The following is a 144179-nucleotide window of genomic DNA, read 5'->3' as shown; positions in this document are numbered from 1 at the left end:
TGGTCCATATTGGAATTCTCGTTGGCTCATCGTGATAGATGCATTTAGTAATTTTCCGTTTGTTGTGCCCATGCAGCCTACAACGTCTGCACAAACTATACAGGCGTTGACTTCAATTTTTTGTATTGAGGGTCTTCCAGAAGTTTTAGTGTCTGACAATGGTCCACAATTTACCTCTGCTGAATTTGAAAGTTTTTGTTCTGCCAATGGCATTCGCCATGTTCTTACTCCGCCGTTCCACCCTCAATCGAATGGTGCAGCGGAACGTTTTGTACGCACATTCAAGGATCATATGGACCGCCTTCGTGCTACGCACTCTCGTCAGCAGGCCCTCATCACGTTCCTGTCGTCGTACCGGACCACGCCACGCGACGGCCCTTCGCCTGCGGAGCTTCTCCACGGCCGTCGTCATCGCACCCTACTACGGTTGTTGCACCCCCCGGATCGACCCGCCGCTTCTGAGCATCGCACGCGTTTTCAGCGCAACGACGCCGTTTTTTTCAGAGTTTATCACGGTCGCCGTCGTTGGGACCGTGGTACTGTGATAAGTGTCCAGGGTCGCGGTTTTTATACTGTTCAAGGTGCTACTGGGGTGCACAGGAGGCATCAGAACCAGTTGCGCCGCGCTGGCCGCCCGGATTCTGCCGCTCGTTCTTTGTCCACAGATTTGGTCCGCGGCGGGTTCCAACCGCGCCTTCCGACTTCGCTGCCGCTCCCAGGGCAGCAGCAGCAGCCGTCGCCGCTACCACGCCGACAGCCCGTCCCGTTGACGCCTCCCGCGCAGCTTCCTCCGGGAGCGCCCCAGGTCGTCGCTCTGGCGCCTGCGGTCCCTCTTCAGTCGCCACCGCCTTCGGAGCTGATGGACGTCGACCCCTCAGCCGGGCCGCCTTCCCAAGCGGTGGCTGTGCAGCCTGTCCTGCAGCCGCTTTCCTTGGGCACCCCCAAGGAGTCTGACACCGCAGCGCCTTGTCCGGCGCCCTCTCAGCAGCCGTCGACGCAGCGTCAGGAGACGCTGCCTCTCTTCGTGGGTCCCGACGCCCCGTCGCGTCCAGTACCAGAAGCTGCGCCCGTGGTCACAGGCGTGCACCCTGACCTCGGTTTTCAGTCGGTGTTTCCCGAGGCCCCGCGCAGCCAATGCTGGGGTGCGGACCGGGGACTGCCACCGACAACAGTCTCCGCCCCGGTCTCGTCCGCTACGCCTGCGGCCGGACCCCTCCCCCGGCGTCGACGCTCGCCACGTCATTATTCAGCGACGGTGCGGTGATTTGGGGGGGAGGAGTGTTATATCCTAGCCAGTAATGCCACCCGAGCCCGCTGCCAAAAGGTTGGCAGCATCAAAGTCCGGACGCCGTCCGCATAAGCAGCGCCAGCGAGACAGGAAATCGCCGCAAGTCTGCGCGCGCAACCGCTGGCTTCTGGGTTCTTAAGCGCTGGAGTCGCGAGCGCTAGGACAGTTCTGTATTCGCCACTCAGTTGTATACTCGCCACCGAACTGTGTACTTGCTAGTCAGTTGTGTGTTCATCGCAGCAGAGTTGTTGTTTGTCGTCAGCCGACGCTGACCTAGCCGCTCCGACTCGAACTAGACAGATTTCTGTAGACACGGAGTTCGCTACTGTCTTTCTGTATCTTCGTTAATAAAGATAAGTACCGACTTTTATTCCATCAGAGTGTTTGGGTTTTCATCTTTCTGTTCACTGTTCCAGCGGACCGGTCGGCCCGCTATTAAAAGTGTGGCGGTGACTTCGTAAGCCGTTTCTACAGCGAATTGTTTGTCGCTACGAACGCCGCCAGAAAAGTGATGATCACACCGAGATTGGTGTTGGAGTCGGGTCAGCTGTGCTGGGAGAGCGGAACCAGGTCCGGCTGGAGGGTGGTGATGAACTGATGCCACCGTTGGAGGTTGGCATGAGCATGGCTGTGGATATTGAGGTTGGCAGCAATCACCTAGGTGCAGAAGGTGCAGTCAATGTAGGCTAGGAAATCATATGGGATGGGGGTTCGAGGGCAGACATAAATGGTGGCACAAGTGACGTTAAAAATGGGGAAGAAGAGGCTGATTGTGAGATGCACAGCAGGATTGTTGAGGAGAGGTTGGGGGCAAACAGAGATGCAGTTGGCCTATAGCAACCCCGCCACATGCCAGAGGGTACAGGTTTTTGGTGCAGTGAAAGTTGTAAGGGGCTGTGGAGGTGGAGATACAGAGTTGAAGGAAGGTTTCATTTAGGATGAAGGCATCCATGCAGTGCTGATGCAGAGTGTGGAGTATGTGGGTGGGCAGGGATACTGTAGCACCATGGGAGAGGAGAGTTAGAGGGTGGTGAGCGGGGTGATGGTGAAGTGGGCCTGGTTGTGGGAGTAGATGGCATAGGAGTTAAGATGGAGGATGGAATGGGCAGTGAGGGCGATTTGGAAAAGTGTGTGGGAGTGTTGGAAGGGGCAGATGTTTTGGAGTGCAATGGTGACGAAACAGATGATGTCCTCTGCAGTAGGGGGAGGGTGGAGCAAGTTGTTGTGGTGGATGGGGTCATCAACGGAATGGACTGGGAAATGAGCTTAGGGGTGACTGGAGGATGCTTCTCTTTACACTTCGAGGAGTAGGTAGGATGTGGTTTGTTACAGGTGTTGCAGGAGGGGGGGGAGAGGTGAGGTTAGGCAGTTCTTTAAGAAGTGTGAAGCTTTGCAGTGGGGACAGGTAGGGGAGTTCTTGCAGGTGGAGGTTGTAAGTAGGCTGTTTATGTTTTCTCTATGTAAGTAGGCTGTTTATGTTTTCTCTATGTAAGTAGGCTGTTTAGGTTTTTTATTGGTAACGCCACCTCTGTATGAAAATCACTGGCTGTGCTGTGTGCAGTCTGTGGCTGCTTTGCATTGTTGTAATACTCGCCATTGTAGTGTTAGGCAGCTGGATGTGAACAGCGCGTAGCGTTGCGCAGTTGGAGGTGAGCCGCCAGCAGTGGTGGATGTGGGGAGAGAGATGGCGGAGTTTTGAAATTTGTCATGAACTGCTATATTTATATATGATGATATCAAGGTAAATACATTGTTTGTTCTCTATTAATATCTTTCATTTGCTAACTATCCCTATCAGTAGTTAGTGCCTTCCATAGTTTGAATCTTTTATTTAGCTGGCAGTAGTGGCGCTCGCTGTATTGCAGTAGCTTGAGCAGCGAAGATTTTTGTGAGGTAAGTGATTTGTGAAAGGTATAGTTTAATGTTAGTCAGGGCCATTCTTTTGTAGGGAATTTTGAAAGTCAGATTGCGTTGCGCTAACAAAATATTGTGTGTCAGTTTAAGCACAGTCTTGTACAATTGTTCAAAGGGGACGTTTCAAGGTAACATGGTCATTGTACTTCAGGCAGCATTGGCCGCAATAGGATTGGACTCGGGAACAGGAGGAATCGACTATGTAATGGCAAGTGTATATGAGGGCTCCCTCTGTATGGAGGCAGTCAATGGAAGGGGAGGGTTTGGTGAATAACCATATTAGATAAGTCGGCCTAGCATCATTAAAGATACAATGGGCAGAGCAGATTTCGATGTTGGGCTGGGAGTTGAGTTCTGGCAACACCTCAACCTCTGTGACTACAGGGCTAAGCTTCGTGGTCACGGAGGTGAAGATTGGTGGACGTCAGGAGAGGCTGGGATGCGGTAGGGTGGCTCATTGGCCAAATTGCATGTGTGGGATTTGGGAGAAGAGATCGGTATGGAAGGAAGCATTGGGGGATTTAATGAGCACTGAGTTCTCGGGAGGAATTAGAAGGGAGATGGAGGTATTGGGGTAGTATTTACAGATGGCCAGGGTGAGGATATGGGCATTGAGGAATTGAGGGTCAGGATTGGAGATACAAAGCTGTGGGTGGCAGGTGTGGCAGGGATGGGGGTCGGGTTCGAGTCCATGGGGGCTGCGTGGGTCATGGGGATCAGGGGTTTTCTTTGCAGGAGAGGGGTCAATATTAGGGTGTTCGGAAGGTTTTATGGACAGGACAGGGTGGAGAGGGGGCTGGAGGATGGTTTGCTGTAGGAGATGGCGTGGACAATTCCCCCTGAGGGGCAGATGGAGCAGAGGCAGGGGGTCTGGGGGCCACAGAGACCATGTACCGGCGAGCCGAAATCCGTGCTGGCTGGAACCCTGTTGGAGGTGGTGCAGGGAGCAGTGGGAAGTCTGCCGATGGCGATGGGGCGATAGCGACAGGGAGAGGGAGAGTTGGGGGTTGTTACAGCTGAAAACAGCGCAAGAGTGGGGTGGACAGGGAGGGAAGGAAGGACGGGAATATGAGTGGCAGATGAGCTCCATGTGATGATGGTTGGAGCAGCTGAGCAGGAGGTGAAAATGATGTGATGGGGTGGGACATGGTAGAGGCTTGAGAGAGGAGGGTGAAGAAGGCGACGGATGTGATGGTGACAGTGATGGCGGCGGTGGCGGCGGTGGCAACATCGTCGGCGGCGGCGGCAACATCGTCGGCGGCGGCGGCTGCAGGAAACAAGAAACGGTGGCAGCGGCGAAGGACTGGGGCGGCGGTGGAGGAGCCGGCAGCTCGAGGGGCGGCAGCTCCTCTGGCAGGCGAAAAGCGGTCCGGCAAAGCCTTCCAGGCAGCGGTTGGACGTCGTCGGCAAGAAGGCGGCGGCGGCGAACAGGCAGGCGGACGGACCGACGGCTACTGCAGCAGCAGCAGCAGCAGCAGCGAGCACATGGCGGCGGCTCTGGCGGACTGGCGACTGGGGCCGGCAGGCAGACAGACGGACGGACAGACAGACAGACAGAAATAGCAACAGCAACAGCGCTTCGAAAACGGAGATTTTACCCTGAGTTTAGCCCAGGCTCTGTAATCTGCCGTCTTTGAACGAGGAGATCTAACCCTCTAGATGATGCATGTTTTGGGTAGTTATAATCCTTACAGCATTTACTACGAAGCACAGGAAGGAGTATTAAACATCTTCGGAAGAAGTATTGTAAGCCTTCGTTCGTTAATCTAAGTCATTAAACAACAAAGTATATGTACTTTCGAGATTACCTCTACTTCAGACACTATTTGACAAGACGTCAAAACGCGAATAAACGCGATTGCCAGCTGTTTGTTGTTACTGGTCGGAGGACGGCAGGCCACACAGCCATTTCCAGGCGTCGCTAAAAGATGATAGCGTGGTGCGAAATCTCTTGCTCCCTGCAGTACGTAGCACTAACACCTGTATGCAAGAAAGTAGATTTCTTTACTCATACTTTAGTTGCCCACTAAGGGGCGGGCCGACGGCACATAAACCGAAGCAACTTGCGAAATCATTGTATGTATTGCATCCGGTGTGTCGAAGTAATGGTTCTCGTACTCGTCTCCGACGATGGAAGAACCCCAGCGACAAGTAAACTCTTTCAAATACTAGGACGGTAGAAGGCGGTTCTCTGACTAATATACTCTAATACTGTCTTCTCGTCTCTGTGTTTTACATACGAGAAACGCGAACTCCCAGCCACAAGGACAGAGTTCAGATAATGTCTCAACATAAGTATATGCAGAGGAAGTGCTCTCAATTACTGAACGCTGCATTCTCAACGACGACCTAACCCAGCGGTGAAGTCCAGAATCATATAGGTTCGCAACAGTACAGTGCCTAACTGTTCTAACTATAAACTCACCTGAGAGCAAAGACACCAAGTCTCTCTGTACCAACAAAGCAGATATCGAGCGACTGTCAAGCACGGCCGTTCATTACGGAAGACCTCGTCTCTCCACCGCTGGCTTCCCAGCAAGGTTCGGCTCCCCACCATCGTAATTCCGAAAACGAATCATATTCCCGAGACCACGGAATATTCTCCCCCTCTACAGAATCTTCCGAACGCTAGCCAGCCGTATTTCAGTCTTTTTTCGTCCAGCGTGGAAAGTTTTCGAGAAAATTCCTATACTCATACAATGGTTCGCTTCTGAGTAAAGATCTGCGGAAATAACCCAGCCTGCGTGCTTTCCGAGGTGCCGCTTCTTCGTTCCTCTCACCTGCATCCAAGATTTGCAGAGTTTGGAAGTATTCTCCGGTGATCCTCCTGGCCCTACTACAATAGCGGCCTTAGCGGCCGGCCGCCCCTGTGTTGTGTCTTCACGCTTAGGTGTCTAGACTGTCCGACGTGGCACTTCCTATGGAGCTGGAGCACCACACCCGTGTGGGCCTTCCACCCAGGGCTTGAATTCCACCTGTGGTTTATTTTCCACTGTCGTTCCAACCTCTGCTAGTATACGCAACCATTCATTATGCGTTTCTGTTATTAAAGAAATTATGTCACCTTTCATGCAATAAGCGTTAGCAGTTATTTACAAGGTGTACGTGACAATGTCAGTCTCGTTTATATATTCTTATATACCATGTACAACCTGTCACATAATACCTAATTGTGTTTGAAGGTCACAGAAAATTATGTGGATGGGTGCTTGTAAGGTGCGAAATTATAGCCACCTTACAATACCTCCACCTAACGAACTCTTTTGTGCTAGGCTGGGGTAATTCTTATAGTATTATCTCATCCAGTTCAAAGTCATATAACCATAGAATGTCTGTACAAGCGAACTAATAAGAATACAGGGGCAGAGGAACATTTGAATCATATGTTCTTCTACAATCATTCTGCATTCATTCATGGGTTTACTGCATAAATTTACTTATTACACATTTATTATAATCTGTCTACCTCTTTTGTTTGTAACACTGTTCCGATATGTGACTATTGGAATATACAATATCAAAAGAAATTTAACTAACATTAGTAAATTTTTATTCTCTTTCACAAATCGCAGTTCCCAGCTACCTTTAGACTTCAGGCCTACGCTCTCTGTCATCCATCCATCCGTAAGACATATGCTGAAGCTAGAAATATTAATGTAAAGTGTCCTAATCTTTTCAAAGTGGTCGTTCAATAAATTACATGTACTTATTTAGCCATTAATATGAAAAACAAGCAGTTATGTCAATTATTCAAGAGGTTATCTGTTGGTCTACGTAATTTCACTTGGTCATATTTATGCTCTTGGTTTACATTTAAAAAAAAAACTTCATTTCACAAACTGATTGAAGAAGACTAGTGTTTCTCTAACGTGTATAATCTTTAAACATTTCCTAAATCTTATGTTCTAAAGCGTACTTTGACAAAATGCATTTACATTTACTGTGACAACTAATATTTGTAATAAGAATTCGGATCGACCACCAATTTTATCTAATGTGTTTGTTCAGTGTGTAAAATGTAATACATAAAAAACATTAAAATCCATAGAATCATTAACAAAGAAAATTGTAAACAATAATTTTACATAAATACATATACAAAAAAATCTGGGAGTACACAAATATATAAAAACAGTGGTGGACATCACATCATTATCAAAGAGAATGTCAAACAATACTTTTACGTGAATACGTAAATATTTTCTTAAGACTACACTGAAAAAAGTACAAAATGACAGGTACTGGAAAAGTGTTCAGCGTTCACTACATTATGTACCTTTTTTATGAAGAGTCACACACTGATTCGGATTTCACAACACACTTTTGTCTTCATTTGAGTATGGGAATGGAAGCTATAGTTTTTTTGTGAAGTTTAGCATGTGAAGATTGTTCGAGATGGGACATGTTGCCTTTACAAGTTGGTCTTTGGACCCTCAGCCCGTTGTTGATGCCATCAGGTTACCAACCTCTCGCAGAGATGATGATGTGGAAGGGTCCTCGGAATATACAGCCAGGTAAGTGGGTGTATGTTTCGAAACAGCCAAGATTTTTGTCGAATTTGTGCACAGCATGGGGAAGGTACAGTCAGGTAGGACCTTTATGGGCCATCTATAAATCTTCTGCATCGGCTAAGAGAGGTGTAATTGTACGTAGTCTTCAGTTCTTCGTGTTTCTTCTTTCACTATGTTTGTGATCCTACTCTTCTGTTCATGTCGTTTCTTTCTCTTGACATAACTGTTATATTTTGAATAAGGACATCAGCAATTGTGGACAGGTAGGTTATCTGTTTGGTGATACTACACATGGAACTTGAGTCATTATGTGGGACTCAGATTCGTCAAAAGTCAGTGCTAGGTGACTGACTGACACAAATTACAATGTTATCAGCCTCTACCTGGCAAAGGACCACAGAAGAAAGCCAAACATAGTTGACAGTAATATACAGTTATTAGCAGTTGCGATTCGGCCCTGTCTGACTACCACCCTGAAGAAGATCTTAGGATCTCTTAATAGACTTTAACATATACATTACGACCTAAACATAAATGAAACATTAAGGCTACTAATACTACTGAATGATAAACGTTGTTCCTGCTTATATATTTATTGCAGATTAAAAAGAATTATATTACAAAGTTTATATTTCCTAAGTAAAATTGCCCAACTCTGCCCCTTTTTATGACCGCACCATCTAATATCAATAACGCGAAGTGACTGACATCATCTATGTACCAAACACTAGAAGACACTTCTTTCAAAGATGCTCTATTGTGGTGTGAAACCTCAGTGGAAATAAATTAACGTGACCACAGCTGTTTAGCTTTTATAGCCCTAATAAACCGAAGCAATTTGTGATATCACTGTATGTACTGCATCTGGTGCATCGAAGTGACGGTTCTCATACTTGTCTGTGATGATGGAAGAACTCCAGCCACAAATAACCTCTTTCAAACACTAGGACGGTAGAAGGCGGTCCTCTGACTAATATCCTCTAATACTGTTTTCTCTTCTCTGTGTTCTACATACGACAAACGCAAACTTCCAGCCACAAGGACAGAGTTCAGATAACATCTCAACAAAAGTATAGGCAGAGCAAGTGCTCTAAATTACAGACCGCTGCGTACTCAACAGTGACTTCCAACCCAGTGGTGAAGTCCAGAATCGTACAGGTTCGCAACAGTGCCTAACTGTTCTAACTATAAACTCTCCTGAGAGCAAAGTCAGCAAGTCTGTGTGCATCAACAAAGCTGATACACATGGGCGCTCACAATGGAAGACCATGTCTCTCCTCCACTGGCTTCCCAGCGAGGCTTAGCTCCTCACCACCGTAATTCCGAAAACGAATCATATTCCTGAAACCACGAAATATTCTCCCTCTCTACAGATTCTTCTGAACGCCGACCAACCATATTACAGTCTTTTTTCGACCAGCGCGGAAAGTTTGCGAGGAAATAACTATACTGCAACAATGGTACGCTTCTGAGTAAAAATCTGCAGAAATGACCCAGCCTGCATGCTTTTAGACGTGCCGCTTCTCCGTTCTTCTCACCTGCATCCAAGATTTACAGAGTTTGGAAATATTGTCCACTTATCCTTCCAGCCCTACTGCAATAGCGACCGATGCGGCCCGCCGCCCGTGTATTGTGTCTTCTCGCTCAGGTGTCCAGACTGTCCGTCTTGGCACTTCCTGTGGACCTGGACCACCACACCTGTGTGGCCCTTCCACCCAGGGCTTGAGTTTCACCTGCGGTTTCTTTTCCACTGTCGTTCCAACCTCTACTAGTATAGGCAATCATTCATTATGCCATTCTGATAATAAAGTCACCTTTCATGTAATATGCATTAACAATTATTTTCAAGGCATACATTACCATGTCAGTCTCCTTTATATATTCATAAATACAATGTACAACCTATCGCATGATACCTAATTGTGTTTGTAGATCACAGCAAAGTATGTGGGCGGGTGGTTGTAAGACGTGAAATTATAGCCACCTTACAAGTTTAAACTAGCCAATAGCGCAGAACAGAACACTTCGCTTCAAATAAGTTGACTGCTCGGCAGAGAAGATTAATAATAGCCAAATTTCTTTACCAAGCCAACAAAAATACGAGTAACTTCATTGTTCCGTAAAGCAATTAATGCTTCACTGGCAGAAACATGGAAATAAGAAAAACTAATGCATATTTTAACCTTCCATAATTATGTGAATGTATTTTAATTCACTTTATAACTCCCACCCACAGACAACCGTTTTGTGTTTATTTGCGAGAGAGCTGTAAACGAAGAGGAAACAGCCAAATCACTAAACGTTAACACACGTCACGTGGAGACACCCCCTCCCCGTACAACTCAGACTACTCTGCCCAAGCGCGGATCTGGCAGCTAAGGGGCACCAGAAAAATGTTTCCTGGTAGCATGTGACTGCTTGTTGCTACTGCCGATATAGCTTACGGCCACACTTTAAGTAATCAAAAGTGGGAGAAGGTACTGCTCATATGGTACTCAACTGCACCTGCGCGTAAGCCTGCTTGCAGCTGCTCACACGAAACTAAGGTAAACAGTTGTGACGTCACACTCATCGGAAGCAGTTTGCTGTTTAGTCTACACCCTATGTCTGGTATACAGAAATAGTCTTTGCTAGAGCGTCAGTTCTTACCGGTAAAATTACAAAAATTTCACTGAAAACTGAAACAATTAAAGATTACCAGAATTATTAAAAATTCCCGGAATCGTTAAAAATTCAAGGGTTTTTCCTGTTTTTTTCTGGATAAAAGAATTCCCGTGTTTTTCCCGGATTTTCCGGTGTGTATACACCTTGTACAGAATGACAGTGGGGCAGGAGTGGGATCCTGGATCAGCTACGGTCGCAATAGGGTAACAGTTCATCCACTTGTTACATTATATTGCGATTATAGAAGACTGAGCTTCCATGAAAGATTGTTTAGTAAAGTATCGAATTTATGCAAACTATGGGAGTTACAGTTTCTTAACAAAGCCATTATTGACTTTTTTTGTTAACCCTTTCTGGTATTACCCAAATTAACTTAGTTTAAAATAGGAAAATTCGGAGGGGTCTAACAACAGTCAGCTGGGGCCCAGAAAGTCTAGTGCCGGCCCTGGTTCTCGGTACCTGTACGACATGGAATAGCTGCTCTTTTTTTAAAAAAATACAGTCAAATTATTCTGACTTAATATCTGCTTCAAGTGCAGTCACCAAGAAGAGAATTAATTAAGGTATTAGTGACTGACTTGATAGACATACACTCTTCATTACACTTATTTACTCGATGTATAAGTCAAACTAAATGTAATTTTATTACCTGCAGTTCCACGACTTGCGTTACCGCCTCAGCTGTGCCATTGTGACTGATGAGTGACGAGATTCGTGTGCGTCAGTGTGAGATTGCCTTCATGTGCTGAAATTTGGGCCTCAGTGTTCTGTCTCAAATACAACTAGAATTACTTTGGTTCTTTCAATCTTTTATGTCAAGTACACACAATGGTACTATGAGGATAGAATTTCCTTCACATTTTGTATAGGCATCGTTAATTTGCAACTACTTTACTGCTTCTGGTGACTTTTTTATTACAATCAAAATGGATCTTTTTTCTCTTGATAAACCAAATGGTCTACAGTGAAGGAGCCGTAAATTTTGCAGCTAAATTCCCCAGGTTTCTGCCAGGTTTGTATTACATTGCCGCTGTATGAGAGCATTGAAGATATCTGTAGTTGCCATTTGGTTCTGAACTGTAATTCAGTGTTTAACCATTGGCACAGCTGATGGTACTGTTGTCTTATTCGTTTTCGCATATTTCGAAGTTCTTTGTACACACATAGTCTTTCCACAGGATATTATAGGCGCCAGTGGTTTTGGTGCTTTGGTAGTGGAACATTCCAGTGTCGGTCACAGAGCTGGTGAGAGCTGTAGTTCTGCAGACTGACGACTGGGGCAGTGAGGGTGTTGCCAGCAGTGGTGCCTGGCTGAGGGAAGTGCAGTGCAAACTGACAGGAGGAGAATGTGGAGAGAGAGTGGGGAAGTTTACTGTGTTATTATGTTACGTCAGAGTAAAGCTGCACATCATCCGTTAGGTGGTGGCGCGTTTTGCAAGAGCTGCGTAACAGCCGTATGGGAATTGTGAGATACGGGGTTGTGCTCTCATTGTGTTTAGTTAAATGTGGATTGATTGTATAGTTCTAGACTATAGGCACATTATGTCATCTGAATTTGCAACTGTTATTACATTGTACTTAAATACAGGAAGTACAGTAGTGTAATATGTTAGTTGAATAATCAGAAGAAAATTGAGTGTGATGATGGAAGTGAAAACTCTGGTGACAGAACTCGTAACAGTGATGTTGGTATGTTGCAAATTGCAATAGTCTCATGCCTTGTAGGCTGGTGCGAAATACTTTTCAGCAATGAGATATTATAGAATGGTTCTGTTCATCCATAATGAACTGTTGGCTTTAGGCAAGTTCAGTCTAGAAGTGTACTCTAGACGTTTTCCTTGAGAGAAAGGTTGCCTGTTTTTACCTGAATTACTTTATTGTTATCTGGCATTGTCTCAGTTTTGCCGCAGCATTGCTTACAGTATCTGCCTGCAGTATGCTACTTGAGGAGGGGCAAAATTAATGAGTGACAGTAGGATTGAGTTTTGGAATATTGTTTATTTAAGGATGCATATTATTAGTAGAGAAGCAGTTTCAGTTCTTTCTCTTGTGGTAAGTTTGTTGGGCTGGCTGCCTCATGACAGCATCTCCATCAGCCGCCTGTCGTCGTTCTGCCTGGCGATGTCCAACACTGTCTGCCCATTACCAGCTGCGGCCCCCGTGTCGGCCCCTGCCTCGAGCAGCGCGGCCGCCACTTCCGCTTGGCCACTGTATGCCGCCCAGTGCAGCGGCGTCCACCCATCGCTATCCCTTACATTGGGGTCGGCGTTCGCCTGCAAGAGCAGCCGCGCCACAGCGGCGCCGCCCCGCTCTGCAGCCAGGTGCAGAGGCATCATCTGCTCCCTGCTGCTCTCCCTAGCGTTCACATCCGCCCCCGCCTCCACCAGCAGCCTCGCCACCTCGACGTCACCCCTAACTGCCGCCCAGTGCAGGGCAGTCCAGCCCCACCCGCCTCTAGCCCCCACGTCGGTCCCTGCGGCAAGCAGCGCCCTCAGCTCCCCCACTAACCCCTGCACAGCCGCCTGGATCAGCCTCCTGCCTCTCTCCTCTGCAGGAAGTCTTCTGCACAAAAAACACAACACACACACGCGATAAGGAAAACTGACACACAAGGCAACACAACTGCTGTGAATACAAGTCTGTCCTGAAACAAACCTACTATATGGGCTTTGACAATAAAGTAATGACTGATTTTTCTTTGCAACATGTGTCAACCCTGCAGGCTTGTGTAGGCACAATATCTTTGACCTTCGTCAATAAGCTGCTTGTAGTCCAAGCGGCACATCAATGCAACTGCTCAGTCATGAGTTGTGCTGTAATAAGTTTACACGTGTTTGTGTCTCTCATCATGGAAATGGAACAGCATAATATTGTGCAACAGCATGCCATTTCTTTTTGCTTTAAATTGGACGAAAACGCGACGACAACTTACAGTAAGCTTCAGGCTTTTGGAGAGGAGGTTATGTCATGAGCTCAAGTTTGGCATAAAATGTTTAGTGAAGGCAAAACGAATTTTGAAGATGAATACCGCAGTCGACGACCATCGACCTCCCGGACAGATGCCAACTTGGCCAGGGTGCATGAACTAGTACGATCTAATCGGAGATTATCCGTGAAAATTATCGCAGAAGAACTGAACATCAATCGAGAAACGGTTCATCTAATAATAACTGAAGATCTTTGTATGAGAAAGATTTGAATTCTACACGATAATGCGCCATCTCATACTGCTCTCTCAGTGCAGCAATTTTTAACCTCAAAACAAATTTCAGTACTACCACAGCCACCTTATTCACCAGATATCGCTCAGTGCGACTTTTTTCTATTTCTAAGAATTAAAACGGTGGTCAAGGTACACCATTTTCAAACAACACAAGATAACCAAAAAGCTGTGACGAGGGTCTTACATGATATTACAGAAGATGAGTTCCAGAAATGTTACCATCAATGGCAGAAGCGCTGGAAAAAGTGTGTTTATCAGAAGAGAACTACTTTGAAAGAGACAACACTAAACTTGACTGAAACAGTAAGCAAAATTATTTTTCACATCAGTCTCATTACTTTACTGCCGCATCTCGTATTGCCACTCCTACAATACAAAACAGTGCACAACCCTGCGTGCATTAAGCTACAGCAGATCTGTTCTACCGCACCTTCAAAAAAACGTTCACTCATCGTCCATTACAAATAGCGCTATACCACCTCTGAATAAATTACACTGTCACATTTTGTCACACTCATTCCTGGAAGTCACCTCCTCTGATCTCGGGATGCTACAGCTAATCAGTCGCTCTGCTCCACTACAACACAGGCTTGCGGCAGCTAATACTACCTCTCTGTCTGGAGCTTAACTACCAGAGATGACACACTAGAAGAATCCCATCTCCTAGTTTTCAAACAGGGACTTTCCTCATAGGCAGTGAAAAAATTTCAATCGTCCTATCAGCTGATCTCTTGATGCAACCTCATCAAATACTTAAAGTTTCTGACACACACACACACACACACACACACACACACCATTGTTCAATATATTTCAGGTATTAAAAACATCAGATTGGCAACTCCACCCACATAAAAAATTGTCTGTGTTTGTGTGTGTGTGTTTCAGGTTTAGTGTTCAAAAATGGTTCAAATGGCTCTGAGCACTATGGGACTTAACATCTTAGGTCATCAGTCCCCTAGAACTTAGAACTACTTAAACCTAACTAACCTAAGGACATCACACAACACCCAGCCATCACGAGGCAGAGAAAATCCCTGACCCCACCGGGAATCGAACCCGGGAACCCGGGCGGGGGAAGCGAGAACGCTACCGCACGACCACGAGATGCGGGCAGGTTTAGTGTGCCTGATGGCAGATGCACATGTATTTAACATGTACTATAATTCTCAAAACTATCTGAACGACCAGAATTGTTTCACCTGCTTTGTATGCAATCGAAATAACACAGATGCTCTGCTCTCTTTTGTGTACACTCGTTTCACTATACAAAATGGTTACTGCAAGAGATCACAAAATTCAACTGCTCTGTGTGACTACCAGTTTAGAATACAAATTAACACTATGATAACACAAATACCAGAAGGCATGCTATTAGATATTACAGGGCCATTACACTTGTAAACGCAAGTTTATTACGATAAACGAAGTTTCAAAAAGCAACTTTCACCTTGAAATTGTATGGCGTACATTTTTTTTCTGTACTACGATCTCCAGATACAATGCAGCAGCTATTATTCCTGCTAACAATAACATAAAATATGATAAATATGGTTTCAGTCACAAGTGAGAAAGAGTGCCCATGTCTAAACTTGAAATGACATGACAGTCTCGTGCTGATTGGAGATTCTAACCCAGGCCTTAAACTGACAGTTAAGTAAGCACAATAAAACATTAGAAATCGTCATTTTTCACCGGTTGTGAGATGATAAACTGAAATGACGAGACGAAAAATTTCCCCTTAGCAGGATTCGATCCCTGCACCTATCGACATTGACGTCTAGTCACGTGTATACGTTACGTTTTGGTTTACTTCAATAGCAGCGGAATATGCACATGTCTGAATTCTGAATAACATGACAAAAATTTCTGTTCTGACTAGGAATCGGACGTTACACACATCGCTGTTGACTACATACAAAGACACGGTCACTATCAAATTCCTTTCCACCAGGAGCTAGAAGCGGGATGAACCTATACAGCATTTCTTCATTGCAAATGGACATGGCACGTCGCTAGGATTCAAGAAATCGGCAGTCAAGTTATTGGGAGTAGAGTTCCAGTTACTGTGGCTAACTCACAGCTGTCTGATAAGTCGCCAGATGTCGTTCACTTCGGCTCAAACCTGTGTTCTTCGGCGTCAATCAGACAGTAATTCTCGCTCGTTCACAAGTCTCCCAGATGGATTGCATTAAGTTTCGGTTTGGTTCCTACTTTCCTGTTTACTGCTCTCTACCAAGTTGTTTTCATATTTGTTGGTAGGTGAACGGTGCCGATGTTTTTCCAAATGACCTTACAGCTGTAGTGTGGATACTTTTCTACAGTCACATTTCTGCTTTCGTTTTCCGTTAAATCCACGTACATGTTCCTAACTTTTACCATATTTGACGGACGAACTCTGGTTTGAGTATAACTGAACAAGAATCAAAATTGTTCAAAATGGTAAAAGCCACTGGGGCGTGCTGTACATCTATGGGTGGGTTCAGGACAGTGCGAGTAATTTCGTCTGGTAAATGGGACTTGAGGGTCGTGGGTGTCTTCTTCCACAGCTCGTGTGTATAAAACACATGAATAGAGATTGTGACTTTCTCCCAACGTAGGTGAGATTTAATCCCCCCCCCCAGCTTCCGGCTGAGAGGGCCAATGTGTCGAACTTTATCTTAAAAATATGAACACGAGTTACAAAATGACCCAAAGCTGAGAGAAATCTTGCTACTATTACATGTGGTATGGGTAAAACTTGAGCCACACAGTTGATTTTAGAGATCATGTACATATTGGCAAAGTCTGCCCTTTGGATACCGTCAAGTCTTCTCGTGCTATGTTCTTTGAAGCTAGCTGGCATGCTAGCAAGCATTTTCTTAGAGTTCACAGCTACAGTACGATTTATATTAGTCCAGACCGAGAACTTGGATTGAGGTCTCGCGTGTTTTGCAAAGATATTCCACACCTCACATTCATGGTGCTTGATTTAGTGTTGCTCAGCTTCGCACCTGATGCAAGTTCGTATTTGCTGATGATCTGCAATGCCTTCTCCGAGTCGCCTTCACCGGTGATCACAAGACTACATCACCTGCGTATGCCCTACAGACGATATTCAGGCCGTGTGTGTGTGTGGTTGCCTGTGTGATTGTGTGCGCATGCACCCCTCGTAGATGTTTATGGAGAGTGGCTGGTAGGGGCTCAGTGGCAATGGCCAACAGGGCCATTCACACAGGACAACCCTGCTGCACCAAATTCGTGAACTCAAATTGTCTGGTTAGCTGACCATTAATCATGATTTTCGAAGGGCAGTTCTTCAACATTCTAGAAATGATGTTGACAAAGCCCTGGGGAAAATCCGTTCTTTTCAGAAGACACTGGTGGCTCACCTTGTAGAAAGCCTTCTCGAAATCGAGACGCATTACAGCGCAATGAAACCTGGGAACATGTGCCGTATCTATGAAGTGTGTATAGTCACAAACAGTTTGGGTAACTGATCTCTCTTTACCCACACTAGTTTGATAAGAGCCAGTTACCTCAGTCATTATCAGTTTTACTCCGTGGGCAATAACTCGGAGCATAATTGAAAAAAGAAACACAGGTAAGGAATTATTCAATGCCACACGTAATCAATGGAATTGCGTATTCAAAAAAATTGAGACGTGTGTGGTATAAGGAGGAAAATATAATTTCTAAAAAGGATGCACATTCACAGTTTCTTTAATTATTCAGCTTCGGATCAACTGCGTGATAAACTAAAATTGTGATTGAGACTTACGATGGTGACGGTACGATCTCCTCGATGGTTTTCGATCTGGAAGCCAAACAAAATGACTACTGGGCTCCTATCGCGACTAGAACCAACGGCTAATGCAGCGATCACCGCACAGAGCAGCCTGGTTGCCATTTAGCTGGCGATCCACAACCACTACTAGTGTGCTCCCACTGTGGTATATTTCGTCAATAGAGAGACGTAATGTTAGATGCGATATTAGCTATATATTGTAAGTGGAATGATATTTCTAGAATAAAGTAATAAATTTGACACCCAAGAGTTCAACCTGAAGTGAGAATCAGTCGGATTATATACCGGAAATAACAACGAAGTATCAAGTGAATTTAGCAGGACAAATCTGAAACACACTAGGACGTAAATCGACGATCACGTGGTTGGCAAATGTGTTATGCGATGTTGTCAATTCTGCATTAGTGACAGGGAGAATACGTTTGCACAGCTGATACGCTGTGAAGATGCGGAAAAGCTGTCTGCTGCAGCACTGACTGGCAGCCGAAATATGCGAATGGCGTCCCAGAGTTTCATTCGCGTTTCTGTAACTTCTATTTTGATCCGAAGCACTGTTACGAATAATATCCAGACTTACCGACTGTGAATCCTACGTCGTAAGTAAAGAGCAGAGGGAATTATTTGGATAGTCCTACTCTTCAGTAGCTATTCTGTCTATTTCTGTTTTTTGTGTCTTACATGTGCTGTAGAGATGCAGGTCATTCACCAGAAATGATTCGTTTTTTTTAACACCACCTGACACTATCTACATTATGACTTAGCTCTTTTTAATATTATTCACTTAAAGCACTTTTCCTTACAGATACATTCATTGGCATCACCTCTAACATGCAATAACCCAAATAAAAAGACAGCGTAACACCGATTAGAAAAGACGAACACCCACAAAGATTTATCATAACGCACGAATAACACACTGTTTCAAATCAGAGAAACAAATAAACCAAGAAAATCTTATCAATGACCAAAGAAAAAGCATTCAAAAAGATGTTAAGAAAATGAAACAGTCGAATGAATACTATGCAAGTTCGATAACGTAAGATAATGTGGGAGACTACATTCCTAATGGTATTTCTTACGTGTAGCTGTCGTGTTCAGTAAACCAACAAAAAACCAATGAGGTATACGTGGTACTAAAACAAATGAATTGCAACTTACCATGTTAACCTTACAAAAAAAAAATATTCTACAGGAAAACAAAGTTCCCATAACACAAACGCCCATATATCCTCATGAGTTGGAGAGATATCTTACCCTTCCAGCGCAAAAACAGGCTTTCACTATGTGCAGCCCACAGTAATAATGAAGTTGCGTTACAGGACCACCACGAAAGTATGTATGGAATAGTAGCAATGTGTACAGACATATAACGAAATCAAGTTAACAATTTTTTCAGTGGCCCAATTAAGTCACTACACTTGTTTCTGCATAAAAAAACTAGAAATTATGTCTGGAGAAGAAACAGCAGCGACTACGTTTTCAAATCCGTAAGTTTTTCACTTTTAGGCCTACAGTGCACTGAATCAAGATAGGAAAATACTTATGTGGAATAAGTTTTCTAAGGACTTCTTAACTGCTTGTGGGTCTGCCTGAGGGTACTTTTGTCACAGAAGAAATAAAAAATTCTTTCCAGCGAGATTTCAGCCTACATCTAACACAGTCACCCCTTTCGTGGGTCAACGCTTCACTCCTGAGCTATCGGACAACGGTGACATGTAGCTCTCTCCTTTACCCCATGATGGCCAAATTGGATAATGTTCGGTGTAAAAGGTTAAAGTGGTTGTAGCCTCATCTTGGAACGAGCTTTCTGGACTCAGAAACATAATTTATCTAATCTATACCATCTATACTTAACAACCATTCAGAGTGTTTAACGAAAATGACAGTGAAATATCAAGTGAATGTGTCACGACGATTCTCGGCTACTCCAGGATCTAAGTCGGAGGTCACAGTGTTGAAATGAAATCAATCGGAAATTTGAGGGAAGTAAAAGTAGGATGACTGCAGGAAGAATTAGAAGAGATCGAAAAGGAAAGGGACTTAGGAAGGACGCATTCAGCACATACAAAAGTCAGAACAACCTTCAGAAAAATTAAATGCAGGGATGACTACACTAAGCTTTTGTATGTCCATCCTTTTAGCAGGACGTCTCTGGTACGACGGCAGTTTACTATCGTGATAAAAAAAGGAAAACATCTACAGCATCCTTAAAATAAAATAAAATCATAAGGACAGCTGTAAGTGTTTTTATTTTTTGTCACGACTACAGTAAGTGTTCGAAAAGAATTCCAGTCTTAAACGATCAGGAGAGAGCAGATGTCAGAACACAGTACGTTAAAGACCTCTGTGAGTGGGAGGAACTATCAGTGGACGTGACAGAAGAAGAGATGGAAGCCGAATTGGAAAACGTGGGGGACTGGCCATTACACTCCAAATTTCTCAAAGCTCTGGAAAACTTGCACACAAACAAGGTGGAATGGATAGTTAACGTTCCTTCGGAACTTACGTGATCGTTAGGGAAGGTGTAAATCAAAGGACAATTCACGTTTGTCTTTAGAATCCATGACACAGGAGTCGTAACAGCAGACTGCCAGAAAAAGACCATCCAGACACTTCAGAAGCGAGCAAGGGTCGATAAGTGCGATAGCTTTGGCACAGTGAGCTAAAGAGCTCATGGATCCAAATTACTAACAAGAATACTTATAACATACAGAAGAATGGAAGACAAAACTGAGGACGCTAAATTTGGAGTATAGGATCGAGAGAGGCCGATCGGACCTTCGACTTGATAGTGGAAGGAAAATGTAAGGAAAATTGAGATCTTTATTGGATTTCTTGATCTTTAAATGACGTTTGACAACGTGAAATGGTGAGAAATGTACGAAACGTTTAAAAAATAGGTATAAGACATAGGGAACAGCAGGTAACGTAGAATATGTACAATAATCAACAAGGATTGGTACTCTGATTAAAGATGATTGAATACAGGGATGCAGGTAGTCTCCACAAATTTTCAGACTGAACACTAAAGAATCGTTGGTGCAACTGGAGAAACTTCCTGGAATTTAATTATAATCGAGAGTGAAAACGATTTCGTTGATAAAATTCACTGGTGATATTACTGTGTTCACTGAATGTGAGAAAGAATCACCAGAGTTGGTGACTGTAATAAATATGAATGGAAGAAAGAGGAATGTATTGGGGAGTGGCAGAAATAACACTGGTGGCAAAGTTTACGTCAGAATTAAGGACCACAAAATAGATGAATTGCAGCGATTCTGCTACCTGAGAAGCCGATTTACGCCGAGGGACAAAGCGAGGTTGTTATAAAAAGTTATGTAGCACACGAAAACAGGACATTCCTCGCAAAACAAGGCTACTGGTACCAAAGATAGGGCATAATTGGGGAATAAACATCTGAATCCAGAATGAGATTTTCACTCTGCAGCGGAGTGTGTGCTGATATGAAACTTACTGGCAGATCTAAACTGTGTGCCGGACCGAGACCCGAACTCGGGACCTTTGCCTTTCGCGGGGAAGTGCTCTACCAACTGAGCTACCCAAGCACGACTCACGCCCCGTCCTCACAGATACTGGCAGAAGTAAAGCTGTGAGGACGGGGCGTGAGTCGTGCTTGGGTAGCTCAGATGGTAGAGCACTTCCCCGCGAAAGGCAAAGGTCCCGAGTTTGAGTCTCGGTCTGGCACACTGTTTTGATCTACCAGGATGTTTTAAACATCTGAATGTTTGTAGCACAGTAATGTATGAAAATGAATCGTGGAATAAAGGAAAAAAACAAGAATGAGATCGAAGCATCCTAAATGCGGTGCAATAGGAGCATGTCGAAATTAGGTGAACTCATAACAGAAGAACCCTGAAACGTCTCTCATGAATAGGTGAGGATAGCGATACGTGGAAAACCGTGACAAGAAGATGGGTCAGCGTAATAGATTATATGTGAAGGTATTAGGGAATAAGTGCCTTGGTACTGGAGGGTAAAAACTTTATAGGAAAACAGAGATGGTAATGCACACCACAAACGATTGTGTAATCTGGGTGCTCACAGCACTCTAAAGCTGTTGCTTGAGCAGATGGAAACATCATCTTCAGCGGGCAGAGTTCCTGATTTGCATATGTATTGTTACTGTTACTGGTTGTTACTCCATACTGCGGCAGAGTGACCAAAAGTGGTCCACACCCTGACAAGCTGAGGCTCTGCCGACATTTGCTTCTCTTTGGTTGTTACTAGCAGAAATGTCTCATTCCTGCCAACCGCCCCAAATGGTCTGACAAACATGTGTTTATCTGACCCCTGCTAGACCATTCCAATGCACCAAGAGTACTAGACGTTTATCTCTTTTGATGTAGAGAGTTACACATTCAGTGCAGTCATACTCTCTCCCTGTCACTAGTTTTTCAGTCTATGAAGTTGGCTTACATGCTTAAATTCATATTGGCATTGGTTTGTTGATTTTGATGACAGGAAATCACTGAACTGTTGACAACGACTCACTATTTTCCCTACCAAACCTCCTCTTAATTAACGTCTTTCTCATGATAGAAACTCCTAATCCTGTGAATACCGCCCTGTTACCTGACTGTATGTTCTAATTTTATTCCCAGTTCAAAACTTTGCTGATCCTCCTTAAATCCAGGCTCAGCATTTATACTTCGTCTTTCAGTATTTATATGTTATCTATCAGATAATGATCGTGTGTGTGTGTGTGTGTGTGTGTGTGATGAGGGAACTCACCGCATGAGAGAGACAGTGGCTTCATTAGGTGGTGGAGTTGTGGGCAGCACAGTAGCAGAAGACCTCTGGCGGGTTGTGCTCACAGTGCTACTGGTGGCGGTGGTGGTGGTGGTGGTGGTGCTGATGGCAGCTGTGGTGGTGGTGCTGGTGGTGGTGGTGGTGGCGGCGGCAGTGGCGGTGGTGGTGGTGGACCCCAGCTGTGTAGCAGCTGGTGGGCTGCACACACAGAGAGGGGCACAGTGTGAACAGGCTCCTCAGGGCGGCTCACTGCAGCCAGCGCTGCTGAGGGATCGTCCACACACACGCGCACACACACACACACACACACACACACACACACACAAACACAGAACTCACGCCGACAGTGGGACTAGCGGACTAGACAGTGCAGACGACTTGCTAGTGACATAATCACATTCACCACCTGAGTTCCCCACAGCAGTTTATCACAATGCCGCACAACAGGTAGTTCAAAAGCGAGCTTGAACGAAATGTACATACAGTGCCCTACACTTACACATAACTTAATTACAGAGTTACTGGGCAGGTCAGCTCAGATACTATCGTCCTCAAAAGTATCCAAACGACCTGAGTTGTGTTCTGCCCATTTGTATGAAACCCACGTAACTTAGCTGACTTCCGGTTCATCTGCTCCCTTTCTGATATTGTTGATTTGCTATTCATAATAAACGCTCTAGTACTAAGTGGGTACCAATCCCTGATGTGTTGCATCTGAGACCAATACAGATCAAACAATGTTCATCAGGTACAGGCATTCATGTGTGACTTTCTTTATAGCTGTTATAATGGTAACAATCAGTCAAATAGTAAGGACAAGCGACATTTCAAAACTCTGGAAAGTACCATGATTAACACTTCAAGTTGCTAATAAATATCTTTATTCAACAACCAATTTTGAAATATGTATCACCTATAGGACAGCACCTCCAGAAAAAATTACAAGATGTTTGGCTTATCATGTACTACCATTACTGAAGTGTCCTCAGTGGGATTTGCTCATCAGTTAGCAGCAGGTTCTCTCCACACCGCACCCTCTGTAAGAAGCCCCCTGCTCCGTTCCAACTCCTGTTGTTAATGGCGGCGTTACTGCATGTCTACACTCTGTATTCTGTGATATTCGTATGTGGGTCTGGCCTTTCAGAAGGTTAAGGAAGAAGGCAGTGGCATACTTGGTAATGACCTGAAGGTACTGGAAAATTCCAGCTGTATTATATCATGTCCAGACAGAGAACCTGATGAATTGTTTGATCCAGGAGTAGATGCTGATTCAGAGCACAATTTAGTCATGCTGTTGAGTAAACTGAAGCTTAAGAGAATTGTCAGGAAGAATCTGTGTAAATAAATTGTATACTGAAGTACTGAGGAAAACAATGGTTATTTTTAATTCTATGAGGCTGTACATAAATCGACAATGAATGCCAAATTTTGAATTTCAGGTGAACAGCAAATGATGTCTCTCAAAACGCCAAACATTAATGTTGAACAGACTAATGTTGGTGCAAGGAAAGCGAAAGCGACTCTGAAGAAATCTTAGCATATATATATATATATATATGATGACTGATGATAGAAAGCAGTACAACAATAGACAGGGAAAGCCAAGAATACAGTATTGCAGTTCGCTAAATAATGTCACTGTAAGTCTGAGGTGCGATAAAGTAGAACGTCTGTAGAAAGGATTAGATTAAGTAAGTAAAAAGTGATCATAGGATGGACAGATTCGGCATTTGTAAAAGCCTAAAGATCCTTCAGTGAAATTGTATACAACGATAAAAACACTAAGAGTTGGAAAAGAATTCCACTGTTAAATGCAGAGGAGAGAAAGAGAGAGAGAGAGAGAGAGAGCAGATGGCTGAAAACAGTACACTGTGCTCCTCCATGAGGGAATGAACTATCGGATGACACGATATTAGCATAAATGAAGGTCAAGCATTGGAAAACATAGAGGATTGGCCATTTGACTCAAAGTTTCACAAAGCTCTAGAAGTCTTGCACAAAAATAAAGCAGAATGGTTAGAGAACATTCCTTCAGAATTTATATAGTGCTTGTGGAAGGCTGCAGTCAAACGACTATTCAACTTGATCTGTAGAATCTATACGACTAGAGACATACCACCAAACTTCAAGAACAATATCATCTGCACACTCCAGATGCGACAAAGGGCTGATAAATGCGATAGCTTTTGCACAATGAGTTAACAACTCATGAATCCAAATTGCTGATAAGATTAATATACAGAAGAATGGAAGGAGGAAACTGAGGACCTGTCACAGGACGATAAGTTTACATTTATCAAAGATATTGGCTCCAGAGAGGCAGATTTGACCTTGGACTTTATAAGGGAAGCAAAGGTCTAAGGAAAATCATGGAACCTTCACTGGATTAGCCTAGCTTTCAAAAGAGTGACAATGTAAAGTAATGTGACACACGTGAAATTCTCAAAAATACGTGTGAGATATAGAGGGCAAGCAGATTATATAAATTACTGTATGTACACTAATGCACAAGGAACAGTAAAAATTGAAGAAAGAAGTATTATGATTAAAAAGGTGCAATATAGGGATTAAGGTAGTATCCTCAGCTGTTCAAACTGTACATTAAGGAATCGTTTGTGGAATTGAATTTAAGTAATTTCAGGGTGAAGGATTTCACTGATAAAATTCACTGGTGATATTACCATGTTCTCGAAAGTGAGGAAGAATTACCAGAGCTGTTGAATGCAGTAAACAGTAGGTTGAGCACATAGTTACGATTTAAACAAAAGAAAGACAGAAGTATTTGGGAGTAGCAGAAATAACATCAATGACAAACTTACAATCAAAATATAGTGGCCACAAAGTGAAGGAATTTAAGTGATTCTGCCACCAGGGAAGCAGATTTACACAGAAGGGCAAAGCGAGATTGTTATAAGAAGTAATGTCGCACACGAAAACAGATCGTTACAGGAAAAACACGGCTATTGCTTCAATTTGGGGCGCAGTATCTGAGAATGTGCATTAGGAGCACAGTAATGTACGGAAATGAATCATCGATGATGGGAGATACAGGAAGAGAAGAGAACTGGAGCATTCAAAATGGGTGGAAGAGAAGGATGTTGAGAATTAGGTGAACTGATAAGAAAGGAACTGTGGAAAGTAGGATATATCTGAAGACATCAGGGAATAAACGCCATGGTACTGGTGGGAGCAGCAGAGAGCAAAAACTGTAGAGGAAGACAAAGTTTGGACTACATCCAACAAATAACTTAAGACTTTGGATGCAGATGCTGCTCTGTGGTGAAGAGGGCGACCCTGCACCCTCTCTTCCCAGAAATAAATGAGTGTATCTCAGCCCTCTAAATGTGTTGACAGACAGAAATATGATCTACAGTAGGCAGAGTTTATGCTTTGCATGTCTGTTGTTACTTTGACTACCTGTTTCACCAAAATAAAGTGTTGCAAACATGTTGGTTGTAGCCCTGAGGAGCGTAGGCAGAACAGGCCACCTCAGCAGACTGTTGCTTTTGTTTTCATTCTTGAACAGAATGATTCTTGTTACTAGCACAAACTTAATCCAGAGGTCTAGGATCCTTTCTCCTTTTTTATTTCTACCAACAACCTTAAATTGTCTCATAAATCTGTCTTTACTCGCCCCTTGCTACAGCATTCCTATACTCCATGATTTTTAGATGTTTATATCTTTTTAAATACATTGTTATGCATAAAGTGCTCTCATAATCCCTCTCTGTGACTGGATTTTCTGTGTGTGACGTCGCCTTAAATGCCAGAGATATTGTAGGATTGGTTTACTGATTCTGACGGGAATATATCACTGAAATGTTCACAATAGATTTTAGATTGCCCATTCTCTCATAATACAACTTTCTCCTTCCGTGGATACCACCCCATTATACATCTGACCATATGATTTCCTTTCCATTTCATGTTGCTAACCCTCACTAATCTAGACTGAAGCTTTACATTTCCTTTTTTAGTCTTTCTACCTTCTGAACAATGTAGTGCTAATGTGTTTGTGTGTGTGTGTGTAGTGAGGGAACTCACCGCGTGCGAGAGACAGTGACTTGTCCAGGTGGAGGAGGCGTGGGTGGTGCAGCACCAGCAGGTGGCTGGCTGGGTGTGCTGGACGTGGTGGTGGCGGCAGTGGTGATGGTGGCGGCTGGTGCGCTGCACATACAGAGAGAGGCAGAGTGAGAGCTGGCTGGCGTGTCCACATGGGGATGTGACATGGCTTACTGCAGCCAGCCCAGATGAGGGACCATCCACACACAGGCCACCAACAGACGACATGTGCCGAACACTGTGATAGCAGTCCAGTTAATACAAATGAATTGTCAGTGAGCTAATGACATTCAGATGCGCCACCTGAACTCCCTACAGCAGCTGAACACACCACCATACAACAGGTAGTTCCACGCACAGGCATAAGGTACATACAGAATTACTGGACAGGTCAGCTCAGGCACCCTTGAAATTATCCAAACGACCTGAATTCCACTCCACCTGTTTAGTATACACCCATATGAAACGTCCCCTTAGAAAAATTATACAGGACTGTGCTTAAACTGACACACAATATTTTTAGCGCAACGCAATCTGACTTTCAAAAATCCCTACAAAAGAATGGCCCTGACTAACATTAAACTATACCTTTCAGAAATCACTTACCTCACAAAAATCTTCATTACTCGAACTACTGCAATACAGCGAGCGCCACTACTGCCAGCTAAATAAAAGATTCAAACTACGGAAGGCACTAACTACTGTAGGGATAGTTAGCAAATGAAAGATATTAATAGAGAACAAACAATGTATTTACCTTAATAGTCATAATATATATAGCAGTTCATGACAAATTACAAAACTCCCCCATCTCTCTCCCCACATCCACCACTGCTGGCGGCTCACCTCCAACTGTGCAACGCTACGCGCTGTTCACAGCCAGCTGCCTAACACTACAATGGCGAGTATTACAACAATGCAAAGCAGCCACAGACTGCACACAGCACAGCCAGTGATTTTCATACAGAGGTGGCGTTACCAATAAGAAAACCTAAACAGCCTACTTACATAGCCCCCATGCTCCCCACAAAAAATTTTACAAATTGTTTTGGGCAGTGGCCAATAATGATTTGAAAAAATTTTTCATAATTACAATAACAAAGAAATCAAATGCACACACTTATTGATAGAATGTTGGTCAAAAGCTAAAATTTTCTCACAGTCCATAAAGACAGTCCTAGTCGTACATAACAGTAGAATAGCAGTGTTTTTCTCAAAGTCTGAGCAGTAAAAGAATATGCACACGGAAGTAGTGGATTTCCATGCAGTCTTGAAGAAGTAGCGTTGTCCTTCCAACAGAAAGACAGTGCTGACTCTTGAGATGCTGACAGATAATGGGCCACAACAGAGCAAACCCACAGCAGAGTCATTCGACGTTTTTAAGAATATTGGTAGGTAGGTCATCACAGAGTAGACCCACTGTAGTCCTGGTAGAGAGTATGGTATTGGTGGGCCACCAGAGGTGCAGACCCACTGTAGTCCTTGTAGAAATAATGGTATTATGAAACGTCCCCTTAGAAAAATTATATAGGACTGTGCTTAAACTGACACACAATATTTTTAGCGCAACGCAATCTGACTTTCAAAAATCCCTACAAAAGAATGGTCCTGACTAACATTAAACTATACCTTTCAGAAATCACTTACCTCACAAAAATCTTCATTACTCGAACTACTGCAATACAGCGAGCGCCACTACTGCCAGCTAAATAAAAGATTCAAGCTACGGAAGGCACTAACTACTGTAGGGATAGTTAGCAAATGAAAGATATTAATAGAGAACAAACAATGTATTTACCTTAATAGTCATAATATATATAGCAGTTCATAACAAATTACAAAACTCCCCCATCTCTCTCCCCACATCCACCACTGCTGGCGGCTCACCTCCAACTGCGCAACGCTACGCGCTGTTCACAGCCAGCTGCCTAACACTACAATGGCGAGTATTACAACAATGCAAAGCAGCCACAGACTGCACACAGCACAGCCAGTGATTTTCATACAGAGTTGGCGTTACCAATAAGAAAACCTAAACAGCCTACTTACACATATAGTGTTACTGTCTTGCAGTCCCTCTGCTCTCTTTTCTGGTATGGGCGTTTCATGGTTCAAATTGGTTACTGCAAGAGGCCACTTGGGGAAACTGATCTGTAAGGCTGTCAGTCCACAATCAGACCCATATCACAATAACGTCAATGCCAGAAAAAATATTATTAATAGATTACAGTAAACTCAAGTTTATTGCAATAAATAACATTTCAGAAACTAACTTACAGCTTGAAATTACGTGACGAAGACGTTTGTATATACTGACATCCTGGACTCAGATCGAACAACCATTGTCTCTGTTAACTAAATACCAAAGATATTAAATATCGTTTCAGCCACAGGTAAGCCAGTGTGCACATGCTGCAACATTGAAATCTTCCATTGACGTTCCATAAAGTTTTGGGTGTATGGAAATTTGAACCCAGCACCTAATGGGATTGTTAACTAAGAACAATAATACGTTATATATCCAAATATTACGTTGTTAGCGAGATGACAACCTGAAATGGCGAGACAAATAATTTGGTTCCTTTACTGGAATTGAATCCAGCACCTATCATTGTTTTCTAGCCACAAATACACGTTGAACATCTGCTTAGTTCACCTGTAGCGATATGTGCACATGTCTGAACTGGATATAAGATACCGAAAAGTTCTGTGTGACTGGGGGAATCTAAGCCTGCACACAGCATCTTTAATCACTGCACACAAGGAGACATTGATTGTCGATTTCTGTTTCGCCAGTCGCTAGGAGTGACATGTTTTAACCTGAAATAATGCCTTGAAATGTCGGGTATGTGGCGAAGTCGAAACCAACACCAACCGTCGTTGTTGACAAGACATGCACAGACAATAAGAATCATAATTACTTTTCTCTTTTCGTTTGATGTGCACATACTAGCCGGCCGGAGTGGCCATGCGGTTCTAGGCGCTGCAGTCTGGAACCGAGCAACCGCTACGGTCGCAAGTTCGAATCCTGCCTCGGGCATGGATGTGTGTGCTGTCCTTAGGTTAGTTAGGTTTAATTAGTTCTACGTTCTAGACGACTGATGACCTCAGAAGTTAAGTCGCATAGTGCTCAGATTTGAACCATTTGCATATACTACTAGTTCAAATGACAAGATGAAAACCTTTGCATCCAGCCACGATTACGAAACATGCTAATTACTATGGGCATACCGCTTGGAAGGATTTCTTAACGCAAAACACTTTCGTCACACCAGATGCGTGATGCTACATTCTGAGAACTCACATTAACCTTTGATTGTACATTTTTTGACAGGGCCAAACAATTTCCTTTTATGAAGTTAAGGCCCAGTGGTTCAGTTACCCTCCAGCACATCCTGATTTACGTTTTCCTATATTTCCTTAAATCGATGGATGCAAATACCGAGATCTTTCCTTTGAAAGGGAACTATCAGTTTCCTTCCTCGAGTTTGGGAGCTGTAAATTCTGCTTTGACCATAATGGTCTTGCAGTCAATAGGACTTTAAACCCCCAAGTTACTCCTTTCTTTCTTCCTAAGCGTTCCCTATTGAATTCAAGTGTTGCACGAAGATTAGACGGTCGCATTTCATCATATTTGCCAGTAATTGATTGGACCGTACTCGTAAACTGCCTAATCAAAACAATCCTACTCGAAATGACAAAACTGTTTTCTGATGTGAATTCTTCGCTGCACTTACCACATACACGCACAAAATGTTTCGTGCAGCGTTTTTGAATGGTTAAATATTAATCCCTATAACCTTCAAATGTACAACTTTCAATACATCACTGCAAAAACAGTTAATAACTCCAAAGAAAAAAATAACGATCGATGAACGTACTTGTAGATCCCTGTATGACAACACATCAAACAAATTCTCTATGGTCTTATGAATAAATCTACTTGTTTCGGTTAATTATGCTCTTTAGGCCACATGCATCAATGTTGAGTGCTATGTGAGAAAAAATTAAGCACTTTCCTGAGCAGTTGCATGATACTTTCTTTAGGTCTCTTTCCACTCCCCTACAGCCTTTGGTAAATTTTTCCACATCGAATTTATCCAGAGGGATCACCTATGCTACATAAGCTACATTTACTGAAGATATGCCTCGTCTTTGCCAAGATGAATGGTGTAAATAATAACAGAATAATAATGAACGACCTCTTCAAAAAACAATTATATTCGATAAACAAAGCTGCGTTGCAGCTTAATACCACCGCATTGTAAGAAATAAATTCCTTTTTGAAATTGTAATTAAAGTACGACACTTCCAGAATAACAATGGACCCAGTGCCTGAACACAATAATGACTGTGTATGAATGATGTCCTTATAAACCAAATACACCTATTCTATTTGTAAAAATATAAACCTCTAACACAAAAATAAAGCACTGTAAAATAATTAACTACTCTTGACACTTTGACACACTATTGCAGCTGTAAATGTGACAAAACTATCTTGAGAACTTTCTGGAAATTTGACTGATTTTGGTCACCAAGTTTATTTTGTATGATCCAGTGTTAGTGTAACCATTAACTCGTACAAGATTACATCTTCTCAGCTGGGAGACAACACTTCCTGCAGAGATTTCTGCATCATACCATAATGCCAATAGTGCAGCTGATTGTTATGTGATTTTATTTCAGCGACTACAAAATCAAGTCGAAAGTACTCATTTCACTATTGGAGCAATCGTCATGTACAGTTACAGCGCATGTATTTGAGCTTGAGATGTTGAAAATGTTGGCGCTGACCTGGGAGAGACAAAGCAGTAGTAGTGAGGTGTGAGTAGCGATTACTCAAGCAGTCGAACTGTTCTGTAGTTCGCTACCTTACTCGAGGTGTCGGTCAGAAGTGACATAGTTGGTCGCCATGTTTATTCAACGTCACACTATTCAATGGTGCCTCATTGTCATCAGCCACAGAGGCACTGAACTACTTTAAACGCTACTTCATGAGAACAGGCTTACAGAGACTTATACAGGATGCACAAATCACTGTGCTAGAGCCTGTGCTGGCAAATACAGCTTTGTGTCAGCAGCAGAATGGCTCATGCTGTATTCACACAGTGAATGTAGCCTTTTCTTCCGACACTTGACGCCAAAATCTAAAGAACCACTTTTTTACACATGGTTAGACAGAATAATGTCTACAAATTGGTTGTTTGATGATTTTTCTTAGATAACGTACCTGTCAATGAACTGGACTCAGTTTAGGGACTCAATAAACCTGCTAAAGGGGGACAATGGCAGTCATTTCCTGATGGCTCAGAATGTTGTCTATGATTGTGTATTTTCCTTACACATCTAAGGAAACTCAGTTGCAAAAATTATAGACTTGTAAATACACACACACACACACACACATACACACACACACACACACACACACACACACACACACACACATATATATATATATATATATATATATATATATATATATATCCAGAATTGAAAGACACAAATGAGTGGGTTATCTCATATTTACCTGGTTCGTGGTGGTGGATCATACAGCAACCGGCTCACTTTGATCAAGTCTTTTGGTTGATGAAGCATCGCATCTGTCCACCCCTGAGTGGCCATCACCTCGTGGGTACGAGTCTTAATAAATTCGATGGCGGTGCGCCTGAGGTCACTGCAGGAGTGGCGGACTGCGAGGACGGCTGCGGCTGCCGCGGTCTCAACAGTCAGCTGAGCGGCCACCTGCCTCTCACACTCCGCCTTCAGCCCCGACACCCCATACTTATCCGCTGCGGCCAGCAGCTGGGGGGCCGTGTCGGGCAGCTGGGGGGCCTGCAGGGTGTACAGGTACGAGACCAGCTGCCTCAGCACCGGGCCCCCCACGTCTGGGATCCTCACCACGCCGCTGCTGGCCTCGAGGGTGTCGTGGGCGAACATGGCGGCGAACACAGGGCTCCTGTCCGCCAGGACGGCCCTGTGCGCCAACAGCCGCGTGTCGCCCGCCGTCAGCGTCACCACAGCGCCGTCCCCGGCGTCCAGCAGGTCCCCCAGGTCCACGGCCGCCGTCTCCGTGATGTCCTTAATTGCTTCCATTGTGGCCGATTCTGAAACACGGCATCACGGAGAAGCCCTTTCACCTTACAGGCAACTATCGATACTTCTGCGAGCGATAGGCAGACTGGTCTTGAGAGACAGTGCATTGAAGTGGTCAGTCACCAACCAGTTGCAGTACCGTCATATCCTTGCTGTGTGAGACTCATGCCATTGCTGAATAGCCACAAATCTTTAATAATGCCATTTTAAATAGTTACTTTTTTCGTTCAGCACATTTTATTTGCACAACAAGCCTCAGAAGGGGCGGAGGCATCATTTCCATTATTTTCTCTACAAGGCGATTTTACTTGATCAGGAAATCGTTCGAAGTGGACATCTACCAAAATACTAAGAAGGTTGTCGAGAACTGTAGCAGTACTTTATTGAAAGAGATATTCCCTACACTTCTCCTGTTATTCAAGAAAACATTATTTTATGGCTGGAATCTGTATTATTCGTCATTTAACCAATAGTTGTGCGTGTATCCTTGCAGGAGTTGTTTCACACAGGGGATCAACCATCTACTAAAACCTGAAGGGTTTTTCTGGGAAACATTATCTATGGGAAGCTGGCCTACTCAGCCTGCAACTCATTCTCAACGCCTCTCAAATAGTCGAACACAACAACATCCGACAACAACACAGAGCACAATATGTCGGAGCCAGCCACAGAGAATGTGCTTTCCCTTCAACTAACACGTACACAATCATTTTGTAGCTGAAACCACGATAACTCGGCATTGCAGATGGTAATGGTAACAGTAGATAACACCCGATGATACAGTTTCTCAACTACGAGATCTGATTTTCGCTGAAGAAGTTCAGAGTTCGCGCTTATACTGACTGTGTAGACTGTGTCCATTAGATGCCGAGACTGGGCCTTTGAATTAGATGGGAAATCACTATCTGTTTATTGGATTTACATTATTTTATTAGTAAAAGTCGACGAAGAATCCATTTTAAAACAGGCATTCGAAATAGTTATGTAGAAGTCGAGAATTAACATGGACCAGCCATTCGAAATAGTTCTGTAGAAGTAGAGAATTAACATGGACCAGGCATCGACAATGTTTCTACTGATCTTCTCAGGGTGCGAGCAATGAAAGTGAAAGGTTGGCTCTACATTCTTATGTGTTAAATCAGTGAACGAGGAACACTGTCCACGAATCGTGAAAGAGACATTTGGATTTCCATCCATAGAAAGAAGAATGAATTGAAAAGGGAAAAGTTAGTGAACGTGTAAGCTAGTTGTCCAGCCAGCGGAAACAGTAACTTTATTTCCTTAAAAAGGTGAAGCCACATTTCAAGAAACTCACTTCGGATAAAAAAAAGTGCGGGGTTGGTGGTATTTACACTGACCAGAGACACGCCACGCTGCCATCACACTGCTCCAGCGACAGCCGGGTACCTCCAGACTGGAGGACAGCGGCCGCCAAAAGCGACCACGCCCTCAACACAACCGAAAGTGTTCATCCGTGACTGTTTAAATGTCGATAGACGTGGAGATCTGGAGGGGGGGGGGGCGGAGGAGCAATCAATACTGAAACACTGCCGCCGAAGCCTCACAGATGCAGCAGGGTCATACCTGCACCACATCATCAGGGTGCAAGAAGCTATGTAGCTGTGAGCGAGGTAGCTGTTCAGGTGGATGAACAAATGTCATCTTGACAGAGAATGATAAATACCTTATGTCCGTAGTTTTGCCTACTTGACTACACCAACATTCGAAACAAAAGTGTGTGAATTTTACCCACACAACCACATGACTTTGTGCTTTTAGTTTAAAACGTCGACCCCTTAACCGCCACCTACAGCTGCAGACAAAACATAAACCCAGGAGGAATGTTAGTTCCCTTATCTGTTGAGACATAAAGGGGTCCTGGAAACAATAACAGGTGAATCTGTGAATGGGAAAAGAACCAGAGGAACACATCGGCTGGAATGAGAGAGTCATGGTGATTGGAGATTCACTGTCAAACAATCTCTGGACAGCACATTATAAAATATAGCAAATTGTTTCTGTCTGTGTCAGATCACTCGTTCTTCAAGACAGCCATAAGGATCTAGCAAACTTGCGACTGGTGAAAATTTTCTGACTCAGCATCTCACAGTTTCCAGTAATGTGGTACGCCTGCTCAGGAACAATAGTGCTGTAATGCAGGTCCCAGTTCACTGACTGAACGTCAGAACGTGTGGTATAGTGCACTGGAGGTAATATTAGCTCTATTAGCATGGGACGTTGGCATTTAATGTGATGTTGGACTAATTTCCATATCAGATAGTTGTAACACACATACATTACACACAGACGAAAATACTTCTGAGACATGATTAGTAGGTATTATACAAGATTCTAACTTTGTTGTCCATCTTGTGTGACACCCTTCAGAGAGCCAAAGTCATACCACATGACAGGTTTGTTTATGTTTGACATTTTCTTTTTTCTACACTTGTACAACTAATGCTTTGATCTGGGACTGTGGTTATACTAACAGAAACCACATATATTGAGAGGCACGCACATGCCTTGCTCATACTGTGGCATCAAGCAGTCAGGCCTGCAAGATGAGTGGTCTGCCAAGCGAGTGGATTCATTCTTATCTGTCGAGTAACATGAACTCTAGTACTCACAATAAAGATACAAATTATCCTCCTGTATGAATAATGCGCAACGGAAACGCTCATCTGACTATCAGCAATTTACAGAACTCTGACTGTTCACTACGGACTGGCGATACCACATTTTCTTTTTTTTTTTATTTAACGGCTTTTATCAACATGTGGTCATCGGAATAATATGAGTGGTGCACACATTAAAATTCTGGATATCATGACAACATGCAATTCGAAGGAAAAGTCCACCAATCTTTTTCTTTTCACTATCTTATTTATTCCGATAAATTCTATAACCTAAACACACAAATTCTATAACCTACAACAATAACACATGAGAAATTCCGCCCAGTGGGCATGGCTTTACATTGGTGATTCTCTATCTTATGGTCTCGTAATTATTCAACGCTACAGTGCACTTTCTGGATGGGATGGTGGATCTTTTATTGTTTCTCACACTTCGACTCTCACAATCATAATCACGAAACTTCCCTCCAGACCGAGCAGTACGAAAGGAACACGCATAACCCACTACCTCTGAAACTACCTTGCTACTCTCCCATGCAAACTACACATACTTAAATTACATGACATACTCCACACTACAACATGAAATACTACATAGGGAATAGTCACAACATTATCACTTTCAGCTTTCCCACTTCAATTAATATTTATCCCAGTTTCACACGACACTGCCCCACTTCGTAATTCTACTTTCCCACTATGAACTCTGGAGATATATGCACGTCTTCCTGTGCAATGCAAACCAAGTGGCGTTGCTGGATAGACGGCTGACTCACCTTGTTTCTCTCTCAGAGTGTTGTAGTTTGAATTAAGCGTCACACGGAAACATATCTCGCAAAGTAATATTAAGAACACATTCATCACACACACGAGTCCTCAACTGATACCATGGACGAGTACTTCTCTTTATCCTTTGTCTCATACACAGATTGAGACTCACACAGTACTCACCACGTGGAAGTACTCGCCTCTAATTTCAAGTCCTGCACACGCTATTTCTTAAATATTTCAACTTATAGTACTCACGCTAGTAATTCAGCTTAACTTAAGCATACGGAAGTATTTCAACTTATTGCTACACATGGTTTCATTGTGACCGTTGGTCACTTCCGAAGATTACTACGATCCCATTAATATTACCTGCCTGACATTTAATTATCCCCACAAAAGTTCCTGAAATAGAGAAATTATTATTTCAAACTACTCTTAAATATTCCACATGCATACCATGTCTCCACTCTTTTGTCTTTACGGAGCACAACTAAGACAGGTCTTAACAGCACAAGATCCAGCGGCAGAGTGCTGAAACATGACCGTTCTTCAGGTCATCTCGCACCTCTGTCGAGGTGGGGGAAGACCATGCTACCGTATTGGTCTGCCACATTTCAGGCGCTCAAAGCTCAGGTAAGTTTCATCTCTTTGGTCCCACCAAAGGTGGCCAAAGGATCGTCTCAAAGATGATCATATATTCACATTCACTATCTGCGGTTAGCAGGCGACCATACATCCATTCATTTCACAGATCTCACCAAACTGGATGTAGGGATTCACTTTGTGTGAGTGCACATGTGATCAATTAAATAAATAAATTGTCATTCTTTCCCACACTGGTATCCGGCTTCGCTGTATTAATTGAAATTGAGTTTTTTACAAAAAAAATGTGTTGTTCTGACAAAAATAATGAAGTATGTTGTACCTATTTTCAATGTCAGGCGGTACTGTACCCTTTCAATACGTCTGAAACATGGGAAGGTTTGCAAGTGGTTAAACTTATAGACTGATTGTCAGTTTTCTTATAGTTTTGGTGTTACATTTCTAATGTTCTGTAGTGTGTGTCATTCTACAGTCCAGACGTATTCCGACAATCTATGTAACTCAAATTTGTTTTTCTTGGGAATCCTGAAAACAAGCATGTAATTGAAAAAAGTCAGCATTTGTGGCATGTGTTACTGCTTTTCCCGTTTATATCACCCCAGCCCGTGCGAATCATCAACTGTAAAACGATAAAAGTATCTAGTTTTACATACAAATTTCTCGTGCATGCCTTACAATCCATTCCAGAAAATTTATGAGACAGTGCTGAAAAGCAACATCTCCGTATATTTCCATCTGTTCTCAACATCGGCTGAGGTATCACACATCATACGTGTCACTCGGTCGACTTCCCCGCTTCGCTGACGCATGTAACAACCGTCTGCCGCTAGAGGGCTCTGATTCGTGGCGTGTGACACGACGCTGTGCAACCTAGCTACGTTAGTGCGTGAGAAACAGTGTGGCGCCAGTAATTCAGTTTCGGACCGCAGAAGAGTCCGTCCGCACGCGGAGAACCGTATCCTCCAGTGCGATGCTGCCAGACCTCACACAGGCGCTGCGACATCGGCGACCATCCGACGCCTTTGTTTCACTCCGTACAGCCCCCACTTTGTTCCATTCGATTTTCACCTGTTCGTGAAATTTAAAGAAACGCCGTCGAGCACTTCACTCTGATAGTTATGTTTGGTGATGAAGTTTTGTTGTGTTGGGCGCACAACTGCGCGGTCGTCATCGCACATACAAAGTCCCAGTATTTCACACAGTCCAATTTCTTTACTTAGCCACTGTCACGAATGATAATGATGATGACGAAATTATGAGGACAACACAAACACACTCCCCAGGCAGTGAAAATCCTCAACCTGGTCGGGAATCGAACACGGAACCCCATGATCCAGAGGCAGCAATGCTAGCCACTAGACCACGAGCTGCAGACTCTGGTAGTGGTGAAGCGGTGCGTGGGGAGGTGAGGTTGTGGGCTCGTCAACAAAGTCAAACATTCTACAGTGACAGCACCGAGACACTGGTGTCTTGTCGGGACAAACGAGTTGGTCGCAAGCGTGGTCGTGTCGATTCAAATGGCTCTGAGCACTATGGGACTTAACACTGTGGTCATTAGTCCCCTAGAACTTAGAACTACTTAAACCTAACTAACCTAAGGACATCACACACATCCATGCCCGAGGCAGGATTCGAACCTGCGACCGTAGCTGTCGCGCGGCTCCGGACTGAGCGCCTAGAACCGCTAGACCACCGCGGCCGGCTCGTGTCGATTAATAGATATGTAGAATGTGAATGAACTTGATTTACTTAAAGTGCTTTAAGAGTTTTCAGATAAGAAAAATTCGGAGGCATTACTTTACAGCTAGCACAAATATTTGCAATCTCAAATTTTACTTTCACATTAGTGTTCATGCGTTTTATTAAAATATTAATAAATACGTTGTCTGGAGTATTATTCCGGTTTTTTCGCTGCGTGACATATAAAATGAACAAAAGTAAAATGATTGGACGTAGAGCCTCGACCCAAGACCTGTGGATAATCGCTCTGAACTCTTTCTGGTGCGCCAGCCGCTAGCTGGGAGTTTTGCTGACATAGATGACTCATTCCTCGCCCGACCCGCGCCAAAAAACCTAACGTTTGCTAAACGCTTGGCGTTCTGCAGCCCCCATTTAGTAGCGCCGCTACTCACCCTGTAGTGTGTAGGCGGACCGGAGCAGAGTGACGTCAGACGAGGGAGCGCCGTCGGCAGCGCAGGTGGCGGCAGCCGCTCTTATACACCTGCTGCGGCCGGCGCGTGACGTCTCCCGCGGGCGGCGCCTGCCGGCTTATCTGCCGCATCCGATGTCACACGTGTCACCTGCCGCGTGAGCGCGCTTGCGCAATCCGCCCGTCCGTTCGCAGACAAATGTTTTATTCCCCTGGGATCTGATATGTCGCAATGCACTCGGTAACTCGTTTAAATTCGATAATCCGTAATTGAAAATTTTGTCGCATTTTCAGTTTGAACGACGTCAAACGGTAACTTTTGGCACTGGATGAAGAATGGCCGCGATTGTACCACAAATGATAGTCGGTCAGTTGTCTTTGATTCCAGTCAGACGGACTAAACAGGTCACATGTATTTTGCAACTATGTAGCAGTTTTTGACATAAAATTAATTACTCTGGCACTGCCTGCTAATGAAATTGCAACAGAAGCAGGAATATCAATTAACAATACTTGCTGTGGATACTACAGTGTAATACCGAGGATGCACGATTAAGTTTTGTAGGTGATTCGGGGTATACAGGGTGCGACATTCAGTACTCAAAGCTGCCATCTCTGGCATCAACAGTCGCTCTAATATGGCTGCCCATCAAGCTGAACCGGGCTCAGACGACAAATACACGTATGTGCCTCCATGCTGCTTCAGGTGTCTGCCAGAGGCCACCATACTGGCTGCCAAGTGGTGGCGTCCCTGCCTCCCAGCAACAAGCCACCAGAGGTCTCCACTGGCTGAGGGATCTGGAGAATGGACTGACCAGGGAGACAGTCCAGCGCCCTCTGTATGGCGGCATGTCAGGGAGGCACTGTCAGCATGTGGTCTTGCGTTATCTCGTCGGAAAACAGTATTACGTAGACCTCAAAAGTTGGGCACATCAGTCAGCCTTAGCACATCAGAAATGTACCCAGCAACATCTATGTTATAGGTTAAGTGAACTAGATTGTTTCACGTACCAAATGGCACCCCATACCACCACCTCTGGTGGTAGGCCTTCATGCTGATGACAAATGCAGCCTGGATACGTTTATTTCCTATTTAGCGACCACACGCAGATATGTCCACCGTCATACGGTACACAGAAAAGGAACTGATCTCTAACGATAATACGGCGCCAGTCCCGTGTACTGCGCTGTTGCTGCACTGTTGCTGCACACACCACTGTCACTGCGCCCGTCTCTGCTGTTGGCGTCGAGGGAAGTCTCGGCAGTGCCCGCCGTGCTGGCGGCCTGTGCTGCACACCAAAAGTCGTTGTGCTGTATAAGAAGACACTTGCCTTGCTGCCAACCTCTACACCTACATGCACATCTGTGCCCTGCAGTTCACCTTACAGTACATGGTGCAGGATACATTGTAAGTCACTGACACTTCCCCTTTTTCTTGTTCCAGTCGAGAATGCTTCAAGGGAGGAACGGTTGTCAGTAAGCATCTGTGTGTGTTCGACTCTCTCCAATTCTACCTTCACGGTCTTTTGCGAGATGACTGCAAGTACATTCTATGGACTTTAACATTAAACCACGCAGTGCTGCAGAATGTGTCTCATGCAGCGTCTCCGTGATGCTTGTGTAACGGAACAAGCTACTCTTCTGTCGATCTTCGTTAATTCCTCTATCAGTCCTGCCTGCTCCAGATCCCAGACTGATTAGCAATAGTCGGGTATTGGTTGAACGAGTGTTTTGTGAGCTGCCTCCTCTGTGGGTAGACTACACTTCCTAAGGATCCTTCCAGTGAACTTTGGCTCTGGCTCTGAGCACTATGGGACTTAACTTCTAAGGTCATCAGTCCCCTAGAACTACTTAAACCTAACTAACCTAAGGACAGCACACACATCAATGCCCGAGGCAGGATTCGAACCTGCGACCGTAGCGGTCGCGTGGTTCCAGACTGTAGTGCCTAGAACCGCTCGGCCACCCCGGCCGGCTCCAGTGAACTTTAGCCTGGCTTTTAGGTTACCTGCTGTTGCTTTTAGATTGCTCTGAACACATACAAGTAAATATTTTATGGATGTAATTGCCTCCACTGATTGCTCTGCAATGCTGTAGTCATGTAGCAGTGTGTCTTCCTGCCTATTACATAATACGTTACATCTACTTATCTTGAAGATCAGTTGCCACTCCATGCAAACAGTGATAAAAGTGGGCCTATAATACCCCATTCATTGTGGTACATCTGAAGTTACTTTTATGTCTGCAAACTTCAGCCCATTGAAAATCACTTTCTGTATTCTGTTTACCAGAAACAGTCCAGTCCAAACACACAGGCGGTCTGCTATTCTGTACGCCTGTATTTTCTTTGTAAGAGCAGCAGTGTGGAACTGTGCCAAACACCGTCCAGAAATCAAGCAGCACGGCGTCTACCTGTCGTGTGCATCAACCGCCTTCTGGGCCACGTGGACGAAGAGAGCAAGCTGCGTTTCAAGAGACCGTTGTCTCTAGAACCCGTGCTGGTTGCTGCAGAGGAGATTTTGTCTCCAGAAATGTCATCGATAAGGGTGAATAAAACCTTACAAGTGACCAACATGGGAGGCACGGCCCTGTAGCTTCGTGCGCCTGTTCTATAAACTTTGGTGTCGGCTGCAGCTGCCGCCTCCCTGAACCGCCCCCTCCCCCCCCCCCCCCCCGCCACCTCCAGCCGGGCCTTCCGCCAGCGGCTGACGCCAGGCCTGGTGGCCCTGGGCCCCAGACAGAGGGGCAGCGCTCCACAACAGCGCCGCATTAGTCGGCCCCAACAGTCGCACTGGATTCTCCCAAAACCCGCCCAGTAGGTGTGGTTTCTGTGGCCGTGCTGTCAGAGTTTACAAATAGTGACTGTGTTTAATAATTTGCCACCAGTCACATGTATATATATATTTTATGTTTAATTTAAAACAGGTGAAATGTGTTGCAGTCTTGAATTAAACTTGAAACAAATACAAGTGCCTTGTGGGTGAAAAATGGAGATAATTAAATACAGTTCTACCACTTGCTCCTCAGCTTTTAATTTACATCTCCTTTCATTTCACAGCTATGCACGGTATTACTCCCACGCTCATGCTGTTCCTCTGTCAGCTCCATAGCACTGCAGGCAACGGCGCTTAGGTTGACGCCGCGTTCTTTGGCTTTAGGAAGGCATTTGACACCATCCCACACTGCCGTCTAGTGAAAAAAATACGGGTTACCCGAGTATCGGACCAGATTTGCGAGTGAATTCTAGAGCTCCTTATAGATAGAGCTGAACACGTCATTCTCAGTGGAACAGAATACACAGATGTAAAGGTAATGTCTGGAATACCCTGGAATACCTGCCAAAAATGGAGCTGTTTCTCTCCAGTTCGGCCCTCGCTATTTCCGAACGACGCAGAATCACAAATTACTTGCCCAACTGCGCAAGTGTCGATATCCGATAACGGCCACTCGCTTATCAGCTTATCACAGTTTTGGAGTGTTGACTGCTAGGCGCCCACTTACGTTTGTAGATAAGTGTCGGCCGCAAGGCTTGAGGTCAAGGTCTCTCTGACCTGTAAAGAATGTGACTCTCTTTATGTGTACATATTGTAGAATATTTTCACATTAATTTCGACTTCTTAAATATTTACCAATTTATTGTTGCACATCATCCCACCCACCTATCGCAACGCTGGAACTGCCCTCCTTTTTAGGAATGCGATATGTCGGCAGGCTTTCACTGGCCGTTCCAAACTTGGGGGTGCCTCTGGACGTCAGCCGCCCAGCCGCAGCCTCCACTGCACGACTGCCGTGCTGGCAACTCTGACGTGGCACCAAGTCCCCTTGGCGTCTCAAAACACTCTCGCACCAGACTGACACAACAGGGCGAACCTTTCCTACAAATAATATACAGTTTTCTGACATTCAATGCGAAGGTTTCAAAATTTACAGGTATTTTATCGCATCGCTACGGTGCAAGAATTTTGTGAAAAAACACGACCCTTCTGGTTGTACTTCTAATGACTTTCAAGTCGCTCCTTGAAGTGATCGAGAGGCAAAATTCGGAATGACAAAATACTTGAAAGTGCTATGGTTTGCCGCGTCTATCGGTTTCGTAACAGACTCAAATATGTAGCTCACAGCATACATCTACATCTACATTGATACTCCGCAAGCCAACGTACGGTGCGTGGCGGAAGTTACCATGTAACACTGCTGGCCTTTTCTTTACTGTTCCACTAGAAAAGAGAGCGAGAGAAAAACGACTGTCTGTATGCCTCTGTAGGAACCTCAATTTCCCGTATCTCATCTTCGTGGTCCCTACGTGCAGTGTATATTGGTGGCGGTGGAATCGATCGGCAGTCAGCATCAAATGCTGGTTCTCTACATTCTCTCAACACTGTTTCTCGAAAAGAACGCCGCTTTCCCTGGAGGGATTCCCATTTGTGTTCCCGAAGCATCCCAGTAATTCTCAAGTGTTTTTCGAACCTAGCGGTAACAAATCTAGCAGTCCGCCTCTGAACTACTTCGGTGTCTTCCTTCAATCCGACCTGGTACAGATCCCAAACACTCGAGCAGTACTCAAGTATAGGTCGCACCAGCGTCCTATTTGCGACATTGACTGTGGGCGCTGAAATTTTCACGTCTCAAAATCCACTCGCGAACCGAGACAGCGCTTTGTCTTCTTATCTACATCTACATGGATACTCTGCAAATCACATTTAAGTGCCTGGCAGAGGGTTCATAGAACCACGTTCACAATTCTCAATAATTCCAATCTCGTATAGCACGCGGAAAGGATGAACACCTACATCTTTCCGTGCGAGCTCTGATTTCCCTTATTTTATCGTGGTCATCGTTCTTCCTATGTAGGTCGTGTCAACAAAATATTTTCGCATTCGAAGGAGAAAGTTGGTTATTAGAATTTCGTGAGAAGATTCTGTCGCACCGAGAAACGCCTTTCTTTTAATGATTTCCAGCCCAAATCCTGTATCAGTTCCGTGACACTCTTTCGCATATTTCGCGAAAATACAAAACATGCTGCCTTTCTTTGAACTTTTTCGATGTACTCCGTCATTCCTATCTGGTAAGAATCCCACACCGCGCAGCAGTATTGTAAAAGAGGACGGACAAGCGTAGTGTAGGCTGTCTTCTTAGTAGGTCTCCTACATTTTCTAAGTGTCCTTCCAATAAAACCCAGCCTTTGGTTAGCCTTTCCCACAACATTTTCTATGTGTTCTTTCCTATTTATGTTGTACGTAATTGTAATAGCTAGGTACTTAGTTGATGTGATGACTGGGTGTTGGGTGCTGTCCTTAGGTTAGTTAGGTTTAAGTAGTTCTAAGTTCTAGGGGACTGATGACCATACCTGTTAAGTCCCATAGTGCTCAGAGCCATTTGAACCATTTCAACCACTTAGTTGAATTTACGGCTTTTAGATTAGACTGATTTATCGTGTAACCGAAGTTGAACGAGTTCCTTTCAGCACCCATGTGGATGACGTCACACGAAAATAGCTAAATTATTCTTTAACCACCAATATGACGTTTTCGAAAGTCTTATTACAATAAATCGTACCAATAACGATACCTTCCCCAGACATTGAACGTAAAGTTCTCCAAAAAAATATAGTCAGCTACAGGATGTACAACTTCTACTTTCACATGCCATGTAAAATCTGTAACACACATTCTGCCTTGGGCAAGAATGTGTGTGATGTCCTTAGGTTACCTAGGTTTAAGTAGTTCTGGGGGACTGATGACCTCAGATGGTAAGTCCCATAGTGCTTAGAACCATTTGAACTTGATTCATTTTCTCATTTCATGACTTTAAAATTTATTCTTTTTCGTTTGATTTTTGATTTGTTTAAGATCGTGTCCCATCCAGGTCATCCAACGTCGCTTGCTACACAAAAAATACTTAATATCAAACACGCTTACACAAGTGAAGAGTTTATAGCGTACAGAAGCCGCGGCAAACTTTTCCACGTACTGCTGTCCTCGTGGCGCGAGCAAAGGTCCCTTAAGATAAAATTCCACCTTTCTGGTATTCGAGATACTTGATGGATGGCCCGATAAAGTTAGCGAGCACTTGTTTTGATTGCCACACACAGCTGACACAAGTCACGTACGAACACTCTACAGATGTGCCGTGTACTAGATAAATGCGTGGGAAGTCCTGGTAAGAGCATCGTATTTTTTGTACTTTAAACGAGCTAAGCGCTGATCGCAAGCATAAACGCAATCATACACACTTTCTTGAGCTGTTGGTCACTCATGACATTGCAACAGAAGTATTTCGAGCTCGTATGAGTTACACGATTTTTCTGTTTATTGTGACGTGCACCAGATTTCATGACAAGAAAACGAGAAATGGTAGAAAACGTTTTGCCGAATTTGTGAAGAATAGCAAAGAATCATACCGTCTAAGTGAGGTTCAGAGAAAACTGCGGGTTCATTCAGTACCTATAGAGCTAAGTGTGGTCTCAAGGTGTTTGCTTCGTGTAATGCTAAATCCTTGTACGCAGGTAAAGTGGGAAGTTATTGTGCATGGAGTCAGGACAGTCCATTAAGCCAGATTCACCCACACAAACTGTACGTCCATTGTTGGAAGATGTAAAACAAAAAAAACTTATATGTCAGTTGTGAAAACTGTTATTGCAGCGCTGATTGTTTGCTGAAGTACAAACCGACATACGAAGGAACTCTGAATAAGCGGGTTCTCTGCTTTTGCATTTCGAAATGTTATTATTCTCGTATCCCATTTACCAAAGAAAGAGAAATAGAGTTTTCTGCAGTCAACCATGTATAGTGATGAATTTTGAATCCAGAAACATACAGAAGCCTAACATAATAACCTTTCATAATTCAACCAAAGGTGTCGTGGACACAGTTGTCCAGTTATCCAGAAATTATTCCGTTTCCAGAAGAACAGGAAGATGGCCCTCATATTTTTCCAGCCATTGGATACAGGAAATATGTACGTTGAAGAAACACCACGAAAATTCAATGGCCGCTGTTACCTACGTACAAGGACGAAGATAAAGGAAACGACCGTTACACGTATTTCGTGAAATAAACTTACTTGCAGAGAGCAGAGACCAGTTCAATGCAACACGTGTTTTGAAGTCCAAAAGGACAACAGCCAACATTCATATACTCTTCAAACGCACGCGGGAGTTGTGTTCTGAGTTGAAAATAAACGTTTCGATTTAAATTTACCGCTATTTCTTATGTTTCATTGCGGAACCATTTTTTTACTGAATCCTTTTTTACAAACTAAACTCATTTTATGTCTCCAGTAGGCTACATACCTTTAGGCCCCAGACTACCAATGACGAAGAAAGTGTGTGCAGTGCGCCACGCTGTCAATGAAGGAACGGACAGGCCGTGGCTGCCTGGGGCCCCCTGCCGGGCTGGCGCCGGTACGCCCCCACCTGGCGCAGCCGTGGCTGTCCGACAGACGCGGCCGCCTCTGGTAAACTTCGCGCCTCTGCCCACCATTAAGTTCAGCACTACAGCCGCCGCCCACCCTGTCTGGCAGCCCCACTTACCACACAGCCTGCAATTCTCAGCTCGACTGAATAAATCGAGTGGAAGGAAGACAGGCTGAAAGGATCTCTGCCTTTTGTAATTTTCGTGGGAAGTTAGCCATTGCTGACGGCCAGAATGGGATCGAAAAGATCATCACGGAATATGATAAAGAGCAATTTACTGTCTAAAAATTTGTGTGTTGATCGGTTCAGGAAAGCGGAGTGCAATTTCCAGCCGACTGGTTAAGTTTTGCAGACCTCACTTAAAAATTAGCTAGAATTTCGTGCTGCTTTCGTCGAGACATTCAGTAACGATTACGATGTTGAACATCCAAGCACAGTAGTTGCCAACGCGAAGTACATTCGTAGTTTTGAGGAAATTTAGAGTGGTCTGTTGGTGGAAACAGAACTAAGGAAAGATTGTGTAAGGAAAGTGCAGCCTATTATAACTGTTGTTGTTAGTAATGTAGCGGTAGTAGACTGTCTGGTCGATACAGAAGGCGAGATGTGTTTCGGAGCTGTTTCTTAATCACGTAAATAATGACAACGTTGATGGGTATATTTGGCTGGCTGTATAAATGTTAAGACGGCTACTGGAACCTACACTGGGCCGATCTAAAGTGAAGTGACCTCTGATGTGAATGTGGGCGGAGTGACATACGCGTTCACATTATTTTAGTGCCAAATCAATTTACAGATATTTAGTTGGGTACAGGTTCTCTATTCAAATATACTGGTAACGTTAGTTATGGGGGCACGTTGATTGATCTGAACCCTGGCGCAAATCAGAAGCGCATTCGTTTGAAAGATTCATTCGCTGGTGAAAAGCTGGTAGCCAGTGCGTGTATGGGTAGAAGTTTTTGAACGTTTTATTTGTATGCATGCTTATTATGTGTTGTTGTTGTTGTGGTCTTCAATCCTGAGACTGGTTTGATGCAGCTCTCCATGCTACTCTATCCTGTGCAAGCTTTTTCATCTCCCAGTACCTACTGCAACCTACATCCTTCTGAATCTGCTTAGTGTATTCATCTCGTGGTCTCCCTCTACGATTTTTACCCTCCACGCTGCCCTCCAATACTAAATTGGTGATCCCTTGAAATTAATCCTGCGGAGCCGGCCGCTGTGGCTGAGCGGTTCTAAGCGAATCAGCCGGGAACCACGCTGATGATACGGTCGCAGGTTCGAATCCTGCCTCGGGCATAGATGTGCGCGATGTCCTTAGGTTAGTCAGGTTTTAGTAGTTCTACGTTCTAGGGGACTTATGACCTCAGATGTTAAGTCCCATAGTGCTCAGAACCATTTGGACCATTTGGATTTATCTCCTCTAACAGTTCTACAAATTTATATACATAGCTTCTCACGTCCTGATCATGTCTGCAGTAGAAACATAAATGAAACATCTCCAGAATATTGTGGGAGCAGCAGAGAAACCCCAACGATTGTAGAGAAATGCGTCGACTATCTCAAGAACTACATTCAATATTACAGAACGATCAAGTGATATAATGGAAAAATAAAAGGTATTGCCGCCCTGTGAAGTGACAGAATGGCATAGCAAACTGTGTTAGAGGTTGGAAGGTCAGATCTACCCCGAAACTAAATTGGTTCAAGAACGGTGATGCTCAAACTTTCTTGTCCGTTTCTTTCGATTTCATGTTGGACATGTATCATCTTTTACTTCTCGTCAGAAATTATTTCAGTGTTCTGTTTTTTTTAACCTTCTTGTAAAGCTCCTGAAGTGTTATGGTGGAGACATGCCACTACTTTCACGTTGAAGCTTTCTGAATTCTACGTATCCAGCAATGTGTAAAGATTCGCTATGTCTCTAGTGAGACGAAGATGATGCTGTCATTTGCCGTCTTGTAAAGTCATCAGATGACCAAAACGAATTACAAAACGATTTAGACAAGATACCTGTGTGGCGTGAAAAGTGGCAATTGACTGTAAATAACGAAAAGTGAGAAGTCATCAACATGAGTACTAAAATAAATGCGCTAACTTTCGGTTACAGGATGAAACACACAGTGCTAAAGGCTATAAATTCTATTAAATACTTCGAGATTACAACTACGAATGACTCAAATTGGAAAGATAGCATGGATAATGTTGTAGGCTGAGCAACCCAGGGACTGCGACCGATTGTCAGAACACTAGGAAGGTGCAACAGTTCTGCTAAAGAGACTGCTTACAATACGCTTGTCCACCTGGAGCATTGTTGCACGGTGTGGTGCGACTGACGGAGGACATCGAGAAAGTTCAGAGAAGGACAGTTCGTTCTGTGTTACCTCGAAATAGGAAAGAGGGTGTCACTGACATGATACGTGAACAGGGGTGGCAGTCATTCAAACAAAGGCGTTTTACGTTGCGGCAAGATCGTCCAGTCAGATTTCAATCACCATCTTCCTCCTCCGATTGCGAAAATATTCTGGTGGCACCCACCTACATAGAAATACGTGATCATCATGATAAAATAAGAAAAATCCAGGTCGTACGGAAATATTTAAGTGTTCGTTTTCACCACGTGCCGTTCGAGAGCGTAACAGTAGAGAAATAGCTTGAAGGTGGTTCGATTAACCCCCTGCTAGGCACTTAATTGTGAATTGTAGAATAAATATGCTGGTGTAGAAGTAGATTTTAGACTTTACAGTACCTGTGTCGACTTTACGGAAGTCATTGCAGACTACATTTCTGTTAGACATGGCTGTGACCAGGGAGGACACATCTGCGTGAACTATTAGATGTCTAGATGTTCTAGTTGAGTATTTCGGTCACTACTTGCGGTAAAAAAAGAAAAAAGGTCCTCCGTCTCGCAACCAGGAGAGTCAGAGGCGAAGTATAAGCTAGAGTTCCTGTCGCTCGTTCCAAACTTTTGAAGCTCTCTAACTTCCCTAGTCTGGAAGAGTTAGTGTGGGAGGGAGTGAGGTGCTAAACTACTGAGGGTCGATGGAGTGCCTTTCAAATTCCCTAAGGCTAGAGATTCTGCGACAGTGAATATCACAATAGGCAGTACTGTTGAAGAGCAAGGGACCTGTAAAAAAAGGCAGCCACAGAAGCTAGATTTACAAACATAGGTGCAAGGAACTCAACAGCAAAGAAACTTAATGTAACATAAGAAATATTTCAAATGAGCGAAGAAAGAAGACAGTACAAAACTCTTCAGGAAAGGACAGGAATACGGCAATAGAAGCTTTTTGGAATGCAATACATGGGAAGCGCAAAGAAGCCAAGACGAAATTACTGGGATAAATGTGCAAAGAAATCGGAAACGATACAATCGTCGGAAAGACCGGTTTAGCACACAGAAAAGGCAAAACAACCGGTTCTCGAGTAAACTGGCGTGGATCATTGTTGATCTTCATCAAACCCCGAAAGTCGTCCTTAACGTGGAGAGTCGCTATTGTCGAAAAGATCCTCCTTGACGCGAGGTAACCATTTTCTTGCCGTGGTCTGTCCAGTATCATTATCCCCAGACAGCTCAAATGTTTCTGGCTGCGTACACTGCTGTCGCCCCTCCATTGGTCTCAGAGGAATATGTTGGGTATATTCCGATTTCTCCACTTGGCTATCTATTTTGTAGCGTCCACAGCTCCACTCACTGTCTCCAAATGACAAAGTGACAGTGTGTAAGCTCAAATACCAACAGTGAACTGCAAATGAAAACTGTAAATCAAGAAATAAACCCATATCAACCGGAATACAAACATTCAAAACCAAATCATTGCGAACTTATGCACCAAGCTAGTAACTTCTGGCCTTGTAGAGAGAGTGTTGAAAACAGCAGCGCGGAGAACGGTCCATTGAGATTCCATTCTTACGAAATTATCGACACATGATCCTGCAGCAGGATTTCATCCAAGCCGTTTTGTAAGTTTATTCACCTCAACCGTTGCCTGCCCAGATAGCCATACCCACTTTCGGGATGGAGATGAGGGGTGGAGGGGGGGGGGGGGCGGGTCACGTTGGCCCCGGAGTCGAATCCTCCTGGAGGATTAACGATGGGGGTCGGCATTCTGGCCAGTCTGGATATGGTTTTTAGGCGGTTTTCCACACATGACTGGGTAAATTCTGGGCTGGTACCTGTGGTCTAGGGGTAGCATCTTTGATTCATGATCAAAACGTCTTCGGTCCTGGGTTCGATGCCTGCCACTGCCTAAATTTTGATAAATAATCAGCATTGGCTGCCGAAGACTTCCAGCATAAGAAGTCAGCCTCATTCTGCCAACAGCCTTGTCAAAGAGGGCGGAGGAGCGGAAGGCTCAGGGCACTCTCTTGTCCTAGGGGTGGGAAATTGCCCCTAAATGCGGAAGAATCAGCAATCATCAACGACATGAGGATGCAGAAGGCAATGGAAACCACTGCATTAAAGACACGTAACGTGTATCCACAGGACATGTGGCCTGTAATTGAAGAAGTGTCATGATGATCTCTCCATTGGCAAAAGACTCCGGAATAGTCCCCCATTCGGATCTCTGGGAGGGGACTGCCAAGGGGGAGGTTACCGTGAGAAAAAGATTGAATAATCAACGAAAGGATAACGTTCTACGAGTCGGGACGTGGAATGTCAGAAGCTTGAACGTGGTAGGGAAACTAGATAATCTGAAAAGGGAAATGCAAAGGCTCAATCTAGATATAGTAGGCGTCAGTGAAGTGAAGTGGAAGGAAGACAAGGATTTCTGGTCAGATGAGTATCGGGTAATATCAACAGCAGCAGTAAATGGTGTAACAGGTGTAGGATTCGTTATGAATAGGAAGGTAGGGAAGAGGGTGTGTTACTGTGAACAGTTCAGTGACCGGGTTGTTCTAATCAGAATCGACAGCAGACCAACACCGACAACGATAGTTCAGTTATACATGCTGACATCGCAAGCTGAAGATGAACAGATAGGGAAAGTGTATGAGGATATTGAAAGGGTAATGCAGTTTGTAAAGGGGGACAAAAATCTAATAGTCATGGGCGACTGGAATGCAGCTGTAGGGGAAAGAGTAGAAGAAAAGGTTACAGGAGAATATGGGCTTGGGACAAGGAACGAAAGAGGAGAAAGACTAATTGAGTTCTGTAACAAGTTTCAGCTAGTAATAGCGAATACCCTGTTCAAGAATCACAAGAGGAGGAGGTATACTTGGAAAAGGCTGGGAGATACGGGAAGATTTCAATTAGTTTACATCATGGTCAGACAGAGATTCCGAAATCAGATACTGGATTGTAAGGCATACCCAGGAGTAGATAAAGGCTCAGATCACAATATAGTAGTGATGAAGAGTAGGCTGAAGTTCAAGACATTAGTCAGGAAGAATCAATACGCAAAGAAGTGGGATACGGAAGTACTAAGGAATGACGAGACACGTTTGAAGTTCTCTAACGCTATAGATACAGCAATAAGGAATAGCGCAGTAGGCAGTACAGTTGAAGAGGAATGGAAATCTCTAAAAATGGCCATCACAAAAGTTGGGAAGGAAAACATAGGTACAAAGAAGGTAGCTGCGAAGAAACCATGGGTAACAGAAGAAATACTTCAGTTGATTGATGAAAGGAGGAAGTACAAACATGTTCCGGGAAAATCAGAAATACAGAAATACAAGTCGCTGAGGAATGAAATAAATAGAAAGTGCAGGGAAGCTAAAACGAAATGGTTGCAGGAAAAATGTGAAGACATCGAAAAAGATATGATTGTCGGAACGAACAGACTCAGCATACAGGAAAGTCAAAACAACCTTTGGTGACATTAAAAGCAACGGTGGTAACATTAAAAGTGCAACGGGAATTCCACTGTTAAATGCAGAGGAGAGAGCAGATAGGTGGAATGAATACATTCAAAGCCTCTATGAGGGTGAAGATTTGTCTGATGTGATAGAAGAAGAAACAGGAGTCGATTTAGAAGAGATAGGGGATCCAGTATTAGAATCGGAATTTAAAAGAGCTTTGGAGGACTTACGGTCAAATAAGGCAGAAGGGATAGATAACATTCCATCAGAATTTCTAAAATGATTGGGGGAAGTGGCAACAAAACGACTATTCACGTTGGTGTGTAGAATATATGAGTCTGGCGATATACCATCTGACTTTCGGAAAAGCATCATCCACACAATTCCGCAGACGGCAAGAGCTGATAAGTGCGAGAATTATCGCACAATCAGCTTAACAGCTCATGCATCGAAGCTGCTTACAAGAATAATATACAGAAGAATGGAAAAGAAAATTGAGAATGCGCTTAGGTGACGATCAGTTTGGCTTTAGGAAAAGTAAAGGGACGAGAAAGGCAATTCTGACGTTACGGCTAACAATGGAAGCAAGGCTAACGAAAAATCAAGACACTTTCATAGGATTTGTCGACCTGGAAAAAGCGTTCGACAATATAAAATGGTGCAAGCTGTTCGAGATTCTGAAAAAAGTAGGGCTAAGCTATAGGGAGAGACGGGTCATATACAATATGTACAACAACCAAGAGGGAATAATAAGAGTGGACGATCAAGAACGAAGTGCTCGTATTAATAAGGGTGTAAGACAAGGCTGTAGCCTTTTGCCCCTACTCTTCCATCTGTACATCGAGGAAGCAATGATGGAAATAAAAGAAAGGTTCAGGAGTGGAATTAAAATACAAGGTGAAAGGATATCAATGATACGATTCGCTGATGACATTGCTATCCTGAGTGAAAGTGAAGAAGAATTAAATGATCTGCTGAACGGAATGAACAGTCTAATGGGTACACAGTATGGTTTGAGAGTAAATCGGAGAAAGACGAAGGTAATGAGAAGTAGTAGAAATGAGAAAAGCGAGAAACTTAACATCAGGATTGATGGTCACGAAGTCAATGAAGTTAAAGAATTCTGCTACCTAGGCAGTAAAATAACCAATGAGGACGGAGCAAGGAGGACATCAAAAGCAGACTCACTATGGCAAAAAAGGCATTTCTGGCCAAGAGAAGTCTACTAATATCAAATACCGGCCTTAATTTGAGGAAGAAATTTCTGAGGATGTATGTCTGGAGTGCAGCATTGTATGGTAGTGAAACATGGACTGTGGGAAAACCGGAACAGAAGAGAATCGAAGCATTTGAGATGTGGTGCTATAGACGAATGTTGAAAATTTGGTGGACTGATAAGGTAAGGAATGGGGAGGTTCTATGCAGAATCGGAGAGGAAAGGAATATGTGGAAAACACTGATAAGGAGAAGGGACAGGATGATAGGACATCTGCTAAGACATGAGGGAATGACTTCCATGGTACTAGACGGAGCTGTAGAGGGCAAAAACTGTAGAGGAAGACCGAGATTGGAATACGTCAAGCAAATAATTGAGGACGTAGGTTGCAAGTGCTACTCTGAGATGAAGAGATTAGCACAGGAAAGGAATTCGTGGCGGGCCGCATCAAACCAGTCAGTAGACTGATGACAAAAAAAAAAAAAAAAAAACCTGAACCGAACATCAGTTACATGCTATGCAGGGAACATTCGTTTACTTTCTCACGTTGATAACACGTCGTGCCGGCAGCTGGGTACTCTGATGCCCTTTTGGCTGGTAACTAGGTGGCGACAGCACAGGCACCCGGCTACCTGTCAGATCAACCACGCCGCTTCCGACAAATAGCCGTACCGACCCCGCGTAGATGCGGAACAATGGCAACACTAAAGTCTAGAAAAATGTACATTCAGTTCAACCATCCCACCTCATTTTCAGCTTATCTGCAATAAAACAACAGTTCGCTCCCTGGTATCATGTTGTAAGGAAAGTGGCCGAGAATAACCTTGTTGTGGTGAGGGAATACTGATATGGACACCATGTGCCATGTCGGTCCCACGACATCAGTGAGAATCGGTTTTCCAGCTGGAGAATACTCCCTGCCTTCCGTACTACGTTACCCACCTGATCATTACCCTGTGTTCCTCAGTTCTCTAGGGGTGACATACTGGATCTGCTTTTTGAATCACGTTGTAAGTAACAGTAGTGTAAAATGTTTACTCGGGTACTGCGTGGTAATACTGAAATGAGCAGGTAGAATAACGCTCATTCAGAATCCGTCCCTACACGTTATCAGAACACAGTATGTGAGTTGAGAATACCACATTCCTAACTTACGGAATCATTCAGCCGGGCCATGCTTATCTTTCAAAGGTTCTGTAGAGTCACATACAAACCATTTTCTGATATTATTTTGAGAGGGAAGTGGTGAAAAATAACATACGGGATTACTGAGTAGCATGATTGAATCTCGTTTATATTTCGTTCATACAATATTTTCAGGTCATGATCTTCTAGCTGGACAAATTCCCTTTCCATACTTACGCAGTTATTCAGCTCGGCCATTCCTTATCTTCCGCAGGTTCCCTATAGTGACATGCAAGGCCACCTTTTGGTATCATGTCGCAAAGAAAATGGCCTGAGATGATCCCTGGGTGTGTTGTGGGAATACTGAAGCAGCTGTCACGAGTACTTCCCACTCAAATTCCGTTCCCAAAACATTAGTATGAATTGGTCTCCCAGCTGTCTTTAGGCATTCAGATGAGAGGAGTAGTGTTCTAGAATAATTTTTGGCCTTCTTGATAAAATATTAAAGTGAGCAGGATGGATGAGGCTTTACACTCCGTTGACACGAAATCATCAGTTCATTATCTTCGAACTGGACAAATACCTGTTCCTTACTTATGGTTTCATCCAGCTTCCCTGCAGTTTGATCCATGACCACCCTCTGACATGTTGTAAGGAATGTCTCCTAGAAACAGCTCTGCCTACGCTGAGGAGAAACTGAAGTGGACTGCATTAATAATGTAAATTCAGCTTGTTCTCCCAGAACGTCTTCCAGCTGGCCCTTTCTCCTTAGTTTTGGGCAAACTGCGGAAATTTTGAAGGGAGTACCAGGGTACTGCTCATTGAGATTCTGTTCCTGCATCGTCATCGAGACACGACGTTCCACTGGGACAACGCTGAGCTACTTGCTGGCGTCCAAACGAGTCCCACCCTCCCTCTTTCTCCTGAGACTTCTTCTCAATGTCGTACGATCATAAATGAACGAAACTAACATCTGGCACACAGGACGTGAATTACGAATGCGGAATAATTTGAAATTGTCGATATACGTGTATTCTTTCGTACAGTTATTAAGTGCAGTGGCGAGAGCAGTTAGTCTCATGTGACTCTGAGCGAGATGTGTTGGCGGCAAACCTGACGTGTTGCCTGCCGGCAATAACGACACTGACGCACACAGCGTCAGTTGTGCTCGCCGACTGACCGTTGTCCTGCTCGCTGTCGCAAGTTTCATCTGTAGGCCGGAGTAACCATCTGGAAAAACCAGAGATGCAATGACGACATACAGCAGAAACAGTTACCACGCTGAGAGGAAAAAATGTGTAGGAAACTTAATTCACGCACGAAAGAAGTGGCTAACAAAACACTCGTTAGGCGGAAAATTTCCGTGAACTGTTTTAAGTCTATAAGCAGTATGTAGTAACAAGAAACATCATATAAACTACTACACCGCAACAAGGAAATCGGCTGCAATATTTTTGCCAGTCTGTGCGCAGGACGTACAATGACGTGACTTTGCGAGATGGGATGCAGCGCCTATCAGCTGTAACAAGAAACGTATTTCACGAGTCCCGCTAAAGGAACGCTTGCATTCTGTTCTACTAGCGTAAAGCGAACGCGATACATATGTGCCTGTATATTTAAATCACGCAATAAGAAATAGTCCCCCGCAAAGTCGTGTATACCTAAAATTATCGGCAGAACTAATGAGAGCTAATTGGCATACTTCAGTGTCTCGGAAGCAACGAAAGCGGTCCAGGAGAAAAGTGTCTTTTGTTTCATTTCTGAGAGATGAGAGTGATTTTAGTTTTTCCACGTGGATACTCACCACTGTATCTACGTCCTGCCCGCAACAACTAACACACTCACCAAGTGCGATGCCGTAGCTAAGCCTTTCCTTGACCTCAGCGTACCTTAAATTTCCCTTACGGAGCAGTGTAAACCCAAAGCAGACAGACTGCACAACTAGTCTACTAAAATCGCGACGGGACGTTAAACACTAATCTCCTCCTCCTCTACTAAAATCGATCACACTAACTTAGTGGACCAAAATCCGATAAAACTCTAAATCAATAACTGATCGAAGATATTTGCGATCCCGACTAGATACACAATCAGTTGTCTTTCCCTGGGTGACTGTTATATGCTATGTCTAGCTAGAACTTTCACAGAGCAACTCTCGCGCAGGGTTCTTGTGTACAACTGAACTTCTAACACACAGTAACCACAGGGAAACCAATATTTGACAAACTCAGGATTCCTCTGCTACTTCCAATTACCTGTTTATTCTCCCGCTGACTCCGTTGCGTCGGACAGTGGCCAGCTGGCTGGTACGGCACCTCTGGCGCGGAGAGCTGTCGGCTTCGGATGCCGGCGCGTGGAGACTCTTTGCCGCCAACTTGCCCCAACTCTCAAGCGCGGACGTATGCTCCATTTTCTACAACAATTTGAGACACAAAGACTCTAGTTACAGAACATTATTACATTTAAAACCATTCTTCAAGTACTGACAACTTTACAGCCTCTAAGAGGCTAAAATATCGTGACGGCACTGGAAAAAATCCCATAGCAAATTGTCATACTAGCACACGAAATAAAAATCTAATTTTATAAACATCCGTGTTTCTGTACCGAATGAAAATTGGACACATGTTATATGAAATATTTTGTTCGAATTATTTTATACACTCAATAATAAACAATGTTCTATGGACAATATTTAGGAGTAGTGGTATTACAAACTTGTCAACGGCCATGCCGCTGTCGTAGGGGCGGTCCCCACATCATAAATGGTATGCGCTGTCCGCCTTGGCTGGCACTCGGGTGCCTAAATATTCGGGTCTGCCAAGTGCTGTCGGCAAGTGAGTAGCACCTGTCGACGGTGAGACAAAGTCGAGCAGCCACTTGGCTAAGGAGTAGCGGCTCTGGTCTCGTAAACCGACAACGGCCTGGGGAGCGATGAGCTGACCACGTGACTCACGTTAGATGCATGCAGTGACGCCTGTGGGCCGAGGATGACATGGCGGTCGGTCGGTGCTGTTAAAGCTTCAAGAACTGTTAGACCGAAACTCAGTTTAGTTTATGTGTTCAGACTTGCAGAACACATTTACAAATTTTAGGAAGAGCTAAGACTGGAAATAAACAGGTAAAGTAATATTTTAAATTTTTTGTGCTGGATGGAAGTTTACTAACAGACCTATCCATATATGCGAGATTATAAAAGGGTCATAGTAAATCTGTGCTGTATTGAAAAACAGGAGTTCTCAAATAGTTAAGATAACCATTAACGCTACATACACATTATATTACAATGCATCTTGTTTATTCTGCTAATGACTTAGCATGACTGCAAAATTATACGCAATATACTGTGTTTGTTCTGTATTACACCAGACAATCTATTGTGGCCTACATTCTGGAGGAAGGTATTTTTATTGGCGCGGTCGTAACGAAAGCAGCATTACGCTCTCTGGCTGCCCCACGGCGTGCTGGAAGTTCTCTGGACTCCAGCTGTGACGGTGAGTGCCCATAGTGCACGACATCCTCGGAACCTCTGAGTGTCATCCGTCTTACCGTATGTAGAGGTTGTTCACACATCTGTATACACTTTATGTAAAGCACTCAACCACAGAAGTCTGTCCTTGCACGTGAGCAACGCTATACTGCATATTTCTGAAAATTTACAAAAACGGGCAAGTACGTTTGGTTCGGAAAAATAATAAGAAAGCAATTGCCTAGCTATCTGGTTCTAATTTTTGTACATATTCTTTGTATAGTGTGGCCTAAGTAGAACTAATAGCGGTTTCTAAGGGTATCTTTGTGGTGAGTTATTCTTATTTTGGCGGGATATAGTCGAATAGCCTTAGATATACTGCGGTCTTCCACGCTACGGGTTTCTTTTATTGCACTGGCAGCATAATATTAAGCAGATACTACGATCACAAACGCAATCTGGCAAACTCAAATGGAATAAGGTACATAATTATTGAGGTTTGATTTCATTCAGTATCATGACGTGCTCATGTATTTTTGGGTAGTTCTCAATGATAAGACATTCACTGCATTGTTGCCAGTTTTTTTTTACCTAAATCCATCGGTGCTACGTTCTCTTTAGTAGCCTACATGTCCGTCTGCAGGAACATCCTGTATCCTTCACACGCCAAACCGCACCAATCTCTCTCATCACTGACACTGCTCAGACAGGGAGCAGCTCGTAGAAGGTGTTGTCCTGCCCACTTTTGTTGGAAGTTGTTTTACCGAAACCAGGTTCTCCTCCCTCGATGTGAAGTCCATTAATTTTTTCACTCTTTATGCTTCTGTGTAGGTCGATGTTAATTTTCCTCCATCGTAAGTTGTTTACTCAGATCTGCTGTCAGCGATGTTTGTGGTATATGGCGTCACAGCACTGTCCCTGGACGGGTACCACGTTAACTGTTACCACTGTTACAGGACGTCGTAAATAGCGTTACTCCACAACGAACATGACATCTCACACCTGTTCAAATGGCTCTGAGCATTATGGGACTTAACTGCTGAGGTCATCAGTCCCCTAGAACCTAGAACTACTTAAACCTAACTAACCTAAGGACATCACACACATCCATGCCCCAGACAGGATTCGAACCTGCGATCGTAGCAGTCGCGCGGTTCCACACTGTAGCGCCTAGAACCGCTCGGCCACTGCGGCCGGCTCACACCTGTATTACATAAACATGCAACAGTTTTAACCAACTGTGTACCGTAAAACAGCTGAATGTTGTACCTCCTTACGCAATGCTAGCATTTACAGCTTCGCGCCCTTGAGCAACACCGTGTTGAACCAGAAAATATGCTGTGTGGTCAGTTTTGAGTAGAGGTAAAAAATGGATAGAGGAAGTAGTTCAGTATAAAGTTCGGAAAACAAAATGCAAGCCGCACAATAAATAGAACAGGATCACAATTGCAGTGCATGGAAAGAAAACTTAATTGCAACAGCACCCCAAAGCTTTTATTTTTTTTATAATATGGTTTGCAACAGCACGGAAAAATTAATAACTCGCTAAAACAGTTTGTTCGCAAACATTAAATTGTGCAAACAGCCCACATCTGCCCATTCGCCGTCTCAAGCGGTGCGCCTACTGAACCGGCAACCGGCCACACAGCTGTGTTGTGCGGCGTGCATCCCGCAGGGGACAGCTCGGCTCTGCAGACAGCAGACGAGGGACGCCCGGGTTGCGCCAGGTCAGCAGGCGGCGGGCCGGGCTCCGCCAGTGCTCGCTGGCCCCGCACGCCTTCCCTCCTCCGGGCGGCACGTGACCCCAAGCAGCGCCTGCTGTATCCTGGTTAATGAGCGGTATTTAGGCCATTGCCCAGGCTAAGCTCGACCAGTTAACTCCGAGTGAGCTTCCTGGGCCAGGCGCCGGCCGCGAATGCATTCCCACAATCGGGATCTCACTCTGGAGCCACTGCTACGTCGACGCCGCCCGCGTCGTCCTTCCCCTCCAGGAGCTGCCAGCTGTGGAGCTGCACCGTCGTGCCCTCCACACCGGAGAGACATGTTGGTAGTATTCGTGTTTGTTTTTCATCGGTAACATACCAGACAAACTTTTGTGGGGCCCTTCGAGACATTACTTACACTCACCCATTCAGAACTTTAACTTTTGCACATCGCTTCCGGGCTTTGATTGTGGCTTTATTTGTGTAGGGACATTGCGTTCTCGAACCTTCAGTTTACTGTGATATCGTCAGGCCTTCTGTCTACAGGTACTACTATTGTTCTTTCAGTATTGAAGAAGTGACTTGTTTCCAATGATTTCATTCCACACTGACTCCTGTTTGACAAACTTGTTTATTTGTGTTATAATAAAATTCGTATTAACTTTTTACTTTGGTATTTTGCCTGTGCCACCTTTCGCCTGACATATGAGTTACCAAACACAGCAGGAGTCTGATGACATTCTGAATAGACAAATGGAGAATGGTGGCCATAGATTCCTGCACAGGTGTACTCATGTACCATAGATACTTTGCTGTTATTGGTGGCAGATGACTGACGTCTGTTAGGAGGGAGTTGGAGAATGAACAGTAAGGTTAGGCAAACGAAACTTGTGATTCCTCGATACTCCACAGAGATCGACATGGTATCGAGTGCTTTCCCAACAGCCATGTGGCATTTGACTGCAAGTGTAAAGATAATATGGAAGAAACCCTGAGCCGGCCGGGTTAGCCGAGCGGTTCTAGGCGCTACTGTCTGGAACCGCGGGACCGCTACGGTCGCAGTTTCGAGTCCTGTCTCGGGCTTGGATGGGTGAAATGTCCTTAGGTTTGTTAGGTTGAAATAATTCTAAGTTCTAGGGGACTGATGATATTAGAAGTTAAGTCCCATAGTGCTCAGAGCCATTTGAACCATTTGAAGGAAAACTCTGAACTATGTAAATTACATGAATACAACGACAAGATAACGCTCCGCTTTAAATTTTGATGATTACGTGAAACGCAGAAGAAAGCAGCATCAAATACTATAGCTGTACTAACTCCGGTTGGATTTGAACAAATATGCAATACGAGTTGTGATAGGATATGTACGAAATGCAATTATTTATGGGGATTTTAAAGTACAGCTAAGACGAAAATGTTGTTCTCGTTATCGATAGAAGGCTGTATTACCCCTAGGATAAAATACCAGTGTGTAAGACGATTGTTTCCAAACTGACTACACAGTTACGTCGCCACACTTGTACTGATATTTGAAGGCGGTTTAATAATAATAATAATGCACTATATTCACGTGTAATGATTCACCACACCCTTTTAACTCTTTCAGAATATAGTTTTTGATGTTTGAAATTTTCAAAAATATTTGCTTTGATAAGCTGCACTTTCTTTCAGATTCCGTATCTCGAACTCGTCTTGCCTTCCCAGTTCAATGTATTCTGCACTTACGTAACATATGGTTTCATCCTATTGACACAATGTGTTCTAACTTAGCATTACTGTTATGATTAATGAACTTAGTAATAGCAAGTACTCTCTTTTCTTCTTCTTCTTCTTCTTAACTTCCTTCCATAGTGTGTTACAGCCTTTTCGGATTGTCAGTTAAACGTTTCCGCTACAGATGTGTGTTGCGCTAGTAATAATCTTAACCGTATGAAAGAGGAAATTTTATTAAATCAATGAACGCGCGGTTGGACTATGGAATCTGGGGTCGCTCCCGGAGTGTTGCTGGTTCAAAAATGTTCAAATGTGTGTCTTATGGGAGTTAACTTCTAAGGTCATCAGTCCCTAAGCTTACACATTACTTAACCTAAATTATACTAAGGACAAACACACACACCCACACCCATGCCTGGGGAGGACTCGAACCTCCGCCGGGACCAGCCGCACAGTGCATGACTGCAGCGCCACAGACCGCTCGGCTAATCCCGCGCGGCTGTGTTGCTAGTAGGCCAGGCAATGCAAACATGGCACTCGCAAGCGCAGTGCTGCGATGGCGGTTTGCGCTCTCGATTTGCTTTGTGTGAAGTAACAGCGAGGCCGGAAACCGCAGCATTGCTTGAACTTATTGCGATATGGGGCGAGGTACTACGCCAGAGCCAAGTGGCGATTTGTAGATGGCTGACGTGTGGGAATTTATCCTTGCCATGGTTTCTGTCTCTCTGACACTATGTCAGAAGCGAGGGGAAAAGCGATTTAAATAGTCCTTGGGAGGGAGTGTGCTAGGCCAGTCGAGCGTTGGGATGGACCTGTACTGGTCTACGCTTATAGGGGCCAGTTTGGCAGCGATTTCGTAAATATTCTGTGTATATCTGTACTTTATTTCTATGTACTTGTTCGGGCTCTATTCCACCTCTGGGGACACAACACCGGTGCAGGTTGGAACGGCACCCGGGTACTTGGAGATTGCACGGTCTGCCTAAAGGAGTGCAGTAACAGCGGTCTGCAGCGGGTCCAGGACGGGCCACGTTCGCTTCCTACCTGGCGTACCGCGATCCGGGCGAGGCATACGCTGCTTGAGGCGCCGCAGCACTGGAGCAGCGCCGGAGTCGGCGGCAGGTGTTGCCATCCGGCAAGTACCACTGGTGGCAAGTTGCGGCACAGCGTCCAGGAGGGCGCGGATTCGAGTCCGGTCCTATCCTGGGAGCAGCAGCGGGTGAGGGCCACGGGTGACCAGTACAACCACGTTCGTCCCATGGTCGGACAGAGCAGGCCAGACTGGGAGGTGGGCAGCGAGGACCGGGGACTCTAGCAGCCTCCGGAATAGCGGGCAGCGCAACGTCCGGTGGGCGGCGACCGGAAAGAGCGCGGCCGACTTACAGCGGCGGGCGGCCTTGCTGACACCAGCAGCGGCGCCGGCATAGCAGGAGTTGCTGAGCCGGCTGGACTCGCGGCACAGCGCGCGGGCGGCCGCCGACACTGCGCTGCACTCTTAGAAGCACTGTAAATTATGAGAGTGAAGTAATGCCACCAAATACCGCTGCATCACTGTGCACTGACCCTTGACGGTATTGAACTTGCTCGGCCTCCTGACGAAAGACGGCGCGGTGGGTCCCGGCTTCAACTCGCCCATCTGGAGTTCCGGGTTCGACCACCATCGACGACATCACAACAATATATATATACTTTAAGACTTCGGCTGATGATGGGAGTCAGGTGTCTTTGCTATTGCGTTCTCACATACACGCATATCAATTAGTTTTGTGTTGACTTTTTCAGTTTTCTCATTGACGAGTAGTTCACATTTCTGTATTCTAGCATTCACGACCTCACCATTTCTAGCCACTGCCTCAATGAAACTTTCTAGTTCCATTTATGTAGCTCTGATTGCCTCGATTTTCTGTTTTGCACCCTCCAAAACCAGCTTACAACACACGCATATTTGTCTGTGGTCTACAGAATACTGATACAGTTACGTTTTGATACACTGCCTTTTATGCAGATTCTCATGAAGTTTCGTCCATATCGGCCCTCATTGAATTTTCCGTTTTTATCTATAGCCAGAAAGCCATACTGCGAGTTACCCCATCAGTCTCCAGATGTGGTAATGAATTAAACCGTATGACATTTCGGTACCTACAGGTGCTTGGTAAATACAGTTTGAATTCAGATTGTTCTGTTTGAAAGCGATAATAAGTTTTGCATTATCCTAGACCACCTGCGTCTGTGTCCTTGAGTATGCTTGGCTGAAATAGGATGTATTGACTTGTATACGGTTGCCAGAGCAGAAATATCCTTGGATATCGTCCTGATTAACTTCTGCAATGTCGTCAAATCTGAATGCCTGTTTGGTTTCACTTTTCCAGGTGGTGTAATATTACGTCTTTTGCTGAAAGTCTGGTATGTTACTCCTTCGACGCTATACAAAATTTCCTGCAATAGCTGATATTTCGGTTTTCGATTAAATATATACATGCTCGAAGCAGACATCCTCAGGATGTGTTAACAGCAGTAGATTAGCTTTCCCACATCTGAAGACCCGATAATTAAAGTATGTATGTTATTGGGAAGGAAAGAGTCGTTTTGTGTTGTCCTTACGGTTTCCAGCACCACCTCTGGAGTACCAGTCGCTTAATAGAAGACCCTTGTCTTAAGGTTGTTTAGTCCTCTCAGTCATGACGGTAAATATTCGCTTACATTACAATGCAATGCGTTTTACAGTGCAATAATATAACAAATGTATGGCCCCTAAACTTTTTAAGCTGTTACATATAACTGGATATATAAACATGTGTAAATGAGATCGTAGTTCTCTGCCCACATTTGGTAAAGTTGAATCACATTCTAGACCTCCGTCGACGCACAGCATACGTCGTAGAGTTGAGCTATGGTTTCTTCAGAAAGGCAGACAGTTTGGCGAGATGACTCTGGCAGATTGCTCCACAATGTCTCACAGAACTTGAGAATGTGTGACTGTCACCTTAGTTGTCACTCCAACTTATTCTGTACTCCATATCTTGTATACATTAAACTCTAAAAAGCCTCCTCCTGTGGAGATGTGCGCAACCTGTCGTTCTGTGGTTTGACCACTTCAGGGAACTGTCCGAAAGGGACTACATGGTCATTCAGTGTCACCGACAGAGAGTGATCATAACTCAGGAACAAGGCTGAAATGTGCATGGCCACATCGCATAGTCGACGCCATTCATCCGTGTGTGATGGTTGGTTCAAATGGCTTTGAGCACTATGGGACTTAACGTCTGAGGTCATCAGTCCCCTAGAACTTAGAACTAATTAAACCTAGCTAACCTAAGGACATCACACACATCCATGCCCGAGGCAGGATTCGAACCTGCAACCGTAGGGGTTGTGCGGTTCCAGGCTGTAGCGCCTTTAACCGCTCGGCCACTCCGGCCGGCTCATCCGTGTGTGGTATTACTTTGATGTTACCAGAGAGTCAGTTTTCAAACACTGTCACTGGGCAGAACTCCCAGTGCGATCTCATACCGACACTGACGTGCTTACAGCTATTGGTCTTAGGACAGGAGGTTTGATTTTACAACGTTATGTCCACGTCAGGTGGTTGCAAGCACTTACTATTAGCTGAGCTTGCTTTTTGTTTCGTCTGCGATCCCACTGTCAAAACTTACACCGCCATGAAGCAGGGACGACTGATGACCTCAGAAGTTAAGTCGTATAGTGCTCAGAGCCATTTGAACCATTTTTTTGAAGCAGGGAGTGTTGATATGCGTCTTGATGTCCTCACACTCTGACATTTCTCCCACAAGTAGGTGAATTGTTTACTGATCGCTGTAAATATATACAGCATTCGCAACCTTTACTCTCATTAATATTATCTTCAGAACTAAATTAACAGTTACCTATGTCTGTGGACCAGTGGTTGAAACATTGAGGATGGTATTCCTGGCAGCATGCTGAAGTCTCGTCTGTAGCGATGGCGTCATGAACGTCACGCTGTGTGACTGATACGTGCCTCAGAGCCAGGGGCGGGCAGCCGTATGCGCCACTTGTAATCTCCCTCCATCCTAATTCCGTCTATTGCCCACATTAGTCTTTTATGAAGATTTGAGAGCAGTGAAAGTTACATTAAGCTTTCTAGTTCACTTAGCTTTTCATGTAGAGTTGGCTCCAGTTCCTCTTGTCTAGGGGTCTCATTCTTGAAGCTGAAAATGTCACATTTGTAGGTCCTCATAGATGCATTGATCTAAATAAATTAAATGACTCTTGTTGCAGAATTTTTATTTTTACGTAATATAGTTTCTTTAATTTTAGTATATCATACAGTCTTCTTTTGATTTTTCAGGTTAACAAACCTAAAATTACATTTTTCGCATAAAATAAAAAAAAGTCTGCTCACATCAAAGGCACGCTTACGACTCCCACACTGTGTGGAAATAACAATGCTCTGCTCTAAAGGGTTTACAGTTTTTCTTAACAAATGAATATCTACTAGTTTCTGTTACATTATTACTTTGGATTATTATTTCATAAATCAATCCAGTCATAAAAATAGTAACTAGTCCAGTATTGCGTAATTAATAATAGAAATTATAAGTGTACCAATAGTTCGTAATTTAAAATGAGTCTACAAAATAATTTTAACTGCACATTCAGAATTAGTATGTATCAGTTATAACATGGAGACTATTATTATTATTATTATTATTAATATTATAGGTAGATGACTACTAATTGCAATTACCTACCCATCTTGTGTGGTGGGAGAACAGATAGGCGTTTTTAAGATGGTAAACAATTCCAATATGTGCGGCATGTTCCACTGGTGGACCCAATCACGTAATGCATCTTCTAGCCATCCTGCTGTATAGCCATTATTGGATAAACAACATCCCTCCTGTCTACTGTCCTATGCACCTTCGCCATCGTGCCTAATCCAGTCTTGATGCTGAAAGATGTTTATAACAAAGAGACTTGTCAAATTCTTCTTCACTCAATAAAGGCGTCTCCTCAATTAAAGACATGGGATACAGCCATACAGACAGGGACGAAATGACGGCATTAGATGTTTTACATGAGCAGTTAAGGACTCTGACGTCACACGTGTGTGTGATGTCGTCAGATCGTTCAGAAATTTTTTTTCTACTCATTAGTGATAACATCCTGCAAAGAGACTCTAGACGATGTCAAGCTTGTGTGCAAAACTATACATGACGTCACCAGGTCACAGCTTCTCTGCTGCGTTGTGTGCAATTGGCTGCTGAGGAAGGGTGCGCTCGGATCGGGCAGCTGGATGTTGAGGGAGGAGGGGAGGGGGGCGGAGCCTCAAATCCTAACACTAAGCAGTAGCGCGAACGAGCAGTGGGTTGCACGGACTTGTGAACTACAGTCGACTCTCGCTCCCATAAGAACGTGAACGTAGCAGTATGTGCAGGTGTCTTCTATACGTATAACCTTCAGTCGAATAGTGGGTGCTGGCAGTGCTTCATGCCGGACAGCATACGACAACACGCGTGCAAGTTAAAAACTGCACAGCACTGGCTGCCGAGCAGGGTTGTGGGGTGGGAGGTTCTCCCCTTCCCCCTCCACAGCATTGGGATGTGGACAGGTGCTATTCCTGAAACTAGCCTAGAGACAAGGAAGCGCTGGCGCTGACGTCACTGAAATATAACAAGCAAAATTGTGTCTGCTGTTATATGACTTAACACATAAAGAAAGGGCTGATGCTGGTCACGGCACTTTACTGCCCAGAATGCCTGGTGACCTACTGCTATGGGGGCTTTGAGGGACTGTTAGCGATTGTTTACAACCTGTTCAAACAACGTACAATATTTTTAGGTCATGAACTTCAAGCTGGACGAAGGCCCAATCCTTACTTAGGAAATTATTCAGGTGAGCCATTCCTTCTCCTTGTCATCTTCTCTGCTGTTTCATTCTTAGACACCATCTGATGTTACGTTCTAAGGAACGTATCATACAAAAAGCTCTGCTCGTGTTGAGGGAACACTGAAGTGAACTGTGTGAATAATGTCCGTTCAGTTTCCGTTACCAGAGCATTAATGGGAACTGGTCTTTCAGCTGGCCATTTTTTCTCACTTTTGGGCAGTTTGCGGAAATTTTGAAGTCACTGCAAGAATAAAGCCCATTCAGATTCTTTCTCGGATCTCTATCGAAATACGATGTTCTAGTGGAACAGTACTGCACTACTTACTGACACCCAAACTATTTGCACTCTTCCCCTTTCTCTTGAGTTTTCTTGTCAATGTCATACAAGCATAAATGAAGGAAATCAACAATTGGCACAAAGGACATGAATTACGAATAGAGAATAGGTTTGAAAATCGCAGACACAATTTATTTGAAACAGCTAATATACCTGTATGCTTGCACAAAGTAATTAGGAGAGATCTCGAGTGCAATCATACAGCTGTCATTAATTTACGGTGGCAGCAAAGTCGATTTGTTGACTACCGACAGTAATGACACTGCCATAGAAGGCGTCCCTCATCCTAGTCGACTGGTTGCTGTCGAGCACGCTGTCGCAAGTGTTGTCTGTTTATTAGGTGATTAAGTCAATTACTGTTCAAATACACTATTGGCTATACATTGGCAGAGGGAGTAAATACGAGCAACAGCCGGGAATAACCACCCAGAAATGTGATTCTGACGTAAAGTGCTCTGTAGGAAAAGCAGATGGCAGGGTGAGGTTCAGTAGAAACAATATGAAAGATCTTTGTCCATCCACGAAAGAAGTGGTTTACAAAACAATCGATCGGTAGGAAATAGCCATGAACTGTCTTCAGTCTGTAAGAATATGTTACCACGGAAACAATCGTCTAAACTGTAAGGGACGGTCGAAGAGTTTCTGACTCAGTGCACTGCTGCAGCATACATGCAACGTAGCGCAACACTCCGATGCAGGTACACAAGCACCGAAATATAGCCAAGGGATTAATGAGGCATTCGTGTCTTTCCGACGAGCGTCCTGTAAATTCAGAAACGGGAATTCTGGAGAATCCAGAAATGCGTCCAAACAGATTCAACGTACCGTTATTCTCTTCTTGGGTGCTCAAGGAGAAACGCCTGTAGACATCCATTGGAGAATGAATAATGTGTACGGGGCAGCATGTGTGTCGGAAACCACCGCTGAAGAATGGTGCGCCAAGTTCCGTGGTGGTTGCGATTCCACACAAGACTCCGGTCGATCTGGGAGGCCAACTCTTTTCGTTACGACTTGTGGGAGACAGTTGGGCAGCCGCACTGTAGTCCTGGTCTCTCCCCGCGCTGTTTACACGCCGCCACTCCCTTAGAAAAGGCCCTTGAACGGTCGACTATTCCCGTCGGAAGAGGATATGCAGCAGGCAGTTTCGGACCTCTTCACACAGCAGGGCCCAGTGTTTCAGCAGACGGGTGCGTCGGTGCGATAAATGCCTCAGGGCTGACGGCGATTTTGCCTGAGTGGCGTACCGATTCTGAACTCTTGTGTGCTTCTAATGGGAACTTCTTGATCACCCCTTGTGCTACAACTTCTCTACAGCTGCCGTTAATGACGGCCACAACTAGAAAATCGGTCACCATATTTTACCAGACTTCGCGTGGGACAGACAATCAGGCGACATTCCGAAGTGGAATGGTATCGCATATAGATTCTAACAAGAAATAGATGTCCCAGTCCCACTAAAGGAACACTTGCATTTTAATAGTGTATAGCAAACGCCATTCCTATATCATGTCGTAACAAACATTTCGCACAAAGCAGTGTACGTTCCCAATTATCAGCAGTATAAATGAAAGATAAGTCAGACAGTCCGATGTCTCGGAAACAACGAAAACATCTTTTCTTTCATTTCAGAGAGAGGAAAGCGATTTTAGTTTTCGTGGCTGGATACTTTTAATTGAAATTAGTCGTAGCCAGTACACTCTGATACCATCTCCTATTCCCGTACAATTTATGGTCGATATGTCACTCTGGCTGCAACACCTCTTTTTTGTACTAAACTACTTGAGGGCAGGTTTTACTGGATTTGTTTTTCGAATCACTAACATATTTACACACTAGTATGTGGGGCTCATGCACAACAAAAGACAACGAAACACAGAAAAGGTGAATGTGTAACAGTGACAAATGTAACAAACTTTGTTGCGATGCTCAAGAAAACACATAAAAAGATATATGCGTGGTCTGACAAGCTATTATTCAGCAACATAGAATTCATCTGGTATCTGCAGTGTCTCATGGAGTAAATTAGATATTAGTTCACTTGTTAGCAACGTAAAAGTTTTATGCTCTTAGGCTAATAAGCTCTTCACCACGAAGTATCTACATCTACATGGCCACTCAGCAAACAACTTTCGGAATAATTCTCTGTTAATCCACTCTCACTGCGTGGAAAAAAACCAGCAGTTAAATCTTTCTGTGCGAGCTCCGATTTCCCTCAGTTTATTGTGATGATCAGTTCTCCCTATTTACGTAGCGTCAACAAAACAATTTTGGATTTTCAGAAAAAAGTTGCTGATTGAAATTCCGTGAGAAGAACCCGCCGCGACGAGAAAATCTTTTGTTTTAGCAATGTCCACCCCAAATCCTGATTCATGTCTGTGACACCTTCTGCCCTACTTCTCGATAATACAAACGTGCTCCCCTTGCTTGAATTTTCTCGATGTGCTCCGTTAATCCTATCTGGAAATGTTTCCACACCACGCAGTAGTACTCCTAAATAGGAAAGGCAAGAGAAGTGTATAAGCAGTCTCTTTAGTAGATCTGTTGCATCTTCTAATTATTCTGGCAATAATACGCTGTGTTTGGTTCGCCTTTTCTCGACAACATTTTCTACGTTTTTTTTGCCCAATTGCAGTTGTACATAATTTTAATTCCTAGGTATTTAGTTGAATTGCGCCCTTTAGATTTTTCTTGATTTATCGTGCAACTAAAGTTTAACGGATTACTTTTAGCACTCGTGTGGATAGTCTCACACTTTCCATTATTTAGGATGAATTGCCAGTTTTCGCTCCATACAATATCTAATCTAAATTGATTTGTAATTGGTTTTTTGTCTGCTAATAACTTTGTAACCGAACCCAGCAATTCCACGTATGACAATTTCACCTCTATTTTAAATGTCCGGATCGGGTGTAATAGAACCGTTTTTTAACATTACGCCGCAGGGAAAGGAAAAGTTTGTAACTATGAACTTGACAATACTTAGGCGTGTGGCCCGCTAACATTGTTTAAACTAAAATTAATAATGCGCAGAATAACTTCTGCAGCTGTCCAGAAATGACAATAAGGCGTTGGCCACGCTACGGCGAGTGAAGCCCGCTGGAGCCCCAACGTACTGCGCCGCACGGCCTGTACCGAGAGGTACGGCTCTGAGGTCTCCCGGTGGAACGTTTCCATTGAGACTGCACAACGTTGCACTGTTATTACTAACACTAACCAGAATCTGTAACAAAAATTTTGCCACTGTTACCCAACACAACACTATTACCAGCAACGCACGTACCTATGATATAAACTACGTTCCAAACCGAGCTATCGATAATGGGGCTCGGTTTTCGGGATTGGTACGCCGCACAAGCCACTACACACACACACAACACTGTATGTGGCCCACCTGGATTCGGTCTTATCCGCACCCCTGTAGCAAACAGCTTGCTCCTGTGCAACCTTACCATACGACAGACCCACTGAAGGAAAGACTGTGTGTACGAACGTCGCTTCGGTCGCGAGCTCTGAAGGAGCAATTTAGATACCTTCTCTCAGTTTACGTTCTCGAATGTGCCAAAAGTTAATTAACGTTAATGACTTTTGTGCCATAAAGTTAATATTCTGCTGAAGCATATTTAAAGGGAAGTAATCTCACAAAATTGAATTTTACAATGCCGTACCATATATGACACAGAAAGATTGTTGTAATACCAAAATTAATTATTTCCGATCATTCGACCGTACAGAATTAGACAAGACTTACATTCAACAAAGATAGGCAGTGAACTAGTGCTCGATTTATGACTTTGTGACAATGATTCTAACAAATACTTTTCATGAAACTATATTAAAACTTTGGCAATGTATGACGTTGACTGTAACATCGTGATACACTGCTAAATACGGTTAATACAAAAATGTCTTGCCTTGGTGGCTGCAGTCGTATCGGTGTTGAAGTCGTTGCTTGCTGAATGGAAATTTTGACAGGCTCTTCACGTCTCCAGTGAAGGAATTAATTTATAACTACCATGCACATGCGGTAGGCACGTTAACTTGCTGCATCATTGGCTCCATATTCCATCATATAATACCAGTTGCTGTCCAGCACCAAATAAACTGGAGACGACTGCAGGACCTGCGGGCCAGTGCCACGCCATATACTGAGCTCTGCCGCACCGAATGGCTGCTGTCCGAGGCTCACGTCGCCGGACGCGGCTCGCCACGGCACGTGCACTGCGGGGGCGCGCCTGCAGCTGCCTCTGGTTCTCCGTTCCCTTCCCTCCCTCGCGCTGCTCGCTCCAACTTCAGTCAAAAGACTGGCTGTCGAGAAAACGTAGTGGATCCCTTGCCTTCATGATTTCACTTTGTTTAAATCAATTACATGTTATAATACTCTTAGAATCTTACAGTCAGAGCGTTTATAAGTTACATTAATTTCCATTAGTTGTTAATGTTTTCACAAAGTACACTCTCCTTCCAACGAACATTTATTACAGAAATAACACTTCTACATCTAGACAAAATTATAGATGTTTCCTCAACAGTGACCTTTAATATAACATTCATGATTTTACTGAGTCGATTTTCATTCTATACTGTTTGCATAAAAATGTGACTGTAGCGTCTCATATGTCCCACATTTTGTTGAATCACCCTAAAAGGATGAACTCGTTACATACTTCAAAAAGATTATGCCTTTTTCATTTGGTTACCACATATTGAATAACAAAGATTACCTTACATTAACATGTAAAGAAAATACCTGTTCTACAACACTTTCTCAGTTTCAGTTTGAAATTCGTTACCCGTATAGTATACGTTTATCACAATATAAACAGTTTATTATTTACTTTCAGAAACGTCTATTGCCAAATTGGCCACTGACTGAACACTTGTTAGTAGTTTACTCTCCTGTACCTACTACTGAACACTAATAAGTCTACAAACTACATCATACACGTGTAAAATTTATTGAAATAGAACAGTAAACAGGGTAGTGCGTCATAGAGGGCAGTGCGCCATAGAGCATTTCTTGTTGACTTCATTTTCATTTCTTTCATTATGTTTATGGAGAACTAAGTGAGTTTTTCCTTAATCCCCATGGCTTCCACTTTAGCAATCCATCGCGAGTTCTTTTTCACAACTTACAACTTAGTATTTTACTTCCTTTCCAAGGTTCCATCATAGAAGTTTAGTCCTTTCTACAATATCTTCATATAACATTTGGTTCCCCTGAAACTTGGGAAATTACTTTATACATTGTTCACTGCTCTTAACACATATGCACTTGTACATAATTCTGCAATACTTTAATTAATTACATATTGATTTTGTACTTTTCTTCTTCTTTCTTTCAAGACTATATTTTACATCTGACCATTGTCGTTTTGAACCAAAATAGCATAACTCTTTTATGATATAAGATATTCTAAGTAATAACCATTGATGTATGGTATTTTTACTATCCTGTATGGTTCATTAGACACAAATTTAAATTCTTTTATCTCATGGTTAATCTCCCTAGATTTCTCGTAAGCTTTCATGAGAACCAAATCGCCTACTTTATATTTTCAAGCTTTAAGTTTTCGTCATGGCAACAAGTCCTCTCTGAGATTGCTTTTCCGTCTTGTTTCTAAGTAATTATTTCTTCTTGTCAACTCTTTACAAGAGGTAAACTAATAATTTTCCCACAAAACCTTTTTTTTCCTCCTGTTTCAAAATTTCCTGAGGAGTGAATCTTATACTTTCACAGTTTAATGAATTCATTATCTGCTCAGATTCAGTTACGTACTTTCCCTATGCTCGGCGGTTTTTGTGGCAGTATGTTTCACATAATCACCCAATTTCTCGCATATCTGCCTCTGCCGGATTACTTCACAGATTGAATGTGGTTACATGCAGAAGCTTTACTTCATTGCTCTGTGGTTTACCTAGATTCGGAAAATAGTAGATAACAGTCTCTTGTATACAACTCTTGCTGTTGCCTTCGTCAATGGATACAGTTTGATAAATTTCCACCATCACCAAAATATACGAAAAATTACCAGTTGTTTTCGGTAACGGTCCGAAAATATTCATTGTGACTATATTCAACACTTCATTGGGTTCAATAGTCTGCATAAGATCTCTGCTTGCGACATTTCTCCCTTTTGCTCTTTGGTATATATCACACGATTTTATTGTGACACTCTCCTTACGAGATTATTGAAAGTGATGCATTCTAACAATTTTTCTACATACTTTTCGGCTCCGCAATGACCATGAGCCAAATGAAAGTAATCTATCGCTTCTTCTACAAGCTGCTCAGGCCAACATACACGCCATACTCTTGGGATGGCTACCTTCTGCAAATACAGTACTCCCTTATATATTCCGTGTCAAGCCCTAATATTAGTGGCATCGCTATCGTCAAATTTTACCTTTACTGATTTCAATGCGTCATCGACCCTTTGATAGTACTTCATATTTTTGCGAACATCTCTTATTACATTTTTACATTATACATCATTGAAGTTGCAAATCTTGAATGTAGCAACATTCTCTTCAGCTTATTTGGTACCTCTGCATTTCTGGGTAACTGAGATGTTGCATCAGGCATATACTTTTCAGCGCGTCTTACGTATCTATCCTGTACGTCGTATTGCTGGAGGCACAGTGACCATCTCGTCCAACGCTGTAAATCAACAATGGTCATATACTGACCTTGTGAAATTTTTGGAGAAGTTCGACCAGATCTTCAGCACGACTTGACTCTGTTTTTACACTCTTACTTAATGCCCAACATCAAGAACTACGTGCACACTACCATCGTTTTTACCTACCTGAACCCACGGGTTATTATATGGGCTAGTGCTACGAGCTATTATTACCGACTCAAGTATTCTAACGATATCCTTCTGACCTTCCGATTTTTTGGGTACTGGAATGGCATAAGGTGGTTTGACAAAATGTTTATGTGCAATTACGTTTTAATGATGTTCATAACCTTTTACTCTACCAGGTGTATTAGAAAATACGATTTCATTCGCCATCAATAAACGAGATAACTGGCTGGTCAAGCTGTCAGCGGGTCTTTGCTGAGCTCACAGGAATATTGCCATCAGGTGGGGCGGGGAGTTCGGTGCTTCATCTGCAGATCAGGTCGCGGTAATAATGGGCTTAACAAACAAGTTTCTGGGAAGGGCAGCCGCAGTTCAGAGATACACCACATCGTCCTGTTAGCAGTATGTCGGAAGTATGCGTATGACACTGATGATGCATCCATTCCAACGTTAAACCGGTACTTGTGAATAAAACACCTTCATACAGATATAATGGTTTTGAAAAAATTCAGCATTCTTGACTTTTTAGTTGTTATAATTACAGTACTTTGTGTGTTATTTTTAGAGTTGAGTGTTTTTATTGTTGTCCATAATATGCCCAATAGATTTGAGTGGTCACCATAGTGGGGTCATATATTGGTTGAAAAGAGTCGAGACAATAATGTCAATCGTAACGCAAGGCAGATTTGGCACTGCGAGAGGGCTGCATCTGAAACAGCAAGTAGGGTACTGCGTTTCCTACCTCCACTGGAACTCTGCAGATATTGACAGGTCACGGTACTTGTCTGATGCATTTGTACCGAACAGGGCAGAGGTCAAGTCCAGCCTGTGAGCAGAAATAGGCATCTCATATCACGCGCACTTCGCATGCCCAGGACACATCTGCGAGGAGAGGTGAATCATAACAATGCAAGACATATACGAAGGCTTGCGTGATGTAGGAGAATTTAAGAGGTTAAGTGATTTAACGGAGATTAGTTCAGCCCAAGCCCAGCAGATATACCAGAGAGAAGCGCTGCGGCATGGCGAAAGACGGGAGAGAAAAGCCAGGTGTGTGTTATGAGGAAGAAGCGCCATTGTCCCACTTATTACCCCACGGGCGATCTGGCCAGCCTCTGGCTCGAGTCGGTCATCCTTAGGTCTGGGATTAATAGCGTCTGTGACTAGGAAGGTTACAGAGGGAAGAAATGGTGGAGGTGGAAGTCTTCCTCACCTAGCGAAATCAAGGGATATGCTGAAGTCAACGGACAAGTAATGAAATAAATTTATTCCGAGGTAGTTTTTAATGGTGAATACTGTGAATAATGAAAATCTGTAGCATAGTCATTGTCCTAGTCGAGTTAAAATCTTTTGTAATTAGATAAGAGAAAGTGACGTTGGGGTTAGGCCATAGAACCCTGCACACCTGACGCATAGTCGTATATGTGGATACTTGTTTTGCTGATAATTAGCCTGTTTCCTAGTTCAAGCATCGTTTGTGACTTTTCTGTACCATTTTGCAGGATCGAACAAACTCGTCTCAGGCACTAGACGTATGTGGCCACTGACATTCTGCGTGTCGTTGAGAATGGTCCTCCTGAACCCATCGATTCCATATTAGAATTCCTTTCCTGAAATCCTGAGCACGTTTACTGTGGAATCTCCTGGAGTCTGCAAATGAGAGCATGCTGAGGGAATGAAATGTCGATGTCTGCCGTGTTGGAAGTCCTGACTGTGGTCACATGACAGGCGCTAATGCAAACAGCAGACATGACGTCTTTGCAAAATTCATACAAAAACACGTAACATTTTTCTGTGTTCGCCATCCTTTATTATATCTAATTTTTATTACACGTTTCGGCTAAGTGAGGTAAGAATTAAATATGTGGGATACAGACATCTTTGCACATATTATTAAATATTTTTCACATGAATGCAAGTTATTTCAGTAAACCACAAAATGAAAAGTGCCCACAATAAATAGGCTAGAAATATAGAACTGCAAAATACCTTAAAACATCAATAGGAGCACAGTGCAGATTCTCAAATAGTGCGTGTCTGTTGCAGGTGTGGGTGTGTACCGGCGGCGGCTCGATCACTGGTGAGACGCCAAACTGATCGACTGCCATCAGGTGGCACTCAAGGCAAAGTTGTGGCACACACTGTATGACTGGTTATTGGTAGGGTGGGTGAATATTTTTCATTATTTCTATGTATTAGGTAATCGTTAAAACTACACATCCATCTGTATCGATGCATGTGCAATGTGTATGGCTCTCAAGAGATTTTAACAAAATTTATATAACGTCAGATATGCACTACATATCACAATTTATAGTAAACTATTGCAGCACCAAATTCAAATCTGCAGACTAAAATGAGAGGAATTGTGGAGACGAAAAACAGCAGAAAACAGTGTACAACGTGTAAGTATGCTGTTTAGGTTTTTTATTGGTAACGCCACCTCTGTATGAAAATCACTGGCTGTGCTGTGTGCAGTCTGTGGGTAGTTTGCATTGTTGTCTGCCATTGTAGTGTTGGGCAGAGGCAGCTGGCTGTGAACAGCGCGTAGCGTTGTGCAGTTGGAGGTGAGCCGCCAGCAGTGGTGGATGTGGGGAGAGAGATGGCGGAGATTTATAATTTGTCATGAACTGATATATATATTATGACTTGTGATGATATTAAGGTAAATACATTGTTTGTTCTCTATTAATATCTTTCATTTGCTAACTATCCCTATCAGTAGTTAGTGCCTTCCATAGTTTGAATCTTTTATTTAGCTGGCAGTAGTGGCGCTCGCTGTATTGCAGTAGCTTGAGCAGCGAAGATTTTTGTGAGGTAAGTGATTTGTGAAAGGTATAGTTTAATGTTAGTCAGGGCCATTCTTTTGCAGGGATCTTTGATAGTCAGATTGCGTTGCGCTAAAAATATTGTGTGCCAGTATAAGCACAGTCATATATAAATTGTTCAAAGGGGACGTTTCATATGTCGACCCTTAGCCGAGGATACCTCACTGGAATCTTCTGATTTTTTCTTGTAGTTTGTGTATTTAGTGTAGCTTTTGTTTATTGCTAGCGCGTAATTGTAGAGAGAATCTCCTTTGTAGTTGTAGTTTTTCATTGTTGTAGAGTAAAACAGTTGTGGCATGCATGTAGATTTGCACCAAGTATTTCGCAGCTGCAATTAACTAGACATTATTTCCATTGCTACGTTATTTTATTTTGCTCTTCAAATTGTGTTTTTCTGTGTTGTCGTGTGAAATACTGTGACAATAATGGCGTGTGAAAAACGTAATACTAGGCTCCAAAGTAAACTGAGAAATGACAGTGAAGACGAAGGCAGTGTGTTAGCGCCGCAGAGTAATGAATTAACTGATGTTCAAAGTAGTAATTTGGTAATCGTGCATAGGGAAATGGAGCGGGCGGCAAACAATGGCACGGACAGTGAAACAATTAGTGAAGAGGGAAGCATTATCGATCGATCGGTCGGCAACAGCTCGCCTCAGGAATCCGAAATGACAGGACACAAATTCGCAAATACTGTAGATTCAGGTTTTGGGTTATCACCGTTTTCTCAAATAAGTCAAGACGCATTTTCTGCTTGTCAAAATGTGAATGTTGCCGGTGCAAATGCACTGCCGAAAAGCGTAGAGAAACAGATTCCAGACACTAATACATTATTATTGCAATTAATGCAACAAATGGAACAAAATCAGAGACAAACACAGCAACAGTTAGACACAGTGGAACAAAATCAGAGACAAACACAGCAAAAGCTTCAAAAGTTAGACACAGTGGAACAAAATCTTAAAAAGTTAGACTCATTGGAGCAAACTCTTGAACAAACACGTGAAGATTTAACTACTGAGTTACATAACATTGAATCTAAATGTCAAAAAGTCTGTAATGACGTAAAAACACAAATTTGTGAGCATTTTCAACCTATTTTTTCGCGGCATGAAAATGAATTACAGAATCACGAAGCAGCCATAAAAGAACTGCAAATTATTGTTCACGAAAATCATGAGACCTTGCAAGCTAAATTTGACTCAGTTGCATCTACCGATTCGGTTACGCAACTTGCAAAAACTCAGGAAAACTTTAAGGACACAGTAGATACTCTGAAACTTGGTTCAGAAAAACACACTGAAGAAATAAGTACACTATCGGAGAAAGTAGCCGAACTTTCGGATCAGGTCACTAACTTATCTACAAAGGTAGATGATGATCTGAATGAGACAAGACCCGTAGCCTTCACTGACACAGAAGAGTATGAACAAATAAGAAAATTCAAACAAAATCAGAATCAAATTAATACACAACACCAAAGAGAAATCCGGGAAGTACAAGATCAGCTGACACAGGTAATACAAGAATTACGTATTTCAGAGGACACTCGCGCTCCAACACGGGAAGAGGGACTTAGAAACACGGAAAAGCCGCAAAATAATAACACAGGGCATTTCGGAAATTATGAAAGAAATTGGCAATGTGCACCGAATTTTGAGATGGAACGGCCGACACGACCTAACAATGACCGATATGCGACTCGCCGACATGACGATTTTGACTATAAGCTGTTCATTACTACACGTAAATTCAAAACATTTAAGAATTCTGGCAACGACATTCATCCACAAGCATGGCTCCATCAATTCTCTCATTGTTTTCCTCCCAACTGGTCATTGGAGCACAGATTAGAATTTATGTGTGGCTACTTAGAGAATGAACCAGCTGTAAGAATGCGATCGGTCATTCACGATTGCCACAGTGAAGGAGAATTTTACCATGCCTTCCTCTCAGCATATTGGTCGCAAGCTACACAAGACCGTGTAAAACATGGCATCATAATGATGAAACATTTCGAACAATCTGAATTCTCCAGTCTTGTGAAATATTTTGAAGACATGTTGCACAAGAATCAGTACCTGTCAAATTCATACAGCCCCTCAGAACTCATCCGCATTTGCTTAATCAAATTACCTGAACATTTACGACATATTATTTTGGCAGGACGTTGCAAAGACGACATTGAAGCTTTTCAGGGACTGTTACAAGAACTGGAAAGTGACACTGACAATCGCGGAACGCAGGAGCACAACAATTACAGATCACATCAGTCGCAATTCCGCGATGAAAGAAATAATAACTGGACGCGACAAGGCTATTCTCACAACACAAATCGTGACCAAAATAGACACCACCCGTATGACAACCGTTGGCAGAGTAGTAATAACTACAGGGAAAGATCACCTCTCCGTGGTAATGACTATCACAGAGACAATAAGAGAAACAGACAATATGGGAACCAAAATAAATACTATCAAGGGAGACAGAATAACTTTAGACGCAACGGACCAGCGCGCAGTTACGATTCAGGGAGAAATTCTCCACCATGTGACCGACAAGAAAGAAACTATGGAATCTACCGACATGACGACAGACGATATGATCGTAACGACAGACCTGAATTGCATCAGAACTGGCGGGATTCAAACAGAGCAGGGCCCTCTCGTCACGGTGAATTTGTAGAAGTTAGGTCTCCAAATCCCAATAACGACGCGCGCCAACAAAGAGACAATAGGCAATGACTCACACCGCTGGCAGCAACAAAACGTACTTATGAAATTGATGACGGAGCTGCCGTAGCTAGTAATTACGTAAAAATGGAAGACATTAGGGACATCTTACTCCAGGAACACGACGTAAAACTTAACAACATTGCATATCCTGTGATTCACATTACTGTAAATGACGTAAAATTTACGGCAGTACTTGACTCTGGCAGTCCCATCTCAGTAATTAGTGAAACAGCCTTTAGCAAATGCAACAAATCGAACGATTGCCCCACACTTCCGTTACGTAAGATTAAATTACAAGGTGCAATCTTTGGAAAAAGTGTAGATGTACGCCAACAAACCAATTTAGAATTCTTTTGTCAAAGCCACAGCTTCTCTATGAACTTTCTCATTGTTCCACTATTGTCGACGGAAATTATATTGGGAGTAGACTTTTTGAATGAATACAAAGCAATCTTAAGCTTTCACGATGCTGAAATAAGTTTAGAGAAAGAAGGTAAGTCAATAGCTTTGAAATTTGAAGATTGGCTCTCAAACCATGACGAGGAAATTAATCGGCTTTACCTTCTGTTAGACAACAGTTCGGACTTTTCTACGGAACTAGACACTAACAATCACTCTGCAAGTACTGACAGGGATGATATCGACGGCGCATTTGACACTAATAAGTTAATTCAGAATAAAATTCAAACAATTGAGAATTGTAATGACAATGATAGGCAAGACCTTTTTGAGATTTTACAAGCACATTCCACAGTTTTTACTCACAAAACAGGAACAATCAAGGGATTTCAATACCAATTTTGTGTTCGTGAGCATACTAAATTTTGTGTTAGACCATACGTAATTCCGGCGCATTATAGGGACCGTGTTAGAACAGAAATACAATCTATGCTTAATGAGGGCATTATTGAGCCTGCAGTAAGCTCATACAACAATCCATTACATGTTGTTGAGAAGAAAAATGGATCGATCAGGCTTGTCTTAGATCGAGACAAATCAATACGATCATTATTCCTGAAACAGACAGGCCGCAAACGTTAGAAGAACTTCTTCAAAATTTTGATGGTGTAAAAGTGTTGTCTTCCATTGATCTCAGATCCAGCTTTTATCAGATCGAACTTCATCCAGAATGTAGAAAAAACACAGCTTTCCTTTGTTTCGGCGTTTGTTATCAGTTTCGGAAACTTCCCTTTGGTTTGAACATTTCTTCGGCAGCATTCATTCGTGGGCTAAATTCCATATTACCTGAATTCTTAAAACGTCATATCACCTTATATGTAGACGATATTCTGATAGCAGAAGCCTCATGGGAACAACACAATCGCATCCTCAACAGCGTGTTACATATTTTTGCAGAATCTGGAATTACAGTTAACTTGGAAAAGTCTGAATTCGGTAGGTCAAAGGTGAGGTTTTTGGGACATATTATTTCTTCTGAAGGCATTCAGCCGGATCCTGAAAAGTTAGAAGCAATCAGAGCCATTCCAGTTCCATCCACAAAAAGACAAGTCCGCAGTTTTCTAGGTCTCGTAAATTTTTACCGTCGTTTTCTGAATATGCAAATTCTTGTTACACCAAAACTTTGTTCTCTCACTGGAAAAAATACTATTTGGAACTGGGACGAACAAGCACAGTTGGAATTCAATTCTTTGAAAGAAGCGTTACTTCACGCGCCAATACTAGCTCATCCTGATCTGTCACAAGATTTCTGCCTTAGCACGGATTCTTCTAAAGTCGGTCTTGGTGCCCATTTATTTCAAGAAGCCATAGAAAATGACACTACCGTTCAGAAAACCATTGCTTTTGCTAGCCGAGTGCTAACAAAATCTGAAAAAAATTATTCCGTTACTGAATTAGAAGCTTTAGCTATCGTTTGGGCATTTAACAAATTCCGTTTCTTTCTTTCTGGTAAGCACGTAAAAGTGTACAGTGATCATCGTGCATTACAATTTCTTATGTCTTCAAAATTAAATCATGACAGGTTAAAACGTTGGGCATTGTTTCTACAAGAATTCCGCTTCACAATAGTCTACATTCCCGGCAAGGAGAACATTGTTGCGGATGCACTGTCACGCGCACCGGCTGGGCTTGAGAAAAGTAACACAGAAGGCAACCTCGAGAAAAATTTCAGTATTCTTTACATTCAGAAAGTCGCCTTTGAAAACTTCATCACCACATCATTAAAGGACATTGCTCATGAACAAGATAAAGATCCGATTTGGAAGGACATCAAGAGCAAATGGCATGAAAAGACACACACACAGATTCGGCATTATTACCTGGTTAGAAACAACATACTCTTCAAACGCTGCACTGTTGATGACAAGCTATGGGTACTTTGCATTCCAGACGATTTTGTTAATAAGCTCATTTGGTACATTCATTTCAGCTACGCACATTTTGGTCCACGAAAATGTTATCATATTCTTCGAACGACTTGTTATTTTAACAATATGGAAAAAAGAATTCGAAGAGTCTTGTCTATTTGTAAACTTTGTCAAAAGGCGAAACCATCTACTGCCTCACATCGTGCTCCGTTGTTTCCTATTATTCCTTCTAAATTAAAAGAATTTGCGGCTGTTGATCTTTTGGGACCGCTTGTCAGAACATCCAATGGATTTTCGTACGTTCTAGTCGCTGTTGAACTTACTTCAAAATTTGTTTCTTTCACACCGTTACGTAAAGCCACAGGACGGTCTGTATCCAACGCCTTTGTTAAAAATTTCTTACGTGAAGTTGGACACGTTAGTAAAGTCATTTCAGATAACGGACCGCAATTCAGATCTGCTGTTTGGTCACGCATGCTTCGCAACCATAAAATCAAACCTGTTTTTATTTCATTGTACTCACCACATTGTAACCCCTCCGAACGGATTATGAAAGAAATCAATAAGCTTTGTAGACTTTATTGTCACAGAAAGCATCAGCATTGGGACAGATATTTACACTTATTTCAAAACGTGCTGAATGAAATGCCCCACGACTCCACTGCTTTACCACCTACTCTTGTACTGAAGAATGAAGAACCACCGAACAGAATCAGAGAGCTTGTACCTTTCCCGAATACACGTAAACTTCGACACAAAGACATAATTGATTTGGCTCTTAAAAATATAAAATCTGCAGCAGACAAAAGGAGAAAACTACACGGTAAAGCAAATGCAAAGAAGTTGTATATTGGTCAGAAAGTTCTCATTAAAGCTCATTCATTGTCACATAAGAAGAAACACTTGAGTCACAAATTCTTTCTAGTTTACAATGGACCTTACAGAATCCGACGTATACCACATGATAATTGCGTTGAAGTTGAAACTCTGCGTACTAGGAAGAGTAAAGGTTTACACCACATTTCACATGTAAAACCGTTTATTGAAAGATAATCTGCTTTTTAACTTAGTCTTTGTCATAAAATTTTTCGCTTCACATTACTAATATGCTTTGTCAGACTTAGAATCTGTTAACATACAACAATGTTTGAAGTTAAATATCCAATCAAGAACCAAGAGAACTTATTTAAACAGAAATGACGAATGCATTGTTATAGTGAACAGACGTCACAGTGTTATTGTGTGTGTACATTCTTGCTTGTTAGTTGTACGATTACGTAACGACTATAAGGCTCACATACTTAGAACATTTACCAGTACTGCTAATGAGATTTTAATGATACATTTTGGTTACCTGAAAATACATTCTGTATTTAAAGTGCTTTCTGAGAGATACCAGATGACACAGAGGTTAGTTTATGTGACAGCTACACGATTTTTATCACGACGCTACTAATGAGTGACAATTTACAATGTTGCTTTTGCGGTGTATCTGTTTTATATCTGCACAGTTTTCTGAATTCTTCTGGAAAGAAAAACATGTTTTAGTAGTAACTTTTGTGGTATAGCTACATGAGACTGCCTTTTCCGTAGCACAACAATACGTTACAGCACAGTACTTTCTTCATCATGGCAATAAGCGTAATAACTAAGATATCTATACACAAAGCATTTCACTTTCGTTTCTGATGGGGTAAGTACATTGACTTCTGCAGAACTTAGCTTTCGGAGGACGATAATTACGACACTTCCACAGAATTATCTTACAGCAAGACGCACATTTAGCGCTACAGGACACGCATTTGAGTGATTAATCTTATACTTAAAACACTTATTTTCAAAGATTTTTTAATTACAAAGAAAGTTTTCCGTGATACATTTCATTCCATTGCTGTAATTTGTAGCACCTGAGGGTATAATTACATTTATCCTCAGGGGGGTACACGCTTACTTTGTGTACCATGTGTGTGGCAACCACAAGGAACCCTAGCTAATATGGTATTTGCTTATACAACTTTACACATCGGTACCATATTTCTCTAACACAGAATTACACAGCTATCTGATTATTTGACAGAGAAACAAACATTCTTTTTACTACATCAGTGACACATGTTTACGCAATACACAGTTGGGTAACTTCACACTTATGAAACTGTATTTTGTCTGTACTTTGAGAAACGCTCATATTTTTCGGAATCATTGTGATACTATGAGAGCTTTGAATGACGTATTTCGTAAGGGAGCATGACTTTAAAGTACGTTTGAGGTAGATGACACTATTGAAATGAGCAGAGAATTTTTTTAGGCTCAGAAATTATTGGAGGAAGTTACGACGATTTTGAGATTTGACTGAGGTGTTATGATGTTATTATTACGACGACGATGTGTATTATGTTGTTGAGGAATGTTTATTATGCTACGTATTTCTCACGATGAAATATTGAAGAAGTGTCGACGAATATGTATATGTATAATGAGGTAAGGAATAATGAGTAGTGTTTAGGGACTCTGATTTATGAAAAGGATGTTGGAAACCAAGAAACGTACTTTAAGAGTTATGAAATGTGTGACTGTATCACAATGCTGACGAATATTTTTTTTTGGACACTTATATTTATAGGATTTTGTTTCTACAGATTTGCAACGCTAATTCTTGACCTGTGAAATATTTTTAAATGAGACTGCAACGGTAGCAGAATCTCCTGTCGTAAATATTTCCGTACGAAAGTTAAGTGACCACCTGCACGTAATGCGTCGCGGGCACCCAGCTGTGTCAGACGCCTGGAGAAAAAGCCATTATTGCGAGCCCTTTTCAGCGGCACAGGTAGAAAAAAAAAAGGGGACGTGGGACGTGTCAAACACCTGGAGAACAAGCCATTAGGGTGTGCCTTTCATCGCTAATGCGACACCCTCGTTACTTGAAAACATATGATTACTCGCACTTTGTGCTAATTACTGAAATGCTTATGAATTGATGGGAAATATTCGTACATCTGCACACCTGATTTAGACAAGCGTCTTTCTATGAGAGTTGAGAGAATTTCTACTAACTTATGAAATGTCACATGACTACTGAATGATATTTTTATGCTTTGCTTTTCATAGTTGCTTATTTCATTTGATATCTGGTTTCCAGCTGTGTTGCAGCATTGCTTTTATAAAATGAAATGCATTTGCTAATGTGAACACTTTCTGTCAACAGATCTATTAAATAATTATTTTATGATCCACATTCTTTAAAAAAGGAGCACTTGGAATGGAGAGAACAATAAGAAGGGACTAATACCAGTAACTGCATCTATAATTTTCTTTTCAAGTACTTGGTAATTTCTTTTGTAGAATAAATTGTGATGCATCACTCTAATGTTAAGATGTGACATAGGTATTAGACATGGCCATTTTAGTGTAATATTTTTTCTGCTTGCGCTATGTCATGTTTAGGTATAAGTTGCTGCTGTTTGCCAGGCATAGTGTTATTGAATTTGACTTTTGCTCATTTATGCTGCTAGCTTTGCCAATCTGTATTTTTTGTCATTGCTGCTTGTGTTAATTGTTTTGTGCTGCTGCATTGCCTCGTCCCTTAGTTTAGCATCTGAGCTCAGTAGATTTAAGTTAGCTTAAGAGGGGGTAGACTATGTAAGAAACTGACTATGAAGAATAGGTAAAGAAATGCATTGAGAAAACAGGTTTAGGTAGGATTTTCTTGGAAATAAATGTTGAGGTCAGAAATGTATGAACATATAAATACAGAAAGCATGCTTAGATAGAATTTTTTGGGTGGAAACAAAGGATGAAATAAGAGGAAAGATATATGAAGTTTTGGGTTGGACTGCAGTACCACATGTTACACTGAAAATGAACCCTGTCCTTTCCCTTTTGTGTTATCCCACTATATGTTTGTGTACCCTTGTGTATTTGTTTTCTTCCTGTCTCTGTGTACAGTTTCATAGAATTTTTTTCTCTTTTAATATTAAGCTACATTCACTATGATGAGGAATACTGTTATCCTCGAATATAATTGGCATTAATAATATGTTATTTACTTTGTAAAGATGTTAGATATTGTTAATTCCGTTCTGTTTAATGCTCATGTGTGAAGTTGATGTTTCGAAAGTTATTGTGATCCTTTATGTATGTACTCATGTCATAATTCCACTGATGTATATGTTTATTTCTATTCTTTTGTAAAGCCTCTACTACAAATGTTATCTGTATTATTATGTTCTTTAATGATGTATTTTGTATCTTTGTAATTGTATTTTCATGTTGTAAATTTACAAAATTGTAATTGACACCAGATCATCTTATTATTAACTTGTAAGTTACATTTCACTGCACACGTTTCTGTTGGTCATAGTATATGGACAATATGTGAGAAGTTGGGACTGTTAGTGTTTGCACGTGTGTTTATAATTCAGCAAGGGACTGGATAACAGCATTGCTGGTTCTAAGGACAATTCCAGAAACTTTGTGAGTGCACAAGTGGTGGTTTATGGACTTGCTATATTATCCGCAAGACTCTTCAATGGTGATTGTGCACCTGCACAGTCACAACAGATGGCTGCTGGCTATTTCTACAAGGACTGCAGTGGGTCTGCACCTCTGGTGGCCCACCAATACCATTATCTCTACAAGGACTGCAGTGGGTCTGCACCTCTGGTGGCCCACCAATATCGTAATCTCTACCAGGACTACGGTGGGTCTGCTCTGTGATGACCTACCTACCAATATTCATCAAAACTTCGACTGACTCTGCAGTGGGTTTGCTCTGTTGTGGCCCACTACCTGTCAGCATGTCGAGAGTCAGCACTGTCTTTCCGTTGGAAGGACAACACTACTTCTTCAAGACAGCATGGAAATCCACTACTTCTGTGTGCATTTTCTTTTACTGCTCAGACTGTGAGAAAAACACTGCTATTTTACTGTGATGAATCAGGACTATCTTTATGGACTGTGAGAAAATTTTAGCTTTTGACCAACATTGTATCAATAAGTGTGTGCATTTGATTTCTTTGTTATTGTAATTATGAAAAAATTTTTTTCAAATCTGTATTGGCCACTGCCCAATCCAATATGTAAAAATTTTTGTGGGGAGCATGGGGGCTATGTAAGTATGCTGTTTAGGTTTTTTATTGGTAACGCCACCTCTGTATGAAAATCACTGGCTGTGCTGTGTGCAGTCTGTGGGTAGTTTGCATTGTTGTCTGCCATTGTAGTGTTGGGCAGAGGCAGCTGGCTGTGAACAGCGCGTAGCGTTGTGCAGTTGGAGGTGAGCCGCCAGCAGTGGTGGATGTGGGGAGAGAGATGGCGGAGATTTATAATTTGTCATGAACTGATATATATATTATGACTTGTGATGATATTAAGGTAAATACATTGTTTGTTCTCTATTAATATCTTTCATTTGCTAACTATCCCTATCAGTAGTTAGTGCCTTCCATAGTTTGAATCTTTTATTTAGCTGGCAGTAGTGGCGCTCGCTGTATTGCAGTAGCTTGAGCAGCGAAGATTTTTGTGAGGTAAGTGATTTGTGAAAGGTATAGTTTAATGTTAGTCAGGGCCATTCTTTTGCAGGGATCTTTGATAGTCAGATTGCGTTGCGCTAAAAATATTTTGTGTCAGTTTAAGGACAGTCGTGTAAGAATTGTTCAAAGGGGACGTTTCAAACGGAATGTAATGAAAACAAGGCAAAACATACAGGTAAAGGACTCGGAGGCAACCAGTGGCTGATCCATGTGGAGCCATTAAAGGTAGGGTGGAGGTGTGCGGAGCTACTTAGCAAAGCAATTAAAAAAGATATCAAAAATCAATTTTTACTAAAATCCATCTGTTCGTTTTCTAACATTCTGCATGGTGTCTGTTTGTTCTACATCGTGTCTCCTTACCACTTTCGCGCAACGACGCTCTGAGATTTTTTTTTAGGGAATTGCTAGTTTGAACCTGGGACCTGTTGCTGGTAAGGAGACGCCAGACCACACATGACATGTAGAATTCAGAAGAGTTCAGTGAGACTAGCGATGATATAACCAAATACTTAATGATTTCAGCGTCAGCTCCACTGCACTCCCTGTAAAAGAATCTTAATACTAATTATAGTTAGTGGAAGGGATCAACGCTTTCCTATTTTTAGTTAGCTGGTAAAATAACTTCGAAAAAATAGTTAAGTTTACCATTGGAAATTTTATTCTACTCACTAAACATTGTTTATAAATTGCGCTATTGATAAAAGGAAATGTTTTAATACAGGATGGTAAAAACCAACTGCGTTCAACAAAATATGTGAACGAATATTCCCTGAATGGATCGAAGGATGACCTATGCCATATCACATCTATAATCTAGGTTTAAATTAAGTTTCACAAAAGAGAAAACTATCAAAATGGTCTACAGTGACCCTCAATTATCTTTAATTACTTATCTAACTTGTCGTAAATTACAGTGGCTGATGTGGCTTCTCAATAACTATATAACAGAAAAATCATTGCGTTTCAGATTTTTACTTAAAGTGGCAAATGTGAACACCATGAGCTTCAATTGACGATCGACACTAGTATTACGCAACAAGGGGGTGTAACAGATGAGACTTCTCCAGTTCTGAGTGAAGCTTTATGCACTGTTATGTGGCATCGCATACGTTCATTACCTTGTCGGTGTTCGTCAGGGGGTGGCGGGCAGCACGGCTCTGTCCACCTCGCCGTCTCGGAAGCAACTCTCTCATAACTTTTCCTTACTACAATTTACCAAAGTTGGTTTAAAAAAACTATCTGGCTGTGTTTTCAACTGACCTATCAGGGTCTCAATGTTAACGTTAATCTCCGCCTACAAAAATTCTGGCTATCCAATGAGAAACGTTATACCTTTCGTGGTGGGCCAATGTAATTAAAGTTTGCAACGTAACAGAGACGCGAAAAAGTCTCACGCTAAAACTTGCAGCTGGTGTGGTCCTTTAAGCGTTATCGTAAGATCGCTACTGTTCTTCTGGAGGGCTCTATCTTTTAACATGGGCTGGGGGGTGGTCCTGACGTAACAGAGACGCGAAAAAGCCTCACGCTAAAATTTGCGGGTGGTGTAGCCCTTTTTGTGTTATCGTAAGGTCTATACTGTTCTTCTGGAGGGCTCTAGCTTTTAACATTGGCTGGGGGGTGGTCCTGACATAACAGAGACGCGAAAAAGTCTCACTCTAAAACTTGCGGGTGGTGTGGTCCTAGCGGTTAGCTGGCGACGTGGGTGTCCGTCCGTCCCTTAACGTATGGCCTTCCAGCTTAACACGGTTCTGCTCTCGGCTTCTGTTCTCGTTTCTCCCCTCAGAACTGCGTCTGTCTGACGGTGGGAAGGTATGACATGCATTTAGGCATTCTTGTGTTAGTCTGTGGTATTCCATTTGCTCACTCGGTACTCGTATTACTTTGGTTAACTTAATGTCACGATTTATTCGGAGCTATGTGACATACTACTGGATTTGCTTATTATGTCAGGGTTTTCATGGAAGGTGTTGGATTTGCCTGACACCTTACAGTTCATCTCTCATTGTGAATACCTTTTTCTATGAGAACATACGCCAGGTTCTTCCAAAAAGTTAAGTGCATGGCCTCATGGCCTTTAGGCACTTTATGTATGATTTAAAGCCTTCTTGCAATAAGGTGGAGATTGCGTTTCTCGGAAATTAAATCGTTTCCTAAAGTACACCCTATTGTATATTTACCCTAGTTACTGTGTGCACTTTGTAATTTACTGAAATAACGCGAGTCCCAAGGACAATTATCTTGTTGCGAAAATTATTTCTTAATATGTACCAAGAATTCTATATCTCACATTTTTACTTTTTGCTTCATGATAGCTTTCACGACATCAGTGACGTGAAAAAATAAGCAATAATAAGAGGAGCCAAGAAAGAAAAATATTGTGTGTTTGTAGACGGTAATGAGGTGACAATAAGGCAACGTGTGTTGTTAGATACGCGGACTACGGTCTTTCAGTCGATTTTGTTACACTACTGGCATTGGAATCTCAAGAACTGGTCGCTCACGGCTTCCGGTACGCCCTTGCGGTCGCCCATATAGTGTTAACAAGTGAACGGACATGAGTGGGGCGTGGCCAGAAGGCGGCAAGGCAGGGAGGGCCTCCCGTCTCTCACCGAAACTCAAGACGACGGCCGGCAGTCCTATAGGCTAGGCTGGAATTCCACCGCGACTCTGCAAGCCAGCGTTGTGTCAACAGCTACTTGACTCCAATGCATTCTCTCTATCTGGAGCCTCCAGCGATAAGTTAAGCCGCTGTCTGAGGAGCCCTTGTAGTGTGACAAGATAGTGGCACTTCGCTGTATGTCCTGTCTAAACAACTACTGACGAGATCACTTAATTGTAAAACATTGTATGCTGAAATAGTTTGATGTGCCTTCAAATACTTTCGTTTGTGTGTTACGGTATATGTGAAACATGTACTTTACAAACTGCTTTTTACATTTGAGCAGTGGTTAGCACACTGGACTTGCTTTCGGGAGGACGACTGTTCGAACCCGCGTTGGGTCATCATGACATAGATTTTCCGTGATTTCCCTAAATCACTTCAGGCAAATTCCAGGATGGTTCGTTTGAAGAGCTCCCTGGACGGTTTCGTTCCCCACCTCTCCCTAATCCGAGATTGTGCTCAGTCTCTAATGGCCCAGTTGTGGACGGGACGTCGGACAGTAATCCCCTCTGCCCAGTCTCCGCCCTTCCACCTCTCACTCGTGTGGAGCAGAGCCCCCCGCGACAGCCTGCGGTGCTGGCGACGACCCGCCGCTCACAGCTGCCCACTTCTCACAGCCCTGGGTCAGCTAACGGTACTTGGGAGAATACAGTGTGTGGTGTCGCTATTACTCGTTTGTTTCTCAGTCTCTGTCAGGGACAGCTGCACAAAATTTACGTGCGATATGCACTGGATGTTCAGTGGGGACGGTAAGTAATTTAGGAGGTGGTACTGTCTACTGTTTCGAATAAAACTTTCATGTAATGTTTACCCAAATTTTAAGATGACAGAGACGCAGCTGTCAGAATGAAACCCAACCCAATACTCGCTGAAGGTCTTAAGAAAAAGCCAGGTGATTAAAGTCATTGTTGATATTCGTAAATTCCATCTCTGATTTCAATGCGATTTAGAATTCTCCCAATTAGAGGATGTGTAGAGCTCTTTTGAGAACCTTTTGAGAAGCTCTTGCCGGTGCTTTCATACAGCAGACGATCAGCTCGTGTTGCGTCTCCACTCTTTATCTCTAGACTTCGCCTTTCAACAGCCCTATAGGCAAAAAACGTAAATGGGTGCAATCTGGGAACCTTGGTGACCGAGGAAAGTGGCAATTTCTGCCGATCCATTCTGCAGGAAATGCCATGCTTAGATGGTGTCTCGCCAGACGACTAGGGTGTGCAGGACCGCCGACGTGCTGGCAGAACACACCCGTCCTCACAGCCAAAGCAACCTCTTCCAGTACCGCTGGAAGCCGGTTTTCCTAGTAGTCCAGATAATGGGGCACCTGTGTGCTGACACGACAGGCTCAGTCAGCTGGTTGTCTGTCACAGCACACCATGCATTTTCAGAAAACCACACTTGAAAATATTTCTCCACAAAGCCATGAGGGTTTTCGTCGGACCACCGATGTGAGCTACGGGCAGCACTGATACCGTCACGAGTCGAGTTGGCTTCACCAAAGGACGTTATTAATGGGATTTCTCTCTGATTTGCAATTAACCAGCGACACAAGTCCAATCTGTCATCATCACTTCCTTCTCGAAAATGCCTGATCTGCTCTAAATCGTAAGGACACAGTCCGAATATACATGAAGTCCACTGTACTCTTGTATGCGGAACACAAATACTTGCATAACATTCGCGTGTGGTAATTGAAGGATTAACCACGTAAGGCCTTCCCCTTCACAAACGCCCTTCTCAGGTGAGGTGTGACTGCTGGTTACTCCACCAGTCTCACACAGTTCACTGAAAACAGGAGTGAACCATCTTGAATCTGTCAGTCTGTGGTTAGGAAATCCTCTAGCATACAGGGTGATTATAATTAAAGAAACTTTCAAACCGTTACAGAAGTTACACCGCTGGTCAGAATGACGTCAAACTGCAGTGGAATATTATCGAAGAATGGGGAAAACGTATGGCCGAAGAAGAAATAGTTACAAAATGTAGCAACAGATGGCGTTGTAAGCATCGTAATTTAATAGTGGTCGACTACAAATGACAAATGAATCATACAACAATGCCTGAGGCGTACGTTTGATCTTGAACAAACTGTGCGACTCAGTGTGCATGGGTGTACAGGTACGACACTGTTATTTACATAAGGCCATGCGCCACAGCAAGGTCGTATCACATCGGATGGGAAAAATCGGTTTTTAATTGTCCTGAGGCCAAAAACAGCACAAAAAGCATCAATCACATCCGTTTCTAATTGTACTGAGGTCAAAAACCGCATAAAAAGCATCAGTCAAATTCAAATCGGATTATTAACTTCCGTGTGACTGGCGCAAAACATGTTCAATACGCTGTCCATCGTTGTCTGCAACAAGTTGAAATCGAGAAACTGCATGTTCCACAACCGATCGAAGTGTTTCCTGGGTCACGTTCAGATTGTGTTGCGCAATGCGTGCCTTCAATGCAGCTAAGTTTGCAATCGAAACACAGAACACAACATCTTTCAGATAGCCCCACAGCCAGAAGTCACACGGATTATGATCAGATGGTCGGGACGGCCAGGCTCTAGGGAAATGGTGGCTGATAATTGTAGCGTTTCCGAAATGGCATTTTAGCAGCTGCTTAACTGGATTTCCAATGGGCGTAGGTGCGCCATGTTGCATAGAAATGATCCCATCCACACATCCAGCGGCCTTGGGTAACCTTGCGCTCAAATTTGTCACTTGACTAACCATCCACCGTAGACTTGAGTGTCATCCTAAATAGTACCGAGCTTTGTACTGGAATCGGACGATTTTCGTGCTACTGACCAACATCATAACGTATGTGTAGGAGCAGTTTTGTAAAGAAACGTCAAATTAAACTTTCATATTATTGTGCTTAGGCTTAAGGTAAAGAAACTTCGAATTAAACTTCCATAATACTGTACTTAGGATTAATGTGCTTTCAGGGAGTTAACATTTAACATTGTTGTGTATAATCTTATATCACTTTTTGATGTTTGCAAGATGTGTTATGCATTACGCTGTTTTTATGTTGGCGAGTTAAAAACTGTGTGAAGAGCTGTAATTTTGGTGAGAAATATTGCGACATTAAACTTGTCATTTCCCCTCACACAGTTGTTCCCTTACAACCTGCCGAATTTCTTGTAGGGCCCCCGCCAGCACGCAGAAGTGCTGTCCTGGAGGGAACTTCCAGGCTCTCCGTAAGTCCCTAAGAGTATAAACGGGTGGAGACCTCTTCTGAATAGTGCGTTGCAAAGCATCCCAGAGATGCTTAACAATTTTTCGTCTCGGGAGAGTATGGTGGCCAGCGGAAGTGTGTAAACTCAGAACAGTGTTCCTGAAGCCACTATTTAGCAATTCTAGACGTGTGAGCTGTTACATTGTCCTGCTGGAATTGCCCAAGTCCGTCGGAGTGCACAATGGGCATGAGTGGATGCAGGTGATAAGACTAGATGCTTATGAACATGTTATAGTGGTACATAGGTGTAACCTTACACAGTATCTATCAAACGCTCTGTGCAGCGATCATAAACTGAAGAAAACACTGCACTGCAGTTAACAGTGTGGGAGTGGGTGAGCGGGAGTGGAGTGTCAGTCCTTGAGTTGAAGTCGCGTCTGCGAGCGGCTAGAGACGGTTGCTCGGTAGCGAGGCCGGAGTATAGGCGTAATGGCGCACAGTATTGCATATCTGTGGAGTGTTTATAAATGCTGGTTTACAAACTGGTGTTGTAATTAATTAAAACTCACAAACATGATCATGATTTTGTATGTAAGAACGACGTGTCAGAGTTAAAATAAATTTATATTTTTAGGTAGTAAAGAGCAAACGATGAATGCACCAAGAAGCAAGCTTTCTGGGCTTAAAACAGAAAAAGAAATAAGAATAAAATTGAAGAAAGAAATAAATCGGCTTCTAAGATGAGAAGATGGCTTCACAAAGCACACGTATCATCAAGCCCCTCTGATACTTCTGATATTATGATTTCAGGTACTTCGAACAATTCTTGTAATTTGAACAGTAAGATAATTCGACTGAACAGTCGAAGTTTAGTGTCTCAGATGATAGTAAACAGACTTTATCGTCGGTACTATCTCAGGAGCAACATGCCGCTGAGCTAGCATTTGTTGACTTATTGCAGATAGGTAGCAAGGACAAAATTATAGATCTAATGGACCCAGGCACATGGCCAGACCACGAAAAAATTGCAGATCAAGAGAGGTCATTCTTCAGCAAACGAGCTGTGTTACTAAATGATAAACAACCAGAAAACAAAGGTTAGCTCCACAGAAAGCAACGGTAGCCACTTGACATATCACATGTTGCTGGGAACAATGGCAAATCAGGAAAATATAGGAAGATCCTGACTTGTTTGTTCGAAAGCAGAAAATGCAGAGCTTACTGTACTGATCGCAAGCCGTACGGCAGCTCTTCTACATCAGCCCTGTGTAGGGAGGGTCTCGTGAATTGGAAAAAAGCTTCAGAGTGATTGTCTGAGCACGAAGCATCACAAACAAATAAAGAATATTTTATAAAATGGAAGACTCGTTTGCAGTAAATGAAATCGTGTCAGGGCATCGACCGCGAGATCGCGAAAATAATTCACTCTGAGAAAGGAAAACGGAGACATATTCTGCGCGTAATAACGAACGCTGTCATGTATCTTGCCACAAACTGTCTTGCCTTTAGAGGTTCTGAAGAAACACGCAGTCATCTCGCTGAAAATTTTCCTGAAACTAGTAAAGCAACTTTTCTTAATTTTATAATCCTGGTCGGCAAATTCAATCCTACTATTAAGTATCAGTTAGATCACATAAAAAGGCAACAGGTATCCTATTTGTCGAAGTCAATGCAAAATGAAATCATCCATATAATGACAAACAAAGTTCGAAATGCCATTATCAATGAGATCAAGGAGACCAACTATTTCACCACCATATTTGACTGCACTCCACGCAAAACAAATGAGTAAAGTGAAACGTTATACAAAAATTACAGAAGCTGGATGTGAAATAAAGGAAGTTGACGGGGAGACTGGATAATACATCAAAAAGTGAATACTAGAAATACTGTAAGCCGATAGTTCGGATGTGCAAAAACGTCGTGATCAGTCTTACGATAATGCGTCTAATATGGTCGGCATATGTAAAGAAGTCCAATCCAGAATCATGGGAATGAACGAACTTGCAGAGTTTGTACCACGTGTGTCACACTCCTTAAAATTTCTGGGGGTTGCATTCTCCGCCATCGTGTCCACAAACGGTTAGCCTATTTGGGGTTGTGTCGGCAGCTCGTGGTCTTGTGGCTAGCGTTGCTGCCTCAGGATCACAGGGTCCCAGGTTCGATTCCCGGCCGCGTTGGGGATGTTCTCTGCCCGGGGATTGGGTGTTTGTGCTACCCTCATCATTTCTTCATCATCATCATCATCACCATCATCATCATTCGTGCAAGTAGCTGAATTGGACTGTGTAAACATTGGGACTTTGTATGGGCGCTGATGACCATGCAGTTGAGTGCCCACAAACCAAAAGGAAGTAGTCAGACAAGATGATAGGCTGACGCCTAGCTGTAACAGCTCTAATAAATAATTCATATGTTGTCAACGCTCTGGAATAAACTGAAGACTCTTCTCCTGCCGCAGAATTAAAGTATGAAGCTGGTCATCTACAACATGGATTTTATATTTATCCTCAACTTCACAATTTGGGCTGTTATTCTTCCAGAGATAAGGGAAATCAGAGCTCGCACAGAAAGATATAGGTGTTCGTTTTTCTCAGTGCTCTGTTCGATACTGGAATAATAGAGAATTATTGTGAACGTGGTTCGATGCACCCTCTGCCAGGCACTTAACTGTGATGTGTAGATTATCCATGTATACGTAGATGCAGAAAGCAAACGAGCTTCCAGAAAGAGGAGGCAACACGACGAAATCCGCGAGTACGAATCATGAACACTAGACCCAACTAACCTGTTTTTCAGAGACATCAAAGTAACAGTTGACAAAATTTGAACGTAAACTGAAACAAGGGTAGTCAGCGCAAAGGGCCTACATGAAAATTTCGCCTTCCTCAGTGGTCACACAGTGGCAGACTGAGGGTCTGCAAAAATGTGAGTCGATCCAATACGAAAATATTCGAAAGACTTGATTGCAGCTGATGTTTGGCAGGAACCGATCCTATTCAAGACGTTAGTGAGTAAAATTAATGAAAAATCAATTGCGTTCGTCTGTTACAAGATCTGTGCAAGCATGACTTGCGAGAAGTTTTTCCTGGAAGTAGTTTTTTCCTTACATCAGTGCAGCTTTACGCATGCACTGCACTGCACGTCACTGCTTACATCAGCAAGCTGTGAACGAAGCTGCAGCGAACTGAAAACAATTAAAAGCCGTCTGCGTTCGGCAGTGATTGAGGAACGTCTGTCTGGCCTCCCAGTCCTAGCCACTGACAATAAAATTGCCTATGAGGCGGACTTTCATGAGGTAATAGGTTCTTTTGCATTAAGGAAAGCACAGAAGAAGAAAATGCTGGAACCTAAGGATTGAAGAAATGTGTACTGTATTGCTTGTCTCTAGTCTTTACTGGTTTTGTGTTACCTGTATTCAATTTTATGTCACACATAAGAGAAAGTTATTAGCTAACAGGCAATGAAGAGTGCAAATTTTCTGAAGAGTTCTTATTCCTCCCGTCACAAATAATCCCACTCAGTATTAATTGTGAGTGTTTATTTGAAGGGGGCTTGGATGTCAAAGAGGCCGACTGGGAGCAGGAAAGGCACCACAGGACATTTTAATTTCCACTGAACTGAATGTACACACATCAAAAAAAGTTTTGCATCACCTCTGTTCCGAGAGTTCCGGAACCTGTACAGAAAATTGGAATAGACATTAACATAAACATCGTTTCCACCCTTTTTATTGCTCATGAAAACCACTCATTGCATGTTGTACCACCATACAGCGAAATGTTCAGAACTGGTGGTAATGATTGCTGTACACACCGGTACCTCTAATACCCACTAGGACGTCCTCTTGCAATGATGCATGCCTGTATTAATCGTGGCATACTATCCACAAGTTCATCAAGGCACTGTCGGTCCAGATTATCCCACTCCTCAACGGTGATTCGGCGTAGATCCGTCAGAGTGGTTGGTGGGTCACGCAGTCCATAAAAAGCCCTTTTTAATCTATCCCAGGGTTCATGTGTGTAGAACGTGTTGGCCACTCTAGTCGAGCGATGTCGTTCTCCTGAAGGATTCGCAAGATGTGCCCGATGGGGGCGCCAGTTGTCGGCCATGAAGACGAACGCCTCGCCAATACGCAGCCAATATCGCTGCACTATCGATCGGAGGATGGCATTCACGTCATTGTATAGCCGTTACGGCGCCTTTCATGACCACCAGCGTCGTACGTCGACCCGACAAATGCCATCTCAAAACAGTAGGGAATCTTCCTCCACCTTGCTACACTCGCTGGAAAGCGCGTCTAAGGCGCTCGGTCTGACCGCATTGCCTCCAAACACGTCTCCGACGATTGTCTGGTTGAAGGCATATGCGACACATCGGTGAAGAGCTGTCCACTCGGCATGTTGTTGGGCGCATCTGTACCGCACTGCATGGTGCCGTTGTTGCAAAGATGGACCTCGCCGTAGACGTCGGGAGTGAAGTTGCGCATCATGCAGCCCATTGCGCACAGTTTGAGTCCTAACACGACATCCTGTGGCTGCACGAAAAACACCATTCAACATGGTAGCGTTGCTGTCAGGGTTCCTCCGAGCCATAATCCGTAGGTAGCAGACATCCTTGTGCGGGCTGAGGGAGGCATGTCATGGACAGTTCCTGTCTGTATCTCCTCTATGTCCGAACAACATCGCTTTGGTTCACTCCGAGACGCCTGGACACTTCCTTTGTTGAGAGCCCTTCCTGGCACAAAGTAACACTGCGGACGCGATCGAATAGCGGTATTGACCGTCTAAGGCATGCTTGAACTTCTGGCAACACGAGCCGTGTTTCTCCTTCCTGGTGGAATGACTGGAACTGATGGGCTGTCGGACCCCCTCCGTCTAATAGGCGCTGCTCATGCATGGTTCTTTACATCTCTGGGCGGGATTAGCGACATCTCTGATTAGTCAAAGGGACTGTGTCTGTGATACAATATCTACAGTCAACGTCTATCTCCAGGAGTTCTGGGAACTGGGGTGATGCAAAACTTTTTTTGATGTGTGTATGTTTGATAGCTTCCACTACAAAATATACACGTGTAAATTCCACTGAGCGAAATACAGCGACGTGCGATAGAAAAATGTTGTGAGAAGAGACGTGGCACTGCAGTTTGGCACACTGAAGACCAAATAACATGTCTTGTATTTCCTCGAACTTATATGTTTTATATATCAAACTCTACAAAAATATGTGAGATACAACAACGCTGTAAAGGCGGGGATGGAGTGGGGGCGGGGGTGCCACTATCAAGATTTTGCCCCGGTTCGGAAATATCGCTGGTGCTGGATTCATCATAAACACTGAGCTGCGTGTAAATCAAAATACAGGATTAAATTCGCTAGAGATTCAGATGAAATGCGTGTACCAATACGTGCGAAATATGAGTGAAATATATTCGACATGTGCATATGTGGGCAAGCCACAGGTAAAAATTCATCCCAAACCCCTGGACCGATTGCAACCAAATTTGGTACAAACAGTTACAATCTGGAAAGAAATGCTGTGGGGTTCAGAACCACCAGCGCGCGTGTGATGACGTGGAGGGAGAAGGGGGGAGCGTGAGATGTACAGAGAGCGAGGGAGAAGCAAGAGATGGGCAGAGAGAGAGAGAGAGAGAGAGAGAGAGAGGAGGAGGAGGAGGACAGACAGAGGACAGGAGAAAATGCACAGTCAGAGGGCAGGGGAGGGGGGGAATAATAGAAGACTGGAATAAATACACACGTGGACAACACTGCGTATTCGGGTGGTTATAAAATTCGAGAACCCTTAAGCATGAAGAACAAAAAACACTAACAAAGAAGCTCCGAACAAACTCTGCCGACAACTTAGCAGTGGGAACACACAAACCCACTCCCAGGCTGAATGAGCGAGGCGGCAGGTGAAGGAGTGTTTTGCGATCACCGCCTTTCGCACATTTAGCTCCGTCAACAGCTTGTGGCAATGACTTTCAGAATCGGTTACACTTCCAATGCTGTACAGGAGTGGTGCGAGGTTTTTATACAAGTTTTTGCTTGAGGGTGAAACATCGTTTGCAGACCGCAGGGTAATTACCCTTCGCAATTTACACGACATGTCAGACGAAAACCCTCGCAGAAACAAAAGTCGGTAGACGACCGCTTTCAAGTGCCAACCCGCTGTGCAGACTCTACAAAAACCGCATCACTGGTACGTGTTTCACTGATGGGACTCTACACAGGCAGGTGTATCTACAGATTCATGCCCAGAAGCAGTTTCGGACCACGTACCCATCTTCAGTTACACAAGCAATAAGAGCAGAATATATGTAGTTAGAAGTGTCACTGTCTTGTACAATATCATTGTAGGAAATAGTTACTTGGTTTGGAGTCGCGTGTTTACACACTCAGTGACTACTGCGTCTTTTCTTTTGTTAGCCAGTCTCTCGCCTAATACGACTCACGTACAGGGGGCAAAGCACAGCCGTTCGCAACGTACCTCAGTGTTGCAGCGAAATTCGGGGCGGGCAGCCTGATAGGGGCACCTGCGGTCTGCAAAGCCGGCAAACAGCCTCAGATTAGCACACAAGAGGAGCCGCCCGAGCTACAGCGCATGCGCACTGCGCTGTAGCTTCACAGCCCTCTCGCTCTATTGCGCCACCGGCTTAACCGGCTGATTCGTTAACATGGTCAGTTTAAACTTTGTCGTGACAGGAATATAAATGAAAGAATACTTTTGCAAATACTATGCAAAAACAAATCACGTGTACAACAACGAAGTGAACTTCACCCTTACAAGCACAATAGTTGCTTAGTAAAAAATCGCCAGACAAACAAAACTATGCAATTCCTGAATTTATGATATTACAATTCACAAATCCTTTCAGGTGAAAATTTCACCAACGACAGTTTTATATTTTGTGAGTGCAAGAACAAGGGGGTTTTAATATTCGTGCACTATTTTAACCAAAATTTCGCGTGTCGCGAATGCACCGTGAAGATGATTTCACAGCGGCGCACAGTGGGACAGAATCCCAAAAGCTGGTCAAAGTATAAGTAGTTGTTCAATTTGTACCAAACTTAGTATGTAAGGTTTTACGGAGTTTCTGATTAAGAATATGATATCAAAAAGTGAAAAAAATACAAAATGGCGGACCCAAGATGGCAGGCTCTATGTACACTGCTATCATTTATTATGTATAAAAGTAATTTTTAGGGAATTATCGAGGTTACTGATGATGACAGAGTTCAAAAAATTTAAAAATGGTGGATCCAAGATGGCGGTCAAAATCTATGTCTTTTTATTTATTTATATTTATATATTTTTATTCATATAAAAGTTAGTATTTAGGGGTTATTGTAGTTAATGCTTAAAAAATAAACCAAAAATGTGGAAAACTCGAAGAAAGGACCAAATATAGGTTACAAGATGGTGTAAAATATTACAAAAAATTATTTCATTTTATTTACAATTATTTATTTTGTAAAATTTTTATAGCTTAATTTACAAGTTTTCATCTTCTTATTCTTTTTCATCTTCTGCTTCAACTGAATTGTCATCATCCTTAAACACTGTTTCCTCATTATCTGCATCTGCACCTGAATCTTCATAGTCTTCCGCCACAGGAACTAAGAGGGCAACGGCTTCTGGCGACAAACTCTTCAGTTTCTTCGGCGAAGATTTGCGTAAGGAAGAAACGTAGGGGTCTGTCGTTGCCAACAATCTCCTGAACACGTCTTCCATAGTCTTCACTCTTGAAAACTTTCGAGAAAAACTCAGGCAATATTGCTTTATAAACTTATTGGTTGATTCCTGAGCATCCTCCGATAGTTGACCGATGGGTAAAATGGCCGAAGAAATAATGTCTGGACCGTGAATCAACAATCTATGGACTGCTGTTGGCATGTTGTACCAGGGGTATTCCTTCACATAGTGCCTGGCAGTTGCTAAGGCGTATGCTCGAAACTTTTCAACGTCGATCTGACGTCCGCTCGAAATCGTCTGCAAAATTATATGGAAACGGTGGATTAGTTCTTCGGAAACTCCAGTTATCAGCGCTGATGTTGGAGTGTTTTCAAAAAAACGTCGACTGGTGTTTCCGTCATTCGTACTGCCAAACGCTTGTTTCGGCACGTCAATTACAATTCCAAGCTGCTCTTTGAAAGCTTTTTGAATGTTGGCTTTCAGTATTCCTTTTTCCTCTATCTTCTGCTTTACGTGCCTGCCACTTTTTTGTTTTCATTTGGTATGCCAAATGAATACAACATTCCAAACATCGAATCCAGGCGTGAATAGTTGATAGTCCGTACTGCAGATAATCGGCGGTAACTTGTTTTTTCAAAACATCGTCAATGTTATTAAATTGGGCAGACGTAGCCTTGCAGAGATAGCACCGTTGCGCAGATTTCGTGTTGGTGATAGCATTGCACACTTTACCATCTACCATGGTCATGCTTAAATTGTATTTAATGGAAATGTCTTTCCCATGAATAACTGTTTCGAATGACTGGAGTTGTTCGATCTGTTTGTCATAATACGCTTTCTCATTTAAAGACGTTTGTTCTGTTTCCTTTGTAAATTCTAACTTCAGTGGTCTGCAAAAGAGGGTTGAAAACGGCTTCGGATTAACCCATAAGATCTTTTCTTCTTTAGTTTCTTCATTTACACCTGCAAGTTTCAGTAGAACAAGTGAAATGAAAAATAAAGTTGCATCTGAAATACTCGAATCTGAAAACTTCATTTTATACATGCTTTGCCCGGAGGTTCCGTCAAAGCCCCACTTACAAATAAGGGTCACATTAGATATTTCCGAATCACTCATATGTAAAATATCGTCTCGTTTTAGCAGTAGAACACGTTGAACAGTGTGGTCTAACAAAGCTTGCAACCGTACCTCAGCTTTTGATTCGGTAAAAGTGAGGGTTACGTCTGGAGGGCAGCAAGCTTTTTTGCTACCAAAACAGCTGAAAACGGTGGATATAGTGTGTTTAAGCCTTTTCTTTTAGCCCCATTTCTCAAATGCTGGTAAGATTCTTTTGACAAGTGCAAGTCGAAAAAGAGTGCTAGACCTTCATTTGCATCATATGAGGATGGCGATGATGTTGAAAATCGCAAGCCTGCCTTGTATTTTTTCACCTTGGATGGACTTGAGAGTGTGATGTCTTTCACAATCTTCGCTGCATCAGTTCTATGACCCCTTACAAATCATTTGACAAATACTCTTTTGTTATTAGAAAAATATCTTTCCTCGAAAATCCGATTCTGGAATACGCTGGATCAGATGAAACTGAAATTAAAAAAAAAAATCTGTGTTACACTTTTCGTCATTTTTCTAATTATTTTATTCTTTACAATGCTTCTACGTGTCGATTGTAATTTAAATTGTACAAATAAAACTCATAATTAATTGATTCTACTGTCATTTTTGAAGATGTCTGAACAATGACATTTTGCAAGTGTCGCTTAAAACGTGGCTCAAAGCCAGAGTCGCAACTAGTCGCAAGATTTGAAGCTTAATTTACAAAGGTAATAATAATATATACTTGCGTACACAGCGCAAAAGAAAGCGGAATGTCGTGGAATTCGTAACTTATCCCTATTTTTTAAGCGCATTTTACGATTTTGTCATTCATTTCCCTGTAGTACGTTAATTGAAATGTAAACGTGCATAATTGATGATTTAATAGGGATATAAGTGTTTTTTCACTAGTACATACCTCCTGAAATACATTCCATATTGAAAGTATTGGTTTCACTTGCACAAAACATAAATAACTTCCTTCAACAACACGACTGTTTTTGTAGCCTGGCCAGCTGCGCGCACGCTAACAATGAACTGCCGCATTTGACCTGAGATATTACCGAACAAATGAACATCTGGTCGTCCGCACAGCCGGCATTCGGTTGTTCCAGCATTGCTGCTGCCAACCTGATAGTCCAAAATCCCCATCTTTAAACTTTTTTTTCCTTTTTGGCCACGTTTTCAAGATTCTGGCCCACTGTGCGGCGTAGCGTACCTCGAGGTACGTCCTCGGAAGACGTCGCAGGCGTACCTCGCAGAGTAATCAGACGGGACACTTCAGACTGGCGCCGCGTCCAAACGTGACACGTGACACGCCAGTCTCCAGTCACGCCTGCGCCGGTGCGTATCTCGGCTCGCGCATGCGCACCACACTGCACTCCCACAAGCCACGTGCTCCGTGTTTGAAGGGCTCTGCTACTGCGTGCTTCACTGTGCAATATGTCTCCATTAATTGATCAAGAGCAAAAGTATCTAGTGCTCTGCGACTACGCAAGGCTGGAATACAGAGATGGAAATGGAAATGAGCGTTTGGCGTCGTTGGCCGGGAGGCCCCTTGCGGAGCAGGTCCGGCCGCCTTCATGTAGGTCTTATCACATTCGACGCCACGTTGGGCGACCTGTGGGCCAGATGGGGATGAAATTATTATGAAGACAACACAACACCCAGTCCCTGAGCGGAGAAAATACCCGACCCAGCTGGGAATCGAACCCGGGCCCGTAGGGCGGCAATCCGTCACACTGATCACTCAGATATCGGGGCGGACAATACAGAGATGCTAACTTGCGCTACTTAGCTTCGGAAGAAGTTTCAAAAAATTTGGGAAGCCAAGTGAATATAAAAATTTCTTATCATCGAGTAATTTTGCTGGAGCTAAGACCACAGTACTTAGTCTGTGGCCACACTGGCTTAGCCGAGCGGTCTAAAGAGCTGCAGTCAAGAACTGTGCAGCTGGTCCTGGCGGAGGTTCGAGTCCTCCCTCAGGCATGGCTGTGTGTGTTTGTCTTTAGGATAATTTAGGTTAAGTAGTGTGCAAGCTTAGGGAGTGATGAGCTTAGCAGTTAAGTCCCATAAGATTTCACACACACTTAGTCTGTATTACGGTTGTGCAACTTTCTTGCCCTTGCTGTGAAAGAATATTTGGTGTTTTCGTATTCTCCTCAATTTCAGTGACTAAAAATGCTATTCTCCAAATAATCAGACAGACTTGGATAATGTCACACTACCTGTTCTTCACTACAAAAATAAATTTCTAGATGTGGATATACTTCCTAATATATATCCATTTAATTTTATGAAAAGAATATTACAGTGACTGAATTTGAAACTAACTCAAATAGTGTATGAATACCTAATTCCGAAAGTTGCAGGAAATGTTATAATAAATGCTACGCCACTCTCCTGGTTAAACAAAAAAGTAAAATTCCGAATACAATTCAGTGAATATCGTGTTTTTTTCACCTAAGCATCTGCAAACACGTTTTTTGCTAAATTGCTGGGTGTATGGAAGTTGGCTTTGAAATTCGGTGACCGGCATTTGTTACTGTTTCTTCCATTAGATGCTAATGCATAATGAAATAAGCTAAACCTATTTTGTCTATGATGGAATACTGTGGTAAGTTCCTAAGGGACCAAACTGCTGAGATCATCGGTTCCTAGACAGACACACTACTCACACAACTTTTTTTTTTTTTTGGTCATCAGTCTACTGACTGGTTTGATGTGGCCCGGCACGAATTCCTTTCCTGTGCTAACCTCTTCATCTCAGAGTAGCACTTGCAACCTATGTCCTCAATTATTTGCTTGATGTATTCCAATCTCTGTCTTCCTCTACAGTTTTTGCCCCCTACAGCTCCCTCTAGTACAGGACTTCACAACATACGTGCTCACGGAGCAAGCTGTGAGCAGCAAGGCGCGAGCACGGAGCAGCGCGAGCACGCTACCCCCACTACCGGACCAGAGTGGAGAGTGGGGAGAGCTACCTGGGGAACACAACGGCTGCCGCCAGTCAATGTAAATCCGCGGCCACCTGCAGGGATATCACTCACGAATTATTACTGCGACAAATGAAACAAATAAAGGAGATTGTACACGTGCCACATAATTTTATTAGCTTAGTGTATCCCTCTACATTCGTATTAATTTGTGAACTGTTACACAATAAAAGGTGTTACTGAAGTGTGGGATTCTCGGTCATCTTGTACTTTTTGACCTTTACAATTGGGTCTATGTTCGAAGTAATGTTCTTGCGCATTGTAGGCGCAGCGTGCAGTTTAAATTTTGATCAGACAATGCGTTTCTCAGGCGCGTCTTGTTACATTTCATTGCAGAGAACAGTTATTCACAAACATACGTGGAACCGAACATTGATATTATTGTAGCCGCCAGTTTGTGCAAACGAGGAAATCTATCCTGAGGGAAGTGTCTGTAGAATTCCAAAATGTTTTTCTTGTTCTGAAATTTGTCTCTGTATTCTCTGTCACACTGCAGGTCAATAATTTCTAGTTGCAGCTCAGGACGAATCTCTTCAATATTCGCTGAATATGGAGAGGAGAACAGATCAGAATCACTGTCTAGTGCTGTCAGATCTTGAAAGCGTTGATCAAATTCTTCCTTAAGGGCAACTAAACTATGTGAATAATGTTCACAGTCTTTGTGAACGTCTTGCATGGATGATAATTTAGGAAAATGAGCTAGATTTCCTGTTTCTAGCTGGCTCACCCAAAGTGTCAATTTCATTTTAAAAGCTCGTATTCGATCTATGAAATGAGTAATTAGCAGATCTTTACCTTGTAGTGAAACGTTCAAAGCATTCAGATGGCTAGTTACATCTGCTAAGGACGGGGAAAAAAATCGACTTAATAATTTGCCACGACTAAGTCAGCGAACTTCGCTGTAATAAGGCAGGCTACCATACTGGCTTTCTACATCCTCAAGAAAGCTTTTAAATTGCCTGTGTTGTAGCCCATGCTTCCTTATATAATTGGTTGCACGAACAACAACACTCATCAGTTTTTTAGAGTGATACTCTTTGCACACAAGTTTTCCTGGTAGATCACACACTGAACGCCCCTTATTTCATTCGGCACGGTCAGTTTTTGTATTTTCTCCCTCAACAGCGCAACGAAACCTGATTTGTTCCCTGTCAACGCTGGTGCACCGTCTGCAGACACTGAAACTAAAGAATTCCACGACAATCCTATATTTTCAACACTTTCTTCAACACTACTTAAAATATCACCTCCAGTTGTAGTGTTCTTCATGGCTACTACATCGAGGAGCTCCTCCCTCACCTGAAGATCTCTATTAACACCTCTAATAAATATGGTAAGCTGCGCTGTACCAGTGATATCAACACTTTCATCCAGAACTGGTCAATACTCCATAAAATCTTTACAGATATTTGCAAGCTGGCTCTGGACGTTGTCTGCCATGTCCTGTATGCGACGCATAATGGTCATGTTAGATAATGGCACAATCCGAAACTGTTCAACTTGAGATGGACACAAATGTTCCGCTGCAACTACCAAACATTCCTTTATTAAATCGCCATCAGTGAAGGGGCGCAGGGATTTTGCTAAAAGCAAAGCAATTTTGTAGCTCACTGTGACAGCTGCCTCAGTTGATTTTTCTTCGTCGTCCAGATCTTCTTCAGATAGCTTCCTTTTAAGTTTAATATCTTCCTGTGCACGATCTCGTCCATCACATTTTCCACTTCCGTAGTGCTAATTAAATTTCCTAAAAGAATTCAGCGTTTTGTGACATACTAAACATTTTGCAACACCATCTTTCTCTGTAAACAGATACAATTCCTCCCAGTGGGGGTTCAACTGCGAAAGCATGGTTGGGGTTACACAACGGCGACTTGACATGATTCTTAACCAGCGAAGTGACTGTTAGAGCTGATTGTAGTACTTCAAACGTTACACAGTCGGTGCGAATTCAATAGGCACGCTGCGGCCCTATTCATACGTGAGCGCGCATTTCCCCTCCCTCCCCTCCCTCCCTTCTCCGCGACCTTGCACCTGCTCGCGAGCACGGGCCTGAGCAGACGCGAGTACCCGCGCTCAAAACTGGCCAGTTGTTAAGCCCTGCTCTAGTACCATGGAAGTCATTCCCTCATGTCTTAGCAGATGTCCTATCATCCTGTCCCTTCTCCTTATCAGTGTTTTCCACATTTTCCTTTCCTCTCCGATTCTGCGTAGAACCTCCTCATTCCTTACCTAATCAGTTCACCTAATTCTCAACATTCGTCTATAGCACCATTTCTCAAATGCTTCGATTCTCTTCTGTTCCGGTTTTCCCACAGTCCATGTTTCACTACTGTACTCCAGACGTACATCCTCAGAAATTTCTTCCTCAAATTAAGGCCGGTATTTGATATTAGTAGACTTCTCTTGGCCAGAAATGCCTTTTTTGCCATAGCGAGTCTGCTTTTGATGTCCTCCTTGCTCCGTCCGTCATTGGTTATTTTACTGCCTATGTAGCAGAATTCCTTAACTTCATTGACTTCGTGATCATCAATCCTGATGTTAAGTTTCTCGCTGTTCTCATTTCTACTTCTTCTCATTACCTTCGTCTTTCTCCGATTTACTCTCAAACCATACTGTGTACTCATTAGACGGTTCATTCCGTTCGGCAGATCATTTAAGTCTTCTTTACTTTCACTCAGGATAGCAATGTCATCATCGAATCGTATCATTGATATCCTTTCACCTTGTATTTTAATTCCACTCCTGAACCTTTCTTTTATTTCCATCATTGCTTCCTCGATGTACAGATTGAAGAGTAGGGGTGAAAGGCTACAGCCTTGTCTTACACCCTTCTTAATACGAGCACTTCGTTCTTGATCGTCCACTCTTATTATTCCCTCTTGGTTGTTGTACATATTGTATATGACCCGTCTCTCCCTAAAGCTTACCCCAACTTTCTTCAGAATCTCGAACAGCTTGCAGCATTTTATATTGTCGAACGCTTTTTCCAGGTCGACAAATCCTATGAAAGTGTCTTGAGTTTTCTTTAGCCTTGCTTCCATTATTAGCCGTAACGTCAGAATTGCCTCTCTCGTCCCTTTACTTTTCCTAAAGCCAAACTGATCGTCACCTAGCGCATTCTCTATTTTCTTTCCCATTCTTCTGTGTATTATTCTTGTAAGCAGCTTCGATGCATGAGCTGTTAAGCTGATTGTGCGATAATTCTCGCACTTGTCAGATCTTGCCGTCTTCGGTATTGTGTGGATGATGCTTTTCCGAAAGTCAGATGCTATATCACCAGACTCATATATTCTACACACCAACGTGAATAGTCGTTTTGTTGCCACTTCCCCCAATGATTTAAGAAATTCTGATGGAATGTTATCTATCCCTTCTGCCTTATTTGACCGTAAGTCCTCCAAAGCTCTTTTAAATTCCGATTCTAATACTGGATCCCCTATCTCTTCTAAATCGACTCCTGTTTCTTCTTCTATCACATCAGACAAATCTTCACCCTCATAGAGGCTTTCGATGTATTCTTTCCACCTATCTGCTCTCTCCTCAGCATTTAACAGTGGAATTCCCGTTGCACTCTTAATGTTACCACCGTTACTTTTAATGTCACCAAAGGTTGTTTTGACTTTCCTGTATGCTGAGTCTGTCCTTGCGACAATCATATCTTTTTCGATGTCTTCACATTTTTCCTGCAGCCATTTCGTCTTAGCTTCCCTGCACTTCCTATTTATTTCATTCCTCAGCGACTTGTATTTCTGTATTCCTGATTTTCCCGGAACATGTTTGTACTTCCTCCTTTCATCAATCAACTGAAGTATTTCTTCTGTTACCCATGGTTTCTTCGCAGCTACCTTCTTTGTACCTATGTTCTCCTTCCCAACTTTTGTGATGGCCCTTTCTAGATATGTCCATTCCTCTTCAACTGTACTGCCTACTGCGTTATTCCTTATTGCTGTATCTATAGCGTTAGAGAACTTCAAACGTATCTCGTCATTCCTTAGTACTTCCGTATCCCACTTCTTTGCGTATTGATTCTTCCTGACTAATGTCTTTAACATTGGCCTACTCTTCGTCACTACTATATTGTGATCTGAGTCTATATCTGCTCCTGGGTACGCCTTACAATCCAGTATCTGATTTTGGAATCTATGTCTGACCATGATGTAATCTAATTGAAATCTTCCCGTATCTCCCGAACTTTTCCAAGTATACCTCCTCCTCTTGTGATTCTTGAACAGGGTATTCACTATTACTAGCTGAAACTTGTTACAGAACTCAATTAGTCTTTCTCCTCTTTCATTCCTTGTCCCAAGCCCATATTCTCCTGTAACCTTTTCTTCTACTCTTTCCCTACAACTGCATTCCAGTCGCCCATGACTATTAGATTTTCGTCCCCCTTTACATACTGCATTACCCTTTCAATATCCTCATACACTTTCTCTATCTGTTCATCTTCAGCTTGCAACATCGGCATGTATACCTGAACTATCGTTGTCGGTGTTGGTCTGCTGTCGATTCTGATTACAACAACCCGGTCACTGAACTGTTCACAGTAACACACCCTCTTCCCTACCTTCCTATTCATAACGAATCCTACACCTGTTATACCATTTTCTGCTGCTGTTGATATTACGCGATACTCATCTGACCAGAAATCCTTGTCTTCCTTCCACTTCACTTCACTGACCCCTACTATATCTAGATTGAGCCTTTGCATTTCCCTTTTCAGATTTTCTAGTTTCCCTACCACGTTCAAGCTTCTGACATTCCACGCCCCGACTCGTAGAACGTTATCCTTTCGTAGATTATTCAATCTTTTTCTCACGGTAACCTCCCTCTTCGCAGTCCCCTCCCGGAGATGCGAATGGGGGACTATTCCGGAATCTTTTCCCAGTGGAGAGATCATCATGACACTTCTTCATTTACAGGCCCCATGTCCTGTGGATACACGTTACGTGTGTTTAATGCAGTGGTTTCCATTACCTTCTGCGTCCTCATGTCGTTGATCATTGCTGATTCTTCCGCCTTTAGGGGCAATTTCCCACCTCTAAGACAAGAGAGTGCCCTGAACCTCTATCCGCTCCTCTGCCCTCTTTGACAAGGCCGTTGGCAGAATGAGGCTGACTTCTTATGCCGGAAGTCTTCGGCCGCCAATGCTGATTATTTATCAAAATTTAGGCAGTGGCGGGGATCGAACCCGGGACCGAAGACGTTTTGATTATGAATCAAAGACGCTACACCCTTTTTTCTTTCTTTTTTTTTAACTGAGACTCGAACTCGGGACCTTTGCCTTTCGCGGGCTAGTGCTCTACCGACTTTTTTTTTCTTTTTTTTTGTGTGCCTAGAACCAGCGCCTTTTTTTTCCAATGTCAGGCTTACCACCTTTGCTGACATACATTTTGTTGTACTGCATAAATAGTGTCTACAATGTCTATATGTTGACAAATAGTGGCTAATTAGAAAATTAATTAATTAAGAAAATGAATAAAACTGAAAATGCCCAAATGAAAGACATGAAGACATTGCGGATAGTACAAATACAAAAGAAACATGCTCCTGTAGAAATGAAATGAAATTCCTGTCGGGGGCGACACCTGCTCACGACCCAACGTTCGATAGAGCAAGAGAGCCATCTATCGACTCGTTCTCCAGACGTTGGTGTAAGACTGGGTCGTCTTCTCGAAATTAACTAAGGGTCCGTAAGTGTGATCGACGTTGTAACCTCCCCACAGAAATATTTTATATGAAGCCATGAACCTAGTGTAACCTCCGCACAAAAATAATAATTAAATGAATTTTATATATTGTAACCGCTGAACAAAATTGGCTCCCATTTATAATCTCTGTGCAGAAATGCATTCACATTTAATGTAACCACAAAATTCAATTCCTAAACCCGGAAATAATAAAAAAAATTTAGTAACCTGGTAAACTGTATGACGACAGCAGCGCTACGCCTCGGCCCTGTATTCTGAATAAAAAAGGAAAAATTCTTACCTCAATAAAAACTGCGAATATATCTGCTCTTGCGTAAAAGCTTTTCGGCACAGCTTTGGGCAATGCTGGGCTATATATTTCTTTTTTTATTCTAGGAAGGAATGATCATGCATTGGAAATATTTTTTAAATTGAAATGAACGCTTTTCTTAAAAAAATTACTTTATATTATAAACATTATTATTGGGGCATTTTTTTAAAAAGAAATTAATGGCAGTTAATATACATTACTAGATATGCACAAGGCTGCTTCTTTACATTCTACAATAATACTCATCCTCCAGAGTCCCGACCAGAGCAGACTGCCGACACGCGCAGGCACGCGCCGACTACTGTCCACTACTGCCGACTCACGCAGACTACTGAAGACTAATGCTGACTAGCGACAAGCAACAACTAACTACATGCTACTCTCTGGTCAGAGACTCTGCCATGTCTCGCCCATCCCCGGCAACGCATACGTCTTACATAACCCTCCACTGGGGGGGCAAAAGTTTGGCAGCGATGGTGAGTCAATTGGACTTGCCATGAGCAACAAATTTTTCTTAATTAACTAAGTTTACAATCACAGAATATATACATATATACATATATATATATAAGTGCAGAACATGAAATAAAATATAGTGCACATGCACTGAGTACAGAACATATCAAGCAAAGACAAAATGTATACACAATGAGTACAAATCATATTAACAAATGACATAAAGTGCACTCGCACTGTAGTTCAAAATATCAGGAAATCACAAAATGTATAGGCAATGAGTACAAATCATATTAACAAATGACATAAAGTGCACACACACTGTAGTTCAGAATATATCAGCAAAACACAAAATGTATATGCAGTGAATACAAATCATGTTAACAAAATGACATAAAGTGCACATGCACTGTAGTACTGAACATATCAGGAAATCACAAATGTATAGGCAATGAGTACAAATCATATTAACAAATGACAAAAGTGCACATGCACTGTTAGTTCAGAACATATCAGCAACTCACAAAATGTATATGCAATGAATACAAATCATGTTAACAAAACGACAAAAGTGCACACACACTGTACATACTTTTTTTTTTACTAGAACTAGGATAGGAAATGGAAGGATTGCATCATGGTTGTAGCACTTTAGGTTGCACGCAGCTGCACTGAAAGTCCATATCTTTCTACAGAAGCACAACACCAAGTGAGACAATCTGAAGTTCTTTTCCTTGAAGTATTAATCAGTGTAGTCAAGACACTGAAATGTCGTAGTAATATTCCATGTTATCATTTTGGTAGTACATTAGGTATATCAAACAGTGGGACCATAATAACATCTCCATCGCTCAAGGTGGTGGACAGCATGTCGTGTCAACACCACGTTCTTGTAAGGTACACCAACGTAGAATTAGTGCAAAAGCCAAATATAGTGCTCCCTGATCATGAGGATAGACAGGACAAACGGATATTGCAGTAATTTCTGGTAATTAGGTCAGAAGGTGAAGGACATTAAGTCACATACTAGTCTTCATTGAGAATTACACTAGTCTAACAACTGATTTAAGTAATTGGTGGCACTCATCGCCCAGTTACTGAACATTTCTGTACCATGTATGAAGTATTACAGAATAATGTTCATAAATCATCTGATTACAGTGAACATTGGCACTCATTGGCCAGTTACAAACCATCAGAAATCATCATTGAAAACAGGAGCTAATGAATGGCATAGTATTAACGTACTTCACTTAGTCATAGTAATCATTGGCACTCATTGGCCAGTTACAAAACATATAGCAAGTATTGAATAGTACAAACCATTTTTCATCATTCAAGTGACATACGACATATTTAAAATAATTATTGGCACTCATTGGCCAGTTACAAAACATATAGCAAGTATTGAATAGTACAAAACATTTTTCATCATTCAAGTGACATACGACATATTTAAAATAATTATTGGCACTCATTGGCCAGTTACAAAGTATTCTTATATTTTTATAAAACCTTATTCAGTATTATTCAGAAGTTATTTCAAAATGAGAGTCAATTATTGGCATTGCATTTATAGAGTATAACAAAATATTATTTACAGAAATTATTGGCATAGTATTTATGCATTATTACAAAGCATCATTCAGTATTACTCAGAACTGATCATTCCAGTGACATAGGACATACTGAAAATGTAACATACTGTAACTATTATTCAACGTCTGTGACTAGAAAACATCATTCAGTATTACTCAGAACTCTCTTAAACTGGTAGCATTATTTGGGACTGGTAATACATTTTTTTTGTGCTAGCAATGCATTGCGTTGGGATCGATAATTAATTACTGGGGGATAACAATATTTGCATTTGACTTATTGCTGCAAATGAAGATGTGTAATGTCATTCGTCATGAGTCAGCTGTAGCAAGGTTATGAAACAAATAGAGTATATGTGATCACATTCATTAATGACACAGGTTTAATGACCAACTGCTTATAGCACATTAATTTCATGAATAATTTCTCCTGCAAAAAATACGAAATGGATTATTAAACTGAAAGAAGAAACGCATATTATGCTGAAAAGTAGTGAACTTCGAATTAACAGGTAGTGAAATGTGTATAAAATATATGTTCTCTAGTTGTCCTTTCCAAAACCTTCAGCCATCATACCATGCGACATAAGACATACTGTCAAAACGAACTGCAACAAATACTTAAATAACTACATAGCATAAATACATAAACTTCAACATCATTCTCATCTGCAAAGAAAAAACTTCACCTGCAAACAAAAACTTCATTATCCATATCATTATAACTACATTATTATCATCACCTGTAAAGAAAAACTTCATTATCCATATTAGCATATTCTTCATCATTATTCATCAACATTCATTATCATCTGCAAAAAAGTTACTTCATTATTCATTATACAACTATTCCTTATTTCTAGCATATTTCATCACTAAAACTAAGATGTGTAGTTCTGTCTGACAGCCTGCATCAATCGCCTCGTATTCTGAAAGAAAAAAATAGTTAAGACTGCTATTCTACGATGTGTATCTTCTTTTGTTCATTCCGAAGGTGAAATTCCCATTTCGTTTTAATTTATTTCTTTTACACGTTATTTCTTTCTGAAAATGATGAACAAAGATTAATGTCTTGCATTTAAATCAGTTACCCACTAAATAAAAACTGGTTTATAGTAACATAATTGAGCATACAGCATAGCATGACAGAAAACGTAGTATGTCAAAAACATAGACAGTGTGCAGGTGCAAAAAATGTACACAGAGTATCACAATGTAGCAGCAAAAAAAAAAAAAAAAAAAAAAAAAAATGTAAAATAGTCACGATGTTGAGCTTTCATAAGGCAAAACGTCAAAGTCAACTGGTATTTGTTATATCTTAAATATTTGATAGTGCATACAAACAAAACAGGAAAACAATCATACATACATGAAAAATGGAAAATATGCATGGTCTGATATATAACGACAAGAAATGACTTTCTTTGTATTCAGCTTGTATGTTGTGTAGTTAATAGAGGCGAAAATTGAAGACTTTAATGGAGAGAAAATTTGATAAAATTAATATGTCAGTAGATAGAATTGCATACTTATTCACAAGATACGTAAGTTTAACTGGAAAAATGTGCACAGTCTGATGTGTAGCGACAAGAAGAGCGACCTGCTAACCTTACCTTGCCAGGTACTTTCCAAGAAAAAATACGATAATCATCAGTAAATAGTCACATAAATATAATTGCATAAGTGGTCATAAAATGTGTAAGTTCATCTGGAAAAATATGCACGGTCTGATGTGTAACGACAAGAACAGCGACCTGCTAACCTTACCTTTTCGGGCACTTGCCAAGAAAAAATCATCAGTAAGTGTTCACGTGAATATAATTGCATAAGTGGTCATAAAAAATTAGGAAATGGCATTACAGTGTGATAAATCATAAAGTATGTTCATTCAGTAAAAGGTTTGACGTTGGAGACATGGTGGTTCCCTTTGGTTTTTCTGGTTCTCAAAGTTTCGATGTGTACTACATTGGGGTGAGGAATGCTGCGAATTCGATATGGACCTGCGTATAGAAGCTCAAATTTACTGCATCTACTCTTTCCTCTGTTTGATAAATAGTGTGTACGTACAAATATCTTCTGTCCAATGTGAAAGTCACAGCGTGTACAAACCTGTTTTTGCTGTCTTCTCCGGCGCTCTGCGGCACGTTTGATGTTGTTCAGCGCAATGTCAATTATTTCATGGTGTCGTAGTCGACGAGATGTAGGAAAGGTTACTAATTCTTTAATTTTGTTAGGTGGTTCAACATTTTTCAAAATAACAGATGGAGATAGCATAGTAGATTCATTTGGTATGGAATTAATTACATCCTGGAATGAGAGTATGTACGTGTCCCAATCAATATGTTTTTTATGGCAGTATATTCTATACAGTTTACCAATTTCTTTCATTAATCGTTCACAAAGGTTCGAAGAAGCATGGTACCCGGATATATAGATCGGATAAATGTTTCTAGTTCACAAAAAAAGTGTCCATATAGCAGATCGAAACTGTGATCCATTGTCGGAAATTACTTTCAACACATGCCCTACATGAAACAGAAAATGTTTTACAAATGCTTTCGAAACAGTTTTAGCAGTATCTTTGCGTAACGGAGTGAAGGTAACAAATTTTGAAGGGAGTTCAACAGCGACTGAGATGTAGCAAAAACCTCTATTAGTTCTGGGAATCGGACCAAAAATGTCTACAGCGGCCATATGTCTCAATTTAACTGGTACAATGGGATGTAATGGAGGAATATGTGAAGTTGTGTCTGATTTAGCTTTCTGGCAGATTTTACATGACGCTAAAACTCATCAAATACGTTTCTCCATGATGGTAAAATAACAGTTCTGTCTCAGTATAAGAAAACATTTTCTGGCTCCGTAATGTGCGTAACTTAAATGAGTATACCAGATTAATTTGTTAACAAGTTCGCCAGGAATGCATAATAACCAATTGTTGCTGTCAGGATGAGAGCGGCGAAACAGAATATTATTGCGTACAGTGTAATGGTTTCTGATGGTAGCATTATTCTCATCTTGCCAAAGGTGTTTAATTTCTTTCCATACGTTGTCTTTACTCTGCTCTTGTGCTATGTCCTGTAATGACGACGAAATGAAATTTTCAAATTCAACTTGTTGAATGTACATCACGCTGAAATTTGCTTTGCAGAAGTTGGTTGCGATGTCTTGCTGATTGTTGCTGAGAGAATGGGATAGTGCGTCTGCTACAATATTTTGTGTACCGGGAATGTGAACAGTTGTAAAATTAAATTCCTGCAAATAAAGTTTCCATCTACTTAATCTGTAGAAAGTAAAAACTGTATCGCTCTATGGTCTGTGTAAACGGTGGTATGTCTTCCATAAAGAAAATACCGAAATCTCGTAAAAGCCTATACAACACATAATGTTTCAAGTTCTGTAACAGAATAATTGCGTTCAGCAGGTGACAGAATGCGACTCGCAAAGGCTATGTTTTTAATTACTGTACAACCATCTTCTTCAATATCCTGAAAAATGTGTACGCCTAAAGCGGTGTTAGAACTGTCGGTGGCAATGGAAAAATTTCTAGTAAGATCTGGATGCGATAAAAGTGGTGCATTCAACAAGGTATGTTTTAAATAACATTATCGTGAACAAGATTCTGTGTATCTGAAGTATTGCTTACGTTGCTGGAAGATGCAACCTGTACTGTATCTAGTCAAATTCTATCTGACGTGCTATTATTTTCGGGAGGATGCTGTGGCATTTCTACTATTTGTACGGTTCTGTTATTTCTTCCTGACGTCTTACGTTCTGGATGATATCTACTTTCTGGTTCATTCATGATAATATGTTGTTGCGGATGATTTTGCTGCTGATAAGACCGACTGTTATTAAATGTACGCTGAAAATTGTGCTCATTACTTTTACATCTCTCATGATAGTCATTTCTATACGGTGCACTGCGATAGCAATTGAAATAGTGTGTTTTCTGTACGTACTGGTTTCCTTGTTGCTGTGCGTTACTATTTGTTGGAGCTGACGCTATACGTGCAGGCGGCGAAACATTAAAGCTTGGTTGACCTTGTACATTACATTCTTGGTTAGGTATGCTAACCGGCTGGCTTTGATGCTGTTGCGGTGAAAAACCTCTATTGTTACCAAAATGTGTTTGCTGTTGCTGATAATCTTACACATACTGATGATTAAATTTTTTGTCAGGTGTTAAAGTTCTCGTGGTTGTCATTTCTGAAGCGTCTACTGAAAAATTATCACTTTCGGTAAAACTTGTCATATCGGGTTTTCTTTACACGTTTCTTAATTCTAGATAGATCGATAGTTGAAAAGCTGTTTTAATAGATATAAAGGATAGTAGAAGAGAAGGCAGCAGTGCAGAAAACTAAAGATGAAACAGCACTACTACGGCTCGGGGCCCTGTGCACGCTACGGCACATATTCATCGAAGTGTAATGAATCCCCTGAGGTTAATTACGCGCTACAAATAAATTTTAGCTTTTGCGTTACAGGCAATGGCGGTGAAAATTCAAAAACAAATTGTTGTATCCATGCTAATTCAAGTTTTTGCATTACAGGCCAAGCTGGTGAAAAAACAAAAATAAATCGACGTATCCAGTTCAAAGCGTGTACCTGTGCTCTGTCATTTTTAAATACCTTAGATTTTCTTACGGATAAAAACTGCTTGTAGTCAAAATTATCGTCTCTGTATGTCTGAATAGGTTCAGGATTGTATGAGAATCTATTTGTCTGTGATTGTTCGGAATCTAAGTCACGTACTCTCTGTAAATTACATAAATTATAATGGCTGTGTGAGTGTGACAAATGTTAGGAATGTGCCGTATGCTGTGACGTGTTATTGACTGAAATATTTTTCATCTCTGTCACCTCCTGCTGTAAAGTCGACAATTTTCTACGTAATGTATTATTGGACGAATCTATCTCACTGATCGTCTGCTGTAAAGTTTGGAATTCAGGTGTTTGATTAAACGAAATTGGTGAAGTATCGTCTGATTTGGTGTCATTATTACCTTCAATAACGTCAATACGACTGGCCAATTCATCATATTTTTCAGTCAGTATTTTTACCTGATCATCGTTTTTAGTGTCACAAGCATTAATCTGTTTTTGTATTTTACGTGTGGTTTCGTTCAATTTTTTAACGTCTGCTTTGATAACATCGGGATCCTGTATTAGTTCTAATTGTTCGAGTCTGTCGGTCATTGTCTGTAAGTCTACTGTGTGTGTGTCTGTTTTTGATTTCAGATCGGAAATCTCATCACGCAATTCGGTGTTCAACTGTTTGATAGTATTTATTTCGTCTGATACTGTAGCAATATTGTTGTCTACGTACATGTTTTTGCTTTCGTAAACAATTTACGTTTATCTTCCTGTCTCTGTGCAGTAATTGTTTCCATAACTTGTCGTTTTACTTTATTTTGTTCCTGTATGAATTTACGGTGAAGCGTTTCACTGTTTTGTAGGTGGTGATTAAAACGTTCGTCAATTTGACTGTTCTGTTGGTCGAATTTCGCGCCTACCTTTGCATCCAGTGTGCGCGAAAGTTCTGTTGACATTAATTTAAACTCGTCGCGTAACTGTGTTGTGTTTTCAGAGCATTGTTTACCGACTGCACTAATTTCGTCTCTAAGTAATTTAGTTGTATCTGCATGTCTATTATTTAATTCTTGTGCCACAGATCCAATTTCTTCACTACTGTTTCTAGCACAATCCTTAATTTCCTCACGTAATTGTTCCTTAGTATCATGACACTGCGCCGCAACGGCTATAATCTGTTCACTAAGCTGTCTGCAATTGTTGTCTAATTTTTTATTAAGGTTGTCATGTTTTTCATTAAGTTGTTTGAAATTTTCATTAAGGTTGTCTTGTTTTTCATTAAGTTGTTTGAAATTTTCATTAAGCTGTTTGTTATTGTAGTCTTGTTTTTTTTCGACTGTTTGTAATTGTTGTCTAGTTTTTCGTTAAGTTGTTGTTTGAGATTTTCATTATTTTCATTAAGTTGTTTGAAATTTGCACTATGTTGTAGCAATAGTGCCATAATTTGATCCAAGCCAATATTACCTACTCTATTCTCTGTGCTGTTTGATGGCGTACCTGCAATTGTCACGTTTTGTGTAACCATTCGGTCATTTTGTGATTCTTGAAAATGTTTGCTAATCGGATGCGCACTGTTGGTCACTACCTCGGAATCATATAAATCTGACGTACTTTGAGTACACTGTTCATTTTCGTTAGAGAAATTTATCTGTTCACAATTCAAATTTTGCAAACCGGTTGTGTTAAGCCGGGCAGCGTTCATTGTAACAGAACGTGCCGCGTCATTAATTGTCGTTAAATTAACAGACGACACAATCGAATTTGTTTGCTCATCATTAGGATAAAAATCATTACTAGTGGTCAGTACGCACTGATTGTCTGTAAATGGAGAATTGTCATCATTACACTGAGTGTCGCAAGTACTATCGGACAAATTATTCGAGTCGGCTATTTCACTCATTACACATCGCGATTTAATTCGAAACAGAAAAATTCCTAAACACCAAAATAATAAAAAAGAAATCAATAACCTGGTAAATTTTATGAGGACAGCAGCGCTGCCCTTCGGCCCTGTATTCTGAATAAAAAAGCAAAAATTCTTACCTCAATAAAAACTGCAAATATATCTGCTCTTACATAATAATTTTCTACACAGCTTCGTGCAATGCTGGCGTATATTTTTTTTGGATTCTTGGAAGGAATGATCATGCATTGGAAATATTCTTTAAATTGAAATGAATGCTTTTCTTTAAAAAAGTTACTTTATATTATAAAAATTATTATTGGGGCATTTTTTGAAAGAAATTAAATGACAATTAATATACATTACTAGATATGCGCAAGGCTGCTTCTTTACCTTCTACAACAATACTCATCTTCCAGAGTTCTGACCAGAGTCCCGGGCAGAGCAGACAGCCGACACGCGCCGACTACTCCCGACTCACACAGACTACTGCTTACTAGCACGGACAGAAGACTAAAGCCGACTGACTGCTAAAGCCGACTGACTGACTCGTGACAAGCAACAACTAACTACATACTACTCTCTGGTCAGAGACTCTGCCATGCCTCGCCCATCGCCGGCAACGCATACGTCTTACAAGGTTTGTGTCGTGCTGTCATCAAGGGTACACGAGTGGCCCTTCTGCTCCGAAAGCCCATATCAATGATGTTTCTTTGAATCGTCGGCACGCTGATGGACGAGCATTGAAATCTACAGCAATTTGGAGAAGGGTTACACTTCTGTCACGTTGAACGATTCTCTTCAGTCGTCGTTGGTCCCATTCTTGCAGGATCCTTTTCCGGCATCAGCGATTTCCGACATCTGATGTTTTACCGGACTCCTGGATAAGCGACTGCGTAAAGAACAGGCCGGTTTTAGGGCACACCTCAATTCTGTTTATCTTATTAACTCCCTTAGGATCATTTTAGAGCAAAGCAAAGAATTCCAAGCAACCATGTATCTTTCATTAATTTTCAAAAGGACTTCGATTCCGCGAAACATAAAGTGCTCTGGCAGGTGTTGCGGAAGTATGACATACCACAGAAGATCTTAGAATCATAAAAGACCTATATGATGGCTACAAATGTTGCGTACTCCAGAAGGGAAATATGACAGAGCCTATAAAAGTAACAACTGGTGTCCGACAGGGTTGCATTTTATCACCAACACTTTTTCTACTTGTTGTAGACTCAGTTGTGAGAAGAGCCACAGCAGGTAGGAGACGAGGAATCCAGGTGGGGGATCCATAAATCTCTGGAGGATTTGGATTTTGCAGACGACATAGTTTTATTAGGTCAAAGGCTGACTGATATGCAACCTAAACTAAACTTGCTGAAAGAAGAAGCAGAGACTGCTGGCCTCAAGATAAATACAGGCAAAACAAAGGGAATGAGAGTAAATTCAGGGAACATGGAGGTGCCACTGTTATTAGAGGAGCAGCGGGTGGAGACTGTCAACTCATTCCTGTATCTAGGTAGTATAGTGACGGAAGATGATGGAGCTAGAGATTATGTGAAAAACCGCATTAAAAAGGCAAATGCTGCCTTCATACAATTGTATCCAATATGGAAAAATAGAAATATCACGTACAAAACAAAAATCCGTATTTTTAATACAAATGTGAAGGCTGTCCTTCTGTACGCCAGTGAAAGCTGGAAAATGGATAAAAAGATAACATCCCAGATACAAAGCTTCATAAAAAATGGCTCCAATGGCTCTATGGGACTTAACACCTGATGTCATCAGTCCCCTAGAACTTAGAACTACTTAAACCTAACTGACCTAAGGGCATCACACACGACCATGCCCGAGGCAGGATTCGAACCTGCGACCGTAGCGATTACGCGGCTCCAGACTGAAGCGCCTAGAACCGCACGGCCATAACGGCCGGCTACAAAGCTTCATAAATAGATGTCTTCGACGCATCATGATTATCTGGTGGCCAGGAAAAATATGTAATGAGGAGTTCTGGCAAATAACAAACTAGATACCTATAAAAGACCAGATAAGAGAGAGAAAGTGAGGTTGGTTGGGGCACACCTTGAGAAGACCAGATAGAGCCATCGAGAAAAACGCATTGGAATGGAATCCCCAGGGAACAAGGCAGGTGGCAGTTGACGCTAAATAACGAAAAGTGTGAGGTGATCCACATGACTTCCAAAAGAAATCCGTTGGAATTCGATTACTCGATAAATAGTACAATTCTCAAGGCTGTCAATTCAACTAAGTACCTGGGTGTTAAAATTACGAATAACTTCAGTTGGAAAAACCACATAGATAATATTGTGGGGAAGGCGAGCCAAAGGTTGCGTTTCATTGGCAGGACACTTAGAAGATGCAACAAGTCCACTAAAGAGACAGCTTACACTACGCTCGTTCGTCCTCTGTTAGAATATTGCTGCTCGGTGTGGGATCCTTACCAGATAGGATTGACGGAGGACATCGAAAAGGTGCAAAAAAGGGAAGCTCCTTTTGTATTATCACGTAATAGGGGAGAGAGTGTGGCAGATATGATACGCGAGTTGGGATGTAAGTCATTAAAGCGAAGACGTTTTCGTCGCGGCGAGATCTATTTACGAAATTTCAGTCACCAACTTTCTCTTCCGAATGCGAAAATATTTTGTTGAGCCCAACCTACATAGGTAGGAATGATCATCAAAATAAAATAAGAGAAATCAGAACTCGAACAGAAAGGTTTAGGTGTTCGTTTTTCCCGCGCGCTGTTCGGGAGAGGAATGGTAGACAGATAGTATGATTGTGGTTCGATGAACCGTCTGCCAAGCACTTAAATGTGAATTGCGAAGTAGTCATGTAGATGTAGATGTAGAGGAAGACCTATGGGCACATGGAAGAGGACAGTGGAAGGGGAAGCAAAAAGAGTTGGTATTTTGGCTGGCAGGAGAGCCAACACCGTGTTACTAGAAGGAGGCCGAAAGGCACGCGTTTTAGCTCACGCAGGCTGGCGTGAGGTCTGGAACAGGACAAGGAAATTAGAATTTAGAAAAACGGACGTAGCTGGTGGAATACTTAACTTTAATCCGTTAATGAAGAACGTCGGTCTTGACAGTACATGATTCACAATATCAATGGTGACTGATAATGGCGCCTTGCTAGGTCGCAGCAAATGACGTAGCTGATGGCTATGCTAAACTGTTGTCTCTGCAAATGAGAACGTATGTAGACGGTGAAGCCTCGCTAGCAAAGTCGGCTGTACAACTGGGGCGAGTGCTAGTAAGTCTCTCTAGACCTGCCGTGTGGCGGCGCTCGGTCTGCAATCACCGATAGTGGCGACACGCGGGTCCGACGTATACTAACGGACCGCGGCCTATTTAAAGGCTACCACCCAGCACAGGGCCGGCCAAACGCTGCACAGTGTGCAGACGTGCGGAAGTGCTGCACATGTGCGCACGTGTGCGACAGCGACATCTGTTATTAGACATGTGACCTAAATGAACGGCGGCGGCTCCTGTTCCCTGTTTATGTGGTACAAGCAAGGGCGCAACATACCCAGTCTCGTTTACCCCTGGTGACCGTAATCTTAACAGAGAAGTACTGAGAAATGCCGGAAGATCTATGTTCTCAGTCGTTTCGATCAAGCATAAGTGATGAAAATCTCCCGCAACTGGTTGCGTTTGTCAATGAGCCGTGCTTTTGTGCCCGATATTAACTGTATCATTTCTCATGACCAGTGATAAACGTATTTGGATTTATTCCTTTCATAATTAAAAATTATTGTTTACTAACTGTGCATTATTGCATCATTCTGCTTAATGTTACATTATTATCAGGAAAATTGCCCATTAAACCGATTGTTGTATACTTACATTTAGGGTCCTTTTTTTTTTAATGTGTGAAGGGCTACGCTCAGCTGAAGTCGATAAAACATAACATTCATCTAATTGTCGGTTGTTATGCAGATTTCAGACGGAACTTGTTATGTCCTAGCCAGTAATGCCACCCGAGCCCGCTGCCAAAAGGTTGGCAGCATCAAAGTCCGGACGCCGTCCGCATAAGCAGCGCCAGCGAGACAGCAAATCGCCGCAAGTCTGCGCGCGCCACCGCTGGCTTCTGGCTTCTTAAGCGCTGGAGTCGCGAGCGCTAGGACAGTTCTGTATTCGCCGCTCAGTTGTATACTCGCCTCCGAATTGTGTACTTGGTAGTCAGTTGTGTGTTCATCGCAGCAGAGTTGTTGTTTGTCGTCAGCCGACGCTGACCTAGCCGCTCCGACTCGAACTAGACAGATTTCTGTAGACACCGAGTTCACTACTGTGTTACTGTATCTTCATTAATAAAAGATAAGTACCGACTTTTATTTAATATGAGTGTTTGGGTTTTCATCTTTCTGTTTACTGTTCCAGCAGACCGGTCGGCCCGCTATTAAAAGTGTGGCGGTGACTTCGTAAGCCATTTCTACAGCCAAGTGTTTGTCGCTACGAACACCGCCACAAAACTGGCGACGAGGTCTTCCGAACTCGTGTGCAGGGCTGGTTCAACTTGTTCTTGTTATACTAATTATAGCGATACACTTTTGGGGGCTGGTTTAATTTGTGTTCACTATGTCTGCCGAATTACAACAGTTGATCTTGTTACAGAGTCAGCAAATACAAAGTCTGGTGGAAGCAATCGCCAAACAAGCGGCAAATCCTCCAACACAAAAGGAACAAGCACAGGCAGCACCACAGTTCCGGGCTTTTGATGAATCCAGAGAAGAATGGCGAGAATATTTCGCGCAGTTGCAGGCGCACATGACAGTCTACAAAATCACAGGTACTGAGTGGCAGCTTTATTTAATTTCCACTGCAGGCGTAGAAATCTATCGACTACTTTGTAAGTTGTTCCCGAAATCCCAGCCGGAAGCTTTAGACTATGACGTTGTTGTTAACAAGCTTGCTGAGTATTTCGAGTCGCGAGTTCATGTGGCAGCAGCTAGATTCAAGTTCTTCAGATTAAAGAAACTGCCACATCAATCAAATAAACAGTGGTTAACAGATTTACGGGGCCTCACCCGTCAGTGCCGATTTAATTGTGTGTGTGGAGCTTCCTACAGTGATGTCATGCTACGAGACGCTATTACGCAAAACATTGCAGATTCTCGTATTCGTGCTGCTATCTTAAAGTTGCCTGACCCGTCATTAGAGACTGTGATGAACATCATTGAAGCCCAAGATACTTTTGACTATGCTGAGTGTGAGTTAGATCAGCCATGTATTTCTCAAATTGCCTGTGCTAAGCAAGTTATGTCACGCCCGCGGCCCCACCGGCAGAGTCAGACTGTAAACACTAGCCGGCCGCGTCATGTTAAACACATTCGTCAGCCGCGTGTGCAAAATGATAGAGTTAAGTCTTGCCCTAAGTGTGTTCTGGCTCATCCTCGTGAACGTTGCCCGTTAAGAAACGCGGTTTGTCACTTTTGTCAAAGGAAAGGACACATCCAGACTGTTTGTTTGCGTAAACGCAAGAACAATTCTAGTGCTGCACAGCCCATGGATATTCATGTTCTTCAAAGCCAGCCCGCCCAGAAGGTCGCGTTTAAGGTCTCTTCCACGGTTCGTGTGGGTAATCAACTTGTTCGCAATAAGCCACCCACCCAGCCCTCTGCTATGCGACCCAAGCGTAATTCAAACGCTGCAAAAAGTAATGTACAGACTGCAAGTGAAGCGGGAGTTGTTGTTCCACCCGCCCAACCCACGGGTTGTCGCAAGCAGCGAACACGCGCTAAACGCGCTGATTTTGTGTCTTCCGCCTCCACTGCACCGATCCAGAGACAGTGTAATAAACTATTTGTGAAGCTACGCATCCAGGATAAGACCTTCAATTTTCAATTAGACACTGGTGCGTCTGTGACTCTCATAAATAGTGCTACGTATGCGGCTATCGGCCGCCCTAATCTTTCAGCGGCAAAACATTCTTTGGCTACTTATAGTGGAGAACGAATTCCTGTGTTAGGTGTATGTAGCGTGCCAGCCACATTCCGTGGCAATACAAAAACAGTTTCATTCACAGTGCTCCGCGCTACAGACAGTGTAAACATTTTCGGATTAGACTGTTTTGACTTGTTTGGCCTGTCTATCCAAGACAATGTGTTGCAAATTAATTCTGTTGTTGTTCCTCAAGACAGCATAACCGATTTGTGTAAACGATACAGTGACATATTTAAAGACGAACTAGGTTGTGCTGCGAACTTTGCCGCTCATATTACGTTAAAAGATAATGCTCAGCCTCGATTTTGTCGTGCTCGTCCAGTGCCCCACGCCCTCCGGGCACCTGTAGCAGATGAACTTCGTCGTTGGCAAAACACCGGTGTTATTCAACCCGTTTCAGCGAGCCAGTGGGCTTCTCCCTTAGTTATTATAAAGAAACCGTCTGGCAAGTTACGTTTGTGTGCTGATTTTAAGTCGACAGTTAATCCTCAGACTGTCATTGATTCTTTTCCTTTGCCTAGACCGGACGAGCTGATGGATAAGTTAGGGGAAGCTCGTTTCTTTTCCAAAATTGATCTCCGTGAAGCATATTTGCAATTGCCCCTCGACGAGCAATCACAACAGTATTTTGTCATAAACACGTCGTTGGGGTTGTTCCGTTTTCTGCGTTTGCCTTTTGGTTGTGCGTCAGCTCCAGCTGTTTTTCAGCGTTTTTTGTCACAACTTCTGGCTAATGTGCCATCGTGTTGCAACTATTTAGACGATATTGTTGTGTCCGGTCGGACGCCTGCTGAACATTTCCGTAATTTGGAGTGTTTGTTTAAAGTGTTGTCTCAGGCAGGCCTACGTTGCAACATCGATAAATGTTCATTTTTCCTTACGGAGATGGAGTATCTGGGCCATGTTATTAATGCTCAAGGCATTCATCCCTCCCAGTCACATTTAGCAGCTATTCGTGATTTGCCCGCCCCTCGCAATCTGCATGAATTGCAAGCAGTTCTTGGCAAATTGACATATTATATTAGGTTTATACCTAATGCATCACAGATTGCCGCACCGTTGCATCGTCTCCGCCGTAAGAATGTTCCGTTTGTGTGGTCAGCTGATTGCCAATCAGCCTTTCAGCAGCTTAAAGAGGCCTTATTGAATGATCGTTGTCTGGTCCATTACGACCCTAACAAGCCTCTGGTGTTAGCTTGCGATGCCTCTTCTTTCGGCCTCGGTGCTGTGTTGTCTCACCGAGTCGGTAACACCGAACGTCCTATTGCGTCCGCATCTAAATTGCTAAACAAAGCTCAGTGCAATTATAGCCAACTGGACAAGGAAGCGTTGGCTCTTGTGTTCGGTGTCACAAAATTCCATCACTACCTCTATGGTAGACCATTCTATTTAGTAACAGATCACAAGCCCCTGACGTCACTGTTTCATCCGTCTAAACCAGTTCCTCAGCGGACAGCTCATAGACTACAACGTTGGGCTCTTTTGTTATCACAATACCAGTATGAGATACTGTATCGCCCTACGGCTCAGCATGCAAACGCTCACGCGCTTTCTAGATTGCCGATTGCTGCGGATGATGTCTTCGATTCCTCTGAAGACTCTTGCCATCAGATTGACGCCGATGAGCATCAATCCCTCCGGGATTTTCCGATTGATTATCGTCAGGTGGCACGTGAGACAGCTACGGATCCTCATCTGAGTTTACTGTTACGTTTCGTTCAACGTGGTTGGCCGTCCAAGGCAAAGGACATATCGGATCCTGTGGTTCGTCGCTATTATCCGCAACGTCATCTGTTGTCTGTTTCGCACGGAGTTTTGCTGTTACGCACCGAGAATGACCAGCTTCGTGTAGTGGTTCTCCAAGTGCTCCAATCCCAGGTCCTCGACTTGTTGCATCAAGGTCATTGGGGAGTGGTCCGCACCAAGCAGCTTGCCCGCCGTCATTGTACATGGATCGGCATTGATAAGCAGATTACGCAGATGTCTACAGATTGTTCGACGTGTGCCGAACACCAAGCTGCTCCGCCTCAACGCTATTTTGAGTGGGCACGCCCTGCCGGTCCCTGGCAGCGAGTACATATTGATTTCGCTGGTCCATATTGGAATTCTCGTTGGCTCATCGTGATGGATGCATTTAGTAATTTTCCGTTTGTTGTGCCCATGCAGTCTACAACGTCTGCACAAACTATACAGGCGTTGACTTCAATTTTTTGTATTGAGGGTCTTCCAGAAGTTTTAGTGTCTGACAATGGTCCACAATTTACCTCTGCTGAATTTGAAAGTTTTTGTTCTGCCAATGGCATTCGCCATGTTCTTACTCCGCCGTTCCACCCTCAATCGAATGGTGCAGCGGAACGTTTTGTAGGCACATTCAAGGATCATATGGACCACCTTCGTGCTACGCACTCTCGTCAGCAGGCCCTCATCACGTTCCTGTCGTCGTACCGGACCACGCCACGCGACGGCCCTTCGCCTGCGGAGCTTCTCCACGGCCGTCGTCATCGCACCCTACTACGGTTGTTGCACCCCCCGGATCGACCCTCCGCTTTTGAGCATCGCACGCGTTTTCAGCGCAACGACGCCGTTTTTTTCAGAGTTTATCACGGTCGCCGTCGTTGGGAACGTGGTACCGTGATAAGTGTCCAGGGTCGCGGTTTTTATACTGTTCAAGGTGCTACTGGGGTGCACAGGAGGCATCAGAACCAGTTGCGCCGCGCTGGCCTCCCGGATTCTGCCGCTCGTTCTTTGTCCACAGATTTGGTCCGCGGCGGGTTCCAGCCGCGCCTTCCGACTTCGCTGCCGCCCCCGGGGCAACAGCAGCAGCCGTCGCCGCTACCACGCCGAAAGCCCGTCCCGTTGATGCCTCCCGCGCAGCTTCCTCCGGGAGCGCCCCAGGTGGTCGCTCCGGCGCCTGCGGTCCCTCTTCGGTCGCCACCGCCTTCGGAGCTGATGGACGTCGACCCCCCAGTCGGGCCGCCTTCCCAAGCGGTAGCTGTGCAGCCTGTCCTGCAGCCGCTTTCCTTGGGCACCCCCAAGGAGTCTGACACCGCAGCGCCTTGTCCGGCGCCCTCTCAGCAGCCGTCGGCGCAGCGTCAGGAGACGCTGCCTCTCTTCGTGGGTCCCGACGCCCCGTCGCGTCCAGTACCAGAAGCTGCGCCCGTGGTCACAGGCGTGCACCCTGACCTCGGTTTTCAGTCGGTGTTTCCCGAGGCCCCCCGCAGCCAATGCTGGGGTGCGGACCGGGGACTGCCACCGACAACAGTCTCCGCCCCGGTCTCTTCTGCTACGCCTGCGGCCAGACCCCTCCCCCGCCGTCGACGCTCGCCACGTCATTATTCAACGACGGTGCGGCGATTTGGGGGGGAGGAGTGTTATGTCCTAGCCAGTAATGCCACCCGAGCCCGCTGCCAAAAGGTTGGCAGCATCAAAGTCCGGACGCCGTCCGCATAAGCAGCGCCAGCGAAACAGCAAATCGCCGCAAGTCTGCGCGCGCCACCGCTGGCTTCTGGCTTCTTAAGCGCTGGAGTCGCGAGCGCTAGGACAGTTCTGTATTCGCCGCTCAGTTGTATACTCGCCTCCGAATTGTGTACTTGGTAGTCAGTTGTGTGTTCATCGCAGCAGAGTTGTTGTTTGTCGTCAGCCGACGCTGACCTAGCCGCTCCGACTCGAACTAGACAGATTTCTGTAGACACCGAGTTCACTACTGTGTTACTGTATCTTCATTAATAAAAGATAAGTACCGACTTTTATTTAATATGAGTGTTTGGGTTTTCATATTTCTGTTTACTGTTCCAGCGGACCGGTCGGCCCGCTATTAAAAGTGTGGCGGTGACTTCGTAAGCCATTTCTACAGCCAAGTGTTTGTCGCTACGAACACCGCCACAAAAGAACTGATGAAAGATATAGCAATAATGGTACAGGTCATCATCGAGAGGTCTGCGGTTGTCATTCTGTTCAGAGGTCAGTGAGACAGAAATTATGTGATGTAACTGAGGGCACCGAGAATTAGTTGTAGGAAACCTTGCATTGGTTTAATGTTATTTGAAATCATGTTTAATACGCGAAATACCTTCCCATGGTTGGCTTGGAAGCTGTGGAAAGGGCACTAGAATTCGCCGGTACAGAGTACCTCAGCAAGTGGATAAAGCGACATCTGTGCATAGAAATATGCACTACATGAACGCTGACGGCTGCGGCGTACACGCTGTGATCCGGAAGTTGCACATGTGCAGGAGCACCGCACGCGTGCAGAATTTCTGGCCGGGCGTGACCTAGCAAGTGTGGTGTCTGGCGGTGACACCACAGTTGGCAAGACCTGGACAGAATTCAGGCAAATGGCCAAAGACAGACACGGATGGCGAGCTCTTCTGGATGCCCTATGCCCCCACAGGGGCCAAAGGAATTAAGGCAAGTGATACTCACGGTACACTCGTGAAATGCTCGTACGGGAAAATCCCCACTTCATTTCTGCCTCGCCATCGCTCGTGCGTCGACTGTAACACCAATTCAATCTTGATAACCTTTCGTTGTTGCACCAGTAGCCGATCTAATAACTGCGTCATACACTTGTCTTATACGGGGTGTTACAAAACGGTACGGCCAAACTTTCAGGAAACATTCCTCACACACAAAGAAAGAAAAGATGTTATGTGGATATGTGTCCGGAAACGCTTAATTTCCGTGTTAGAGCTCATTTTAGTTTCGTCAGTATGTACTGTACTTCCTCGATTCACCGCCAGTTGGCCCAATTGAAGGAAGGTAATGTTGACTTCGGTGCTTGTGTTGACATGCGACTCATTGCTCTACAGTACTAGCATCAAGCACATCAGTACGTAGCATCAACAGGTTAGTGTTCATCACGAACGTGGTTTTGCAGTCAGTGCAATGTTTACAAATGCGGAGTTGGCAGATGCCCATTTGATGTATGGATTAGCACCTGGCAATAGCCGTGGCGCGGTACGTTTGTATCGAGACAGATTTCCAGAACGGAGGTGTCCCGACAGGAAGATGTTCGAAGCAATTGATCGGCGTCTTAGGGAGCACGGAACATTCCAGCCTACGACTCGCGACTGGGGAAGACCTAGGACGACGAGGACACCTGCAATGGACGAGGCAATTCTTCGTGCAGTTGACGATAACCCTAATGTCAGCGTCAGAGAAGTTGCTGCTGTACAAGGTAACGTTGACCACGTCACTGTATGGAGAGTGCTACGGGAGAACCAGTTGTTTCCGTACCATGTACGAATGCGAATGTGAAATAATCTGGGTTAAGTATCAAAGGTGGGTCAGATATGATAGTCGGATGCTTCTATAGACCACCTGCATCAGCAACCGTAGTAGTTGAGCGCCTCAGAGAGAACCTGCAGAACGTCGTGAAGAAGTTTCGTGATCATACTATTGTAATAGGGGGAGACTTCAATCTACCAGGTATAGAATGGGATAGTCACACAATCAGAACTGGAGCCAGGGACAGAGACTCTTGTGACATTATCCTGACTGCCTTGTCCGAGAATTACTTCGAGCAGATAGTTAGAGAACCAACTCGTGAAGCTAACGTTTTAGACCTCATAGCAACAAATAGACCGGAACTTTTCGACTCCGTGAATGTAGAAGAGGGTATCAGTGATCATAAGTCAGTGGTTGCATCAATGACTACAAGTGTAATAAGAAATGCCAAGAAAGGAAGGAAAATATATTTGCTTAACAAGAGTGATAGGGCACAAATCGCAGAATATCTGAGTGACCACCATCAAACGTTCATTTCTGAGGAAGAGGATGTGGAACAAAAATGGAAAAAATTCAGAAACATCGTCCAGTACGCCTTAGATAAGTTCGTACCGACTAAGGTCCAAAGCGAGGGGAAAGATCCACCGTGGTATAACAATCATGTACGAAAGGTACTACGGAAACAAAGAAAGCTTCATCATAGGTTTAAGAGTAGTCGAATCATAGCTGATAAGGAAAAGCTGAACGAAGCGAAAAAGAGCGTAAAGAGAGCAATGAGAGAAGCATTCAACGAATTCGAACATAAAACATTGGCAAACAATCTAAACAAGAACCCTAAAAAGTTTTGGTCATATGTAAAATCGGTAAGCGGATCTAAATCCCCTATTCAGTCACTCGTTGACCACGATGGAACCGAAACAGAGGACGACCGAAGAAAGGCAGAAATACTGAATTCAGTGTTCCGAAACTGTTTCACTGCGGAAAATCGTAACACGGTCCCTGACTTCAGCCGTCGCACGGACGCCAAAATGGAAAATATTGAAATAAACGATATCGGAATTGAAAAACAACTGCTATCACTTAGTAGCGGAAAAGCATCCGGACCAGACGAGATACCCTTAAGATTCTACAGTGATTATGCTAAAGAACTTGCCCCCTTTCTATCAGCAATTTATCGTAGATCGCTGGAAGAACGTAAAGTACCTAGCGACTGGAAGAAAGCGCAGGTCGTTCCCATTTTCAAGAAGGGTCATAAATCAGATGCGAATAATTATAGGCCTATTTCGCTTACGTCAGTCTGTTGTAGAATAATGGAACATGTTTTGTGTTCTCGTATTATGACGTTCTTAGATAATACAAATCTCCTTCATCATAACCAACATGGATTCCGCGAACAGAGATCATGTGAAACTCAGCTCGCCCTATTTGCCCAAGAAATTCACAGTGCCGTAGACACTGGCGAGCAGATTGATGCCGTATTCCTGGACTTCAGGAAGGCATTTGATACGGTTCCGCACTTACGTTTAGTGAAAAAAATACGAGCTTACGGAATATCGGACCAGGTTTGTGATTGATTCAGGATTTCCTAGAAGAAAGAACACAACATGTCATTCTTAACGGTTCAAAATCTGCAGATGTAGAGGTAATTTCGGGAGTACCGCAGGGAAGCGTGATAGGACCTTTATTGTTTACAATATACATAAATGACTTAGTTGACAACATCGGTAGCTCCGTGAGGCTATTTGCAGATGACACGGTTGTCTACAAGAAAGTAGCAACATCAGAAGACTCGTACGTACTCCAGGAGGACCTGCAGAGGATTAATGCATGGTGCGACAGCTGGCAGCTTTCCCTAAACGTAGATAAATGTAATATAATGCGCATACATAGGGGCAGAAATCCATTCCAGTACGATTATGCCATAGGTGGTAAATCATTGGAAGCGGTAACGACCGTAAAATACTTAGGAGTTACTATCCGGAGCGATCTGAAGTGGAATGATCATATAAAACAAATAGTGGGAAAAGCAGGCGCCAGGTTGAGATTCATAGGAAGAATTCTAAGAAAATGTGACTCATCGACGAAAGAAGTAGCTTACAAAACGCTTGTTCGTCCGATTCTTGAGTATTGCTCATCGGTATGGGACCCTTACCAGGTTGGATTAATAGAAGAGATAGACATGATCCAGCGAAAAGCAGCGCGATTCGTCATGGGGACATTTAGTCAGCGCGAGAGCGTTACGGAGATGCTGAACAAGCTCCAGTGGCGGACACTTCAAGAAAGGCGTTACGCAATACGGAGAGGTTTATTACCGAAATTACGAGAGAGCACATTTCAGGAAGAGATGGGCAACATATTACTACCGCCCACATATATCTCGCGTAATGATCACAACGAAAAGATCCGAGAAATTAGAGCAAATACGGAGACTTACAAGCAGTCGTTCTTTCCACGCACAATTCGTGAATGGAACAGGGAAGGGGGGATCAGATAGTGGTACAATAAGTACCCTCCGCCACACACCGTAAGGTGGCTCGCGGAGTATAGATGTAGATGTAGATGTAGATGTACTGCGTGTGCAGGCACTATCGGCAGCTGATTGGCCTCCACGGGTACACTTCTGTGAATGGTTCTTCCGACAATGTGTCAATCCTCATTTCACTGCAAATGTTCTCTTTACGGATGAGGCTTCATTCCAACGTGATCAAATTGTAAATTTTCACAATCAACACGTGTGGGCTGACGAGAATCCGCACGCAATTGTGCAATCACGTCATCGATACAGATTTTCTGTGAACATTTGGGCAGCCATTGTTGGTGATGTCTCGATTGGGCCCCATGTTCTTCCACCTACACTCAATGGAGCACGTTATCACGATTTCATACGGGATACTCTACCTGTGCTGCTAGAACATGTGCCTTTACAAGTACGACACAACATGTGGTTCATGCACGATGGAGCTCCTGTACATTTCAGTCGAAGTGTTCGTACGCTTCTCAACAACAGATTCGGTGACGGACGGATTGGTAGAGGCGGACCAATTCAGTGGCCTACACGCTCTCCTGACCTCAACCCTCTTGACTTTCATTTGAAAGCTCTTGTCTACGCAACCCCGGTACCAAATGTAGAGACTCTTCGTGCTCGTATTGTGGACGGCTGTGATACAATACGCCATTCTCCAGGGCTGCATCAGCGCATCAGGGATTCCATGCGACGGAGGGTGGATGCATGTATCCTCGCTAACGGAGGACATTTTGAACATTTCCTGTAACAAAGTGTTTGAGGTCACGCTGGTACGTTCTGTTGCTGTGTGTTTCCATTCCATGATGAATGTGCTTTGAAGAGAAGTAATAAAATGAGCTCTAACATGGGAAGTAACACAACATCTTTTCTTTCTTTGTGTGTGAGGAATGTTTCCTGAAAGTTTGGCCGTACCTTTTTGTAACACCCTGTATATGCGTTGCCGACCGCAGCGCCGTATTCTGCCTGTTCACATCTCTGGCGCTTCCGCACACATCAGTCAAAAGGAAGTGAATCACAAATCGACCAATGCTCTCAAATAAAACTTCGGTTCTCTCTGCGTGAATTATCAAAATCACTTCAGAAATGTTAATGTCGTCGTTTTGAAGTCTTATAGATTACGAAATACTGCGGTTTCAAGGAAACGTTTCAAGCAAGTACCTTGGATATGGGAGCGCGAAATGCTTTCTATTGAATGTAACACAGGATGTCAAATCAAAGACCTTTCTGCTGTCTAATTTCCAGACTTATTTTATTGGGGTACCAATTTCGGTGGTATATAACGCCATCTTCATGTCCCTTGACCGACGTGTAGGAAGATTCCAACCTCGGTTCTGATCAAAATAGGGGCCAGTATTCAACGATTCGTATCTGTGGATGGCGTAATATATCGCCGAAACTGGTAGAGCAATAAAATCACATTTAGGAAATTAGACGACTGAAAGGTGTTAGATTTCAGTACTGAATAGCCATGTCACGCAACCGTCTGTGAAAAGATAAAATACAGAGACTCGAATTTAAACACTGTCGTTTAGAATTGTTTACATATACGGGATGTTCAAAAAGTCTCTCCGCAGTGTCGTATGATAGTTAGCCGCGCGTGCCGTATGTCGCAGTGAATATACCGATATGAAACTCAGCGAAATACAAGTTATTACTTTCTTGAATATTCATTTTTATTTACAAATTTTCACATTAAATGTTGAAAGTGCCCCCTTTGATGTTGAATACACAATTCAATTCGTCCAATCATGTTTGTAAACACAAGCTGTAACATTTCTTCTGTAACGGAATCAGTGAAAGTGGATACTGCAGTTTTCAATTCATCGATGGATTTTGGACGGTTTTTATAGGCAGTTGGTTTCACTGCATCCCAGAACAAAAAGTCAGGTGATGTTAGGTCAGGCGATCTTGGAGGCTGAAGTCCCTGTGAAATTATGCGATCACCAAAGACATCAGCAAGCAATGACGTTGGAACGCGATCTGTATGCGCGGTTGCACCATCTTCTTGAAAATAACCGTTCAGTATTTCACTTAACACGAGTTCTCCTATGAATGGGTACAGAAAATCATTGCAGTATCTTTCTGCATTTACTGTTTCGTTGAAAAAAATGGGACCCACAATCCGACGTCTTGAAATTGCAATCCAAACTCATATATTTTCACAGAATAAATTGGTTCCTCGTGAATACGCAATGGATTTGCAGTACTCCACATACGAGAATTTTGCGAGTTCATGTACCCGAATAAATGAAACCACGCCTCATCAGTGAAAAACGTTTCCTTAAGGATATGCCTTCCATATTGTTGAACGAAATTTTTGAACCATAGCCATGATCAGTATTTTTCAGATCTTGCACGACTGTCACTTTCTTCCAATATTTTCCCCACAGCTGCGTGGGCCGTTGCGACACTAACATCTACTTCCTGGTCGAGTTTTCTTACTGACTTGTTCGGACTCATGGACATTTTATCGGAAATATCGAGTAGTTTATCCTCAGACAAAACGCTAGGACGACCACTTCTCGATGCATCTGTCACTGAACCCGTACTTCGAACTTTGTTAATGAATTCTCGTTGAGTATCACGATGTGGGAATGTTGTCTCCGGAAAAACTGAATTTAATGTTTGATGCCGGCCAGTGTGGCCGAGCGGTTCTAGGCGCTTCAGTCTGGAAACGCGCAGCTGCTACGGTCGCAGGTTCGAATCCTGCCTCGGTCATGGATGTGTATGATGTCCTTAGGTTAGTTAGGTTTAAGTAGTTCTAAGTTCTAGGGGACTGATGACCTCCGATGTTAAGTCTCATAGTGCTCAGAGCCATTTGAACCATTTTTGAAATGTCTGACGAACTGAAACTGTGTATTTACCGCTAGCTTTGAACACTTGTTAGACTAAAAACACACGTTCTTCAATGAGCAGAATTTTAACAGTGGCAAAAACGAAACAAACGAACAAAGAAACTAAACTCAAACGCTCACGTCAACGCGTAACGACACACACCAACGACACTACTGACGCTGGCTGAGGTAAACGAAACAGTGGAATGTTGGGAGAGTTCACTTGAAGGGAAGTAACCCAAGCAGGCGAACAATCATACGGAGCTGCAGAGACTTTTTGATCACACAGTAATAAACAAAAACATCAAGTAACAGAAAACTGCAACGAGCTTCCATAGAGTTCTAAATTTTAAGAATATTAATTGCAAGGTCTTGCATCGTCGTGTTGTGAAGTTCGTTGTCACGAGCGTCGTTTAGATGAGCGGTGGTCAAACCACGATCGCACTGTTTCTTCACGTCACTGATAACATTAATCGACCAATTTGGCGCCTTTTGGAGCCATTGTTACTACCGCATCCATCGCTCTAAAACCCTGCAGCGTCATCAGCGTGGAAATTCTTCATCCACGCTTTACAAATTTCAGAGACGAATTAATAGGATGCTAAGTAACACCGCACCACTTTATAGTTGTTAAACCGCACTTTTTTACGACTAAATAATTTTTTACGTCATCAGTCACACATAGTTCTAGGTCTCTCTGTGTTCCTTCCCTCTTGCTACTGCGCACAAACCCCTGGAGCAGTGCAATGAATTACATTTACGAAAATAATTATGACAACTATTTTCTCCACATTTACTAATACATATTCAGAAACTCATTACGTACTTTCATAAGCTACAATGATACCTGTTTTCCATTTACTTACTTGTACATATCTAATTTTATCGGTAGATAACAACATATCGGAAACATTTACGAAAAAAAATAATAGATACATCAAAAAAAGTTTTGCATCACCTCTGTTCAGAGACTTCCGGAACGTGTACACAAAATTGGAATAAAGATCAATATAAACATCATTACCGCCCTTTTTATTATCCGTGAAAACCACACGTTGCATGTTGTACCACCATACAGACGTTGTGGTCCAGATTGCTGTACACACCGGTACCTTAATACCCACTAGGACGTCCTCTTGCATTGATGCATGCCTGTATTCGTTGTGGCATACTATCCACAAGTTCATCAAGGCACTGTGGGTCCAGATTGTCCCACTCCTCAACGTCGATTCGGCGTAGATCCCTCAGAGTGGTTGGTGGGTCACGTCGTCCATAAACAGCCCTTTTTAATCTATCCCAGGCATGTTCGATATGGTTCATGTCTGGAGAACTTGGTGGTCAATCTAGTCGAGCGATGTTATTATCCTGAAGGAAGTCATTCACAAGATGTGCACGATGGGGACGCGAATTGTCGTCCATTAGACGAATGCCTCGCCAATATGCTGGCGATACGGTTGCACTATCGGTTGGAGGATAGCATTTACGTATCGTACAGCCGTTACGGCTCCTTCCATGTCCACCAGCGGCGTACGTCGGCCCCACATAACGCCACCCCAAAACAGCAGGTAACCACCACCTCGCTGCACTCGCTGGATGGTGCGTCTAAGGCGTTCAGACTGGGTTTCCTCCAAACACGTCTCCGGCGATTGTCTGGTTGAAGGCACATGCGACACTCATCGGTGAAGAGAACGTGATGCCAATCCTGCGTGGTACATTCGGCACGGTATCGTTGTTGGAAACATGGACCTCGCCATGGACGTCGGGAGTGAAGTTGCGCATCATGCAGCCTATTGCGCCCAGTTTGAGTCGTAACATGTTGTCCTGTGGCTACACGAAAAGCATTATTTAACATGGTGGCGTTGCTGTCAGGGTTCCTTCGAGCTATAATCCGTAGGTAACAGTCATCCACTGCAGGAGTAGCCCTTGGGCGGCGTAAGCGAGGCATGTCATCAACAGTTCCTGTCTCTCTGTATCTCCCCCATGTCCCATTGACATCGCTTTGGTTCACTCAGAGACGCCTGGACACTTCCCTTGTTGAGAGCCCTTCCTGGCACAAAGTAACAATGCAGACGCGATCGAACCACGGTATTGACCGTCTAGGCATGGTTCAGCTACAAACAACACGAGCCGTGTACCTCCATCCTGGTGGAATGACTGGAACTGATCGTCTGTCGGACCGCCTCCGTCTAACAGGCACTGCTCATGCATGGTTGTTTACATCTTTCGGCGGGGTTAGTGGCATCTCTGAACAGTCAAACGGACTGTGTCTGTGATAAAATATCCACAGTCAACGTCTGTCTTTAGGAGTTCTGGGAACCGGGGTAATGCAAAACTTTTCTTGATGTGTGTGCTATTACATTTTGGTGTCAAGTATTATTGTTCCGTTAATGCGCCACTTCGCTCACTGTTATGCACCTGTTATCCGTACCAAGGCAGAATTCTGTCTGCAGGAGCCTCTGAACATGTACTCTCTTCCAACAATCAGCAACTCTTGTAATGGAATGGTCTTAGCACGGGACGACAAGTGTACAGTATTTTCTGAAATCCCTACGCTCTTTACACATCAGAATCGTTGCCGCCGTCCTTAGAGCTAAGACTCCACCACGTCTCTGCAACCGATATCCAAAAACGGTACACAACCTCAGTGAGTGGAACCTGAATTAAGATGTCAGGCACACGAGCGTTTGGGCCAGACACTACCACAGCACCGGAACTACTGCATGCAGAAAGGGCTACAGTGGCTCACAAAATTTTAATATCAGTGGATGCGAATGAAGGACTCGCGCGTGTGGACAAGTTACGTCGCGCAGAGCTCTACACGCAGGCGTTATTTTTTCCGGACTGTCAGTTGCCTGCTAACCTAGCACTTACAAGGGAATTGTCCAATCAGACATGACGAAACCTACCCTGAAATGTTTTTACACAGTAAGCACTCCGTCAGGCCACGAGTGGCCTACCGGGACCATCCGACCGCCGTGTCATCCTCAGTGGAGGAGGCGAATAGCAGGAGAGTGGGTTCAGCACACCACATCTTGGGTGTTACCCAAGGAAGCCTCTCATCCATGCTCCGTTATATCGCTGGAACCTTTCTTGAGACAGCTACAGCACAGGCTGACAGGCATTACAATTCAAGGTACAAAGACCGTGGTAGGTGCTAACGCGGACGCTGTAGGCGTAATCATCAGAGACCAAACAGATGGGACACAACTAGAGATGATACTTACAAAATACTGTTCCGCATCAGGTGCGAGGGAAAATGAAAATAAAAGTAAATTTCTAAATATAAAGCGGCTTGCTAACTTGCGCATTGAGTGAGCGAACCATGTTAATGAACACAAAGCTCTTGAAATGGCATTGACAATGTCCCTTTTAAAAATGATAGCAATAAATTGGCAGGAGGTGGCAAGAAAAATCAAGGGAGCTTTGATTGAAAACTGTCAACATAGCGTAGACCAGTTCCAGAGAATACTGTTTATCAACACGTATATTTTATCCAAGGCCCCCATTCCATCAATGGTGGAGAAGACGATCATGTCCACCTCAGCAAAGTTCTTGTGGAAAGGGGAATTGTTTCGAGTGCCGGTGAAGACAGCAGTTTTGGATCCAAGCAATGGAGGAATGGGTCTAATTGACATCAAGTCTAAAGCGATGGCATTGTATGTAAACGAACATGGAGCATAATGTGTAATGATCCAGGTTGCATTACAGCAAAACTATACGATATTGTCAGGCCAGAAAGTGTAGAGCCGCCGATAAATATACAAAACATAAGTTTTAAGCTGAAACACATTAGGGAGTATTATCTTGAACTAAGTTATCTCAGCAAAAAGCTTCTAAACTCCAAAAACGTTACAGCAAAGGCGATTTTAGCTGAAAGACGGAAACACGAAAGGAAAAATAACATAGAAACCAAATATTCTGGAATAGCATGGAATGTGGTCTGGAAAAACATCAGTAGTGATGTTCTTTCGTCTGACGTGAGAACAGCGTGGTACAAGGTAGTAAATAACATCATCAGCACTAATGAGCGTCTCTTTGCCATCGGTTTAAGTGACACTAACCTCTGCAGCAAATGCAACCTAGTTGATAGTATGCCTCATCGTTACACTTGTAGAGATCGGATTATCAACTGGAGGTGGACCAGCGAGAAAATTGCTCAAATAACAAGAACTTCAGTAAACAATGTACCGACTAACATTTTCTTCAGACCAGAGGAAAGTTACTACCCTCAGGCAAAAAATAACGCAGTGATTTGGTTAATGGGCAAATATACAAGTTAGGTTTTTAACAATATTGGGAGCGATGAACATATTGAATACAAGATGTATATGGAAAATGAATTCGAGAAAATACTTAAATATCAGAATCACAATAAGAAATATGGTAACATGCTCCGAATTGTCTTCAACCGAATGGGTATAGGTTAGGAACTGGATTCCTAGTAGAGAGGGAATGGATTGGGTCACGTTCCCGACCCTAACCTCACCTGCAAGTCGCACGTGCAAAATAAATCAGATACAAGAATATGGCGACAAACATCTGGTGTCTGATATAAAGGAAGATCTTGAACTCCCCAAGGATGCGTTTAGAAGGCTGGAACTGACAAAAATAACAAGGCAGTGAAATATTTTGCGATGTCGCTGTTCGGGACTGCTCCTCTGTCCACGTAATTTACCCTGGAAGGAACACCCGTCAAGGATTTACTGATTGGTTAATTTGGGTCTGGGAAATAATGATGAGGAACCTCAGGCTGCAGAAGAAGAAAATGTGCCGTGCTGAACTGCCACCGGTTGAAGGTAACAGTGAAGGTGCCGATTTGTGCTACTGCTAAAGACTCATTCTGTGAACACTGTAATTTATGACTGCAATTATCTGCCACCTCATCTATGTCATTTCATTGTAGCCATTTTTGTTACTGTTTTTGGTGAATTAAAAAAAAAGGTGTTCAGCGCGACGGACTGTCAATCCTGAGGGCCCGGGTTCGATTCCCGGCTGGGTCAGAGATTTTCTCCGCTCAGGGACTGGGTGTTGTGTTGTCCTAATCATCATCATTTCATCCCCATCGATGCGCAGGTTGCCAAAGTGGCGTCAAATCGAAAGACTTGCACCAAGTGAACAGTCTACCCGACGGGAGGCCCTCGTCACACGACATTATTATTATGATTATTTATCGTACATGAATATGTCGTTGCATTCATTGAATGGGCAACCGACTCCGTCTTCTTTTCACCCCGAAACGATAAAGTGCGGTGTGCCCGCAGCTCTTTCACGAAACCTGACTGATATGCGTTATAAACAGCAGTTGCGGGGATAACGGCAAGTATCGTCTTTACGTCAGCTATGAATTTCTCTATGGCATTGTGTATCACTGGCAGCTGCTCTACACGTTTACATCTCGTAAACTTGTTAATTTTTCGACTTCCTGTTCTATACGACTTCCTGAACCTGCGTAGCCAGGTCGACGAATCCTGGAAATTAGCAATGTTCATGTCATACGCGATTCCGAGGGCCCAGTCCCGTTGATCTACATCCGTAACTGAGCATAGCCCCTCACGAGCCGTTCTAAATCTTTCGAATAGTATTTCATTCATATGGTTTCGGGTTTCCGTTTAGCGCATATTTCTTACTTCATGTAATTCATTCTTTCATTTGTACAGCCCCTCTTTCGTTTAACCAATATTTCACTGCCTTTTCTTTGTCGTGTTCTTTTTTTAGGTTACTGGCAGAACTGACGTCATCCGAACCACAGTTCACTGAAGAATCATCACATTCTTCTAACGATCCACAATTTCAAACGAAATGTCGATAACATTCGAATGAATGTCAAGTAAACCAACTAGCAAATGACATATCTACGTCCTCAGGAGAAGTAAGTGATTTCGGCTGGAAACCACGTTGTTCGTATTTCATCACTGATCAATTGAGAACGTTTATTGGATTCCACATTACTGTGAAACTCGAAGGAGAAAAAGATACTATTAGCAGGCATGCCTTACGGAAGCACAATAAATATTAATTCAGCTTTATCTCTATTGTCAATACTTACCAATACTGGAAAAAGCAACTGATTATTTGTAATAGATGCTACTTGGATGGCTAGTTCAAGGGAATAGCAACTGTGTACTGTAGTGTTAGTGAAACTGTCAACGAACGGTAACCTGAAACGTCCTTTAGAAATTACGATCGGTTTGTGTCGTGTTTCCTGTTTATAAATGATCCGCTGACCTCGGCTGCGTGTGTGTGTGTGTGTGTGTGTGTGTGTGTGTGCCTAGTTGAGCATGCGCAGTTGCTATAGCGCCCGTAGGGGTGTACATTTATACGAATTTGGCAATTTTCAGATATTCTTTTTAATACTTGTTGTGCCTCTTAGGCCGATCGGTGTGGCCGAGCGGTTCTAGGCGCTTCAGTCTGGAACCGCGCGACCGCTACGGTCGCAGGTTCGAATCCTGCCTCGAGCATGGATTTGTGTGATCTCCTTGGGTTAGTTAGGTTTAAGTAGTTCTAAGTTCTAGGGGACTGATGACCCCAGCAGTTAAGTCCCATAGTGCTCAGAGCCAGTGGCTCTTAGCAACTAAAATTTTGACAGTGTATTTCTTTTGTTGTCTCTTTCCTGTGTAAGAAATTTCAGGGTAGGTTTGGACATGTCTTACTGGGCCATTCCCTTGTAACTAACGTGCCTGACAGTTTTCAAAGATTTGCCGACTTGTTATCGAGAGGTTCAAAGCGTCCTCCGTGTCTTGTGTATCTCGAGGCATCATAATTTTTGCAAAAACAATGGAAGAGCGCGATGGAAGGATAAGAAATGTACTGTCTAGACTTTAAAATTGGAAACATGTTATTTTGCACAGTCACAGCTTCAGAAGCTGCGGCACACCATTAGTTCAGAAGGAGTTAAGTGAAGCCGTGGATAATTTCCCAACCTCAAGAAATGTCAAAGAACTACAAACTTTCTTAGGTTTAGCCGACTAATAAAGGCGTTTTGTGCACGAATATCTACATCTACATCCATACTCAGCATGCCACCTGACGATGTGTGGCGGGGGGTACCTTGCATACCTCTATCGGTTCTCCCTTCTATTCCAATCTATGCTACAACAGCAAAGCCTTTAACAAAATTACTAAAGAAAGGTGCGGTATTTCAATGGACAGATGAGTGGGAAGCAGCAATGAGGAAAATTAAAGCAATTTTGACTATTCCACCTTTACTAATATACATCCAGATTTTGGAAAACCTTTCCTTCTTTCGACAGACGCATCATATTATGCTGTCAGGGTTGTTTTAGGAATATAACGGTGGGGAAAGGCGAATTGGTTACGTCTCCACACAAACGAAATTAATTTCAGTACCTCCGAGAAGGAGTTGCTAGCTCTCACGTTCGGAGTAGATTACTTTAAGTGTTACTTTGTAAGGACGTTAGTGTACTGTGGTTACAGATCAAGCTGCTTTAGTATGGGTGTTAAGCGTAAAAGACCCCAGTAGTCGCTTGACTAGATGGGCATTAAAATTGTCAGAATACGATTACACAGTTCGGCATAAGCCTGGCCGCCTGTACAGCAATGTCGAAATCCTAAGCAGGAAAGTCAGAGTTGCGCAAGCAGGTCATGTTTCCACAGAAGAACTGAAAGAATCACAAGAGAGAGATATAGAATGCCACTGGTATGCGTCACTATCCGATTTTTTTTTTTTTTTTTTTTTACAGAAGATGGTATATTACACACATAAAAAAAGTTTTGCATCACCTCGGTTCCGAGAGTTCCGGAACCTGTGCAGAAAATTGGAATAGAGATCAACGTAAAAATCATTTCCACCCTTTTTATTGCTCATGAAAACCACACATTGCATGTTGTGCCACCATACAGCGAGACCTTCAGAGGTAGTGGTCCATAATAACCAGTAGCACGGCCTCTTGCACTGATGCATGCCTGTATTCGTTGTGGCATACGACCCACAAGTTCATCAAGGCACTGTGGGTCCATATTGTCCCACTCTTCAACGGCGATACGGCGTAGATTCCTCAGAGTGGTTGGTGGGTCACGTCGTCCATAAACAGCCCATTTCAATCTATGCCAGGCATGTTTCATATGATTCATGTCTGGAGAAC

This window comes from Schistocerca serialis, unplaced genomic scaffold, assembly GCF_023864345.2.
Source record: "Schistocerca serialis cubense isolate TAMUIC-IGC-003099 unplaced genomic scaffold, iqSchSeri2.2 HiC_scaffold_1343, whole genome shotgun sequence".
In the NCBI taxonomy this organism is placed as follows: Eukaryota; Metazoa; Arthropoda; class Insecta; order Orthoptera; family Acrididae; genus Schistocerca; species Schistocerca serialis.
The sequence above is the reverse complement of the archived record's forward strand: the minus strand, read 5'-3'. Positions refer to the sequence as shown.